Consider the following 129,096-nt stretch of genomic DNA (forward strand, 5'->3'; position numbering starts at 1 on the left):
AGCCATGTCCCCAACCCATTTTTTATGTTTTATTTAAAGACAGGGTCTTGCTGATTTGCTTAAGGCCTTGCTAAGTTGCTAAGGCTGGCTTAGAACTCTCCATCTTCCTGCCTCAACCTCCCAAGCCACTGGGATGACAGGCATACGCCACCACATCTGGCTGCAGTTGCTTTCTAAGCCTTAGTTTCTTCATCAATAATGAAACCATCTTGTAAGATGCTGTATTAAACAAGATTTTGTTTATAAGTTTTCTGGCACACTGTGGAAAGATTCAGGCTTTGAGGTTAGATAAAAATAGGTATGAATAACTCCTCTGCCACTCTGTAGCTGTAAGGTCTTGGGAAGTCACTTTATGTTTCTAAACATATGTGAAAGAAAGGTTTAAAAGCATCCCTAGAGACAAGCAACTTTTCAGAAAGACATGCACTACATGGTGAAAACTGTAACATAATCCAACATGGAATAAAACGAATTAAATTGATATAAAACAAAAAATAACAATACCGATTATTAGAAAAACTCAGAAATTATGTGGCAGAACTCAGGGAATAAATAAACATAAAAGAAAAAATCAACAGTAATGCCATAAGAAGGGAAAGACACTTTTTAATCAAAAATGAATAAAGAGGTGCTGAAGAAATAGCTCATTTTGTAGAGTGCTCAACCAGCATGTGCAAGGGCTGTGGTTCGAATCCCTGTACCTCAGGGGGAAAAAAAATGAATAAAGAAATACAACTGATTTTTTAAAGTGACAAATAGGGAAGGTAGGCAAAGAAGATCTAACCTATGGATAATGGGAGATCCTTGAAAAACCTGGACCCGCATCTTAAGCCACCCCTCTCTTCCCCAACAACTTACAGGGTTGCCCATGGAAATTACTTTTTGCTTTCAAATTGCCCTAATATTTTAAAGTAAACTATAATTTCCCTAAAGTGTTTATTTCAAATCCTTCACTTGTTATATAATCTTATATTTTATAGCCTTGAAAATATAAGGGGTGGGGGCGGCAAATAACCCTTTCTAAACCCCATGTGGTTAGTTTCAAATTCAATCCTTCCAAGAGAGAAGGCTGCAAACACTTGATTACAATGGGATTAGCTAAATAAAAGACATTTATTCTGAAAGACGGCTCCTTGGACATCCAATGTCTCTTATGCAACAGTATTTAGTGAGTCAAGGAATCTTAGTAAATTCAAGATATATGGATGATATTTCCCTGTGGGGCATGGAGAACACAAGAACACATGTCTCAGGATACATCTGGTACATTAGGAGTTAAAAACAAAAAACAGAAAACTCCACGCCTCAGGGAAGAATTTGAAAGTTTCGGCACATTGACCGGAAAGCTCAGGCCCCTCCTTTCTGCAGCCAGGTTGCACTTGTTGGCTGCCTGGTGTGCCTGTCCTCTGCGGTTTGCTTCTTGGGGGTCAGACCTCGGGAGAAAGACCAATGAAGAGAGGGAGATCCATAAGGGAAAACCCACGTCGTACAAGCAGAGTGGGTAAGCCAGGCTTCGATCATAGTTTTTCTCTCTTGAACACTACCTAGGTTGTTTACAAAGGAGGATTTAACCTCTGAACAGACGGAATGAAATCTATGGGTGCATAGAGGATGCTGTGTGTTGTCTCCCTCAAACTACGTGCAGAAGAGGCTGAAAGGAAAATAAATCAAAGGCTTTTCACGTGAATACTTAAGTGCCTGCGAGGCAGTCGGTAAAAGACTTAGAGTCGGACAAATGCAGATTAGGGTCCTGGCTCCCTGATGTTAGCAGGATAGCTTGAGGAAGTAACTCAACCTCTTAGTGTGTCATTCTGGTAAAAAGGGGGAATAATAGTGAACGCTGTTATTTCTGTCTAAACTGTGCCTCGTTACCTACCTTTCAAATAATGTGCTAGGCATCGACACTGTTCACCAAGTATTTCCAGCCTCTTTGTCCTCTAGGAATATAATAGGATGTACTTTTTGACCCCCCTCCCCATTGAAGTTAGGTATGGCATGTGACAGTTTGAGCCAAGGCAGAAGTGACATGTATCATTTACAGTTCAAAAGATTTAATAACCATTGCAAGACCCTCCAGAACTCTCTTTTTCCTCTGGTACAGTGACCAACAATACTTGAGATGGTTTTGCTCCTTCACCCCAAGGTGCCTGAGTGACTGTAATGAAGTCTTCCTGCCGACCTGTGATGAACTTGACACATGAGCAAGAAATAAAACTTTGGGGTTTTGTTTTGTTTTGTTTTGTTTTGGTTGGTTGGTTTTTGTACTGGGGTTGAACTCAGGGATGTTTTACCACTGAGCTATATCCCCAGCACTTATTCCCTAAACCATTGAGGGCCTTGCTAAATTGCTGAGGCTCTTCCTGCCTCAGCTTCACAAGTCACTGGGATTTCAGGTGTGCACCACTGTGCCTGGCAAAGTTGTTTGGTATTGTAAAATAACCTAACCTATCCCAAATGATACCAATAGTAGGTTAATGAATGCAGTGACCCGAGGACTTTAAAAGTCCTTGAAAACCTGGTTTTATACCCCACCCCATTCATTCACCCCACTAGCATTTACTAAGCAATGCGTATGTGCCAGACACTGTGCTCAGCCCTGTAGGCATTATACACTGGAGCAGTCCCGCTGTCCAGGCCTTCCTGTCTAGTACATAAGGCCCCATCCAGAGACCCACTCCTGAACCACACTCGCAGCCAATGTGTCTGGCAGAACTGGCTATCAGTTGTTAGTCTGCAAGTTATTCATGGAAGATGAATGAAAGCAGGAATTCTAGGGTTAAGAAACAATAACCGATCTGCTACAGACCACCCGTTCCCCACCCTCCATGTGGGTTTTCTTCCTTTGTTCCTCTGCTTAAGGTGAACTCTCTGCATTTTCAAATTCTGTCTTCCATGAGGCTTTTCTTGTTTAATCTCTCCTCTAAAAATCCTATACTTTTGCCATTCATTGGCTATATCCTACATTCTATAGCCCAGTAGAGAAAGAGAAAACTGATACTGAACAGTTCTGGATTCAAGTCCTAGCTCCATTTACTACATACTGGACCTTGTAAGTCATATAATTCAAATTGTCACACTTGCCTTCTAAGATTGATTAGTAAAAGAACAGTTTTACATATGTGTGTGTGTGTGTGTGTGTGTATGATGTATATGTATATATATATAAATCTTTCACAGAGGAAATCAAGTTGAGAAAATGAAGCAGGAATTCATAGCCATTATTTGTTCTTAGTTCTGTGAGTAAGTACAGATTTAGTGCTCACCACTGTTAGGTCTGGCTAGTCATTCTGAAGAATGTTCCTAGAAGATGCCTTAGAAAGTTCTCCTTGGGATATTCCCTGTGTTCTTCCCATATTGATAACATTTTGTCTGTGGCTTTTACACCTGAAAGTTAGTTTGGCTGGATGTAAAATCCTTAGCTCACATTTTTCTTTTCTTTTTTCCCTTGGTACTGGGGATTCAATCCAGGGGAGCATTGCCACAGAGTTACATCCCCAGTCCTTTATATTTTTTTTTTTTTATTTTGAGACACAGTCTAAGTTGCTGAGGCTGGTCTCAAACTTTCAATCCTCCTGCCTCAGCCTCCCAAGTTGCTGGGATCACAGGCATGCTCCACCACTCCTGGCTCACATTTTCTTTCTTTGGGTATCTTAAACATGTTACTATAGTCTTCTGACATAAAACACTGTTGTCAAAAAGCTGGGTGGTGAGGCTGGAGTTGTGGCTCAGTGGCAAAGCGCTTGCCTGGCATGTGTGAGGTCCTGCATTCAATCCTCAGCACCACATATAAACAAACAAACAAATAAAATAATAGATCCACTGACTACTAAAAAATATTTTTTAAAAAAGTCTGATGATAATCTGGTTTTCTTTACAAGTGGTTTTGTCTTTTAAAGTAGATGTTCCAAATATTTTTTCTCTAATTTTACTAGCATCTGTCTCTCAGCATTGATTTTCTGTGTTGTGTTCCCCAGGTATGAAGTGTGGCCTATCTACATGTAGTCTCAAGTTATTTAATTTTTTTTTTCAGGAAAAGATTTTTAAGTACAGGTTTTTGTATTTATTCTCCTCCATCACTTTGCTAATTTTTTCTTCTTCTTCAAGGACATCTGTAATATACCTTTGTGTCTTCTTTGCCTGTCTTTTACATTTGTCACTTTCTCTTGGGTGTTTTGATTTCTCTCTATTCATTCTATATGTTTTTTAACTCTTTCCACTTTTTATTCCCTTACAGCATTATCAGTTGTGCACATTCACTGTGGTGTCCCTTCTAGCTCCATCCAGTTCCATACGTGAAATGTTTCCCTTCGTTTTCCAATTCTTTCCTGAGATATGCTACCTAATCCCTACTTTACACTGTGTGTGTGTGTTATTTAAACCCAGGGATTCAACCAGAGTCTCAGCGCTCTACCACTGAGCTACATCCCCAGTCCCTGCTTTACAATTCTGATTTTCTTTCATGTCCTGTACTATCTTCTATTTTCTCTAGCTCATTTTGAAACACTGAGTTATAGCTGACCTGGTTTTGTGAGCATGCCGGTACGGAATGTGTCCATCCCCATCAGGGATGTTATTCCCCTCCTTGTCCTCATTTTTCTTGTAATAATTTCATTATGACATTGGACTGCAGTCCTCTCTGTAGCTCTTTTTTACATGAAATAAATTTTCCAGCACAATTAGGAGAGAGAGGTGAGTCAGCATAGCTTTTCTGAACTTCAGGCTGTACAGCCTCCTTTTCTGTTTTCACAACATGCTTCATGCTCTCGGGGATCCCTTGCCTCTTTCCCCTCCCCCACACTCATCTGAACTTCTCTGTCGTTTGCCCCAAATATCCTCCTACAGCCTGTTTGTGTTTTGTTTCCTGCAGTATCTTCTCTGGTGTTCTGAAAAGCATCTGTGGTCAGTTTGGAGAGTTCCCAGGACCTGGGCTGCCAACTGAGTTATACAAAACCCCAGTTTCTTCTCCTAGCCCTCCACTGTGCTTTCCAGGGAGCACCTCTTGACTATTTTGGGATTCCCTTATTCTCAAATTTCTCAGACACCTTGTTGTTTCTGTTTCTTTCCTCAGAAATGCTGACACCACACAAATCTTAGAGCTGCTAGTCATTCCATCCACTCGAATTCTGGGATTTGTGGGGATATCTTGTCACCAATATTTGTTGTCGATGTCCACAGTTATCCTGGTTGCTCTGTTTCCATGAGCAAATTCGGGGAGTTACAAAAACTACACTAGTGCCACTGCCATCTTCCACAAATTTTTTTCTCTCAATTCTCCCCCACCCGCTCCAGCGCTGGAGATCAAACCCAGAGCCTCATGCATGCTAGGCAAGCCCTTAACCACTGAGACACATCCCCAGCCCTTTAAAAAATTTTATTGTGAAACAGTCTCACCAAGTTGCCCAGGTTGGCCTTGAACTTGTGATCCTCCTGTTACAGCCTTCACAAGGGTGCTCTCAGTTCTTTATATAGTGCCAACCAATGATTTCAAACTGATAATAAACCACCATCCATTCGTTTTTCTAAAAGTAGGATATCCAAGCTGACATTGTTACCTATCTAAAATCCATTCTCCTTTCTTTCCCTACTAACAGTTCATGTAGGGTGGCAGTGTGCCCAGCTAAAAAGCATTTTGCCAGTCTCCCTCTCAGTTAGGGGAAACCATGTGACACACAGCTACCAATAAGATACAAGCAGAAGACACAGGGTGGGGTTTGGCAGAAGCTCTTTATAAGGCAGGCCAAGTCAACTAGCCTACTTTTGTCTTTTCCTTTCTTGCTGCCTGTCAAGAGCCGAGCTAAGCCAGAGAAAACTGCTAGGTGTTAGAGGAGAGTAGTTAAGAAAGATAAATGAAAATGAAAATAAGAGTGAAGACTTTAAACCCTTATTGCAATGGTACAAGCAAGAAACTCAAGTGGAGAAAGCACCAGCTTCTTGGATGGTCCATCCTTCCCCATGGAACAATGCCAGGCCAGGGTCAAGTGGATTCGTGCACACATGGGAATTGTCTCAGGGATCCCTAAACAAAAGGCCTCTGCCACTTTACAGACCCAGGAGCTAGGGAGAGGGAGAGAGGGAAAGGCTAGGGACAGAAAAGTACTGAAAGTGAAGAAAAGCATCTTCAGCAACCCCCCACACACCCTCAATAAGTTAGTCTCAGCAGTGGCACCTGAGAGGTCACAACTAGGGTTCTTCATTTTTGTTTTTTGGTACTGGGGATTGAACCCAGGGGTGCTTTACCACTGAACCACATCCCCAGCCCTTTTTTATATTTTATTTAGAGACGGGGTCTCACTGAGCTGCTTAGGGCATCACTAAATTGCTGAGGCTGGCTTTGAACTCTCCATCCTCCTGCCTCAGCCTCCCAAGCTGCTGAGTCTTCTCCTTCACTTTTATAAAGAGGCCTCCAAATGGAGGAGCCTGAGCTAGAAATGCAGATTCACACAAGAACATGAACTAAGGAAAGCATTGGCTTTGCACCTAATCTGATGTGGGAAGGCAGCCATCCCCGCAAGGCCTATCAGGTAAAGCCTTTGCTAAGCCTGAAAGATCACACACAGGATTTCTGCTGGAGCCAGCCTGTGCACTACCTACACTTTGCTGGAGCTGTTACAGGCATTTTGGGATCAGGTGATGACTGTCTAGTAAAGACTGCTGAGCAGAAGAAAAACAAAAAATTAGATGTCACTGGAAACACCTGATGGCATCATGGAACAGCTACAGTAACAAACTACCTCAAAATTTGTTTACATGAGGAAAATAAAACTACTAATTTGGTTAAGCCATGGCTTGTTCACTGGTTTCTCCCTTTAATTCATTCCAATCAGGAAGTCTTGCCACCTTGAAGCACTCAAAGTACTCTAAGATAATTTTCTAAAGCTCGTGTGTAAAAATGGGTTGCAAATAAACATATTCTTTAGATCCAATGTTACATACCTATGGGAGGAAAATTTCAGCCGTCCATTTTAACCACCATAACAACTAGTACATTAAATCAGATTCCCAGCAGCCTCAAAAATGCTGAAGATAAAACCTCAAAGAAAAAACTTGAGGTCAAAGTCATGACATGCAGACACAGACACTGTGTGAGGTATTTATTTTGCAACCATTAGGTTCAGTTGCCCAGTATCAAGTTACCAAGACAATTTTTCAAGTTCCTAATTAATTCCAACCCCAAATCATATTGTTTGGCTGCTTTAGCAGGGCAAGCATTTGGAGCAAGTAGAATCACCCAGGTAGTTGTACATAACTCAGAGAAAGGACTGCAGAGTTAGGAAAGATGTACCTCAGGTATTAGGGGTAGCCTCCAGTGAAGCGCGTCATGGGACTGTGGGAGGCGACTGGGAAGGCATCTGAGCGTGCCTAACCTATCCCCTCCCACTTCATTGCCAATCAGCACACAGTCACAGCAGGGATTGACAGGTGGAAAAGAAGGGCTTAAAGACAGGTGCTCAACAACACTTAATTTTTGTAAGATTTTTTTTTTTTTTTAATGGTGCTGGGGATCAAACCCAGAGCCCCACACATGCCAGGCAAGCCTTCTGCCTTGAAGCTACACCCCGAGAGCAACATTTTTTTTTTTTTTTTTTTATTAAACAGGTGATGAGGCTTCAGTGAGGCACCATCTATCGGTTTCCTGCTGGCTTTGGCCACTCTGCCTTCCTGCCACGGAGGCCATGTCCAGAAGAAGCAAGCTCCCAAGAACATAAAAGAACTGAAAAACAAAGAAGTAACTTTCAAAATAAAGCTTCTCTCTCACAGAAAGGCAAATGTAGAAAAGGGTATTTAGTGTTTAAAGATAAAACTTCAACACCAGAAACTATCTGCTGCCACCAGCTCCCAAAATCTTGAGCCACGAGCCCTGATGTCTGTGCTCAAAGTTGAGCTTACCACTGGAGGGGAGATCACATTTTTTAAAAAAAGTTTTTCTATATTTGAGAATCCAATGACCTTCTCCCACCCAGATCCTCAAACTACCTGCACCTGCCTTCTTTCTCGCTTCTCCAAGGCAGCACTGTGTTAGGAACTAGAGAAGGGGTGGTAAAATGGGTGTGGAAGGACTTGATAAGATTTGGGAACTGGAAAGCTGCTTGTGATCATTGAAACACAAGGTTAAACACAAGGATATGACACAGGACGTACCTTAGGGGCAGATCATGGCAATTCAAGGAGTTTGCATTTTCTTACTTAAAACAAAGCAAAAGAAAAAAAAAAAGATTTTAAGGAGGGAAGGCATGGTCAGGTTTATTAATTTTTTTGGAGCGGGATACTGAGGATGGAACTCAGAGGTGCTTAACCACTAAGCCACATTCCCAGTCCTTTTTATATTTTATTTTGAGACAGGGTCTTGCTGAGTTGCTTAGGGTCTTGCACTATGGCATGAGCATTCTTTGCTCCTTTCCTTGCCCCAGCCCTGTACCCAAACCTGACCAATGTCATCACTGCTTGATCTGGGGTATTCCAATGAGAAGTTTCCATATTCCTATCTCTTTAACTTAGAGCGGCCTTCTAGTCTGCAATGCATAAGATATACAATTGAGATGTAGAATCTAGGAGGGTGAAGATCCATCTTCATTGTTCATCCCAGTAGCCTTGGTACCTAGCATAGATCAGACCCAGTGAATGAACAAATAAAGACTTCCCTAGTGAAATAAAAGGATATCTTAGATTTGCTTCAAAACAACACAGAGGGGCTGGAGTTATGGCTCAGTGGTAGAGCACGTGCCTGTCATGTGTGATGCCCTGGGTTCAATACTCAGCACCACATGTAAAAAATAAATAAAACAAAAGATCCACTGACAACTAAAAATATATTTTAAAAATACAGAGAAAAGAGATGAGGAGTAGTGAGTGTAGGGATAAAGATTGGCTCTCAGTTGGCAATTGTTGAAACAATTAGTACAAAATGAATGGTAAATTTGTATTTACTATTCATTCTACGTTTGCCTATCTTCAAATATTCTACCAAGTTAAAAAAAAGTAAAAGGTTATTGTGCTGTATTTGCCATCCCAGGTTCCCCCAATCTACCTCAAAGGAAACTAAGAAGGAAATTAAGAAAGAAATATCCCAGGGACCAAAAACAGATTATTTGGACAGAAGCATTTTAGAACTGGTGATTTGGAAAGCATAGATAATAGTGTCAGCAATGGTGTGAAATCATGCAGTTTGGATACAGGGCTAAAGGGGATTACAACACTGAGTTAAAGCTGATTTTAGAATTTAAAAACTGATATGCATAAACCAATAAGATGGTTTATACCTTACAAAATTAACACTCTCAACATGAGTGAAAGGATAATTGCACACAAACCCTGTGTATCAAATCAGAAGGGTTTTAATTACAAAGAACTCTCCAGAAGTCCTTTGTTCATCTAATATTAAATCCCTTATCACTCCACAGTACTATTATCTGCTGGCCATTCCTCTGGACAGACACACTGGTCACCATGCATGGGAAGGTAGCCCTGCTTTGGATGACGTCCTTCATGAACACTATCCCTCAAGCCAAAGCAGAGCTTCCCAGGTAGTTTCTGGGTTTTTACCAGGATCTTGGCTTAGAGAAGAAATGGCACTGGCCCTCAGGTTTTAAGTTAATGAAAAAGAAAGGCCCGACACCAGACATTCTTTATACTATCTCAATGATTTATGTAGGGTAGCTTCCCTGCTTACAAGTAATTAGAGACTCCCCTAGAATCCTCAGGTTCCAAGGTAAGGAGGGGTTAATGCTCTCCCAGGAACACGTTCCAGGCTAAGCCTTCCAGTGCACAGATTTACGTGGGGAAGGTTATCATTGAGATTAGAAGCCATTCTTTTTCAGTGAAAGCTGGGAGTCCAGAGATTACCGTAGAAGGCACAGCCAGCTCATAAATCTGCGGTGCTCAGGGCTCTGGACAGTTGCTCTTATTGGCAAAGCGATTGATGCTTCTGCCAGGGAAGCTGCAAAGAAGCTGTTCATCACTATCTCATTTGGAGACTTGACACCCAAATAGAAGTGCCAACACCCAAGTTTACAGATCTGAGCAAAGCCCAGAGGTGTCAAATCGGTGTAAACCAGGGTGTGAAGTCTCCAAGGGTTCCCCCCCACCCCACCCCCGAAGGCCAGGCTCTTCTCAGACACTGCTCTCTCTAAAGGGTTACAGCATTGGGGGTCTTGGTCTAGAGCCTTTAAAACAAACTGCAAAGAAGGAACTGAAGCCCCAGCTCAGGAGCAGGTCAAGAAATCCATTAATAGGGCTGATGGTGGATATTCTGGGCCAAGGAAAGGGCCCAGGCAAGTGTTGTTACCATGTTCTCATCTCTGTCCCTGTCTAACTGGGTTCGAATTTTCTTATTCTTAGAGATGTGGGCCCATGTGCTGTCATCAGATCTCACTGATTAACCTATATCTTCATGTTCCCAGAAGCCATGGGATTACTATTTTTAGAACAACAGGAAACTAATTGCTTCTACCCAACCTTCAGGACGTAGTTCAAACAAGAGCCTCCTGGGAAGCCCTCTGAGTCACTGTGTCTCCCACAGTGCTCAGTGGACAACCTGCCTAAGGCACTTCCTGAACAACATAGCATTACCTGTTATTCTCTCTATCAGACTGAGGCTCCTTGAGGCAGAGACTATATCTGACTTTCAAGGTCCCCCAGGCATGGCTCACAGGGGCCACTGTGTGAGTGAGGGAGTAAATGGTGGCTCTCAACAAGCACAGCAAGCCAGGCACCTCAGGTAAAGGACTCAGCCTGACTTGTGCCTTCATCTTCCAAAGGCTCATCCACACTCCCCACAAGCGCCTGCACCATCTGTGCCAGCTGGGCATGAGTCCAGGCACCACAGAGACCAAGAGTCAAACATGTATGACTCCATTCTTTCTGCCATGGACTACAGTCTGAGGAAGGGACCCAGCCTGTCCTAGGCCTTCTATGCCAACAGTCAATGGAGGCCATCTGCAGGATGAGCTAAATTAGTGTACAGACAATAAACTCTAATGCAGATAAGTTGCCATCTGCTCATCCTAAGGTAGTAGGCTCCACAACAATCCACTGAGATAGTGAAAGGAAAATAGTAGAACTTCTACTTATAGTTCATTAAAAAAAAAAAAAAAGGAATTAAACTTTAATAGTTAGTATGCAGACAGATGACAGTATGTGCAAATAATTCAAATATACACATATCACTGGTTTGTGATTGTGGCAGACTCAAAAATGGCTTCAATGATCCCTGTCTCCAAATATTTGTGCCCTTGTGTCATCTCCTCCTCTTGAATGTAGGCAAGACCTGTGACTTGCTTCTAGTTAATAGAATACAGCAAAGTGACAACTGTTACTTCCACATTTACATTATGTAAGACTATTTCTGCCTTGTTAAGAGATTCTCTGTTGACCCTCCCTTTATGACTCTGATGAAGTAGTCATCAAATGAAGAGGCCCTCATGGAAAGGAACCAAGGATGGCTTCCAGCAGACTGTCAGGAAAATGGCTCTCATCCTAACTAGCTACGAGGAACTGAATCCTGACATCATGTGAGATGGGAAGATCTTTGTCCAGTCTAGCTTTCTGATGAGACCCTAATCCTGGACCACAGTTGATTGCAGCCTTGCAAGAGAACCTGAAGGAGAGGAGCAAGCTAAGCTATGCCCAGATTCTGTGAAAAGGTGAATTTGTGGTGAGACTGTAGGTCAGCAACAGATAAGTAGTATAAGACTCAAACTCAGGGAGGGGACATTCAGTCAAAGATGTGTGGGGAATTCTGAACTATAGCCATCTCTAGATCATCAAAGGAAAGCTCCAAAAAAAGCCAAATGCCAGCAGTGCAGTCTGTGAATTTGGGTGGTAAAAATAAGAGTAGAACTCAAAAACGGGCTCCCTGACACCTAGGTTCAAGTCCCAGCTCTGCCTCCAAGCAGCAGGTGATTTTAGTAATCAAATTCCAGTCCTACCTCTTCATCTATACATGCGGTGAACAGGATTGTTAAGAACAACCAATGAAAGAGTGATCTGGAAATCTTCTATGTCATGAAATATGATATATGCATGTTAGCTTGCCACCAAACTCAGTGGTTTTGGGCAAGGCACTGTGCTTTCTTGCTCAGGTTTCCTTACTGTAAAATGATTATGGAAGCCCATACTACTTCCCAGGGCTCTGACCTTTTTTGATTCTAACATCACATGCCCATGAGAAGACAGGAAGAAGGGAAGATGATGGCCTGTGACATTTTACAACAGTTCCCTTGTCATTCCATCAGCCAGGGAGACTGTCTTATCAATTAAGTCACTGGAGGCACCTTTGACCAGCCATATCTTGTCAATCTGCAGAGCCTGCAACCTGAAGTCTTCAACTAAGAGGGAAAATCTCTGTTTATTTTCCAAAAAGCAAATCAAGGGTCAAAACAAAGTCAGGGGGATCCATCAAATTTCAGTACAAATTACTGGCCCACTTTCAGCAGGGAGGTAGTTTTGATTTTATTACTGAGCACCTTAACTATGTGCCAGAAGTTTTTATAAATGCCACTTCTAGTTTCTAATCTTTACTACAACCTTACAACATAGGTTGTACCATCCTTGTTTTATAGATAAGTTAGCTGAGGCTCAAAAAGAGTAAACTCCTTTCCCAAGGCACACTGAAGTACATGGTAGCAACAGGATTTAATTCAATTCTATTTGATAATAAAGTCCCTGATCTCTGCACATACCCCATTGCTATAGTAGAGACAGCACCTTGGGCTGCAAGTGATTACAAAACAGTACAGGTTCTGGGTCCACAGTGAGATCATGTGCAGAGTGTGGCTCATTCATTCATGCCACAAATGCCACTGAGCATCCACTGTATACCAGAAAGAAACCTATCCTTTGTTCTCACAGAGCTGATCCTAACTGGGGAGACACTAATACACAAAGGACAAATGAAAGACTAAATCACCAAATTAATGGACAGGCAGATGGACACACACAGACAGACAATTAGCATGTCAAGCACTGTAAGAGAGTGATGTATGTATAGTACAAAGTGTAATGGTATCACAAGGTGAGTGACAGCTATTGGAAGGGAAGTAACATTTCAGACAACTGTACCTCCAAGCACAAAGACACGATATGTTCCAGCAATGGCAAAAAGTTGAAGCTGGGGACATGGCTCAGTGGTAGAGTGCTGGCCTAGTGTGCACAAAGCCTAGGCTTGGGCCCTAGCACCACACACACACAAATTCAGCATGGCCACGGACGAAGTCAAACAGGGAGGCAAGGAACAAGCCCTGAAGTCTCTTCCCTGCACTCTGACCCACTGAGACAGCCATCGACAGTGGAATCACCTCAAGAGGCCTTGGGAACAAAGGAGGCATGAAAATGTGGAAGTCCTTGGAGAACCCCAGGATTAATTCAGGAGGCATCAACTTAATTCCGGAGGGTCAAAGCCAGCCTGAGAAGTCACAGAAACACTAGAAAAACCAGTAGGACTGTTAGGAAATGGAACAAATCCATACTGCTCTGCTGGAAAGGGTATGGGGAATAGGAAAGGGGGAATGGGGGACAAAGGAGGGGCTTCTCTTACTGCAGAATCTAAGAGCTCATGTTCCCCAATTCTATGAGGACAAATTGATACAGACATCAGAACTGAAGCTTTCAACAAGAGGCACATACACAGACGTACCACATGAAATAGTGTGCAAAAACAAAAGGATCTGGCCCTCTCTCTTCTTGATGCCAACAGAAGCAGAACTGATGTTGCTACCCATTTTTTACCACACCACACACAAGATGAAAATATAATCTCTTACTTTCCTTGCTAGCTGGACTTGGCTGCTGCAACTGTTTGGTTTGGAGTAGCTGTAGCTGTTGGAAGATGATCCATCTCTGGTGCATCAAAAAAGTATGCCTGCAGGAAGAGAGGCATGAAGAGGGAGTCAAGACACCATGGTCCAGGTGGGTGTCCTTCTGGGTCCTTGGTCCCCACAATCCCCCTGCCATATTTGTGATCACACTGCAACTATCTATTAATGCCTGTCTCAATCACTCATCTGCAGGTGCCTTTTTAAACTTAGCTACCATTTATTGGGCACTATCTATGTTACATGACTTAATTCTCCTTACAACCCTATGAGGTCATTACAATTTCCTTTATCTGAAGTGTGAAGAAACTTAGGCTGAGACACTGTTGTTTGATCAAGTGCATACAGCACAGGGTTAGTGGAGCCAGGACTCAAAGGTAGGTCCCTCTGACTCCAAAGTGCACGTTCCTGATTCTAGTTTCTCCTTCAGTGCAAAGATGTTCTGTCTTTGCTTCTGTGTCACTAGCACCTTGCACAGAGCCTGGCATACTATGTAAACAATCAGTATCTAATGAACTGAACCATGACAGATTGCTGATAAACCATTAGTTGGCTTTCTGAGAGACCTCGGAAATTCTAGGCATGCTTCCCCTAATTCTTCAGCAAGGAAATGAAAGGTTTGATAAGTGCTTCCACTCACCACCTATAATTTAACTGTCAAAAATCAGAAGGAGGTGGTGGAGGGAGGACATCAAGGAGGATCCTCCCTGCTGTCTCCCGGTCTGAGAATCCTAACATTAGTCCAGGAAAATACCAGTCTTACTAGCCTTGAGCACTGGTTGTTCAAAGGAAAGGTGAACCAATGACTGTATCAAAGACCACTGAGGCAGGTGCAGTGGCACACACCTGTAATCTCAGCAACTCTGGAGGCTAAGACAGGATAATCTCAAGTTCAAGGCCAGCCTAGACAACTTAGTAAGACCCTGTCTCAAAATAAAAAAAAAATAAAAAGGGCCTGGAATATAGCTCAGGGGTAAAGCACCCCTGGGTTCAATCCCTATGTGCCCCGCCTCCCCTGGCAAAAAAAGGACCATGAATGCTCATGGCTCCCCCTTGGTTCCGAGCCTTAGGAAAGTGAAAAATTAAAAAGCTACCAACTCAAGAACTGTTTTCACCAGCTGTGCTCTCTATCAGCCAGGAGAGGGCACCAACACCACATGCTGGAGCTTCCCAACGCAATCCTCTTCCTCCCTTGACACTCTTTGACAGACCTTTCCAGTTTTCCACTGACGCCTTTTTCAGCAGACTTCATGTAGTTTGTCACATTCCCAGGGCAAGTCCACTACTTTTAAAAGTCTTCCTCCCCAGGGCCCCTACCTGCAGCTGTTTTCTGGGGCACAGAAACAACAGTCCCAAAATTAAGAGGAGGACAGATGCCACACTGCCCATACCATTCAAGGCTCCCCAAGTCCTCTCTCACAGGATCACAAAGGCCTTGGTGGAGGCTATGGGAGGAACCCCGCTTCAGATGGAAGAGCCAACAGGCCCTGGTTCTACAGCCTGCTCTGCTGCTAACTCGCACTGTACTCTGGACAAGTCCCTCCACTCTATGGGCCTGTTATTTTACATGTACAACTGAAGGATAAGAAAAAATGATCTCCAAACTCCCATTTCTTGAGCAAGCTTTCATTCCATATATTAATTCCACAAATGCTTAATAACAATCCAACTACCATTTTGGAAGCCCTATTGTGGACCAGGCACGTAACCATTAATCAGCTCAGAAACCTGTAGTAGAAAGATTTATCCCCATTTTAAAGGTGAGAACACTGACAATCAAGAGATTTTTCCCAGGGCTACACAACTGTGTGTCTGAGCTGGGATTCTGATCCAGTTCTGTTCCCCTCCACAGTCTAGGCTCTTCTGTTCTCCCACAAGGCTGCAATTTGGCCCCAGGTCTAGGCCCATTCCAGATCTATCAGAGATGGCGTGCAGACACTGCAGAAGTAGAGATAGGACACAGGTCCCTCTATGAACAGTAGCCACACAAACACAGGCTTAATACTTCTCTACACATCCCAGACAAGGATATACCCTCGGGGTGCTTTCTTAGCCATCCTGCCAGGTGTGTTCCAGTTAAAACTTAGAGATCATTTGCATGTGCAATCTCTGAGAGGCCCTCAGCAGGTGTGGGACTGTCACATGCTTCACTGCAATAAGGCAAAAACACCAGTCCGGGTTTCCCAGGGGAAAGTGAGGAAGCCAAGCTGTCTGGTTCAGCTGGTGCCGCTCAGCTTAAATGACTCCCCTGCCAATTCCTCTCTCTGCCCTTCTGATAATAATAATAATGTTTCCCATTGTACAACTTGTCATTTTTTTGTGGTACAAATATCACTTGATCCTTATAACAGTGAAGATGTAACTATGGTGTGCACGATCAGCTCCTTTTTCTAATTAAGGAGGCGGGAGTGCAGAGTGGGACATAACCAAAGCATGGGCTGGTGGAGCTGGGACTGGAACTGAGTCTCCTCAACCCTGAGCTAGTCCTCCTCCAAAAAAGAAAGTAGGAAGCCATCTCTAGTGCACAGAACAAAACCCAGGCCCTAGGGTGGGGTAAGAGTGGGGACAGCAAAACAACTGACCACAGGGTGGTCCCTTCTTCCACAAGGAGAAAACTGAACTTTGTCCTCCAAGAGAAGGCCCTGCTCCCAACAAGTGCCTTCCTGCCCCACAATCCATTCTGCCCTGCTCTGGAGACCCTCACGGAGCTAAACAGATGCCCTTTCTCCTGCCTCCTCCACACACCAACTTCACAACCAAGTATATAAAGGGTAAAAAGTTCAGGAGGGAGATGGGAATTTGGTGAGAGGCACCAATGAAAGGTCACTGTGAAGAGAATGAGAGACTTAAGCTTCAGTTCATGTCTGTGGCCTTGGACCACTTCTATTGGGACACCATGGAGCAATATGCAGCAGACTGGCCCTGCAGCTTCTGATGACACAGGGCTCTTTTCCTAACATCTTTTCTTCTTAAGAACCCTTCACAATAAATGAAGGGTTTCTACAGTCATCTCATTGAATCTCACAGAAACCCAGAAAGATATGAATCTCTTTGACAGAAGAGAAAAACCAAGGTTCTAAGAGTTAAGTTGCCTTGATTCACAATGCTATCTATGCACCTCCTAGTCCAGGGCTCTTTTTTTTTTTGGTACTGGGTATTGAACCCAGGGTTGCTTTCTCACTGAGCCACATCCCTAGCCCTTTTTTATATTTTATCTAGAGACAGCGTCTCACTAAGTTGCTCAGGGCCTTGAAATGTTGCCGAGGCTGGCTTTGAACTCCCAATCCTCCTGCCTCAGCCTCCCATGCTTCTGGGATTACAGGCATGCACCACTACACTTGGTCCTTTCTACTTCTTAGTGATACTCACTTCTAGAAAATTCTTGAGCAGCAAGATGGGCAGGAAAATCTTAGTTTCAACGCCACTTACCCCAGAAGGGAATTAGAGATGCAGGAGGCAAAAGATCTTGCCATGGGTACATGAAATGGGTTCTTAATAATAACAATAATGATAATACTTCCCTACTCTACTGTCTAATCCTCCCTGCTCCTCACTAGTTCTTACAAAGATTTAAAAAATGATGCTTTTTCTCCTGCCTCCTCTCCTTCACCAACTTCTCAGTGGTATACAATGGGGAAAAATTCAGGAGAGACATGGAAAGATGCCAGTGTAAGGTCTTCCAATGAGGAGTTACTTATGATGGAAAGGATGTTTTTCCTTAACAGACAGAAGGGTCCAGAAGAGTCACTGCAGCATTTTAAGGGATCAGTCATGTATCCTTAGGATCAAAGGAAAGGGACCTAATTTATAGGCATTTATAAGACAAGTTCTATGTTAAATGCTTTCTACATATTATTTTGTTTACACCTCAGACATATACTACAAGCAGGAAATATCCTCATGTAAGAGATGAAGAAATTGAGATTCAGAGAAATACAGAACTATGTATAAGCTTACACAGTCAATGAGTGACCGCTGGCCTTCTACTTGGACCTGCCTGACTCAGAAGCAAAGGCTCTTCCTAAAAAGACATCTAGACACAGGAACTCAAAACCTGCTTTAAATGTAGTCCACTTTAAAAACAGCTCCACTGTCCTATATTTGCTTAAGATTTCTACCCATGAAACTTCAAATTTCCTAAGTCTTCCTAGGTACATGCAAGAAACCATCAAGGCACCCAAAGGCAGAATCCCCCGACTCCTGCTCCCCAACCCGATCCAGGGGCACACATCCACCCATACTTCCTCTGGCAACGCACTAAATCTTAACCAGATTGCAGAAACTAGGTAAAGGCAGAGATTAGAATCAAATTCTCATAACTTAGACCATGTCCCTCTAAAAAAAGAGGAGAGTCTAAAACTGTTGATTTCATGGAGGTTATTTTAAAAGAACCGTTGCATCTAACAATTTGAGATCATTTAGCTTTTGCATATAATATACACCAAAAGAATACAGGAATGAGACCATACCAAACAGCCCACAGAAAGAAGCATATGAAGCAACACAATCGTCACGATTGTGGCCAATGCAATGCGCCGGTTATCCTCACGAACAGCTGGCCAAAATGTCATTGCCAAGACAGATCCTGAGATGCCCAGGGCAATCATGACTAGAATCCAACGAACAGCTTTCTGAGGGATAATCCACAGTATCTGAAAGAAAAGGAGGGTGGGGAGGGGTTTCTTGGAGGCATTTCAGAGCAGTTCATTCCAGGCACATTCGTTTATATCCCCCCAGCCAATCAGAAGCTGGGCCCCCACTGCCAGTTAGGTTTTCAGTACAGGCTAGAGAAACACCACCAGCATGCAGACTGAGCTGGACCCTTTCATAACCAAGGGCTCATGATCTGGCACTCACCCCCAGCCCTCATTCAGCTGAACTTTAAATTCAAAGAGGACTGTCAGGAGCACATGAGTATAGGGCTGAAAATAACAATGCCTGGTTGAATTCTCCGTCGAATTTTCAACCAAGAACAGAGCATCACCCAGAGTCTGTTCCACAGTGTGGTACTTACTGCTGTGGGAATATAAATGAAGAGCGAATAGCCATAGACACACACAATCTCCAGAAACGAATAGGAAACGATGTTCATAACTTTGCTGTTTCTCCACATGAGAAAACCCCAGAGGGCAAGAGGAACCAGCCAGGCATAGGCATAGATGATGGTGGCTGCTATGGACACTGCGGACGACAGGACACAGTTTTCATCCCCATCAGGGCTTTAACATACAATCAAAGTGCTTCCAATACCTAACTGCTCTTATTTCCGAACACGCCTCTTTACTTCAATGGACCAAGGGATCACATCTTGCCAGCCTGCATTTCCTGGGCTTGGGGATAGTACCTGACTCGTAACAGGCACTTGATAAATGTTTGCTGAACTACTGAATCTTCTGCATCCGTCTTTGTAGTGGTGACTAGTAGTCTCCTATATAGTTTTTACAGTTTATTTAATAACTAACAACCAATATTATTAAACAACTGAGATACTTCAGAGGGCCACACTGCGTGTGTTAAGTATACTGAGCATTTCAATCAAATAAAAGCCAAATATCCCCTTGGAAGAACACATCCTCCACCCTAGCAAAACAAGAGTTGACACGATTTCTTTAGGAAATTTATTAAAATGCCCTGGGTACAGATTAACTTGTTCTGCACGCTATTTAGAGATGTTTCTGTCCCTGATATACGGAGTTCCAACTCATTGATGAATTGTTGAACTATTCTCTAGTTTCACTTTCTTCCGTACATAAATAACTGTCTTGGTGGTGGAAGTGCTAGTTAGCAGCTTCTTGGAACAGTAGCACTCAGTATATCACTATACTACTCACCTCTTCTTCTCGAAGCAGCATGCCCTAGAGGACTCTCCTTCTCTCTTTCAGAATGGAGGGTCATAAAACATGGCTAAGCCATGGCATCAGCCCTTCCTAGATGAAATTCAGTAGGTAATTCATTTAACATCCTGGCGAGAACAAAGGCCCTCCTCGCAATTACAGCCAGACTGGTTAAGATGTAGCTCAGTGATAGGAATACTTGCTTAGCATATGTGAGGCCCTGGTTTCAATCCCCAACACCAGAAAAGAAAAAAGAAAAAGAAGAAGAGATATGTGATTGTTCAAAATGGTTTGAGCCCCTCAGAGCATCCCCCCGCCATTGGAACTCCCTGATTAAACCAGAGGTAAATTTCTTGACACAACACCTTTTCTTGGATAACCAAAGGAAGAGGAAGAAAATTCTACTCTGGCTATAGCTACCACTTACTGATTGCCTACTGAGCATCAGACATTACACTACTGCTTTACGGACAAGCAATGTACTGTAATAATCAAGGACACAGACTATACACAGATGCCATGAGTTCTAATCCAGCAAAATAACTCTGGGTGGTGAGTTATTTAACCTTCCTACCTCAGTTTCCCTATCTGCAAAATGGGAATAAAATTACCCTATAAAATTATTAGGGAATTTAAATAGTTTTAAAAACAGGTAAGAACTAATCTAAATGATTAATAAATAATAATTGGTCAGTCAAGAATTCACTTTTGCCAGGTCTGATGGTGCACACCTGTAATCCTAGTGACTTGGGAGTCTGAGGCAGGAGGATCCCAAATCACATGATTAACAAGATGGTGAAAGCAGGATTCATACTCTTTCTGAAGTAATTCATATTCTTTACATAAAAAGGAAAAATGTTTATTGATAGGGCCATGTTTATTGACAGTAAGATAACTAGTACAGACATCACATCATTCCCTGAAACTGGGATGCCCAGCCAAAGAGGCTAAGAAGAGATGAAGACCCTCCTGCCATGCTTCCAGATCCCCAGGCAGGGTGGGTTACTTTTATGTCAAAATGCCTCCAATAAAGAGGTTAACATGGACTACTTACATCAGTATTCATTCACCTATCATGCTTTACTTAATCATTGAGTTATGTGAAGACAGGATCTCTATCTCATAGATACCATTTATTGAGTTACATTCAAACCAAAGATATTTGATAAACAGCATGGGAACTGAACCCAGGTTTGACTCCATGATGTAAAAATAAGTTTACTTTCTTTTTGTGCACATGTATGCACAGATACACCCACACACATAAACACAGAATAAAGGGGAGGAAAAAAAGGCAGGCTATATGGATGCTCTCTCACACATGTCTCTATATACATACATATGGACATATATTTAGCAACAGTATTTATTGAATTTGTTTTGTATAAATCACTATTCTAACTTACTGACATGTATCAACTCTTTACTCTTGCAATAGCCCTGTAATGGGAGTATTATCATTTCCATTTTACCAGTGAATCTGGGGCCAAGAAAGATTAGCTTGTCCTAAGAGGCAGAAGCTAGCCAGTGGCAGAGCTGGAAGCTGCAGAGGTCTATTGGGAGTTCTTATCCAGTTACCTACAGCCTCTCAGCAGGAGAGCAGGCAGGAAGGCCAGAGCTTGAGAAGGAAGTACAGGTCAGTCTTCTCTAAAGCCAGCCTTCCTCATTTGGTTGTCATCTGCTAGTGCTTGAAAGCTGTTTTCTTTTCTCTTATCTGCCCAATACTGATTCAAGAAAGTAAGTTTTAAAACAAGAATGTCATTTTGAAGCCCATTACTAGGTCACATTCACTTCTGCATTTTCCCTTCCAGGCCTTGACCATTTGCAGCCTCCTCTACACAAATCTGCTAATAGAAGGGGCCCCAGCTTGGCATGAGAGATCAGCTTCCTGCGTTGCTATAGGAGCTTCATCATTTGTGGCCACAGCCAATCTCAGCCAGCTGAGCCATCACAACCTAAATAGCAATGCTCCAATTGCTCCCAGTCCTGGGATGATACAAATCGTGTGAGGATACAGACCTTCGGGCATACTGTCTTTCAGTTCTTTTGTACATTGCTTTTAGAATAAATTCCAATTGCAGTGTAGCTTTCCTAAAAATAATGTGAATTTATAATGCTGCAAATATTCTTATACACTGAATTATATATGCTTAAAATGTTAAATTTTATGTTATGTTAAATATATGCTTAAAATGGTAACTTTTATGTTATATGTAATATAACTTGCATAGATGCACACACATATACAGAATAAAGGGGAAGAAAAGGAAGGAAGGATATATGGATACTCTCTCACATGTCTCTATATACATATACTGGGACATCTATTTAGCAATAATATTTATTGAATTCATTTTGTACAAATCACTATTTTAACCTATTTACATGTATGAACTCTACTCTTACAATAGCCCTTCCATTTTACCAATGAGAAATGATTAACTTTCCCCAAGAGGCAGAAGCTAGTGATATATAATATAAAATTTACCATATTATGTGTTTTATATATGTATATCTAAAATGTGTATTTTACCATAGTAAAAAAAAGAGAGAGAGAGAGAGAAAATGCAGATTTATATCGATGGGTGGTGAACTCTGAGACAGGAGGTGTGTTTAACTTCTAAAACAGAGAATGCAGAGATGGGGTCCACACACTCAGGGGGTAAAAGGACTCTTGGTTAGAAACCCGTGGCATTCTAAATGAATTAAGCTATTCACCAACCTTTTCGGAATTCGGGCACATAATGGTATGTCTTCTCTCCCAGATGGATTAAGAAGTTTGAAAGATTCCCACTAATTGCTATGGCAAAGACCAATGTGGCACATATCCAAAAGGGGCCTGCAAAAGCAACCAGAAAATTCAGAAATGGGAAAATAAGCTCTAGCCTTTAGACTCTCACAGAATAATTTCTTATCTTCCGCTCTCTATTCACAAGCAAGGGAAAATGAATTTTAGATGTAATCAACACTTAATGTGGACTTTAAAAATAAAAAGGTCAAAACATTAACTCAGTAATTAGCTGTCTTAAAGACTAGGGGGATTAGATTTAAAGGTCAAAACACCTTCCACAATTAGGTAAATAAAGACATTGATTTGTGTATAGTTTCTTTTAATGGAGGATCATCAAAAAAAAATTCATAGACACTTTGTTAAGCCTTCCATCAGAATACAAGAAGCAATGATTACTTCCCTCATCTAAGTGTTAGATGTTAATGCTGGAGAAAAAGAAGCTGAATCAGACCGGTCCTTCCATAGCATAAATGAAGAGTCAGGCAAGCAGAACACTTTAGACAAAAGTTAATCAAATCTACCAGATAAGCCTGGTCATGTTGAAGAATACGTGTGCATGCACGTTTAAGCTATCTTTGTTTCTTCTTTTAATGAAAAAGTACTACAGTAACAGTTCCACGATGAAGAGATACAAAAGGGAATACAGAGAAAAGCACGTTGCCTCCCTCTCAGTGCCCTAGCTCTGCATTTTGAGAACTCATCACTGTAACTAGTTCTGGAGAATCTTGCCAGAAATATTCTACACATATATGCAAATGTGTATGTACATGTATGTGTGTGGTTTTATGTAGATGACATACATATGTATCCTGCTCTGCAATTTTCCATTTTTACCTTAATATAGCCTAGAAATTCTACCACAGCAAGTCATACAAATCAGTTTATCCTTTCTAATGGTGAGAAAACATTCTGCTGAGTGGAATGTGTTCTACACACCCCTTTCACCACTTGCTTGATTTCATGAACACCATCTTTGTCTCTCCCTACCTAGAAAACATACTATGTAGAACAAATATAACTTTTAAATTGAGAGATCTTAATACATTTTATGAATTTCATTTTTCAATTTCACTAATATTTTGTTACACCTTTTGGGATAATTTCAGGTACCTTGGCATATCACAAAATTAAGAAAATTACTGTAGTGGGGAGCAGTGGCACACGCCTATAATCCCAGAGGCTCAGGAGGCTTAGGTAGGAGGAACACAAGTTCAAGGGCAGCTTCAGCAACTTAGTGAGGCCCTAAATAAAAAGGGCTGGGGAGGTGACTCAGTGGTTAAGCGCCCCTGAGTTCACTTCCTGGTACCAAGAAAAGAAACATACTATATTGGGGGTGCTAACTGGTAGAAATGGATGAGTACTTTTCAGAGCCGAGCACTAGCACCCAGGAGTGGGAAAGGGAACATGAGCAGTGGGAGGCACCAAGAGTCACCAGCATCAGCTTTCCACAAACCTGCTCTAGTCAAAGACTGAATCTCTTATTCTGTCTGTCTCTCCCATAAGAGGCAAAAACCAAAATTGACCATGAGTGTACTGCAGGCAGGCTGAGACCATCCTAGCACATGAACTCAACTGGCCAAAATATTAAATCACAGCACCATATAACTAGAAAGCAAAGAACTTCAGATTGAAAGAGCCATTACTTACTAAGTAACCAGTATCCTCTAGGCCCTAGAGTAGGTGCTAGGGACACAGTGAAGCAACAGAGACAGGGTCACTGCCTCAAATACACTCAGGCACCTTGGGGAGACAGAAAATAAAATATCTAACCCAAGAATTTGGAGAAAGGGAAGTCCAGGCTGCCCTGAAAAAGCGTTGTCTAAGTAGGGATTAAAAAAAAAAAAAAAGTAGAAGTTTTCAAGTGAAGAAGGAAAAGAATAATCCTGGAAGAGGGAACAGTGTGAGCAGAGAAAAGTTCAAGGTGAAGGAAGTTTGAGGTCATGAGTAGCCAATGATTAGAGATAGGTGGGCCAGAAGGTTCTTAGAAGTCCTATTAGTGACTTCAGAATTTAGCTTGAGGAATGTTAAGATTTAGATATGAGGTGTACCACAAACCCTCATGTGTGAGACAATGCAAAAATGTTCAGAGGTGAAATGATTAGATTATGAGAATTGTAACCTAATCCTTCACTGATAAGAGTTAACTGGGTAGTAAATAGGCAGGCGTGACAAGGGGAAGCAGATCACTGCGGGTATATCTTTGGGATTCATATTTTGTCCCTGGTAAAGCAGAGCTTGCTCCCTCTGCTTCCTGGTTGCCAATCCTGAGCTGCTTTCATCTACCACACCCTTCTACCATGATCTTCTGCCTCACCTTGGGTCAGAGCTTTGAAGTTGACCAAAGTAGACTGAACCTCTGAAACCATGAGCCAAAATAACTTCTTTTCCTCAAACATGTGTGAGGTCCTGGGTTCAATCCTCAGCACCACATAAAAATAAAATAAAGGTATTGGGTCCACCTACAACTAAAATATATATAAATATTTTTAAAAACACAAGAACAATAGGAAGCCTGGTTTGGGGAAATATTTATAGAGCTGTCCTTCACTATCTGTGGTGGACTGCTTCTGGGACCCCTAAAGATATCAAAATCAAGGGTGCTCTTTATTTAAAATCACAAAGTGTTTACATATAACTTATGCACAACCTCCCATATACTTTAAATTATCTCTAAGTTATTTATAATACCGAATACAATGTAAATGCTATATAAATAGTTATCTGTACTATTATCTGCACATGAAAAAAGTCTATACATGTTCAATACAGATGCAAGATTACTTTTCCAATGTTTTTGATCCAAGGTTGATCGAATCTGTAGATGTGAGACTCATGGATATGGAGGGCCACCTGTCCTGATTTAAAGAATTGTCCACCGTTCTCTGGAATGCAGCCCTAAGCTGTCTAGCACAGCAGCAGCTGGAGGGAAAATGTTTTCAAGTGGTCTGAAAGGTAATCAACACCTGTTCACCCACTGTCTGGTTCAAGCTCAATAATTCACTCTTGGGCAGAAGCAAGAAAACAGCCTTAGACCTTAGTATTCTTGTTCCCTTAGCTATTAACATCTCTCTTGCCTGTTTGTAATCCTTCAGTGAACCCCTTCTGCTTGAGGATAAAACCCAAATTCCTCGGACTTGTATAATGGGCCTTGGTGACCTCTCCAGCGACTGCTATAAAGAGCTGGGATTCAAGCACCATACCCGGCCCCCCAGCCCTTCCCAGCCTGCCCGCTGCTTCACTGCCTTCTCCTTCCCCTTCCACACCTGATTCCTACTCTTCTTGTAGGGTAGGGGTGGTGGGGAGCCTTAAGCCAGATAACAATTATAACTAAATTTTCATACTACACATTTTTATGTAATGAAATATTTCTAACTTAGAAAAAAACATAAATAACAAGAAAGCAAATGCCAGAGAACCTATCACATCACTTTTAAAAACCTTTTAAACAGTGTCATACTGTTCATATTCTTCTACAACGTGCTTTTTCTTCATTTACCATCATTCTGAGATTTATCCATTCGATGCATATATGTCTCATTCTAAGACCCACAGAATTCCATCATGAATACACCACAACCATTTATCCATTCTCTTGCTGATAAACAGATTGTTTTAAAATATTTGCAACACTGTTGTAGTGAGTGATATTCTTCTATATGGTATCATTTATGTATGTGAGTTTCTCTAAAAATAAACATCTTTGAGAACTGCTGAGTTATAGGGTCTGAGCATCTTCAAATTGCTCCAATTTATGTGAGATATCCACCAGCATTAAATGAAAGTTCCCATGGCTCCACATGCTTGACAACACTTAGTGTCAATGTTTATGATAACTGACTTGGAGTATGTCACTGTTCTGCTCAAATCTTGCGTTGGCTTCTCGCTGAAGTAAAAGCTAAAGTTCTTACTGTGACTTATGAGACCCTTTATGTTCTTCTCCTCTGTGTTGCCTCTAACCTGATCTCTTACTAGGCCCTTGTCCACTCTGGTCCTATCGCACTAGTCTCTTCACAGTTCTTCAAACATATTAGGTACCTCATACCTCAGGGCCTTTGCACTGACTGATCCTATTGCTTCCAATTTTCTTCCCTTAGGTGTCTACATAAATCACTCCCAGTTCCTTTAGGTCTTTACTCAAAAGTCACCTTTAAAAAATTTCTAGCCCACCAACCTATAAAAACATTTCATGTCCTATCTCTCTGCTTTTAAATTTTCACCTTCTCATTTGTAACTAGTAATATATATATATATATATATATATATTATGTGTGTGTATATATGTGTATATATATACTGTTACATATATTATATATAACTTATTTTATTTATTGTTAAATTCATTAAATTATAAACCGCTTAAGGTAGGGATTTTTGTGTTTTATTCACTGCTGTATCTCTAGTACCTAAAATAGTAAGTACTCAATGTTTGCTGAATTAATTAAATGAATGACTGAAGCCACGATGTTTGCTAAAATGATGGGCATAATTTTTTTTTTATACTTTTCAATTGTAAGTGGACACAATACCTTTATTTTATTTTTATGTGGTACCAAGGATCAAACGCAGGGCCTCATGCATGCTAGGTGAGCATGCCACCACTGAGCCACAACCCCAACCCAATGTTTTGCTTTTATTTTGCTAATTACAAGTGAAGCTGTGTTGGCTTCTCATCACTGTGACAAATACCTGGGGAAAACAACTTACAGGAGGAAAAATGTATCTGTGCTCATGGTTTTAAAGGTTTCAGTCCACGGTCACTGGCTCCAGGGCAGAAACACCAGGGAGGAAGGGCATGGCCAAGGAAAGATGCTCAGTCATAGCAGCCAAGAAGGAGAGAGAAGAGGCCAGGGACAAAATATAGTCCCCAAGAGCATGCCCCCAGTGACCTACTTCCTCCAACCATGTTCCACCTGCCTGCTGTATTCACACCTCCCAGCAGCACATTCAGCTGTCAGTGGATTGGCCTACTGATGAGGTTGGCACCCTCGAGATCAATCACTTTCCAAGGCCCACCTGTGAACACTGCTGCACTAGGAACCCAGCCTTCAATGCATGAGCTTCTGGTGGACATTCCAGATCCAGACCACACCAGGAACTAGACATCTTTTTATGATTTTAGTGACCATTTGGGTTTCCTCTTCTGTGAATTGCCCATTTTTCCAGTGCTTATCTCCATGCCTGGCATTTGTAAGGTGTTCGATAGACATTTGCTTCTTCCTCCTTGGGGCCGCAGATTGTGGCTTTGCCTTTAAATTCGCAAACACTAGCACAGCACGTAGCACAAAATAAGGTGCTCAAAAATTGTTGAAGAGCTGCTGTGTGCCAAGTTGTCTGTCCAGCCCTAGACACATGGCTTCCTCAGGCACTGAGCCTGCTAAAGAAGCTCTCTACTTGAAAGTGAGAATGAGCAAGACAGTTAGAAAGAAGACCCTTGAATGAAAGATACAGACGGATGCAACAACGGTTTTCACACAGGGCTCCCTGGGGCTCTAGGAATTCCATGAAGGAACTTCTTGAAACTTCTGGAAATGTCACAGGGAGCACAGGCTGAGGGAAGAGAGCCTTAAAACCTCCACAAGAGCAGTTTTTGGTTTTAGATACTGGATAGTCCCATGACTTGATGAAAAGGGTCTAGAATGTAAGACTACCAGTTTACTACAATATGGGTTCTATGTAATTCTAAATTTGATTCCAGTGTTACTTTATTAGATCAACACTCTTAGCTACAGTTTCTTCACATGTTACATAGGGATAATAGCACTTAATGTACAATCTGATAAAAACTGGCACACTATAAATTCTCATGAATTCCTCTAACTATTATAATGGACATACATTACTGCTTTACTACTTCTTGTTTACTACTTGTTTGTTTATATTAATAAACCGCTGTAAGCATCAGCTTCGTCATTGAAAAAATAAGGATACTAAGCAAAGGATGGTTGCAAAATTGAAATACGACCAAGCACACAAGGTCCCTGGTCTAGCAACCGCCACACAAACAGATCAGAGCTGTTGGCTTCCTTCATCCCTCAACACAGAAGTCCACTTGCTTCAACCTTCTCCTCAGGCCGTGTGAACCTCAGAGTTTTTCTCAGACAGCAAGGGAGTCAAGGATGACATCTGCTCCCTGGCCCACTCCTGTTTCACACTTTCAGTGCTAGTGACCAAATTCCAAGAAGAGCCAGGACATCTGAAAGCAGAGCTGGAACTCAGCACGTTCATAAAAAGTATGAGAATACCTTCTCCACACTCTCCCCACTACCACCAGGTACATACAGTAAAACCAACAGCCTCCTCTTAGATAAAGCGGCTTCATTTGTCTCAAGACTATAATGTCATTTGAAGGGCATAGTTCTGAAAGGACATAATCTTGGCATTAATATGACACATAATTGCATTTATCCATAAATTCTTTGCTGGGGTTGCTACTGAATCTCAGAAGAGTCAAACAAAATGCTGCACACCCCAAAACAGTACAAGTCTCCAACTTCCTAGGTGACCCACACATTTGCCCAGTTTAACTGGAATGTGGTAAAGAATCAAAATGGTACTACACATACCATAGAGATCTGGATTGCTGCGGATATATAACCTCACAAAGTTTTTTCCGGGTATTGGCAAAAGAGACCCTTTTATTCTGTCAAAGACCTGGAAAACAACATAGCAGTAATTCTACTTAAGATTTTTTTTTCTTTTGGATTTTAATAAATTCAACAACGACAAAATCAAAACAGTTATTTAGACTTTTACAATAGTATTTTCACATGCTAGAAACCCTTATTTTTCTAAAACCACTTCAGTACAGAAAGTCCTTTGTCTGATTTGACTGTTTAAACACAAAAGAAACAAATCTCCATTACATAAAGGAAGGGTAAACTGTTTACAAACCTGGTAAGTGTCCACATCAAAGAATGTCTGATAGTATTCAAATGTCCAGAAGGGAGAGCTTTTCTTCTGTCCAGCAAGTAACTGTCAGAGGTAAAGTGAAATGCAATGAAGACAGAAGCAATTTCCTAGTTGCAGCTGTGCAGAGGGAGAGGGCCCTGCCCAATGAGAAACCAAAATACAGGAAAACACCAAGCTCTTCAGCACTCAGTGACCAATGCCCACGACAGCCAATGCCCCACTCCTGGCCCCTCAGAGAAACAAGCATCAATTTTGAAATCTCACCTAAAGGTTTAAAATCTGGCCCCTCCACTGGGTGAACTTTGATGAAGCACTAGAATCCTCTTCAGTTTTGTTCCCTTGTCTAAAAAGTACAGCTAATAAGACCTACCTCATAGATGTTTTATGTACAATAACACACACACACACACACACACACACACACACACCAGTCAGTGTAAATGTCTTCTCCCCCACCCATCACTCACGATCTTACTACTACCAGGTTGGCGCACATCTGTAATCTCAGAGACTCAGAAGGCTGAGGCAGAAGGATTGCAAGTTCGAGGCCAGCCTCAGCAAATCAGTAAGGCCCTAAATAACATAGTAAGACCCTCTCTTAAAATAAAAAATAATAGAGGCTGGGATGCAGCTCAATGGTAAAGCACCCCTGGTTTCAATCCCCAGGACTGAAAAAAAAAAAAAATCCTGACTACTATTACCACCTGAATTCTCAAAAATCTGACACTGATTCACTCTGAAGTATTAAAAATATTAGGGCTCTGACAAAAGAAGCAAAAACCAAAATTCCAGTTAAGAGGAGGCCCATAAGGAGGGCCACACCTGTCCCCACATGACAGCTCTTCAATGGCAGAGGAGTTGTGACACCAGGAACCACAACTGTTATCCTCTTGCTATCTACAGAAGATTCACACAACAGAGGTGTAGGTGGACCTGAGCAACTGTGAAGGACCAGGGAGAACCATTTTCCAAAAGTCACAAAATATTGTCATAAAAATATTGGCAACCTCCTCTCAATTCGCAGACAAAATTAAGATAATGGGTAAATGTTTTTTTTTTTTCCAATTTTAAGACTTTTCTTTTTTAACCCCATACACATTTCTTCCTCATCGGGATGTGCTGTTACTCAATGTGATGCTAATTTTATGCATCAATTTGTCTAGGCCTTGATGCCAGAATATTGGTTAAACATTCTTCTGGATGTTTCTGTGAGGATGTTTTAGAATGAGATTTACATTTCAATTGATGGACTTTAGAAAGACTGACTAGAACAAGAAGTCAACCAGCCCCACCACCCATCTCAGTTCCTGCCTCAGCACCGAGGGAATTCTGCAGGAGGCCTTTGACTGCAACTCCTTCCCACAACTCCAGCCTCATTAGATGTTGGACTCAACAGGCCTCCACAATCACATAAGCCAATTCCTTAAAATAATCTCTCTACATACAAATCCTACTGGTCTCTTTGTCTAGGGACTCCTAACACACGTGGCTGCACTAATAGCCCCTCCTGCGTATGCGGGAGCCAACTTACCTCTGGTACAGTCTAGCAACGAGAAACCATCCCTGGACTCAAACTGCCTTAGTTTAAAGATTCACATATTCCCTGCTAGTTGTGTGTCTAGACAAGTTACTTAAACTTTATGTTTCAAATTTCTCATTTGTAAAATGAGGATAAAAATAGCCCTTGGTTCACAGGGTCATTAGGAAGACTAAATGAGATGATGTAAACTTTAAATGGAGGCTGGCATTCATTAAACCCTAAATCAATATTAGGTATTGTGATGACATTGATGATAAGGCTCAACATTATTTTCTCATATTTCAGATGAGGAAACCCAGGCTTAAGGAAGTAAAAATACCCTTCCCAAGACCATATAACTATTGGTAGGACCTGAATTCAGGCTCTTAAGTTTTAATCACTATATTTGGTATAAAATGGCATTCAACTTAGCATAAAATTCAGTACTTATTTGGATACTTCACGGAGTTCCAGAAAGAGCATCTGGTGCCCAAGAGCCACACGATCTTAATAATAAGAACCCTATGAGCACACTGCTGTGAAGCAAGTACACCTCTAGCGCATTCCAGTCATGATTTGGTTTATAATATAGAATAAATATTATTTGCCTAAAACATGCCAACTACAAGCATGGAAAGATATCTCTGTGATTAAAAACAGCCACTTGATTGACTTACCTCCAACTAGATAGAGACCTAGAGATCTCCCTTCACCTGAACTCCCTCACCAAACCTTCCCAGCATATCCTGCTGAGCTCAACCCCTACGCAGCTGTGTCCAACTCTAGTTCAGCTTCACCCCTTCTAGTCTAGACCACTTTAATTGTCTAATACCAGTTCTTCTGGCTTCTAGTCCGACTTCCTCCAATTCATATACCACATGCCCACCATATTGTACATATCTTTAAACATAACTAAGCACATTGTTTAAAAATTTTCAGTAGCTCCCAGCTGTTTTCAGAATACACTTCATACTGGCTGTGTGGAGGCCTGGTCTATCTGTGTGGTGTCATCTCCTGCCCTCAGCTCTGTTTTGCTCCCATTTCAGTGAAAACAGGACACTCCCATCTGCACCAAGTTCACACTTCTGTGTCGTCATCTTGCCCACCTCCTTCCCATGGCCACCTCCTCCTCCTTCAGATGATGCAAGGGCATTGCCTCCAAGAATTCTTCCCTAATCCACTCTCTCTGCTCCCAGAGCCAAGGTTCCCTCTACCAGTGCTTCCCGTGTGTGGTAAAGGTCTGCTTACCCCACCAGGGCAGAGGCCGCATGTCATTTACCTTTGCATCACCACTACCTAGCATCGTCCCTGGCACACAGCAGATGAGAATAAGCAGAAGAACAAGCTTTAAAAACATTCAAGGAAAAAAATTCAAAGGTAAATTCAAACCTCAGTCTTGTCAGAGTCATCGTTTCCCAGTAACTCATCATCCTCTTCTCTCCCTGAGCCTCTTGGGGTTCCTGGTTGATGCTTGGGGGTTTCACCAGGATCCTCAATGCTTATTGTGGTGGCATCTGGGTTTGCTACTAGAGAAGTGGATGCATCACCAAATTCTGAAATCAAGCAGAACAGAAAGGCCTCTGAGACCTTACCCACACTAGAAACGCTACACTTTTCATTCAAAGACAAGCAGTTACAACTCAGCTTTGCTACAGATGCTGTCCGAGAAAGCAGTAACAGACTTTGAAGAAAATCTCATCCAGAAATCAATCTGACATGGAAAAATGATGATGATGACAAAAGGATTGAATCAGGCTTGGAGTTTAGTCCTGGCTCAGCTACTGACTAACTGTATGAGCCTGAGTAAAATAACCTGTAAAACCCTCAGTGTTCAATGAAGAGAATAACATTTATTCTAAATAACAATTATTCTAAAGAATTTGGGGAAGAGTTAGGAATATTACCCAAGCAAAGTCTAACCTTTCTTCTTTGGTTCAAGTTCAAAAAAATTTAATTGAAGTTATTTTCCCCAATAAGTCCTATGTAATCACTACAGAAAATACAAGAAAAAGAAAGTAGAAATAATAGAATAAAAGTCATTCAGACCCATCAACACATAAAGGCAAAAATTGTTAACATTTTGGTATATTTCCTTTTCTCTGCCTAGTGAGATTAATGCCAGTAATGATCATTCATTCCTTCATTCAACCAACATTCACCTCATGAATGCAGTACGTAGAGTCCTGATGGAGGATGGGCTCATGCCATAATAAACAACCGTGCATCCTGCTTTGTCTACTGATTATATATTTTTTTCACATAATAATAATCTTTGAAATACAGAAGGAATGTCTATGTAGAGAAAGCCTTTTGGGTAACAGCCTGAGGATGACTACCTATCAGTGCAATCACTAGGTTCCCATTTTTAAATCTCTTGAGCCATATTGCTAAACTGCTTTCCAAAAGAACCTCACCCATTTATGTCCATCAGTAGTGACTGAGCATCCGAACACACTTTGTGTGTGTGTGTGGTGCTGGGGATGGAACTCAGGGCCTTGCACATACTAGGCAAGTACTCTTCCGCTGAGCTGTATTACCAGCCCCTAACATACTTTATTTGGTTGTGCTTAAATAAAATTCAGAGCAGCTCTGAACTCTGAAGGCCTAAGGAAGGTACCAGGAAGGCACCATCATGACACCACGGGCGTGGCACAGTGCCCAGCATTAGGACAGGGCTCTTGAATAACTGAATTCTACTGCCCCTCAGCATATGAATAGCTGCATGCAGAAAACCAAAGTGAGCCAGTATGTAAAATTACTCCAGCCTCAGTTGCCAACATTCGGGTTATTAAAGTGCATGAGCTCTGGAATAAGATGGCCTTTTGTTCGAGTTAAGGCTCTAACACTCGGTGGACCCAATACCTCTGATCTGTTTCTTCACCTGTAAAATATAAACAATACCCACCTCATAGAGAGGTTATGAGAATGACATAAGGTTATAGCTACCAATCATTGCTGGACAGGGCACTGACATTTTAAAAAGATGGTCACAATTTTCCCAGAGAATCAGTCCAAGGAAAACAGGCTTAAGTCACATATTTTAAAAGCGGAAGGTTAGCAGAGGGAAGGGCATGCCAGACAGAATAGAGTGCTGCTATAGAGCACCAAGGTCAAAGGGGGTCCAGGGACGATGATAACTCATCTAGCTGATGGGATTCAGAAAGGCTTCCTGGAGAAGCAGCTGGAGGCAGCTCTCATGCAAAGAGAAGGGGATGATCGAGACCCAAGGAAAGACAGAAAGTGTGTCCCATGTTAGAGGGACAGGAGACGACACAGTTTGTTTATAGCATAGGGTGTGTGTACCTGTAATATGATGACTTTTCACACATTCTGCTCTGTGATACTCTTGTGCACCTCAACTCTTTGAGGGCAAGATGGGGGTATGTCTATCAGTGTTCTCTGCTTCTACATTCTGGCATATCCTAAGCCATATCTTGCCTCTGTTCCTTTCCTAACACAATGTCTTCTACCTGAGGACTCCTAAACTCCCCTTTTTTCTCTAACACTACCATTCATCTTCAGGGATGACTTCCTTCTATGACTCATGACACCCTATGTCCTTTTCTGAACACCGAAGTCCTTAATAGTAAAACTCAAGAGTTGTCTCCTGCTTCTTCTCAAGCTTCACTTTGTGCCAACATCTCCCCGGCACCCACCACCCCATCTGTGATCTGGAACGCAGGCCTTCTCTCAATCCTCTGGAAAAAAGTTAAACACACTTCCTCCCTCCTCAGGGACTTTGCACATACTGTTCCCCACCATGAACCTTCTTGCACTGTACTTCTTGATAGCATAGCTGAGGGAGGCCTCTCTGATGAAGCAAGATTCAAACAGAGTAAGGGAGCAAACCATGTAGCTATCTGAAGGAAGAATGTTTCAAACAGAAAGATGGCACAAAAGCCCTAAGTTGTGACTGTACGAAGAGTGTAAGAGGAACAGTGATAAGGTCTGTCTGGCTGAAGCAGAGAAAGGACAAGAGCAGCAGGAGACAAAATCAGAGGCAGTGAAAGGCTGGATCATGTGGGGTCTCCTAAGCCACAGAATGGGCTCTGGATTTCACTCCTAGTGAGATGGGAGTTACTGGAAGGTTCTGAAGGAATGACATGATTGGACTTAGTTTTGTTTTGTTTGTTAATATATTTTTAAATTGTGGGTCGACACAATATCTTTATTTTTATGTGGTGCTGAGGATTGAACCCAGTGCCTCACCCTGCTAGGTGACCTCTCTACCACTGAGCCACAACCCAGCCCCGACTTAGTTTTAAAAGGACTACTTGGTTATGGTTCAGTGGTAGAGTGCTCACCTAGCATGAGCAAGGCCCTGGGTTTGATCCCTAGTACTGCAGGGGGAGGAAAAAAAGGACTATTCTGGCTGCAAAGAATAGACTGTAGAGGGGAACTAGAGACAACAGGAAACCAAAAGGTAGGTAAGGGCTCTAATCAGACAAAAGGTGATGGTGACCGTGAACGTGGTGGGAGTAGTGGTCAGATGCTAGATGTATCATAGACATGATGGTATTTGCCAAAGAAGTGGATTTCTTTTTTTTCCATATTTTTATTGGTACATTTTAATAATACACAACGGTGAGATCTGTTGTTACATACCCATACATGTATACAATATAACAATATAATTTGGCCACTATCATTCCCTAATTTTTCTGCTTTCCCTTACCTTCTCCCAACCCCAGGTCCCTTTACTGATCTCCCTTCTATTTTCATGAGACTCCCCAAACCCTGCTTTCTTTTCCTTTTTCTTCTCTAGCTTCCTCATATGACAGAAAACATATAACCCTTGACTTTCTTATTCTGCTTACATAATATTCTCAAGTTCTACCTATTTTCCTGCAAATGATATAATTTTATTTTTCTTTATGGCTGAATAAAACTCCATTGTGCATATATACCATATTTCAAAGAAGTGGATTTCTCTTTTAAACACCCTATTTCTTCCTCAGATAGTAGAGTTTGTGATGCCAGACTGCCCGGGTTCAAATTCTGGCTTTCTGGTTTACTTTGTGACCTTCAGGCAAATTACTTGATTTTTCTATGCCTCGACTTCCTCAGTGGAAAAACAGGAAGAATAATATAACTATTTTATAGTTATAAAATTAAATTTAATAATAGGATTTTGCAAGTTATTTTAAGACACTTAGAAGAGTGTCTGACATATAGTGAGTGTTATAGAAGTGTTTATAAAACTCTAGGCAACCACTATACCTAATTTATGACACCTGTTGCCAATCCAAAGGGTCATTCAGCAAAAATGAACACCCAGTGTGGACAAACAGGAAAAACCTGGGTGTGGCCAAGTCTCTTACCAAGATGTTTGAAATAATACTTTTTAACGTACAACCCAGTATAGCAATGAAAATTCATTGCTGTGAGTACAGAAATAGTGATCATAAAGATAAAGGCAGGTCCCCAACAGCTGTACCTTCAAACTGCAAGTCATCCACAGCTGCCATTCAGTCAGTGGGTCTTCTCCCAACTATGTGGAAGAAAATTTACAGGGGTCTAAAAGGAAAAAAAGTAAGTACACTTAGTAGAATCACAAAATAAAACATCTACAAATAAAACATTTCAGCATTAGAAACAGTACTGCTTTTTCTTGCCTCCTTTTTCAGTGGGGTTTAATAGATTTATATAAAGATAATCACTATGCATAGGTATTATTAAAACTTATTGAAACTAACCCTGGGTGTTCAAAAGTTCCATCCAATCTCAATCACTGTGTGAATGTTTGAGGGACCAGATGCAGCCTGGAGATGGAGGGTGAGGAAGGGGAGGCAGAGATTTCAGAGGGGTGATGGGGAACAGGGGCAGCCTAGCCAATGTTTTAGGGCAGAGGCTCTGGGGTAGGACAGACCTGGGTTTGATTCCCGATTCTGTGGCTTCTCTGCTGTGTGTACGCTCTTCGGGGCCTCAGCTTCCTCATCTGTAAAATGGGTTCATAATGATGCCCACTCACACAGTGTGGGGGCCATTAGGTGAGACAGTGCGTCTAAGTCGCTTAGTGCAGAACCAGCAATTAGTAGGCGCTGGAGTGTTGGCGACCCTGCAGCCAGGGACACCGCGAAGCGGAGGCAGGTTTTAGGGAGAGCGGCCGCGCTGCATTGGCCCAGGCAGGCAGGAAGGAGATGCCGGGACCCCTCGGCCCCGAACTGGCCTCGCGGACAGAGCCTCCTCACCTCGCGGGGCTCGGAGCCCAGCCGATCCCGGGAAGGTCCGGGCCTGAGGTGCACCGCTCCTCGGGTTTGCGTCCAGCTGAGTTGCCGGAAGCCGGAGATCCGGAGGGAGGGACTTCTTCGCCTCCTCCGGGCAGAGCCCCGCCCTCTTAAAGAGGCAGCAGCACCCGGAAGCCACTCCCGAGAACCTCAGCAGGCAGATGGGTGGAGCCGGGTCTCTCCCGCGTCCCTCCCGAGGGTGCGCTTTAAAGAGACAGGTGCAGCCTGGGCGAAGCGGAGGGGTGGTTGAGCGAGCTGGCCACCCGCGCTCAGCTCGCTCCAGAGGGCGAGAGAATTCTCAGGAGTTCGCAGTTTTCCTGCTGTTCCTTTATACGTCTTTCCTTAAGTCAATACAAAATAGGGCAATAAAAGATGATTGCGAAAAGAAAATATAGGTCACCTGCGTCACCATCCCCTAGTTTCTTTGGCCATAAAAATTTAACCAGTGAGGGACTGATGAGTCAAGTACATTCTGAGTTCCTGAACGAGTGATCAAGGGCAAGATGGCCCTGTTCGTGTGAGCACCCCCAGAAAGTGGGAGTTTGTGCCTTCTCCCGCGCCTATGTCCCTTAGGGAACGGGACAAGTAGGGATGGGCCTCACTGACCTGTGTACCCCCAGACACATGACCCTCACCTTGAATAAGGCAGGGCTCAGCAGACGACGATGGGGTTGCACTGAATAGTCCTGAGGAGAAACGTTTTGCCCTGCCTTCTGCCTCTGTCTGGTTACTGCCTATACAGCCCTCAGACTTGGAGGACCATTTCTTTCTCCCAGGGAAGGCTGCCTTCGCCTCCCTGTACTTCCTTTGCTCTTCCTTTCCTCTACCACGGCAACGTTTACCCGGATCATTATTGTTTGCCAATCTTTGTAATCGTGCGAGCGCTTTGAGGACAAGGACCAGAGACCAGGGCCACAGGCACACAGTATTAGTCACTGAAGATTAATACAGGGTGAATAAGTTCTTGCTATCTGGAGTAGCATAAACAGCAGAAGCTCAATCCATAGCTCACACAAGGAGACCTTGCCACACTGGATCCTTTTGGAGAGTGGGAAATACTTTCATATGGCTTTCAAACCACCTTGCAGGATTAAGCAACCAAATGCCTTCAGTTGTAGCCAATTTGACAATGCATTCTTGGACTGAATCTCCTTCCTTCCCTGATTTACAATCCCTGTCCTTCACTCTTGGTCCTTGGACTCACACCAATAAACTAGTCATATGAGGAACCCACACTAAGGCATGTTGGTACTAGAGTGGCCCCAGAAAACAGAACCTCAGGTTGGCATTTTGGATCTGGACTGCTCACCAGTCAGATGACAATGGCGGCCCCATTACTTGTGATAAGGGGGTAGGGTGGAGCTGGTGCTGGCATCATGATTATCTATGGTTGATTGGGATGAGGTGCAGGCGTAGATAAGGTAAGGAGTAATCTAGTGGCTGTGGTACTGGAACAGTAAGAGGTCAGTGGTAATTATAAGGATTATGGAATGGACCACTTCTCTTAACTTCATTGGAAGCCTTGGGGAAAAGACAGAGAAAGAGAGAAGGTTAGACCAGCCACCTGTCAACTTAAGGTACTTTGTGGAAGCTAAAGACTCTTTATGGAAGCTTTGAAGGAGATTCTTATTCTGCTATACCTTTGAGAAAGACTGGCTGAACATCAGACCCAAGATCTAATTGTAAGGGTAGTTGAAGTTCCAAAGAAGACTGAAGGCACAGCCTTTATAGGTGTCCTTCATCAAAGTCCTAGTGTTGACAAAAAGTGAGTGGGAACCTGGAACTGGAATAGGTGTCATTAGGTAAGAAATTCTGAGACACTTGACCATACCCTGCTTCCAGATTCCCATGAAACTTCCTTAATGGCAGAAGTAGTCATTCCCTTCTCAAAGGAAAAAGCAAACTCCTCTTGCTTAACAACCCTGTAATGACTACATGCACAGTATTGCTTCAGACCAAGGGACCAATTTAATTGTAAAGAAAATGCAAAAAGGACACATGACCATGGAAGATACTGGAACCAGTCATCCAGGAGTAGCTGCCTAATAAAATGGTGGAATGGCTTGTTAAAGGCAGAACTAAGGCTCCTGCTTGGGGAAAACACCTGAAGGGATGGGGGCACTGTCCTTCAGCGTGAGATACATGCACTAAAGTAATGGATTATCAATGATTTATAACAGTGGTTTGTTCTAAATACCTAGCATACATGGATCTGCAAACCAAGGGGTCACACTTCTTACTATCACTTCCAGTGAAACCCATTCATAGAATATATACTTCCCACCCCCACTATCCTACCTCCCCACACAAGTTTAAGTTCTGCTTAAAACATCCACACCCACAGATAACGGTAAATGGGCAATTGCAACAACTATAGCTTGACAAGGGCTGCTAAGGGCTCATATCCCTGAGGGATAAAACTCTAGGTCAATCCAAAGGACCGCGGAGAGGTAGGGGAGGAAGGAAATGATGAACACTAATTTTAACCTTGGTACTCCTTGTGGCATCAGAGAAGACTGTTTTAGTAACCCTCTCTCACCAATTCTTTGCAAACTGAAGCTGGCCTCTGCCATGAAAGGGGTTCTGAGAGAAGAGACTTGTTCTTCCCCAATCTTAGAAAGCAATGAGAATACCCTGATATCACAAGTATGAAGGGCCCCTGTTGTAGAGTAGTAGCTGACATAATGGCATCAGACAACTCTCAAGCACCACTTAAGATCTTCTTGGCCTCACAGCTTATCTTCTAGTGACCTCTGTCATGACCAGTTCTGTGTGGGATCCAACTGGCTCCTTATGGGTATGGGTACTGTCTGAAAGCATCTCATCTCAGGGCTTCTCCACTGGAACCTCTGGATGCCCTCTCCTGTACCCTGGAAATGTGGGGAGTTAACATCCAATGGGGTGTACTTTTGTCTGATGGAGAGTGAAAGCCAATGGATAAATGGGTCCTGAGAGTCATTCGCCACAACTTCTCAGACGCCTGCAGAGGTAGCGTCCCTCCTGCCCTGCTCCATTCCGCTGCTCTTCACTCCTGCTCCATCTGAGGTCAATTTGTATGTCTAGCCCTTGTTATGTTTATTTGACAGAAAATCTCAGATAACTCCGGGTCCTCCCCTTTCCTTGGTTTATGTCTTAATTTCCTAGGAACCCGATGGCCAAAGCTTTAGGTGAGGCCCATTTTGTCCTTGGTGTCATCTCTCCCACAGACATCCCTAGGTCATCTGTGGTGCCCTCATCAGGAGGGCCATTGAGTACATCTCCTTGTTCCCAGAGCATAGTCTCTTCAGCCCCAGGAGTGCTCTATATGGCCCGGTCCCTCCTGGACTTGTAGGAGTCAGTCTCTGTTTTCGTCAGTCACACCAAACTGAAATCTCTGTCAAATCTCTGCTATGCTAAGACCCCATGTGCATAGACAAAACACATGTTCATTTTCTCTCTTCAGGGTCTTTCCACCTTGAGGTGAAATTCCTGAGGCTCTTGAGAGGTTTTGAGATACAGTTTTTCTATTACTGAAGCTTCCTCTTATTCCTAGTTTTCTTGAAGTTCTATTTTTAAAATAAAAGTAGATGTCAAACTCTAACAAATGCTTTTTCTAGATTTAATGGGAAATAATGTTCTCCTTCTGCTTTAGTCCATTAAAATGGTGTGCAATAAGACTGGACCAGCAGATTAGAGTTGTCCAAAGAAAGTTTTAAACCTTTCCTGGCTCCTGGGAGATAACCTCTGAGCCCCAAATATCCTACCTAGTAAAAGCATCCTCATTGCAGGGTATGGTGGCACACCTGTAAACCCAGTAGCTTGGGAGGCCAAGACAGGAGGATTTCAAGTTCAAAGTCAGCCTCGGCAATTTAATGAGACCCTGTCTTAAATTTTTAAAAATAAATAAAAAGGCTGGGTATGTTGCTCAGTGGTAAATTACCCCCTACCCCAAAAAAAGGAGAGAGAGAAAAAAAAAAGGGATTGTCCTTGATAACCTAAGGCTTTTCAGATAGTTTATGCTAACAGTGTGATTTAGGATAGGGATCTTGGGCCAAGTGGTGTCACTTTGATGTCCAGAGGGGTTGGAGACCAAAAGACAGTCATATTAGACTGTCAGCCATGACTACGTGATCAACCACCAATAAAAACCATGGATATGAGCCAGGGGTGATGGCATACACCTGTAAAAGAAGCTTCAAAACTGAAAATCAAACAGGAAAAAAAAAAAAAAAAAAAAAAAGAATGAAAAAAACAGAACAAAATATCCAAACACTGGGAAACTATAGAAGGTGCAATTCTGTATAAAGGGAATATCAGAAGCAGAACAAACAATTAAAGGAACAAAAATGTATGAAACAACAGTGTCTAAGAGTTTCCCCCAAATTGATGTCATATGCCAAACCACAAATCCAGGAGACTTTCACACATACACACGCGTGCATGCACATGCACATACACAAATTCAAAAAATCCCACAACATCTATATATATTATATTTAAACTCCAGAAAATCTAAGATAAAAGAAAATCTTGAAAGAAACCAGAGGGGGGAAAAATCTTATCTATAGCAGTAATAAATTTACATGTTGAGAGAAAAACCACCACTACCACCACCACCTAGAATTCTGTATCCTGAAGAAATTATCCTTCAAATGTGTAACTGAAATAAAGATTTTACCAAACAAATAGAAATTGAGGGGTTTTATTGTTAATAGACTTACCTTGCAAGAAATGTTAAAAGAAGTTCTTTACAGAGAAGGAAAATTATATAGGTCATATACTCAGAAAGGAAGAGCCTTAGAGAAAGATAAGTGGAGATAAAATAAAAACTCTAATTTTTTGTTCAAAACAATAATGACAATGATGATTTGATTATGCATACATATATAATTTATAGTGAAATGAGTGAGAGCGATTGTAAGGAAAAGAGGGGAAGAATTAGGAATACTTTGTTATTTTTATTATTGCACTACTTGAGTATTGTGTTATTTAAAAGTAGCCTTGGACTTGAAAACTCTGGGGCAACCACTTAGCATAACTGATGTGCTAAAAAAAAAAGAGAGAGAGAGAAAATTGATTTATATGGAATGCTCAATTGAAACCACAAAGGTAGAAAAAGAATAGAAGATAAAAATAAAAATACAGAACAAGGGCGGGCTGGGGTTGTGACTCAGTGGTTGAGTACTCGCCTAGCATGCATGGAGGCCCTGGGTTCAATCCTCAGCACCACACTAAAAAATAAAATAAAATAAAGGCATCGTGTCCACCTCCAACTAAAACAAAATATTTTCTTTAAAAGAAGAACAGGGAAATGAATAGAAAACAATAACAAATATGGCAAATATTAATCCAACAGTATCAATAATCACTTTGAACCTCGATGATCTAACTACACCAATTAAAAGACAGAGACTGTCAGCAAATCAAAAAAAAATCTGTTCCCAAAAGAAAGTCACTTGAAATATAAAAATACACATACATGGGTTAAAACTAAAGGGATAGAGAAAAATTTACCATGCTAACATCTCCATCATTTTTTTTCTTTTTTTTTTTTTTTTTTTGGTGCTGAAGATCGAACCCAGGCCCTTGTGCTTACAAGGCAAGTACTCTACCGACTGAGCTATCTCCCCAGCCCCACCATGTTAACATCTGTCAAAAGAAAGCTGGAGTAGTTATCTTTATTTTAAATAGAGCAAACTTCAAAGCAAAAATAATTTTTTTAGGGATAAAAAGAGACATTATATAATGATAAAGAGATCATCTTTTCAAGAAGACAGAACAATCCTTAATGTGTATATGCCTAATAGGGCATCAAAATATAAGGGATAAAATTGCAAGGAGAAACCCATGAATCCACTATTATAGTTCGACACTTTAACATCATTCTGTCAGAAATAGACATATCCAGCAGGCAGAAAAATAAGTAAGGACATAGTAGAACTTGAAAACTCATCAACCAAGTGGATACAACATGTATCTGTAGAGTTCTTTTCCCAATAAGAGCAGAATACACATTCGTCTCAAGATCACATGGAACATTCATCAAGTAATCCTGGTGACAGCTTCTGGGTCAAAACTCCCTTTTATATCTTATAGCCACATTCTGGGCCATAAAAATGAATGTTAACAAATTAAAAAGAATAGTTGTGCTCTTTGATCACAGTGGAAACAAGTTAAAAACCAGTAATAGAAAGATAGCTGGAAAATCCCCAGATAATGGCAGATTAAACAAAACATTCCTAAATAATAACTCATGAGTCAAAGAGGAAATCTCAAGAGAAATTTAAAAGTATTTTGAACTAATGAAAATGAAAACAATTTATCAAGATTTGTGGGATACAGTGAAAGCAGTACTTACAGGGAAAATTGTATCATTGAATTAGAAAATCAGTATTCTAAGCTTCCACTTTAGGAAACTAAAAGAAGAAAAGTAAACTAAATCCAACATAAGCAGAAAGAAAAAATTATTACAAATTGGGGCTGAGAATATGACTCATGCATGAGGTACTGGGTTGGGTTATTAGCACCACAAAAATTTTTAAACTAAACAACAACAACAACAACAATAAAATTAGAAATGAAATTGAAAACAAAAAATCAATATAGAGAATCAGCTAACCCAAAAGCTAGTACTCTGAAAAGATAAATAAAATTGATAAACTTCTAGTCAGCCTAAGGAAAAAAAGGGATAGAACACAAATTAGTAGTATAACAAAATTTTATTTTATTTTAGAAATTTTATGCTAAAATTAAATGTTTAAATTTTATTTTAAAAATAAAGAAGAGAATGTCACTACAGATACTATGAACATTAAAATTATAATCAATAATTACTATGAACAACTACATGCTCAGACATATGAAATGGACTAATTCCTTAAAATATACAATCTATTAAAATTTACACAAAAAGAAATAGACAATCTGAATAGGTCTATATCTTTTAAAGAAATTGAATCAATAATTAACAGCCTTCTAAAACAGAAAGTACCAGGTCCAAATGGGTATGCTGGCAACTTCTACAAAGCATTTAAGGAAAAAAATATATCAATTCTCTATAGGCTCTCAAAATAGAGGCAAGGGAATACTTCTAACTCATTCTATGAAGGCAGCATGACCCTAATACTAAAAACCAAACAAAAACATCACAAGAAAAGAAAACTAAAGACTAACATCTTTCATGAATATAGATGCAAGAATCCTCAAAGAAATAGTAGCAAATTCAACAATGTATAAAAAGAATTATGCACCATGACCAAGTAGGACTTACTCCAGGTATATGAAACAAGATCTTCATTCAAAAATCAATGAATGCAACACACCAAATCAATGGGATAAAGGAGAAATATCGCATGATCATATCAATAGATGCAGGAAAAGCATCTGACAAATGCAACATCCATTAATGATAAACAGTTTCAGCAAAGTAGGAATAGAGGGGAATTTCTTCAACTTGATAAAGCACAGCTATAAAAATCCTCTGACTGACATTATACTTAGTAGTGAAAAACTATAAGCTTTTCTGCTAAGATCAGGAATAAGGAGATCTATTCCTTTTCAACACTGTACTGAAGTCCAAGCTAGTGAAATAAGACAAGAAATGGAAATAAAAAGTCACCCTTTTTGCTAATGACTCAATAATCTATGAAGAAAATCTAAGTGAATTGGAAAAAAAAAACTCTCGAAACTAAAGCAATGATAGCAGCATTGCAGGATACAAGGTCAACCCAAAAAAATGAATGTCGAGGACTGAGGTTGTGGTTCAGTGGCAGAGAGCTTGCCTAGCACGCACGAAGCACTGTGTTTGATCCTTAGTACCACATAAAAATAAATAAATAAAAAACAAAGGTATTGCGTCCATCTGCAACCAAAAACTTTTTTTAAAAAAGTCAATGGCTTTCCAATATACAATCAACGAACAAGTGGATTCTGAATTTAAAAGCACAATACCATTGAATTAGCATCTTTAGTGTGAATCTCACAAAATATGAGCAAGATCTATGTAAGGAAACTAGAAACTCTGAGGCAAGAAATCAAATAACTAAATAAATGAAGATATGTTCCGTGTTCATGGATAAAGGGACACAGTATTTTCATAATGTCAGTGCTTCCCAACTTGATCCTTAGTCAACACAATTCCCAGTCAAATCCCAGCAAGATACTTTGTTGATATAACACCCACAACTGATTCTGAAGTTTATAAGGAAGCTGGGCCCAGTGGTGCATGCCTATAATTCCAGCGACTCAGGAGGCTAAGGTCAGCCTCAGCAACTTTGTGAGACCCTATCTCAAAATACAAAATAAAAAGGATTGGGGCCAGGCGTGCTGGCACACTTCTGTAATTCCAGTGGCTGAGGAGGCTGAGTCAGGAAGATCCTGAGTTCAAAGCCAGCCTCAACAACAGCGAGGTGCTAAGCAGCTCAGTGAGACCCTGTCTCTAAATAAAATACAAAATAGGGCTGGGGATGTGGCTCAGTGGTTGAGTGCCTCTGAGCTCAACGCCCAGTACCCAAAAAAAGGAAAAAAAAAAAAAAGGAAGGGTTCAGAATGTGACTCAGTGGTTAAGTGCCACTATTATGTGCCCCTGGGCTCAATCTCTGATACCAAAAAAATAAAAAGAAAGAAAAAATTTATAGGGAGAGGCAAAAAAATATCAGAATTGCCAACATAATAATTAAGATGAACAAAATCAGGGGACTAACGACTAACATTACTCAACTCTAAAACTTATTATAAAGCAACAATAATCAAGAGAGTGTGGTATTGGTGAAAAAATGGACAAATATATCAATGAGACAGAATAGAGTACCCAGAAGTAGATCCACTTAAAAATAGTCAACAAATATTTGACAAAGGGCATAAGTGGTACAATGGAGAAAAAGTAGTCCCTTCAACAAATTGTGCTGGAACAGTTGGACATTCATATACCCCAAAAAAAAAAAAAAAAATCTATACACAAAGTTCACACTCTTCACAAAAATTAACTCAAAATTAGGCATAGACCTAAATGTAGAACATAAAACTCCAAGAGAATAACCTAGGAGAAAATCTAGGTTACCTTGGGTTTTTTTGTGATGGCTTTTTATATGCAACACCAGAGGCACGATTCATGAAAAAATGTTTCATAAACTGAACTGAACTACATTAAGATAAAAAAAAAATCTATGAAAGAAACTGAAAAAAGTGAGAAGACAAAGCACAGACTGGGAGAAAATATTCACAAAAGATACATCTGAATAGGACTGTTATCCAAAATATATAAAAACTTCTTAAAACTCAACAGAAGAAAACAGTTCGATTTTAAAATGGGCAAAAGAGACTGGGCATGGTGGTGCATGCCTATAATCCCAGCAACCGGAGAGACTGAGGCAGGAGGATCACAAGTTTGAGGCCAGTCTCAGCAACTAAGCAGGCCCTGCAATTTTTCAAGACCTGGTCTCTAGATAAATATATTTTAAAAAGGGGTTGGCGATGTGACTCAGTCTCCAGTACAGAGAGAGAGAGAGCCAGAGAGAGAGAGAGAAAGAGAGGGAGAGAGAGAGAGAGAGAGAGAGAGAAACAGGCTGGAATTGTGGTTCAGTAGTAAAGAATCCCTAAGTGGTTCAATCCCAGCACCAAAAAAAGGGCAAAAGAGGGCAAAAGATGCCTCATTAAAGACATGGAGATGGCAAATAAGAGCAAATATTCCTGGACTTAAAATTGTTCTACTTGTGGCTTTCCCTTTTTTTTTTTTTGCTTTTTTAATTTTCTTTTTTCTTTCTAGTACTGAAGACTGAACCCAGGGGCACTCTACCACTCAGCAATACCCCCAGCCCTTTTAACTTTTATTTTGTGACAGGATCTCACTAAATTGCTGAGACTGGCCTTGGACTCTGATGCTCCTGCCTCAGTGGAATTACAGGCATATATCACTATGCCTGATGTGATTATTCATTCAAGTAGAAAACCATACTATGAGGTAGGCTAGATGTATTAAATGCATTTTTTACTTATGATATCTTCAGCTTACAATGGGTTTATCTGGAGGATATAACCCCACCATAAGTCAAGAAGCATCTATATATAAAAGATGCTTGCCCTGTCATCTAGGCAAGTACACTCCTGTAATCCCAGCTACTTGAGAGGCTGAGGCAGGAGGATTGCTTGTTTGAGACCATCCTGGTCAACCTAATGAGACCATGTCTCAAAATAAAAATTGAAAAAGGACTGGGGATGTAGCTCAGTGATAGAGAAGTTGCATAGCATGCATAAGACCCTAGATTTGATCCCCAGCACCACACACACACACACACACACACACACACACACACACACACAATGCTCAATGTAAGCAGTGAATTACAAGTTAAAATGAGATACCATTATACATATATTACAGTGACAAAAATTCAAGTAAATATTGGCAAGGATGTGGAGCAATAGAAACTCTAATTCACTGTTGGGGGAAATGCAAACTCTAAGTTAATGTTTCAGGGAGTGCAAAAGAATCCAGCCACTCTTGCTGGGCATGGTGGTGCATGTCTGTAATCCCAGAGCTCAGGAGGCTGAGACAGGAGGATCGTTCAAAAGCTAGCCTCAACAATTTAGCAAGGCCCTAAACAACTCAGTGAGACCCTGTCTTTAAATAAAATACAAAAACGTGGCTCAGTGATAAAGCACCCCTGGGTTCAATGCCTGGTATCAAAAAAAGAAAAAAAGAATCCAGCCAGTCTAGGAGATAGTTGAGGCACTTACTTACAACACTAAACACACTTTTACCATGCAATTCAGCAATTGTGCTCATGGATGTATTCAAATGAGTTGAAAACAGATATCTACCCAAAAATCTGCAGGGATGTTTATAGCAGCTTTGTTCATAACTGTTAACTATTGGGAGCAACCAACATGCCCTTCAGTAGATGAACAGATAAATGGTGGCACATACAGACAATGGAATAATGGAATATTACTCAGCACTAAAAAGAAATGAGTGGTCAAACCATAAAAGGACAGGGAGAAAACTTAAAAGAAAATTACTAAGTAAAAGAAGCCAATGTGAAAAGGTGTCATACTGTATGATTCCAACTACATAACACCCTAGAAAGGTAAGAACTAGGGAAACAGAAAAAGATCAGTGATTGCCAGGGCATGGGGGTTTCTAGAAGAATGAATAGATGGAGCACAGGTGAATTTTTGGACCGTGAAACTATTCTGTGTAATAGTATACTTATGGGTACATGTTATTATACATTTGTCCAAATGTATAGACTATACAACACCAAGAGTGAACTCTGATGTTAGCTGTGGACCTCAGATGGTTATGGTGTGTCATGGAGGCTCACTGATTGAGACAAAAGCACCCTTCTGGTATGGGATACTGCTAAGGAGTAGGGTTGGTTGTGCGTATGGTATTTTCTATTCAATTTTGCTGTGGATCTAAAAATGCAATACAAAACTGTAGCCCATTATAAAACCACAAGTTTAGTCATCTCAGGATGCAGGAGCTCTTTGTACCTGGCAAATGCTCTGCACATGGGAGGGACTGTCATGGCTTGAAGAGACAGGAGATATACTCTTCCATATTAGGCACAAATGTGGTATTTGCTGTGAAAAGCTCCAAAATGAAGCATATTTTAAAGGGTCTTTTTTTCTCACTTCTTTTAGGTATATTTATTTATAAAGTTTATAAATAAACATTTATAAAGCTAATGTGATGGAGGTTCCTGGACCCAGAACCACGGCTGACACTTTTAGGGAGCGGCATCCAGCTCCCCTGTCATCCCTTCCTCTGCTCTTACTAAATGCCAGAGACGATAAACCAAAGCTTTGCGAACCAATACTTTAGAGATGGCTTCATATCAGAACAGGCTTTAGTCAGGCCACGTCCCCTTCCCAGATGTGTTTTTAAACACTCTCCAACTCTGAGCCTCTATGAGCCACGCTTGCTCTGGCTGTGAGGCCTTTGACCTTGCAGTTCCCTCCACTGAGATCACTGTCCCCACATGGCCTGGCTGACAGCTCGCTATCTTTCTGGTTGTAGCATAGACATCAGTTCCTCAGGGAAGACTTGTGGCCTCGCTAAACAGAAAAAACTGCCACTTCTCCATACCCCTGTGTCCCTATTTAATAAAGTAAATGACAATTTTCTGTTTACTTGTCTTTCCTGCGCTAGACTACAGCCTCTCTGAGAGGAGAGAGTTTTACCTGACTCTCTACTCCCAGTGCTAAAGGGGAGTTGCAAGCCCAAAGCTGAAGATGGCCCCAGAGACGTCACTGCCCTGGGAGGTCCAGATCCAAAACCTCCAGGCAGGACTCTGCCTCCACCAAGAGTGGGAAAATCACCTTTCACTCCTAAAAGAACCATTTGTATTATTAAAAGAATAATTAACATTAGAGGCTATTCATTTCAATAGATCTTTTAATAGGGACTGTTTAAGAGTGGATTTTTTTAAATATTGGTTTTAAAAAATTAATCAAAGGGAGAATTTAAAATCCAAAAATCTCTCAAAAGCTAGAGCAAAGAATCTGCAATGATAACAATGAGAACAGACCTTTGTGTACCTGGTTAGGAATTTTCCATTTTATTGACAGAAAGGCAAATACCTTCTGCCCTGGCACCTTCCTCTTGCCTGGAGTTGGCTGCTTTGACCCTGCACCTTTGTTCAGCCCCGCCCAGTGTCATCTGGCTGCAGCCTCCGGTCCATCAGCCTCAGAGCCAACTGACTGTGCTGAGATGGGGCCGCTCCGGGCAGGCCTATGGCTGAAGAAGTTATGGATACTCTTGCAGGTGGCTGTGGAGGTGGCCATGGGCAAAGTGCTAATGACACTATTTCCAGAAAGAGCCAAGCAGAATATCCTGGCCATGGGCCAGAAGACTGGTATGACCAGAAACCCTCAATTCTCCCCCGACAACTGGGTCCCGACCTTCTTCAGCACCCAGTATTTCTGGTTCGTCTTGAAGGTCCGTTGGCAGCGACTGGAGGACAAGGCTGAGCTGGGGGGTCTGGCCCCAAACTGCCCTGTGATCCGACTCTCAGGACAGAAGTGCAACATTTGGGACTTCATGCAAGGTCAGGAGGCTGCGGTGTGCTAGGGCGCTTGAGATGGTGGCGGGAGGGGACAGACAAGGGTTGAAAGGTACTGAACTCTACCACTCCAGCTGCTCCTTCTGGGGCTTCTTGTCATCGTCCCCCTCAGGAAGTGGGGAATTTTCCCAGGTTCTGTATGGCATCAACGCCTTCCCAGGCACTGCAGTCACAAGTCATGCACTCTGGCCCCCTCCGGCCTCTCGGCCCTTGAATGCTCTTCTTACTGTGTAATCGGTTCTACCTGGGTTGCCCTCTGTCCACCTCTGCCTGGTGAAATCCTTCAGCTTCCATTCAATGGCACTTCCCTCAAGCAGCCAAGCCCCACTTCTCCTATACAGATTATTCCTTCCATGAGGCTATGAAGGTATGATCTTGGCCTGCAGGACTGAGGTGGCTTCCTAGAGGAGGTGACTTTGGAAATGGGTCTTGAAGAATGGGGAAGACTGTTTTAAGCAGAGGGAAGGGCAATAGTGTCTTTCTTTCATTTGTTTGGTCATGATTTTAAACCAGAGTGCACAAATGATCTCAATTTACTCAACAGTTAGCAAGTTACCATTGATTTCAAGACCAATGTAAGTGACAACTAACTTTTATTGTGCGTTGACTATGTGCCAGACACAGTGAGAGAACAGGCCAATCTGCTGAATGTCAGTTATCCAAAGATCAGTTTCCTGAAAGCCAGCTTGCCTCAGGGCCTATTCATAGAATTGACGTCCATGATTTAACTGTAAACTTTCAGTTAGAAAGTGTTTAAACTTATCACTGGTCCCTGCTGCTGCTGCTTAGACTGAAGATGAGGAGACAAAAACAAAAACAAAAATAAAAAAACTTTATTTGTAAAATGGAGTTGACTTTAAGCCTATTGACCCAAAGTCCCCTGAAATAATAGGTACTAGCCTTATAGAAATAAACCCCGCTGGCATTCATCCCAGAAAAGCTCATAATCCAGACTGAGAGATGGAAGAGTGAGAGAGGAAAGCAGAGGGTTCTGGGGAAGAGGCCCTCTTATGGATGGGGTAAGGAGATGGTCAAAGGAAGGCTGTTTGCAGAAAAAAATGGTGAGCCTGATCATCTAGGGACGCAAAGTCTTGGTGCAGTTGAGGAAGAGGGTCTTGAGGAGCAGGCAGGACAGGTGGGAGATGCAGCAGAGGTCTGAGATGTAGAAATGGGGTTCAGGAAACAGGAAGTGGCTGGGTGTGGTGGTGCACCCCTGTAATCCCAGTTACTCAGGAGGCTGAGGTAGGAGAATTATAAATTTGAGGCCAGACTGGGCAAATAAGTGAGACCCTGTCATAAGATAAAATAAAAAACTAAAAGGGGCTGGGGATAAAGCTCAGTGGTAGAGTAGCTCTGGGTTCAATCCCTGGTACTACAAAAAAGAAAAAAGAAAAGGAGGAAAAAAAAAAAAGCAGGAAGAGGTGAAAGATTAAGCTGAAGCCATCATTAGGGGCCAGAGCTTAGAGGGCCTTATGTGTCTTCTCTGCAGGTAGGTGTTATCCTGAGGGTGTTGGTGGGTTTTGAGAGTAAACATGATCAGTTCTGCTTATTACAAAGACATCCTGTGACTGTTTTGGAATACTATCAGACCATTAAAATGCTCTGTTGTATGCTTTGGGTATAAACTCTGAACTCATTTTAGAGGCACAGATTGGGAGAACTGGAAGATTCTTTATAGTTCGTCTAAAGCAACTCCTTCATTTTTTCAGATACAAAGGGCCAGAGAGGTAAATGACTTATTTAGAGTCACAGAGCAAGTTCTTAGCAGAGCCAGAACTAACTGGTGTATTTTCTGTTAATGAATAAAACAGAGAAATCCTCAGCCATTGTCCAACCTCTGCATGTCCATGCACAAGCCACACACACACAATTGACACACACATACACACACAGAGCAAAACATCAATTAACTGACATGCTGTAGCAGAAGGCAAGTTATGGATGGTTTGTTTTCTAGGCATCTTAGAGTTCAAATGAAACTGACTTTATTTCATCTCCTGTTTAAAATTTTCTAAAATATTTCCAAGGGTACTGGTGAAGTATTTTCTAGTAATTACAAATGGAATTTCTCTGCTGAGAGAGCCTGCTGTGGGGGCTTATTTACTGGTCCAGCCGTCATGAGGGTGGGCTTGAGTCCAGCTCCGCTACGGAGCTGTTTTCCCAGTTGAACTTGACTATCCTTGTCTGATATTTTAAAAAAGGCGTGCTCTGAGCTGGGGCCTGTGGCCATAGGCAGAGGCCCAGCCCTCAACCCTGACACCCTCTGATACTCATCCTTCCTTTTTCTACTATCAGGAAAGCAGGGAACTAAGTTTAAACTTTGCCCTCAATACTGGTCACTGTACCCAATCACTATAAATAATTAAACAAATGGTTCTGTCCCTTCCAGAGTCCTGATGAGCAGGTGTTGAATATTTTGCCAATTAAAAAAAAAAAAAAAAAAATTCCAGACAGCTAAAATTTAGAACCAGACCTGACCCTAAATCACTTTTCTTATCTGAAGAGTGACTCCCTGGGGTCACTGGAGTCTGACAACCAGCCACTTGGCCGTGACTGGCCTGAGAGCCTCCCTGCTAACAACGGGGCCTCCCTGTCATGTGAGTGAGGAGTCATCATGCAATCGACCAGCAGGCCCGAGGCCCACTGCATGTCTCCTGGGGCCTCCTGTGAAGAAATCCTGCAAGTCAAACACAAGGAAAACTTTGTAACTTCAGAGAAACCTGCCTACCTTCTCCTCATACTGTAGTCTGAAAAATTAGGAATTAAATATTAATTGGGTTTCTCCTTTTACTTGGCCACCAAAAAAATCTCAGAGTCAATTATATAGCTCAGTCACAATAAATGCACAGGACCTTTGAGCCTGCTTGTTTATCCATTTTTCCCTCCTGTTTGATGCCTTCCAGAATGGCATTTTTTCCCCTTAGTTTCTACTTAATATTTTATTATGTATGTAAGCTGCTTCAAATCCTTTGCAGAACAAGGAGGATGTATAACTGACCAAATAAACCCAAGCAGGTTAAGATGCCCTCCCTCCCACTCCATCAGCAAGCCCTGTCGATCTCTTTTCTCCCTTTGCCTCTGCCTACACACCAGCCCTGGTTCCCATCGTCTCTCATGTGGACTTCCACAAGGTCCCCTAACTGCTTCTTCCCCACTTCCATTGTCTTTCTCAGTCCTTCCTCCACAGAGCAGCTACTGATCTTCAAGTGTGAATCTGCTCACTACACAGCTCTACTGAAGAGGTCAGGATTCTGGCTTGCAAGCAACAGAAACTCACTCTGGTTTTACTGGCCACATACACACCCATCCATCAAGAGGCATATTGGAAAGATGTTGGGGTCCCCTGGGAATCAATAACAGCTGGAACCCTGAGTATAGATTGTCTTTTGGCATCAATGGTCACATTTGGATCCTGCTGTCACTATGGTTGCTAGGCAAGCCCATCACCATCCCTGATTGGGGCACCACCATTGGGCTAGGAATGAATTCTACCATCTCAAGACTCCAAAATCAATGATTTATGTGGGAGCATCTAATCAACTCACTGGAGGTGGGGAAGGTCACTGCCTGTACTCTGGCTGCTGGGGGCAGAGTGGACCTGTCCCCTCTGTCTTCCATAAAGCAAGGCTGGGCACAGTGTCTATTAACAGTACACAAAATAGGGAATTGCAAGTAGAAAGGAGGTGTGGGGCTGGACAGCCAAAACTGCAATAAATATACACCACCCTTGCAAAATATCTCCCTGTCTTCCCATTGTACCTTGAATAAAATCTGGATTTTGCATCAAGGTCCACAAGAACCTCCTGCTCTGTCCCACACCAAACTCCCCAACCACCTCCTCTTGTTGCTCTCCCTGCCTGGTTCCAGCCAACGATCTTGTGGATCCTTGAACAAACTAAGCTCTCTCCCTCCACGGGAGCTTTGCACATTGAGTAGCTAAGCCTGGAATGTTCTTCTCTTTTACCCACAGCTGGATTTTTCTTGTTCTTTACTTCTCAGGTTCAATGGCAGCTTCTCAGAGGGCTTTCCTTACCCATCTGATCCCGTTAAGTCCCATTCATAACACTGATTACAATTTGAAGTGACTCATTTCTGTATTTACTTGTTTTTTTTTTTTTTTGGCCTTTCTTCCCATTAAACAAAAATCAAACTGCAGAGAGCAGAGACCTGCTAATCTCACTCTCCACTGAACCAACAGTTGGCAGGGAGGCTTAAATATTATAAAATCTGAATAAATGTTTGTACATAGAATGTGAGTGTGCTGGAGATTGGGGATATGAGTTTGAATGAGGCCCAGCTCTAAGGGGTAACAAGTACCTGGGGGACAGGAACACTTAAATAGACAATGTCACAGTGCAGGAACAGCACTTACTCCAATAAATGTAGGGCAAGGGCTTAACAATGTTTTAGCTCTGACTATAAGAATCCACAGGGTTCTCCCCAAAGCTGGCATAGGACCAGTGACTCACACATGGTCCCACATTCAGAAGGGTCTCATGCTTGAGGACTAATACTCTGTATAGCTGTTTTGAAATTCTTAACAAGTTTATCTTGGAACCTGCATTTTGTAAGTGAAGCCCAATGGGGCAAGGGAGGCTACCCTGAGGACACACAGCCTTGCTTTTCAGACCTTACAGCTTGGGATGTGCTCCCGGGGCCCACTCTTCCATCCCCAGATGCCTTTTCTTCCTGTTCCCAGTCAGTGACTGTTCCCACCTTCTAGCCCCATAAAGAGCCCGGACACAGCATGAGGAAGGTCAGGGTTGGGTGTCGGTATCCCCTAGTGTCTTTGGGCAGGGCATGTGAATGACTGTCCCCAGCCTGGTTAGCAGCACCACAGTGCAATTTGGCAAGTGATTGGGGGTGACTTAAAGGAAGAAACCTCTTATCCCCTCTTCTCTCCCATTAAACCTGCCAGCATTCCCCTGACAGGTTGAAATGTGTCCCTGGTTGGGGTGGTAGGCAGGTCTGACTCGCCTTGCCTTCCATGCTCCTGGCCAGGTCATGGTGCCTTGTTCTGGTGGCTAAAGGGAGGGGGAAGCCAGGAGCCTGTGGCCACAAGCACACATGCAGCCTGCACTCACCCTTTGAACATCCCTGTTTCTGGGGGAGTGTCACATAAATAGCAACTAGAAAGCCGCATGCCAGGTCAAGCTAGAGATCACAGAAGAATTTTTTTTATTTTAATAAATGCTACAGTACCTCCCCCTCCTTTTTGAGCAAGGGACCTTGCGTTTTCATTTTGTAGCAGGCTCCACTCCCCCTCTTCATGGCCTCCTCATTTTAGAACTCAGAGAAGAGATACGAGCAGAGTAACCACTTACATTTATCGAGCACCTACTATGAGCCAGTCACCATTTTAAGCCCTTGTCAGTATTTATTTATTCCTCATAACAGTCTTATAAAATATGTACTATTATGTTATTTATGGATGTGGACACTGATGCACTTTGATTGGCAAGTCCAGAAGCCAAGCTGTTCATTCTGACTTCACCACTGACCTGATGTGTGTTGGTCCTAGAGGTCTGTAAACCTCAGATTCTTTGTAAGGTGGGGAAATTTTACCTACTTTGCCGTATTATTAATCTCATCACCTGAGAGAATGGAGGCCTACTTGCCTCATAAACTGCATAACAGGGACTCCCCTGTAACTATTTTAACTGCCACCATCTGCAGGTGGTCCAGGGCAATCGCCTAATACAAACCTCTCTTTTTGGAAAGGTGGAAACCAGCTCCAGCGCCTGCTAAGTCATGCTGTCTAGGAGTAGGCCCCTGACTGCCCAGGACACATCCTGGAGAGACAGCAAAGGTGACAGGAGTGAAGATGATGCCTGCAAAAATAAGTCAATAAATTGTGCATGTTCTTGGCTTATAATGGTTGTTTTTCCATTTCAGGCAACAGGCCACTGGTGCTGAATTTTGGAAGTTGCACCTGACCTTCATTTCTTTTCAAATTTGACCAATTCAAGAGACTCATTGAAGACTTCAGTCCCATTGCAGATTTTCTTGTCATTTACATTGAAGAAGCACATGCATCAGGTACTGAAAGGTTCTTTTTGCTTCTCCTTATTCCCACCCTCTCTTTTCCCTCTCCCCATACAAGATTGATAGTGGGCTGGAGGAAAAGGAGGAAGGAGGAAAAGAACTGCTGTTCATGGAGCACCCACCACCTCCGGGTCCCTGCACTGTGTTTACCCCACCTCACTCCACAGTTTGCTTTTAACCAGGACACAAAGAGCAGAAAACCTGGAGAGATGGGGTCCAGCAAAAGAGCGTTCTAACATTTTAAACAGATAAATTGGGAAACCAAGGGAGAGCAATTGACTTGAGCACATCTACAAGGAATTTGGACCTGAAATAAGTGAAATGACTGCTATACAGTTATTTGTAGGATACATGTAAGACAGTTGGGCATAGTGGCACATGTCCGTAATCCCAGTGACCTGGGAGGCTGAGGTAGGAGGATCACAAGTTTGAGGCCAGCCTCAGCAGTTTAACAAGACCATAGGCAATTTGGCAAGACCCCCCGCCATCTAAAAAATAAATAAAAAATAAAAAAGTGCTGGGGATGTAGCTCGGTGGCAAAGTGCCCCTGGATTCAATCCCCAGTACCCAAAAGAAAAAGATATATCCTTAGACTCAAAGAGATATGGTTCCCGTGAGCCAGTAATTCTCAGGCTATCATAAGTATCAGAAGAACCTGGAGGGCTAGTTAAAGCAGACAGCCTTAGTAAATCTGGGACAGGCCTGAGAATGTATATTTCTTTAAGTTCCAAGTGATGCTGGTCTAGGGACCACAACTGAGAGAACCACTGATCTAGGCCAACTCTTTCCTGCATGGGAATCTTTTCTCTAGCCCCTATCTGCTGGTCACCCATCATGGTCATTTCATGGGAAATCTTCTTTGCTAGGAAAGTTGAAAAAGTGAGATAGTCCTTCCTTACAAGAGGCAGACATGTTCCTCCAGGAAACATGCATATCTTGGTCTAAACCCCTTAAACTTTATAAAATGGTCAGACACATCTCTGATCTTCCTGGGGACTGAACTCATGAATTTGGCCCAAGTCTCAAATTCAGAGATTGTGGAAGGCAGGAAGGCTTGTGTGGCTAAATGGAACAGGTGTCATTTATTCATCCATCTCCCCACAAAAGGGAGAGATGCTGTTCGATTCATTGTTGTCACCCAGCACTTAGTACAGTCCATGTCACAGTCAAGTTCTGTAAAAACGGGAAGAATAATTGTTTAGGCTCATGTTAGCCTTGCTGGCTTGTCCATGTCTCATAAGCATAGAGGTGATTCTGATTAATCTTTAGCCAAGTTGACAGTAGTACTTTGCCTAGTGTGGTCCCCAGATCTCCAGTGACAGAACCACCTAGGTTGCTTATTGGAAATGCATATTCCAGGGCCCTACCTGAAACCCACTACATCTTGACATAAATGCACACAAAAGCTTAAAAATTGTTTTTCAACTTACACTGTGTTCTTTTAACTGGCAGCATCTGTCCCTATGACAATTTTGGAGCGATTTAAAATATTATAATAGGATAGTGTTATGAGAGGTTCATTATACTGTTCTCTCTTTTTTATGTGTATTTGAAATTTTCCATAATAAAATTTGTTTTAAAACAGCTTAGGGGACAGGATAGCAAACATAAGCACAATGTAGCTCTTTGTGAAACATCCCTTTGTGAGAGCAGCAGTCATCAATTAAAGAAAGAGATCTATGGCAGTGACACTGGCATCTGTGGTCTCCAAGGCTGAGAAGAGACAGTGCCTCCATGTCACACAGCTGGAGTTCAGCCAAGCCCAATTTGATTTAGCTTTCCTGGTGGGGGGGGGGCACTTTTCAAACTTTAATGTGTGATCAGATCACTTAGGCATCTTATTGAAATGCAGATTCTAGCTCCAGAGTGTTGGCATGGGGCCAGGTAAGGACAAGGCTGCTGGTCCAGGGACCATACTTTGAGTAACAAAGTCCCAGAAGATACAGTTTTAATCTCCAAAAGAGTAAACTGCAAACTGTGACAAGAGAGTTTGAAACATCACCAACATTATTTCCTGGTCCAGATACCTGTCCCTGACTCACTTTTTCCCAGAATCAGACCAGGTAGGTTTAAACCTTTCTGGAACCTAGGGCTATCTACTACCTCAGTCACCAAGGAAAGGCTTCCTGTCCCTGTCCTGACACACTTTACCACGCCTACTGTTGACAGTTTTTCCTCCTCCCCATCTCCTTCCTCAGGGTCCTTGTTTCTATCAACCAGACAGAACTGGGCATAACCTGCACTTCAGAAATAAAATGTACAGAGTTAGTGTTTAGCAGTCCTAGGAGGTGGTCTGGGTCAGTCTCTAGGGCCCAAATCAGTTGACTTGACGTCCTCCACACACCACATTTGTCTAAGTAAAATACAGGGAGGCACAAGGCATGGTGGGAAGATCAGACATTGGTTTTTCAGACCTGGGTGTGAGTCCAGCTCCATCACATGCTGGTCATGTGATCTTGGTTAAACTCCCCTTCACTCCTGCTTCTCTACCATAAAAATGACATCACCTGCCTCACAAAATTATTCATTCAACATTATTTAATGAGCATCTACAATATTGTCCAGGCCTGTGCTGGGGCTAGGGAGATAGAGAGAAAAGATATACACAGTTCCTTCCAGTAAGGAAGTTACATTTAAAGTTAGGGAGGAAAGTCTCTGTGCCGCTCTGGGCTCTCCATGTTCTCAGTTATATACTATGGGGCTGAGAATCCCTGCTTGGCCTGACATGGGAGGCACTGGGAAACTCCAATGAGCCCATGGTGGACACAGCTGCCTAAACATGGTATAAATAGAAGTTGGTGTTATCATCATCAAGAAATTTGATGATGAGTAATAATATCTTTGACCAGATATTTGTATCTTGAAAGGAATCTGAAAAGTTGGTTTAACTTGGGAGAAGGGTACTGAGCAAGAAGACTTGGAAGCACCAAGGAGGTGAAGCTGACTCTACTGATACACTTAAGCAACTTATCTCAACTACAGGGCAGCTATTACAGTAAACATAGGCCTTGTGGCTTCTGAAGGAACCTACGACTACATTACCTGGATTCCAGTTTCCCCAGAAATGGGGCAAGTGGAGGGTCAAGGCCATGGGCAGTTTTTTCAATGTGTGGGCCCATTGTAGTGAGTCTCTAGAGGACAGGTAGAAGGATGGGTTGGATGGCAGTATGAGTAGGAGATAGGAAAGCTGCACAGAAGGGGATGAGAACAAGGGTCACTGCCAGACTAGCCACCATACCTGGCTGTGAGCTCACCCTGAGCAGCTTAACCAGGGCTGTCAGTAGAGCTAAAGCAACATCAGCTCCAGTAGCAGAAGTCACAGTGCCTAATCCAAGAAAGAGAAGGCTCCGCTCTGCTCACACTGCAGTGGAGATAGTCACTGTAACAAAAAGAGCAAAGGTGAGAGACAGCCTATGAGCAGGGATCAAGGAATCCAAGTATTTCACCCAGTTACTGGAGCAAAGAGCTGGAGGAAGACTAGAGGGATGGGCAGGGGCTAGATCAACGAAGGCTTCATGGATCACACTGAGGAGCTTGGGATTTATCTGGATGGTGATAGGAAGCCACTGAAAGATCTAGGAAGGAGAGTGACATGGACAGATTTGCATTTTGGAAAGAACATTGTGGTTATGAATAATTAGGAGAGGAAAGTTGTCTAGACTCTAGAGCAGTAGTTCCTTTTGTTTTGTTTTTTTTATTTTTTATTTGTTCTTTTTAGTTATACATGAGAGTAGAGTGTATTTTGACATATGATTCATACATGGAGTATAACTTCCCGTTCTTATAATTGTACATGATGTGGAGTTACATGGTTGTATATTCATATATGAACATAGGAAAGTTATGTCTGATTCATTCAACTCTTTCCTATTCCCATCCCCCTCTCCTTTCCCTTCATTTCCCTTTGTCTAATCCAGTGAATTTCTATTCTTCCCTCCCTCTACCCTTATTGTGTGTCAACCTCTGCATATCAGGAAGAACATTTGGCCTTTGTTTATTAGGGATTGTCTTATTTCACGTGGTACAATATTCTCCAGTTCCATCCAATTACCTTCAAATGCCATAACTTCATTCTTCTTTAAGACTAGTAATATTCCATTGTGTATAAGCACCACATTTTCTTTATTCATCTGTTGAAAGGCATCTAGGTTGGTTTCATAGTTTAGCTACTGTGAATTGAGCTGCTATCAACATTGATGTGACTGTGTCACTGTAGTATGATGACTTTAAGTCCTTTGGGTATAAACCAAGGAATGGGATAACTGGGTCAAATGGTGTTTCCATTCCAAGTTTTCTGAGGAATCTCCATACTGCTTTCCAGAGTGGTTGCACCATTTTGCAGTCCCACCTGCAATGTATGAGTGTACCTTTTTCCCCACATCCTCACCAACATTTACGTAAATTGTGTTCTTGATAATTGCCATTCTTACTGCAGTGAGATGAAATATCAGTTTAGTTTTAATTTAGAGCAGCAATTCTTAAACTAGTTCCTAAACCAGTTTTAATGCTCTAGTGCATTTCATCTGACCCAGATTGCTGGGTCCCAACCCTGGTTGGTCGAGGGCGAGTCCTGAGAATCTGCATTACTTAAAAGCTCCCAGGTGCTGCTGCTGTAACTGCTCTGGGGCCCACACACTTAGATAACCACTGCTCTAGACCACTGCCTCTCAAAGTATAGCCTAGGCACCAGGAGCCTTACATTCTGGGAGCAGATTAGATGCTCAGTCACACCCTAGACTGAATCTGAATTTACCTTTAACAAAGTCTTTGAGTGACATATATGCTTACTAAAGATCAAGAACCTTTTCTCTACTGGACTACCTCACGTTGAAGAGCTGAAGCCTGGAAGTTGGGAGTCCAGGGCTTCAGTGTTCCATCAATCCGTAACTATGAAACCTGGAAGATGTTCCTACAATAGGAAATGGGGCAAAACCATGGCCAAGGGCTCCTCTACCTGGGGACCTTCTGTTAAAAGTGGGTGGTATTGGGCTGGGGAGATAGCTCAGTTGGTAGAGTGCTCGCCTTGCAAGCCCTGGCTGGGTTCAATCCCTAGCACTGCAAAAAAAAAAAAAAAAAAAAAAAAAGTGGGTGGTATTTAGCCTGCAGGAATTGGGTGCCATGCCTGTAGAGCTTGAGTGCCTAATCTTTTTCTTCCAGATGGCTGGGCTTTTAAAAATAACGTGGACATCAAGAGTCACCGGAACCTCCAGGACCGCTTGCAGGCAGCCCACATGCTGCTGGCCAGGAGTCCTCAGTGCCCTGTGGTGGTGGACACCATGCAAAACCAGAGCAGCCAGCTCTACGCAGCCCTGCCCGAGAGCCTCTACGTACTCCAGAAGGGCAGGATCCTCTACAAGGTGATGACCCAGGGGTAGGAGGCCCAGGGAGGGTCAAAGGGGTCAAGGAAGACAAGGACAAAAAGAAGGTTTGGTATCAGAGAGACCCAGGATTCAAGTCACTGCTAGTCACGTGACCATGGGCAAATCCTTTTACTTCTTGGAGCTTCAGTTTCCTCTTCTGCAAAATGAGAAGATTGGTCCTCACCTCACCAGAGATGAACTGAGCCCATGAAAGCCCTGGCCTTTTTTTTTTTTTTTTTGGTACCAGGCATTGAACCCAGGGGTGCTTTACCACTGAGTCACATCCCCAACCCTTTTTTGTATTTTATTTATAGACAGGGTCTCACTGAGTTGCTTAGGGTCTCACTAAATTGCTGAGGCTGGCTTTGAACTTGTGATCCTCCTGCCTCAGACTCCTGAGCTGCTGCTGTTGCAGGTGTGTGACGCCACACTCTAAAAGCCCTGGCATTTGGACAATAACTGCATCCTACTGGCTGCCTTTGGAACTCAGATGACTGGCCCAACCCTGATTTTAAACTGGGAGATAGAAGATGTTTCCATTTTATAAACGATGCTCAGAGAGGGGAACTGACTTGCTCAAGGTTACTAAGCAAGGATTTGATTTCAATTGTAAATGTTCCAGATGAGAAGCAGCAGGATAGGGAGGGGCTGAAGTTGCTCATCACTGAGGAAGGCCTGACTCTGGAGTTGGTGTTGGAACCCAAAGTGAGTGGACTCTATGGGTAGGAGCTGGAAATGTTGAAGCAGAGATGCAGCCAGAGAACTGAGTCTGGGCTTCCTGGTGATTATTTCCCCCTCACAGTCCCCAGCCTTGTTAGGGAATAGGAGCTAAACATAAGCATGGCCTATGGTGCCTTGGACAGTGTTGGACTCTGAGAGTAGGAAATAAGTTTAGAGCTGCTGAAGGGATTTGCAGCCTTGGACTACTGATGATACCCAACCATGTGGATGCTATTCCGCCCATGGATCAAACTGGCCCTACTTATATAGGTGAAACAAGCAATACCTTGTAGATGGAACCCCAGTGGGTTGAGGGTCACAGTACAAGGATGCAGGTCCCTCTTCCTTGCCCCTCCCCTGAGACAAGGTTCTAAGATGCTGGGCACAGAGTCTCTGTGCTGGGTTAGGCCCTGTGCAAATACTGGAAACAAAAATGATTTTAAAATGATCCTGCCTTACTTCCAGGTGCTCACTATCTGGGGACAAGGAAGATTCAAATAAAGAGTAGTAATACAATGTCCTGAGTGCTGAGATTCCACAGCAGGGCTCAGCAAACCTTTTCTGTAAAGGGCTAGATAGTCAATATTTTTACTTTGTGGACCAGATAACCCTGAATCCCCAGGGATTCAGTTTTGCTGTTATAGCACAGAAGCAGCCACAGATCAACTGTAAATGAAGAATGTACACATCAATCTGACTGGGGTCTCAGGCTGCAGATTTTCCAACCTTTGGGGAAGGGTATCAGAGGATGTGGCAAGCTTGGGCCTTAAAGCATAAGCAGTCAGCTGGATGTGGTGACACACACCTATAATCCCAGTGACTAGGGGGGCTGAAGCAGGAGGATCATGAGTTCAAAGCCAGTCTTAGTAACTTAGGAAGACTGTATCTCAAAATAAAAAATAAGTAAAATAAATAAAAGGGCTGAGAATGTGGCTCAGTGGTTAAGCACTATAGGTTTAATCCCCAGTAGCAAAAAAAAAAAAAAAAAAAAAAGCAGTCAGTCAAGTAAGAACAAGGAAAAGATTGCCAAAAATATAGGAACAGGTGGCAAAGACCCTGAGGCACATAGCATAGAGTGTAAATAGGGAATTGGAAGCAATTGGGTTACAAGGTCTGATCCTGGACCAAGGAGTCTGGCCTTCATCTTAGGGCAAAGAAGAGCCATACGAAGATTCTGGGTAGGAAACAGGCATAATGAGATCTGTTCTTTATGAGGATCATTGGCTGCTGAACTGAGTGGCATATGTCTATAACTCCAGTGACTCGGGAGGATGATACAGGAGGTCACAAGTTCAAGGCCAGCCTCAGCAACTTAGTGAGGCCCTAAGCAACTTAGTAAGACCCTGTCTCAAAATAAAAAATAAAAAGGACTGCAGATTCGGCTCAGTGGCAAAGATCCCTGGGAAGGAAGGAAGGAAGGAAGGAAGGAAGGAAGGAAGGAAGGAAGGAAGGAAGGAAGGAAGGGAGGGAGGGAGGGAGGGAGGGAGGGAGGAAGGAAGGAAGGAAGGAAGGAAGGAAGGAAGGAAGGAAGGAAGGACGGAAGGAAGGAAGGACCATTGGCTACTGGGTGAAGAATGGACTGGAGGGAGCAAGATAGTTGGGAGGTGTGGCCGCTGCCGGGAGTAGGGAGTGCAGAGGGCTTCCCCAGGACAGAGGGGCTGGAGGGGCAGTGGTGGTCCTGGTGCAGAGTGAGCTGCGCTCCCGTGGGGACTGGGAGGAAAGGCAGGTCTGAAGGTCTAATGAGGGAAGAGAAACTTATTTGTATAGATCCCTTTCTTCTTCTAAAACTCTGTCACTTTGCCTCATGTTTCCTTCTACTTCTCTGTCCAGTTCTCTGATTAAAAGTTGATGCCACCCCACCCACTTTCCTTGGGTGATCTGATCCACTGGCCAACTGTACTGATAACACCAGTATAGATAATTAGCCCAGATCTCACAACCAACCTCCAGACCTACATATTCCTTGCAGGTTGGAAATTTGGGAATGTCTGATTCATTTCTCTTGCAGGGTAAACCTGGCCCTTGGAACTACCATCCAGAGGAAGTTCGTGCTGTTCTGGAAAAGCTCCGCAGCTAACCTGGACAGAATCCCCCAGTTCTAGGTGACCCACAGAAGGACTCCTTCAGGCTTGGCTCTCCCCTCAGCCCAGGTGACTTTCACCTTTGATCTGTGTTACCAGCTGAACTACTAGCTCAAATTTTTTTGGATCTAAGCAAACAAATGCTGGTAGCACAGGTCACAACACCCAATCAGGACACATTGTTTCCTTTTTTTTTTTTCTGTACTGGGAATTGAACCCAGGGTTGCTCTACCACTGAGTCATATCCTAAGCCCTTTTGGATTTTATTTTGTGACAGGGTCTCACTGATTGCTCAGGCTGGCTTTTAGCTTGTGAGCCTCCTGCCTCAGCCTCCTGAGTCTCTGGGATTACAGGCACATTACAGGCACTTCACCCAGCACCAATTTTTATAGAGAAAATGAAACAATATTTGAGCTGTTCATGCAAGTGAATTGTTAAAGAACGTGCAACTCTGCACAGCTCCCTCGGTGGAGACCACGTTCATTGCACAGTGTCTTCTAGTGAAAGGGCAGTTACACTCCACTGGCATACTTCTGAAGTGTGGTGTCTCCTTTGCCGCTCGAAAACCAAGTGGTTCAATATGGTACCCCTTCTGTGAGGCAAGTTCATTTGGCCAAACCTGTTGTTCACAGAATTGATCATTTAAAATACTAAACTGGCTTTTAGAACCAAGCATAGGAAGAATTCCACTTGTTAAGAAGAGATGAGGAATGTAAGGGGAGAGGTGGGAACAGAAGAAATGATAACCCTTTCCTTGCCGAAAGATTTAAATCAGTCAGTGGTGGTGATGTGCGAGTTTCCATGGTAACCATCCAATTCTACCAGGAAAAGGAGAGTACTCATTTTACCACCTTTGAATATATTTCACAGAAATCTGGCTCTCTGTTACTCTGGAATCTTTCACTGTTTTCACTTATCAAGAGACATTTTGACAGGAGGATTTTTGGCTTCTCCAAAGCATGATAACCTTAACCAAACCAAACAATAAGCACCGGCAAAAACTATCGTTCAGCTATGCAGAAGCTCATAATTGAAATTGTTTCTCCGAGTTCTTCACTAGTCTCTAAATGGTCATTTGTGTTAGATCACATCAGATTAATGGATAACCTTTACAATTCATCTGTTTTAACTCTGCTTCTTTTCATATTTGTTTATGATGGCCACAGCCTAAAGTACCCACAGCTGTGACTTGATTTTTAAAATGTTCTAAGATGCAGCAAGCTAATGCAGAACAATTAAAACATATTGAGTTATTTTGGATGGCTTCAGTGTGATCTTTACATTTTCTTTTCCAATTTTTGTCAGTCCAACCTATCTTCTATTATAGCACAATGTAATCTGATCAGCAAAAATATCACTTGCTGGAGGGGTCCCATTTGGTGGGAAGAATACTCAGTCTTTATGTGTTATGTGTCAAATGCATTATTGTCTATGAAATCCTGCTGGAGGGAAATAATTTTTCACATTGGAATCAAATCACCATCACAACATGACAAAAAGGTGGACTGGGGGCGGCATTTTGCCAGCATGAGAACACATTCTCCTTGGCTCTGCCTTAGTTGCTACCATGTTAATATTTTAAATTTAGCTATTTCACTTTTTTTCCCCATAGATAGGGTCTGGCTACTATGCCCAGGTTGGTTTCTTACTGGGCTCATATCTCAGCCTCCTGAGTAGCTGGGACTAAAGGTGTGCATCACTGCTCACCCATTTTACTCCACTAAGAGTCGTCATTAATCCTCTACCAAGCACAGACACTTTCAGGTGTGTTCTCATTTAATTTCTCCTTATCCTAAAGAGATTATTGTCCCTGTTTTATAGATGAGGACTTAGAGAGTTGAGTAACTTGTGAGTTCTCAGAAGTAGTACATAACAAAGTGAGATCCAACTCCACTTCTGATGTCAAGGCCAGAGTCTTAGCTGTTTCTGTTTCTGCTGGTTTTGTGACTTTGGTTAGGCTGCCTTGGTATCCTGAAGCATAAAATGGGACATGAATAGTGCCTATCAGAGAGGACTCATGAGTAAAGCAGTGTGCCTGGCTTGGAGCAAATGCCATGGAAGTGTTGGCTATTACCAAGAGAATCATTGTTGCCATCCCGCAACTGCCTACGTGGGCTGCCTTTTTGGGGGTTGTGGATTAGAAGGACAGAAGAGACACTGAGTAAAATTCTCCCTTCTGTGAAGATAACCAGCCAACACAGGCGTGAGGTGGTGAAGTTATACTGAGAACAAGTAGCTGTGACAACAGTGGGACTGAAGCAGAGCTGAGCATTGTTCCTCCTAAGCACTAAGTTCCACAGAAGAACCTGGCATATGAGGCAACAATTTTCAGAACCACTTCTCAGACAGTCCTCCAATGCATGTCCATAAATGCACTGAAACCTCTTGTTTCAACAAATGATAGTAGCTGGAACTGAAGTGTTTTTAGAATGACAAAATCCAGGCTTTCTAGTTCAAATATCTTCAATTTAATGCATCAGATATGACTTGAGCACTAATTCTGTGTGCTGGGTGATGCAGAGATGGACAAGGCACAGCTGTCGTCCTCTAGCAGCTTAAAACAGATATGACAATAACCATTCAAGATGGAATATGATATGTTAGCCTGAGGTGAGGTAAATGCTCACAGGGCAGAGAGGAGAGCACAATCCCTCTGAGCTGGGTGAATCCAAGCAAGGCTTTACAGAGCTAGTGGCACTGGTACTTGGTTTTCAAGGATGACTAGTGCTACCATATTTGGAAAGAGCCTGGAGAACATGGGAAGGGAGAAGCATTTCAAGTGGAGACAATGACATGAACAAAGGTTGAAAAAAGAATATGTGAAAAGACCTGTGTGAGGTTTGGGTTCAATTCTAACTGATGACAGAAGAGGGGACTTTTCTGTAGAGGGGACCTCTTTGAGTCTGGATAATAAAAATAAACCCATTCGGCTTGATTAATATTGTAAGACACTGGTAAGCAAAAAAGCTTGTTAATATGTCCTGTCCAGACCGGAGTGTAGTTTGCATTCAGAACAACTGATTTGAATGAAGTATTTCACCATGACATGTCTGTTTTTTTTTTGTTTGTTTGTTTGTTTTTTTTGCTTTTTTTTGTAGTACCAGGGATGGAACCCAGGGCCTTGAGCATGCTAGACAAATACTCTACCACTGAGCTATACCCCCAACCCCAGTCTGACTGCTTTAGAAGGGAAGATTTCCCTCTAATTTGCTTGTTCTCTGAGGGTGATGTTCTGTGTCGTACTTGCCTTAATGGGGGGACTCAGAGGCCATGCTCTATTCTGACACTATGACATTGCCTCCTGCACCAGACAGGAGGCCTAGGAAACAAAAGCTCTGACTACCAGGAATTGGTAGCCATACCCAGAGTGGCTGATGACTTTTGTGCTTGTCTACCTCTCTGGAGTTGAGCTCTCAATTCATTCCTGGCCACAGAACTTTTTTTTTTTTTTTTTTTTTTTTTAATTTCTGTAAGCTCAGCTACCAAGTCTAAAAGATTGATTATGATATTTTCTCCAGCATTTTTAGATTTGGATTGAGGAATCCAGGATACCTAATCTGCCCAACACCTTAGCTCAGTGGGGTCACCAGCAGTTTCGCTGAGAAGCACATGTGGGTCCCCTATTCCCTGAAGTCTTACATGCTCATGAACACCAGTCTGTCATCTTGAAGCCAAAAGGATATGTGGCTGGGTTTCAGATTCCTGTGTTTGAGTTCTCTGCCTCAGATTTATGAACACTGCTAGACTATTTTCTGGCAGGAGATGCCTGAGGTCAGCCTAATTTACTTCTCCTGGCACTTGTATCGCTTTTATTCTGCCAGAAAACCTGACAGATTCTTTCTTTTTACTTGATATTCAGTAACTCCACCAAGACAGATTCCAGTGTTGACTTTCCTGGAACACAATATCCTCTTTTAAGCTGGGGGTGGTGTTGTGCATCTAGTCCCAGCTACTCAGGAGGCAGAAGATCCCTTGAGCCCAGAAATTTGAGGCCTGCCTGGAAAACAGTGAGACCCTGTTTCAAAACCAAAACAAAACAGCAAAATCCTCTTTGTAGGGTAAGACTGATGGTTATACATATTTTTAATTTCAGGGATGTTTTCTTCTGTTGCCTTGAATCTTTCCTGCTGCATTTGTTCTATTTTCTTACTCAGCACCTATAGATATGTTTTATCTCCCTTTCTTTCATAACTATCATCTCTCTATAGCCATTTATCCATCTTTGTTCTTTTCTATTTCATGTCAAGATTTTTTTCCCAGCCATTCCCTCTAATCCTGATTCTTCTTAAATTGGATTTATGATTGGCCAGGTGGTGTTGGTTCTCATTCATTCCTCCTCTTCTATTCTCTTTTCTGTATTCCAGGAAGCAGGAAGTCTGAAAACTGCATTTCCCAGGCTCCCCTGGTGGCTACTTTCTGGTTAAATTATGCCAGTGGGATTAGGAGGTGGCTGGATGGTCAAAGTCATCTTCCCACTTCTGGCTGTGAGGACAGGTGACTGTGCACTGTAGGTAGTAGCTTTGGTATCACCAGCATGGTGGCAGGTGACTTCTATACAGAAGCAGCAAGGTGCCTCCATGGGCCCATAGTGCATGTGGCTCCTGGGCTTCCGCTCTGGGTTATGCCCAGTCTGGTTTTCCAGCCTCTTCAATACTTGGTAACCAAATCCCTTTATGTATTCCTCTCTGCTTGAAATATCTGAACCAAGTTCGGTCTTCCTAATGGAACTCAGAGGATCACAACTGCAATCATCATCATGGCTTCATTTCTTCTATGGCTTTCACCTCTGTAAAAGTGTTTTCTCTTTCACTTCCTTTCTTAACTCTGCCAGCTCACGTTTCATCTTCTGAGTCACAATTTCTCCTTTAAATCCTTGTATCTCTTCTTTGAGCTCTTTTTGTCTTTTTTAAGTAATTATTTCAATTAATTTTTTTATTTGTTCTAATTCGTTGTACATAACAGTAGAATACATTTATATATTTTGATAGATCATACATAAATGAAGTATAATCTCTCATTTTTCTGACTGTACATATTGTAAGATCACATCGGTCATGCAGTCATATATATATATATATACACACATATATATATATATATACACACACACACACACACATGAGGTAATAATGTCTGTTTCACTCACTCTACTATCATTCCTACCCCCATACCCCTTTCCCTCCCTTCACTCCCCTCTACCTAATATAAAGTAACTCTATTCTTCCCTAGCAACTCCCCCAACTTATTGTGAATTAGCATCTGCACATCAGAGAAGACATTTGACCTTTGGTTTTTTGGGTTTGGCTTATTTCGCTTAGCATATATTCTCCAACTCCATCCATTATCGGTAAATGCCATAATTTCATTCTTCTTTAAATTCCATTGGATAATATTCCATTGTGTGTGTGTGTGTGTGTGTGTATATATATATATATATATATATATATATATATATATATATATATATACCACATTTTCTTTATCCATTCATCTGTTGAAGGGCACCTAGGTTGGTTCCATAGTTTAGCTATTGTGAGTTGCTATAAACATTGATGTGGCTGTGTCACTGTAGTATGCTGATTTTAAGTCCTTTTTGTCTTTTTGAGAGATAACCATGTGTAATTTCTTAGGACACATTCTGTATCTTCCTTATTTTCCTGGGGCGTTTTCCCCCTTCATCCTTTGTTTTATAGTTTTTAATCATAGGCTTCTACAGTATAATGGTTTTCACTTCAGCTTACATCACAATCACCTGGAGGGCTGTTAAAACAGTCTTGGGTCACACCCCCAGAGTTTCTGATTCAACAGATTTGGGGGTGGGCTGGGGAATCTGCATTTCTAACAAGTTCTCAGAAAGGTGGCTGCTGCTGTTCCAGGAACCACCCTTTGAGAAGCACGGCTGTAGTGGACGTTGCTGGTGCTCTGCCCAGATGCCCTTTACCAAGCTGGTGTACTCATCTGCCAGTTGCTGTGAGCACTGGCTGCTAATGGCTCACAGATGTCCCTGCTCCTGAGAAGTGCCCTCCAATGGCAGGAACTAGCTTACCAAAAATGCCTGAGAGATTACATTCTCCACCTGAGCATGACTCATAGCCAATTACTGATGGACAGGGTATACAAATGCCTGGTCCCTTGCTTCAAGGTGCAGGAGTATGTAGCTCTGTGCCATTCCTGCTTCAGAGCACCCTGTGTGATCAGGCTGAGAACAGACTTTGGCTGAAGCCATATCTTGGGTCTCCTTCACTCTCCTGCTTGCCACACTTCCCTAGAGGTTTCTCCTGAGAGTGCCCCTAATAAATCTAGCTCAAACTCTGTTTTTAGAGCACCTGACCTAAAGCAGTTCACTTCTGAGGCTTTTCTGATTATTAGTTTTCTTTAATGGGGTTTGTTATTTGCTAAAACATAGTGTAGGTAGGATAAGGAGTCAGCAGGGTAATCTGCAACTTTCATTTAGTTATCTTGAATATCCTCTTATGAGTTCCTTTGCAATGGGGGTCACAGAAATCCCTTTCAGTGACATCCTCTCTGCTTTGGCTGCCATCTCACCTTCTGAAATGAGCTGAATTGTGCCCCACATTTGTCAAATTCATATGTTGAAGCCCTAGCTTACCCCGATATGGCTGTATTTGGAGATAGTGCCTATAGAGAGAAAATTAAAATGAAATAGGTCATAGTGGTTGGCCCTTACATGGTAAAATAGTATCCTTATAAAAACTTATAGCTCTTGTCTAGGTATGGTGGCACACACCTGTAATCCCAGCAATTTGGGAGCCTGAGGCAGAAGGATTGTGAGTTCAAAGTCAGCCTCTGCAACTTATCAGACCCTGTCTTAAAATAAAATGTAAAAAGCCTCAGTGGTTAAGTGCTCCTGGGTCCAATCCTTGGTACAAAAAAAAAAAAAAAAAAAAAAAAAAAAAAAAGAAGAGACAATGAAGAGCTCACTGTTTTTGCACACACTTAAGGACGAGGTCATGTGAACATATAGTGAGATGGTAGCCACCTACAAGGCAGGAAGGGAGATCAGAAAGTCAACATCCCAGAACCCTGACCTCAGACTTTCAGACTCCAGAACTGTTCAAATTGGCATTTGTTGTTTAAGCCATCCAGTGTATGGTACTTGGTAATGGCAGCCCAAACTGTGCTCTACTTCAGCAGTCCCTTCACTGGGTCTTGCCTGGATTTTCCTTTGGCTCCATCTCCTCTCCCAGTCTGTGTTATTAATGTGGGCCTCCATGGGGACATTCTCCATCCTCCTGAAGCCACCTGCAGCCCTCTTCAATCTAATTAAGGGATTTCTGGATAAGACGTTAATATCTGTGACATGTTCAGTTAAGTCTCCAGCTCTGGAAGAGCACATGTCAGTTCTTAGCTTCCTCCACCAAAATCTTAATTTCATAGTACTTAGCAAATAGAGGTATGTGTCCTGGTTGAAAGGGGTTCCCTTTATTCCACCATTTTAAACCAGAAATATACACTCTATATTTATATATGATTGATTAGTATCTCATAAAGTATGAGATACTTTTTAATATACAGGTGCACAGTAGTTTCTAGTTTTCTTATTTGATAAACAGGACTGCTATGAATTTTTGTCTGTTCAGTCCTATCTGATTATCTCATTAGAACATATTTTTAGAAGCAGAATTTCTTTCAAAGGCTATATATATATAAAATACATACATGTTTATAACTTTGATGCATACTGCCACACACTGTTTTGGAAGGCTTTTCTATCAGAGTCAAGTTACAAAGGGCTGTTGGAACATCACCTGGAAGGATAAGCCCACAAAGGATGTCTCCCAGAGAGAGGAACTCATGAAATAGGACTTGTGTTTCAGTCAGCTTTTGTATTACTATAACCAAAATACCTGACAAGAACAACTTAGAGAAGGGAAAATTCACTTGGGGCTCACCTTAAGTTTCAGAGGTCTCAGTCCATAGATAGCTGACCCCATTGCGCTGGGCCTGAGGTGAGGCAGCACACTGTGGTGGAAAGGCCTAGTGGTGAAAAGTTGCTCAGCTCAAGGTGGAGTCAGGAAGCAGAAAGATGGAGGAAGGGGTCACAGAAAAGATGCTCCTTTCCAGGGCACACTCCCAATTACCCACCTCCCCTAGTCATACCCCACCTGCCTACAGTTACCACCAAGTCAGTCCATGCAAATTAGAACACACTGATTAGATTACAGCTCTCAAAACCAAATCATTTTACCTCTGAATATTCCTGAGTTAACAGGAGCTTTGTGGGGAGACCTCATATCCAAACTATAACATTCTACCTCTAGCCCTCAAAAGCTCATAAAACTTAACTGTTTCAGCATAGTCTGTAAGTCCAAATCTAAAGTCTCCTCTAAGACTCAAGACAAACTTTGAGTCCCTGTAAAGATGAAAAGCAGGTTACATATATCCAATATAAAATGGCACAGGGCAAACACTCCCATTCCAAAAGGGAGGAATGGACATAGAAAGAAGGAATGGGCCAAATCAAGACCTAAACCCAGCCAGGCAAACAGGTTTAGTAACTCTGTGTAGAGCCTCTAGGACACTTGGCTGCAAGATGTTATTTCCAAAGGACTTGAGCAGCTCTGCCTCTTTGTCCTTGCTGGTTTCAATGCACATGGCCCCTCTTTTAGCCTGGCTCTCTCTGCAGTCAGCAGTTCTTCTCAGCAGACAGTCCATGTTACTGGCATGTTCATTTTAGCTTCAGCTTCACCTTCACAGCTTCATACGTCACCCTCTCAGGGATAGGTCACAGGGATATTGACCCTGCTATACTTTGCCTGGCTTCCTAGGCCATCCTTTGAAATCTTGGTGGAAGCCTCCATGACCCCTTAACCCAAATATCCTGTATTCCCCTAGAACCAGCACCACATGGATGACACCAAGGTCTGCTGCCAGCTGGTGCAATACCTGGGCCCTGGGAAATCAGGGCAGCAGTGACCTCTGAATGCCTGCAGGGCTTAGCATGGTGAAACAACATCCTAGAGCCCCACTGTGTGAGCAGAGCATCCCATAATCTCTTCTAAAAGGAATTTTCTCTTTTATATCCTGGAGCTTGCAGTGGGTGCAGTCTTGCAAGTTTCTGAGATACCCTCAAGGCATCTTTCCTATTGTCTCTGTGCAAAGTACTGCCTCTTTGGGGATTGTAAACTCTTCAACAAGCACAGCTTCCTTGACCCCAGTTTTACATGCCCTTTTTTGGCCAAATTGCAAGTTTTTAAAACTCTTTAGCTCTCTTTTCTGCTACCAATTTTCATTGTCAACCTGGCTAAAACTGCCAGCAATATCTATGTCACTGAATGAATGCTGTACTGCCTTGAAATTTCCTCTGCCAGATTAATTAGTCCATCATTTTAAAATTCAGCCTCACACAAAGTCTCAGGACATGGGCAAAATGCAGAAAAATAATTTTTTTTGCCGGAATATAACACAAGAGGCCTGCAGTCCAATTTGCAATAGTCCTCAACTCCCTCTGAAACATCATGAGCACAATCCACATTCCCATTGGCCTTCTGGTCTTCTGAGCTCCCACCAGAATTGCCCATTAAGCTCTGCTTACATTTTAAAGCTTTTCTGGGTTTCATTTCCCAACTTTTCCAAATTTCTTCTGCAGATAATTTCTAAAGATTAATCACATGGCCACGTTAGTCATAGGAATAACCCTACTCCTGGTACCAATTTCTGTTTTAGTCATCTTTTGCATCACTGTGATCAAAATACCTGACAGGAACAACGTAGAGGAGGGAAAATTCACTTGGGGCTCACCTTAAAAGTTTCAGAGGTGTCAGTTCATAGACAGCTGACTCCATTGCTCTGGGTTTGAGGTGAGGCAGCACACTGTGGTAAAAGGGCCCAGTGGAGGAAATCTGCTTAGCTTGTGGTAAAGTCAGGAAGCAAAAAGAGAGAAGGAAGGAGGGAGGAAGGGACTTCACAGAAAATGCATCCTTTCAGGGCACAACCCCAGTGATCTACTTCCTCCAGCCACACTTCACATGCCAACAGTAATCGCCACGTCAGTCCATGTAAACTAGGATGGACTGATTACGTTACAGCTCTCAAAATCAAATCATTTTATCTCTGAGTATTCCGGCATTAACAGAGTTTCTGGGGAGATGCTTCATATCCAAGCCAGAACAACTCACAACTGCATTGCTTGTGTGTGTGTGGTATTATGGATTGAACTGAGGGCCTTGCATATGTTGTGTTGCTTTTTTAAAAGTCTGTATAAATAGATGATAGACAGTGATTTTCATTCATTAATATTTCTTTGCCTTGATTGGACTCATGACTAAAAGGTGATTAGAATTTTACTTTTCTAACCATATCTTTAAATAAAGATTGATTAGTTATTTAACTTTATGAAAGGCACTGTGGCAGGCACTAGCCCAAAGTAATGATCTAAAAATGTAAATATTGTTAGGTTACTACATTAAAAACTCAGGTTTTCACAGAATAAAGAAATACAGACATGCAAATTAATGAACAGAGTTCAGTCAACAAATTTTTACTAAAAATTTGTGTGCCAGACACTATTTTAAGTCCTGAGGATAGAGTCATGAGCAAAAGCAACAAAACTCCTTGCCCTATGGTGCTTACACAAGGGAGACAACAAGATAACTGTGAGTGATAAGACAGTGATAAGCAAGGCTGTCCCTCTCAGGGCATGGGAGCCTAAGGCAGTTCAACCAGTTGAATCCTCTATTCACAATGCTCACACTGGAAAGGAGGCTGCACTGCCTTGGTCTTTCTTTCTCTTTCGTAGAATGTGTGGGATATCATTAAGGAGTGAAATTTTAGTTGAATTGTAATAATGCTCAGAAGAGATGAGTAAAGTACAGAACACAGGTTAGCTATCTAGATCCCTAATCCAAGAAAAGGAGACAAATAAAACAAAGAAGATTGAATGTGTTTCTGTTGCAGGGGTGTGGTGTGGTGTGGTGTGGTGAGGGGACCAAGGTAGGGAGACATAATTTTAGGTGGGGAGGTCGGGGAAGAACTTACAAGAGATTTTGGGTAACAATCTGAAGTAAATGAATGAGGAAGCTCACTGTGCAGACACCTGAGGAAAGAACACTCCAGGCAGCAGGAACGGCTAGCACAAAGGTCTAAACTACATAGCACCCCCAGCACAATGGCAGGCAGGAGTCCACACACAGGTGAAGAAGAGGTGAGATGGGGAAAGAGGATGCTGGAGGACAAATGAAACTGTAAAGAGACACTGAGTTCCGGCAGCGAAAAACAAATCAAAGCAAAAAGTTAAAGTCATTTGTCCTTATACCTATTGCCTGAAACTTGGAATGGTTTTATAAGGAGAATGTGAGGGTTTTTGGTAGGAATGTGAATGGTATAACTGTTATGGAAATAAGGATGGAGAGTCATCAGAAAATTAAATTATGATCTAATAGTCTCACTTCTGCTATATATCCAAAAAATGTGAAGCCAGGAATTAGAGATATCTCTCATGTATGTTGTAGCATTATTTACAATTGCAAGATATGGAACAACTTAAATGTCCAGATGGATGAATGAGTTTTAAAAACATGGTATATACACATACATTGGAATCTTATTCAACTTCAGAAAGAAGGAAGTTCTTCACATACAACATCATAAGTGGACATTATGCTAAGTGGAATCAGTCTCTCAGATAAGATTAAAGATTGAAGGAAGGATATCACATATATTGAGGATATGAAACAGTCAATTCAGAGAAATAAAGTAAGAATATTTCCTAGAGATTGGGAAAAGGCAGAAATGAAGAGTTCTTGTTCAATGGGTATAATGTTTCAATTATGCTAGATGAATAAATTCTGGAGATCTGTTGTATAACATTGTGCCTGTAGGTAACAATAAAGTATTATGTATGTTAAAAAACACTTTTATTTACTTGTTTTTTTGATAATGGGGTTTGATTGAATCTAGGGATGCTTTGCCACTGAGCTACAACCCCAGTTCTTTTTAGTTTTCATTTTGAGACAGGATCTCCCTAAGTTGCTTAGGGCCTGGTTAAGTTGCTGAGGCTGGTTTCAAACTTTTGATCCTCTTGCTTTAGCCTCCTGAGTCACTGGCTTACAGGTGTACACCACCACACCCCATGAGAAAAATGAGTTTTTTAAGGTGCAGGAAAATGAAGATTAAAGCAAGCAGTTTTCCTACCATATATAAAGTGGAATTACAAGTGCTGTACAACATGGATCACCTGTTCTCTGAATCCATAGAAGACAGAGAAAAAAGCTTTAAAGAGAATATATAAGGCCTGGGCCAAAGAGATCTATCAGATAACCCCTAGAGATCCCTTCCAGCAATCTGTAGGCCTCAACACAGTGCTTCTCACACCAAGAATTATTGACATTTCAGTTTAGGAAGTTGGCAAAAAGAAAATTCTCAGCATTTCATGTTATTGAACATGAACACAATTGTTCTGAGTTACATTCTCAAAAATCTTAATGGCTCCAGTGTTACAAGAAAAACACCAAAAAGCATTAAAGTTTCTGTGATCTAGCTGCAATGTTCAGATTTTAGTCATATTCTTTGTTCTAGTCAGACTTTTCCATTCATCGATCTCCAAATGTGACTTATGAATTAGTACTCATCTTCACATCTTTGATTACACTAAGGTCACTCCTGAGATGCCTTTCCTACTCTCCTCCACTTATCTAAAACCTTCTTTTCTAAGAGTAAATCCATATAAAAACTTTTGGCAAGCAATTTATCAGAGAGTCCCAAGAGTTTTAAAACTGTTCCTGGATCGGGGATGTAGTTCAATGGTAGAGCACTTTCCTAGCATGCAAGACTGTGGGTTTGATTCCCCGGCAGCTCAAAAACAAAAACAAAACCCGGTTCCTAACTTTGATGAACTTCTGAGAATCTCATCCAGGAAAGTCAGCACAGGGGCTGTGGTTATCTCTGTGATAGAGTGCTTGCCTGGCACATGTGAGGCATTGCGTTCTTTATTTATTTATGTGGTGCTGAGGACTGAACTCAGTGCTCACACATGCAAGGCAAGTGCTCTACCACTGAGCTACAACCCCAGACCTCTGCTTAAGTATGTTAAAGCAAAATGCCAGATATGCCATTTCACCTCTGTATAGTTCCATATGCATGTCTGAAAAACGTGGGCATTGTCTTATATAAGTTTATGGCCAGTGTCACATCTAGTATAATGAAAATATACCCAGTCAACAAGCAAATTTCCCTAACTGCTTTTCAGTACTGGAGATAAAAATCCAGGGCTATACGAGCATTCTATCACTGAGCTCAATTATCCTTAAAATATCAGTTTCTCAGTTGGCTTATTCAAATCATCATTCAAAAGATCCATATGTGGCATGTGGTTAGGAGTTCTATGTCTCTTTGAAGACAGAGTGGAGCCCCTTCCTCAATGAACATTTTTCATGCCAGTAATTTGTTGAGGAAACCAGATCACTTGTCCTGTAGGATAAGCCACAGTCTAGATTAGCCTGTGTATCATTTAGAATAGGCTAGGTTACACTGTGGGACCCAGAAACTCCAGCATCTCATTAGCTTAAAACAATGAAACTATGTCTCACTCCTTCTATATACCCATTTTAGATTGAGTGGGAGTTCTGCTACCATTTAATCACCAGTCTCATACCCAGACCCACACTAATGAAGTAGTTACAGTGCAAACATTGCTAGTCATCTTAGTAGCAGAAGAAAAGAGCTCTAAAGAGTCTCATTTAGGCAATTAAATGCTCAGACTGAAAGTCAATTATTCTTCATCTCATTGGCCAGAACTGATCACAAAAAGAAATCCCAGGAAGTATATCCTACCAAGTGCATGGAAATTACAGATGTCAACATTTCAGTGAGCTGCATTAATGTCTACTGGTCTATTTGTGGTGTCATTTTCCTTGTTTCTTTAAGTCTAAATTTCCTGAAAATGGAAATTAACTCTAGAGTTTGATTAGATTCTGTGTGCTACAACACAACCTCATAGGAAAAGACATGTAGTGCTCAAATAGTGTAATAGTAACAGGCACTCTCTCTGCTACACCTACTTGAATCCATGCCTTTGGGTAGACCTCTCACTCTGATACTGGGCTTGATTGTGTGACATGATTTGGAAATCAGAACAAGAGCAAATCTAATGTAATTAGAGATTCAAAGAGTAGGTGTACTTCGGGACCTTCCCCTCTTGCTAATTCTTAGAATGCTAAGATATCATCTGAAGACACCTGGGTTAGTCTACTGGAGGGTGAGAAACTACCTGAAGCAGAGATAAACAGTCACAGACGAGGCCACCTAGACCTGCATTGTCTTAACTACCTGAGTTGCCAGCTGACCACACAGGTAAGTTAAGCAAGCACAAACAAGAAAATCTGCCAGCAGATCCACAGAACTGTGAGCAAATTAAATTGTTCAATAAATTTTGGGGTGGTTTGTAACAGAACACAAGTTAACTAATATATTTGTTAATCCATTTTTAGCGGATCAGTAGAGCTAACCTGATCCCTGCACTGCGAAGTTCTCCATAAACTTTTTAAATAAGGTTTCATCTACTGTTTATTGTTGCCCATATCAATGATTAATTTCACCCGTTAAAAATGATTTTCTATTATACCATCCACACTAATTAGCAGGATTTCTTCTGCAAATAACTGTCTCTTATCTATTAGTGATACTTAATAACCCTCAAACATAGTTGGTACATGATGAATTCCCAATCATTTCTTTTAAATTTAAAATTTCAAAGGGAAAATTTGTGCCCTAGTTACTTATGGAGTCCAATGAGGATTTTGTTCTCTTTTTTCTTATTCTCACATGAATTGATTTTTTTAAAAAGATTTTTTAGTTGTCAATGGACCTTTATTTTACTTATTTATATGTGGTACTGAGAATCAAACCTACTACCTCACACATGCTAGACAAGTGCTCTACCACTGAGCTACATCCCAGCCCTGAATTGATTTTTTAAAATATTAAATAGGTTTTCAATTGGCTGTCCGTGTTTTTGTTTTTGTTTTTTTCCTATTCAAATTACTCTAGTTTGGGCTCACATGTTGGCTTCTTTATCTTTTTTTCTTTATTTCTTTTTGGGCAGTACTGGGGATAGAACTCAGGGACATTCTACCAATAAACTACATAACAATCCTTTTTTAGTTTTTAATTTTGAGACAGGGTCTCACCAAGTTGCAAAAGCTGGCCTTGAACTTGCCAATCCTCCTGCCTTGGGCTTCTATGTAACTGAGATTACAGGCATGTACCACTATGTCCACTTGGTTTCTGTAGCCTTTTGACATGATCCATTAGGAGTTACTTTAAGGCACAATGAAATATCCCAAGCTCATTTCGTGTATTTCTCCACAAGTTAGCCATTGCTCCAAAGAGTCTTGGATCTAATTAATGGGAAAGGTATTTAAAGACCACAATCTTGGTTGTTGGTGTACTCAATGCTATTTTGAATATCATTTTAGACTTTAGTAGACCGACTTAAGAAATATACATTCCTAGCTGGGCACAGGGTGCACCCCTGTAATCCCAACTATTTCAGAGGCTGAGACAGGAAGATTGCAAGTGCAAGGCCAGCCTGGGTAACTTAGTGAGATCCTGTCTCAAAATCAAATCTTTAAAAAGGGCTGGGGATGTATCTTAGTGCTAGAGTGCTTGAGAAGAAGAAGAAAGAAGAAAGGAAGAAGAGGAAGAAGAAGAAAGGGGGAGGGGGAGAAGGAAGAGGAGGAGGAGGAGGAGGAGGAAAGAAAAGAAGAAAGAAGAAGAAAGGAGAAAGAAGAAGACAGAAGGAAAAGAAGAAGAAAAGCAGCATGTATTCTTAAAAAAAAAAAAAGTGGGGGAAGTTTATGCTGTTATTTCAATTAACATTAAACCACAGAGGAATTTACTCAATTTATTTGATTTTCTACTTGTAGTTCTTTACTTGAAAACTATAATCTTGATTCTTAACCACATTAACATAATTCATTTGCAGTATCCTATAACTTACAGGATATTAAAATAGTTTCAAATAAAGTATAATATTACTACCAATAACTAAGTGAAATGTAAGATCTTCTTGTAGTTCTATTTGTTTTTATCAAAAATGCCTATAGTCGGGCTAGGGAGATAGCTCATTTGGTAGAGTGCCTGCCTCGCAAGCACAAGGCCCTGGGTTCAATCCCCAGCACCGCAAAAAAAAAAAAAAAAAAAAAAAAGCCTGTAGTCCCAGCTATTTAACAAAGGGGATTTTTAAGGCTTTGGCTCATGGAAGCCAGCAAATCCAATATCTGCAGGGGAGACTGACCAATTGAAGACCCAGGGAAGAACCAATGTTGCAGTTCAACTCTGAAGGTCATACCTGGAAGAATTCCTTCTTGCCCAGGGGAAGTCAGTCTTTGTTCTGTTAAGGCTTTTGAATGATTTGAGGAGGCTGCCACATTATGGAGCGCAATCTTCTTTATTCAAAGTCCATCAATTTAAATTTTTATCTTATTCAAAAAAACACCTTCACAGAAACATCTAGAAAAATATTGGACAAATATCTGTCAACATAGCCCAACCAAGTTGATCAGTAAAATTAACCATTATAAATGCACTCTTTCGTGAGTTGAACTGTGTCCCCCAAAAAGATATTTTAAGTTTTAACACCTGGAACCTGTGAACGTGATCTTACTTGGAAATAAGGTCACTAGAGATGTAAACAATAAAGATGAGGTCAACTGGAATAGGGTAGGCGCTTAATTCAATGTGTTGGTGTTGTGATAAGAAAAGAAAACACATGGAGACAGAGTCACCCAGAGGGAAAAACATGTGAAGATACACAGAAGAATACTACGTGACACTGGAGGTAAAGATGGCACTATGTTGCCATTTGCCAAGGGTTGCCTGCAACACCAGAAACTAAGGAAAATCATGGAACAGATCCTCCCTTAGAACCCCCCTAGTAGCAACTAACACCTTGCCAACACCTTGATTTTGGACTTCTAGCCTCCAAAATTGTGAGAAAATAAATTTCTTTGGTTTAAATCACCAAGTTTGTAGTACTTTGTTACAGAAACACCAAGAAACTAATGCAGATCACACAGATAAAATACTGTCACTTAAAACAATCATCTTTTTCAGTATGTTCATTTTACCAACTTGTAATAAAGTTAGGCTCATGTATTCCTATTTGTTTTTATTTTGGAAGTACTTTTTAATTTAATTTTTGGCTATACAAGTTATTTATGTTTCAAGTCAAAACTGTATGATATATTCATGGGGTGTCGATCAGTGGTAGAGCTTTTGCCTGACATGCATGAGGCCCTGGGTTTGATCCCCAGTAACACACACACACAAAAGATATATTCAGAAAAGTGTTACTTTAACCACTGTCCTTTCTTCCTTGTTTCCTCAAAATATCAAAAAATATAAAATAATGTGAATAATGGTTGTCTTTCGGAAATATGATTATGTTTCCTAACTCTTCTATAAGGTTTTCAAATCAGAACAAAATTTTAAAAACCAAAAACCAAATATACAACTTATTTTAGAAGGCCTAGTTCAGGTCCCATGATCTCAAGCAAACTTTCCCATAAGTACTTTCTTTTCTCTAAACTCTTACATTGTTTACTATCTATATTGCTCAGCTGTTTGCATCAATCAATAAATTTTAAAAAATTAATGCACTGAGATCTGACAGGTATTATATTAGATACTGTGGAGGCACAATATATTATCAGTTAAATTTCCATGTATAGTCATTTCCTTGATTAAGTTATGTGTTGAAAACAAGACTTCCTCATGTCTTCCATGGTGGCCAGCACTGCTGACTAATGAAACCAGAATGTCTTTGCCCAAAATATTGAAAAAAATATAAATAAAAACTGAAACAGATTGATACAAATCCTTTTAATAAAGCATATCAATGACAACTTCATGTTTAAATAAATATATTGTTAAAAATTATGCAAGAGCGTTTTGTTATAATTACTAAGAATGATTTGAGACTACTATTCCCTCTGCAGAAACACTATGCACAGATGTAAAATGATCGAAGGCTGATGTGATTATGAATCTCAAGTAAGTACAGTAGCCATCATGAGCCTGTAGGGGAAAAATCAATATGGATACTTTTAGTAATCCTATTTATCTGTTAACAAACAGCAGAAGAAAGGTGATACAAGACTGATATTCTAAATACATAACAATATACAAGATATAATATTCAGAAGACAACTCAGCCACAAATAACAATTGTTCTGGGGTACAGCAGTTTTGAATGTAGTTGTCATGAAAAGAGATTTCCCTTGGTTAATGATGGCTCAGCATATACTACCCTGAAGCATGACTATACTTTTACATTTGTATAATTTTTCTGAAAAACAATCTGGCAAATATGTAAAAATCAATAAAAATGTTTAAATTCTTATGCTTAGTATTTCCATTCCATGAAATTTAATCCTAGAAAACAATCAAAAAGGTGAAGGTCATGGAGCAAGAACTTGCATAAAATGTCCCCTGTGTATTACTTGCAATGAAAGCAAGGGAGGAAAGAGAAAATTAGCGTAAATGTATGCAAACAGGCAAATGTTATCTTAAAATTGAAATTATGAAGTTTGTGGAAGAATGTTAAGTTAAAAAGATAATACAAAATTGTACTTTATTATAATTATGTCATGCATATGGTCAACAATTAGAAGAAAATAAGTGTAGTAAATCCCAGAGTAATAAAATTATGGGTGATTTCCAGTTTCTCATTCCCTCTTACTACTTTCTGAATTTTCTATCATCCTATCCTAATCTACAATGAATCCAGAAACAAACTACTAAAGACAGCAGGGGCTCACTAATCATAACCCACTAGATAAAGAGGGAGAATAAGAAGATAAAGTTCAGCAAAAAAAATCATTTTTGTCTGCCCTCTCCTGGACATTCCCAATTATCAGGCAAATTTTGGTGGGAGAAAGAGACTAATAGTATTCAAAAACTTCTCACAGAATCTCAATTTCATAGCAGCTACCAGCAAGATATGAGACATAAACTTAATGGACAAGATATCTTAAGAGAAACCTTACTTAAACACTACTGACTAAAAAAAAATATACATTTGGTTGTTTTACTTTTTTGTGTTTGTCTAAAACCAAGGTCTGAAAAACTAGCAGGAACATAGGAACTCCTGACGAAGCAGCAGTTTCCTCATCAAAGGGCATTCATTCCACTTGACAAGCAAAGCCCAGTGGAATGTTATTGAAAAATACTGGTTCTCTTTCCACTTCATCTCTCTTTGGCTTATTTGTTGCTGATCCTATGCTCCAGTTCCCTTTATCTGAATCTCCCTTGTCCTTTCATGCTTAAATTAACATCCAATTTTGACATCTCAACCTTTTTCAATTCTTGTTCTAAATGGCTTACAGAATCAAATGAAAGAAAGTCAAGTAGAACTATTGAATACTTCCAAAAAAATAAATGAGCAGAAAAAAAGCAAAAAAATAAATTGTTTATCCTTGTTGTCATCCTCCCTTATATTTATCTTATAGTACTGTTAAGAATAATCTATTGGTTGATCAGGTATAGAACTTATAATACCATAAGTATATTTATTAACTCTAGGACTAGGGAGATATATTTAAAAATTTAAAATATTGTGATTACCAAAGATGTTGTTTATCTCAACAAAGTATATTTACTTACCACAATTTCTTCATTTTGAAGCTGCCCCTCTGTATGTGTAAAATCTAAAAAACAAATTTAACAGAAATGAGTTAAGACTTAAAATATACAATGATAACTACTAAAACTTATGTTCAGCAAAATGTGATTATCTTGTAAACCATAAGTTAAAATTGGATTTAAAGGAATTATCTGTGCTTAGAGGTTGAAATTTGATATAAAAAGAGACATTTGATATAAAAGGTTAAAAAAACTATGAGTTATAAAATATCTCTAGGGAGTATAAGCAAAAGATAACATGAATATAAATTTATGATAAAGGAGTAGATAAAATGTGAAAATGGGGAGCTGGGGTTGTCACTCAGTGGTAGAGGGCTCGCCTAGCATGCGTGAGGTCCTGGGTTCAATCCTCAGCACCACATAAAAATAAAATAAAGGTATTGCATCCGCCTACAACTAAAACAAAATATTAAAAAAAAAACAAAAAAAACCAAAAACTAAAAGTGCCTCCTGACAAGAATCATTTCACCACAGGCAGGGTTGACACCTAGAGCCAGTTGCTCACAGTAAATTTTCACTATGATGTAGAATTATGAAGCTGGTGAAGTGATCTTTTCTGGTGTTCAAGTTTAAAAAAAACTACTTGTTTAATAGGATAGATTATTTATTTGGTCATGAGTTAATCACATCAAACATTCTTTTGGAAACATGAACTATTTAACTGATATAATAATAGCTACTGATAATATTTGACATTGATTTTATTTCTATCAAAATAATTAAGGTACATAATTTTAAAAGCCACACAGTCCAAGGGTAGTCTCTGGGAAGTTAAGATTATGTGCAACTTTCTTTCTGTTTCTTAACCTTTCTCTGAGATGATAAAAATTGTAACCCCCACGTCAGCCCTCATTCTCTTCCAAACTCTCTAGCAGTATGTGTTTTTAATTCCCTTTCTATTCCCGTTCTTACTTATCAACATTTTATTGACTTTATATTATAGTCAGTGAAAATTTAGGTTTCCTAACCCAATATGCCCTTCCTCCTCCTGCCACAACTTCTTCCTCCTCCCATTCCCTCTAATTTGAAATCAGTATTTCATAGTTATAGTATTATGCCTATATAAGTTACTTAGTGCTGAAATAAGTAACAATCACATTTTCTTTCTTATACAACATCTCCATTAGAAGTTAATAATAACCCCTTCATTATTTGCTTAGTTTCTTTTTTTCAGTTACGGAAAACTGGAAAATCTCAAATATACATGAGAGAGAAAATAATACTTCCCGTATAAACCCAATATTTAGATTTTATAATTACCAACATTTTAGCATCATTGACTTACAACTTTTTTGCTAAAATATTTTAAATTTAGCCTAAGTCATCATGACATTCCACCTCTAAATACTTGGTCATCCATCTCTATTTTCTCTTTTTTTTTTTTTGGGGGGGGGGGGTACTAGGGATTGAACCCAGGGGCACTTTACTACTGAATCACATCCCCAGCCCTTCTTGTTATTTACTTTGAGATAAAACTGGCTAGTGTCTTTTGTTACATCTGAATAATAAATCATTTGAAAACTGCATGAGTTCTGTTTGCTGACTGGTACACTTCAAAAGAGCAACTGAGGGGTAAGCTAACCTTTGTCAGGGTCCACAGATCTTTTTTCTGGGGCCCCTCAGTTTCTCCAAAGACAAATCCTTCAGACTCCTAGTTGGGGGCACACTCTTGGTTGCTGTTATTAATAGCAAAGCACAGGAAGAAGGCTGGAGTCCCACACTGTCCAATGTGTAGGCTTCCATTTAATGCTGCATCCAACCCCGTGTCACACTCTATTACACCTGCTCACCTGGGACCTGAACCTCAACATTCAACGCTCCTAGTCATCTCGAGGGTGGCAGTTGAGGTCTGTGCGAAAACGTTCCCTCTGCCTGACACTGCCATGCATTGGTCACCAAGCTCTGTGGAATTCAGAATTTGACCACTCTAGATATAGATATTCAACCAATCACTTTTGTTTTCTGGTCCATGTCTTGCTCATATTATTGCCTTCACATTCTAGACCTTCTAGGGATCTATGTTGCTTCTTATTGTTATTTTCCTTGGCAAGCACTTAGGCTACTACTTGATTGGTTTGGCTACGGAAGTTACTTGCTTTCTCCTCTATCAAAATATACATCTTACATTTGCTTTAGTTTCCTGGGTTTTGTTTCATTTTTTTGTCCTTGTAGGTTTATGCTTCATTTTATTCCTTTATCACTATTTTTATTTGGAAGTGGGGATGGGGTAGGTACTGGGATTGAACTCAGGGGCACTCAACCACTGAGCCACATCCCCAGTCCTATTTTGTATTTTGTTTAGAGACGGGGGTCTCACTGAGTTGCTTAGTGCCTCATGGTTGCTGAGGCTGCCTTTGAACTCTTTCCTCAGCCTCCCAAGCCGCTGGGATTACAGGCATGCACCACCACACCTGGCCATTTGCTACTTTTCTCATGGTATTTTGGAAAGGAAAGGAGATGATACATGAAGCTAATATGTTTGTGTTTAACTGGAGGCTACCAATTCTGTTGATGATATTTATTGTTCAACTATACTATGCCAACTACTAGGTCACAAAAGCCTTTAAATGATTGGTATCATCTCTCTTTCTCTGATAAAGATTATAAAATTCAGAAAAATTAGTTGTTTTATAACAAGCCAGATTTTTATTCACCTGGTTTTTTTTTTTAGGTCCTAATTGTGTACAAGAACCATCAGTCATGTGGAAAAAAAAAAAAAAAAAACCATAATCCCATCAAAAATAAATAAAAGAATCATTAAGGTCACCTTTTATTCACCAAAATGATGCAATTGGAGTGGAAAAATAGAGGACAATTATCTACTCTCTCATGCTCAGAACAATGCTGGTAAAACAAGCATACCTTTTTCAATCCACTGCTCAAAACTGACAGGCTCTTTAGATGTGGTTTTTTCGATCTTCAAGGTCCGCACTGACATTGTAAATAAATACAATATTAATTACCTTCCTGACTCTATGCTGTTGTCTCTGTATTTCTTTTTCCCTCTGCCAGAGACTGTCATGCATTAGTAGAACCACAGAGTTCTGGGATCAGGAATACCATGTTCTGGAAGTTATCCATTGTTTTTCCATAAATCTCTATGGTAAAATGTGGTCTTTTCTTTTTCTTTTTTCTAATAGTCCTGGGGATTGAACCCAGGGGCATCCTATCACTGAGCCACACCTCCAACCCTTTTTTATTTTTATTTTGAAATGGTTTCACTAAGTTGCTGAGGCTGTCCTCAAACTTGTAATGCTTCTGCCTCAGTCTCCCCGCCCTCCCTGAGTTCCTGTGATACAGGTGTGCACCACAGTGTCACACAACTATGCTGTGTAATGGTAATCTTACTGATGTTTATTTGGTCATCATTCAGAATTTTTTATATACTGATGATAACACTTGTGGTCTCAGTCTCAAACATTTATGAAGAACCTACTATGAGTTCAGGCACATTTTTTCATTCTCTCCTGACTACAGTCTTAAGAAAAAGGTATTATTAATCTACTCTATTGATGAGTACATATGCTTAGAGAAGCCAAGTAATGTGTTTAATGAGAAGGAACTAGTAAGGAGCAGAAATTCAACCCTGAGGAAATGTCTGACTCCAGAGCCTATGCAATTAGTGGCAGAGGAGAGACTGAGGCTTGCATCTTCTGCAACGTGCATCTTCTTGCATAGTTCTGCACTACGTTTTCTCCACTGTCCTCACCCAGTTACTGCCACTCTACATCCATTCCTCCTCTTCTCTGTCCTGTCCTGTGCCCTGAATGGGTGACCCTTGTGGACCAGTCTCCTGGACTTACCCGCTGGCTTCTGATTGGAGTTGGTCAGTGGGAGCTACCAGGAGGAGACAGAGGGCTGTGAGGGAGTGAGATCAGGCTATTTTATCTCCACTCCTGCTCTGCTTTCGTGTCAAGTTTTGGACAAGGGTCAAATCCCTTTATGAGCACAGCTCCTGCTGGGCATGATCCAGCAGGAGTGGGATAACATTATCTCCTTGCCTTGTCCCAGGGCAGTAATGACCTCCTGCTGTAAATAGTTTCTGAGGACCTCATCATCCCTTGTTGATTCCCTTAGCCTAGGACATAATTTCATAAATGGATCCAACAATAAAGCCTCTCATTTGAAATATCTGGGATGTATTGTTTCCTGCCATGATTTTGTCTGATATACTTTATCCTTAAATAAACAGACAGGATTAGAATAATGTTCCAATGGGAGATTCCTCTCCTAAATTCCCAGAAAATGTCATTATTAATAGAAGAATCAATACCATTCAATGTGAAAAATCAGGGTTATCAGATTTTCAGCAAAAAATTGACAGAGAACTCCAGGACGAATGAATTCAGAAAAAAAGATGTTGTGGAAACAGTGTTTTGGCAAGTCAGTTTCTTATGTTCATAATAAGGTCTTTTGCCAAAGACTTTCATGTTGTAAATTGCATGGAAATTATTATGTGCTTTGGAAGGGTTTCAAATTCGAAGTTGAGAGAGGTTAGTTCTGCTGAAGGCAGTTAACCCATAATCCTTACCCTCCCATTCCAGCAATAAAACTGAATTCCATGCTGTGAAGGAAAACCAGTGTTTTGCCAAAAGTTTACATATAAGCCCTGTGCCTATGGAAAAATTAAAGGATGATGAAAATTAATGTATGATTTGCTTACCTAAGTAACTCTGGATTATAAGCTTTTCAACTTTTACATGTTTGTGAAAACAAATAATGAACTCCTGGGGAAACATTCCTGTGGTGGTCCAAAATGTTTCTGGATTCCTGTTGTTAATTTGAAAGAAAAAGAATGGCCAAATATAAAAATTTAATCATAAAATTCTCATGAATAAATACTTAAAAAATGACTATTGGATTCTGGCAATTCATTTCTATTAATTCTGCCTCTAATCTCTCCCCAAATTTATAATTCTTTACTACTACCAGATATTCTCTTATAAAACACAGGAATAGAACTGATGTCACTCCTGTATAAAAGCCTTCAGTGGTCCCTCACTGCTTATAAATTTAAACTCCTTAGCATGATATTTAAGACTGTACAGTCTGGTTTCATAATTAAAGGACGTTCCCTCCCATCACTACATCACCGTCTACCACTGTAGTCACACTGGGCCACTTAAAATTCTGGAAACAAGTCGTGCAGGCTCATGTTTCTATATAGTAGTTCCTGAGGTTCTCTTGACCCAAAAAATTCTTCTTCCTTTGCAAAAGTTTATCCATTTTTGGGTTCAATCTCTCCAACCCCAACAAATCAAAACCACTTCCTCCCTCCTTTGCACTTGCCTCACACTGAGCATCCATTTCTACTTTGACAATTATCTCTTGTGTTATTATGGTTCCTGCAAGATGGTGAGCTCTCTAAACCCAAAAACTTTCCATTACTCATCTTTGTATCCCTAGCAACTGTTAAATAGTTGAACTACAGTATATAATTGCTTGAAAAAAAATTAAATATGCAGTTTTAAGTTGTATAGATGTGTGTTTGAAATAGTACACAGTATATGTGGTACTGACTACAGAAATAATCATTTCAATGATATACACCTTTTTCTTTTATGGAGATAAAATTTATATACAGTGAAATCTACCCTATAACTTCATGAATTTTGTTGCTTTTTATGATGCTGGAGATCAAACCCAAGACCTTGCACACTCTAGGAAAGTACTCCACATGAATTACATCCCCCAGGTCATTTAAGAGTTTTGATAAATGTATATGCTTATGTAACTGCCCCAGAATAACCAATAGCTCCATCAAGATATAGAACATTTCGATAACTTCAGAAACTTTCCCTATCTTTCCTTCCAGACAATCCCTACTTCCCTTAGACAACTTTTACTTTGATGTCTATCACCATGAACTGTGCCAGTTTCATTACTGACAAAATCCAGTTTTGTTACTTTTTTTCTTTCTTTCCTTCTTCATCTTTCAGAATTTTTTTTTTTTTTTTCTTTTGTGTTCATGTGTGGTGCTGGGGATTGAAACCAGGGTCTCGTGTATGCTGGGCAAGCTGTCTATTCCTAGCCCTATTTTCAATTTTATGCTTAGTAATTTTTATGTCGTTCCCTCTACCTCCAAGAATCCTTGCCTACTGCAATGTTGCACAGTACTTTCTGATGAGGTCCATGATCCATTCTGAATTAATTTTTGTGCATAGTATAAGGGTCAGAGTTCATTTTTATCTATATGTTTATTCTGTTGTTCTAGCACAATTTGTTAAAAAGGCTTTCTTTTTCCTATTGGAACTGCCACAGTGTCTTTGTCCAAAATAAAATATATTTTGTCAAAAATATAACCTAATATAGCCTGATGTGTGTGGGTCTATTTGGGGGCTTTTTATTGTGTTCCACTGGTCTGACGTTACAAATACACCACACTGTTTTGATTATTGTGTTTTTGGTTATTATATGTCCTGAAATCAGACAATGTAAGTAAGTTCAACTTTCCTCTTTTTCAAGATGATTTTGACTAGTCCAGGTCTTTGTTTTTCCAGATGTTTCAGAAGAAAATTGTTAGTGTCTATGTAAAAGTTTAGTGAGAGTTTAATTTGGATTGTACAGAATCTACAAGTTGCATTTAACAATATTGTTTTCCAATTATGAACATAGTACATATTTTCATTTATTGAGCTCTTTATTATATTAAAAAAGTATTGTAAACAAATTTTGTAATTTTCATTGTGAAGGTCTTATGTGTCTTGTTAAATTTATTCTAAACTATTTTGTTTTGAATGCTATTTTAAGTGGAATTTTAAAAAATTTCATTTTCTACCTGTTTTTCTACTAATGTAAAATAAAACAGTTGATTTTCTGATGACTTTTTGTTATATATTTGTAATTTAATTACATAGTGCTTAGAGAATATACTCCTTATGATTTCAATCTTTTGAGATTTATTGACAATTTATGTTTCGGTACATTTCAGTGAATGTTCAAATGCGCACTTGGTCCAAGTGCCATTGTTGATTATAACATTTTATAAATGTCAGTTAAGACAAAGTGAGTGATAGTATTAAGATGATCAATATCTTCACTGATCTCTTGGTCTATTTACTCTATTTTTACCGAGACAAGGGTACTAAAATCCTGGATTTGTCTGTTTCTCTCTTTCATCTGTCAGTTCTTCCTTTATGTGTTTTGAAGATCTATAATTACACCTGCATATATTTGGAAGTATTATACATTACTGATGAATTGACCCTTTAATATTATGTCATTTTTATCTCTGTTAATACTCTTTTATATTCTACTTTGTCTGAAATGAATATAGCTATAGCTAATGTGTTCTGTTTGCAGGGCACATCTTTTCTTAACTTTTTATTTTCAATATATTAATACCTTTTTAAAATTAATTAGTTCATTAATTTTATGGTGCTGGGGATTGAACCAGGGCCTCACACATGCCAGGCAAATGTTCTACCACTGAACTACATCCCTCAGCCCCATGTCTTTATATTCAAGTGAATATATATATATATTTTTCTGACAGTACTGGGGATTGAACCCAGGGGTGCTCTACCACCAAACCACATTCCCAGGTCTTTTTAAGACAGATCTTGCTAAGTTGCTGACACTCTGACACTTGCCTCCCAGGTTACTGGGATTCCAAGTGTGTGCCACTATGCCTGGTTACAGTGAATAACTTATAGACATTATATATTTCAGTCTTGGTTATTTATCTACTCTGACAATCTCTGCCATTTAACTGAAGTGTTTAGCCATTGACATTTAATATAATTATCAATATGGTGGGGTTTAAGTCTACCACTTGCTATTCATTTTCTATTTGTCTCCATCTATCTTTTTTTTCTTTTTCTGGTTAATGTTTCTCCTTTCCTATTTGCTTCTGAGTGAGAACATTTTAAAAATTCATTTAATTCCCCTATTGGTTTTTAAACTCTACCTCTTTATTTTAAAATTTGTTTTAGTGGTCACTTTTTTAGGTTACTATATGAGAATGGGGTAGTCAATTTTCTCGGAATTTCACCTTTGTATCACTGTTATCATGCTTTAAATCTGTAATAAAGTCACAGTATATTAAGTGGTCATTTTGTCTTTAAAAAAATTAAAAGAGGGGGAAAAAAAGGCAGGCTTTATAGTTAAAATTTCTTGTTCAACCTGCAGGACGTCCTTTAACATTTTCTGTGATGCAGGTCCACTTGTGATAAATAAAATGTCTTTTTTCTATCTTTATTTTTGAAGGCTATTTTATTTTAGTTCAATACAGAATTCGAGGTTGACATTTTTTATAAAATTTGTTTTCTGTTGCTCTTTTTTGTTTTTTGTTTTTTCCAGTTTTTAAAAGATATTGTACCTTGTTACCTGGTTGCCCCTCTTTATGATGCAAAGTCAGCTGTCATTAGTACTACTGTTCTCTATATTATTTGACAATAAAAATATTCTGAGATTTGCTACAACATGGATGAACCTTGAAAACATGAAAAGAACCTTGAAAACATCAAAAGGCCGTATGTGTATGATTCCATTTGCATGAGAAGTCTGAATCAGTAACATCTACAGAAATAAAGTAGATTAATGGTTACCTAGGGCTGGTGGGGATGGATAAATACAGGGTGCTAATGAATGCAGGGCTTCTTTTGCAGGTGATGAAAATGTTTTAACATTGTGGAGATGGTTGCATAACTGGATATGTGGGAAACACTAAATTGTACACTCTAAATGGATGAATTATTCAGTATGTGAATTATATATCAATAAAGTTATTTTGAGGGGGACTACTGGGGATTGAACCCAGGTGCGCTTAACCACTGACCCACACATCCCCAGACCTTTTTTATATTTTATTTAGAGGCAAGGTCTCATTAAGATGCTTAGGGTCTTGCTAAGTTGCTAAGGTTGGCTTTGATCCTAATTATGATCCTACTGCCTCAGCCTCCCAAGCCTCTGGGATTATAGGCATGCACCACTATGCCTGGCATTTGTCAATAAAGTTACAAAAACAGGACCAGGTCTCCTATCTAACAATTCCTCTTTTTTAATACTATATTTAATATTTTATAATTTCCTTTTACTTATAACTATATGGTTTCCAATTTTATCTATTTAAATAGTGAATTTAATTGCCCTATGCTTCTCCTTGAGTACTTTCAATTAACATGACCAATATAATAATCCCAAATATTATGTAGAGCTGCACTTGGATTTTAAAATGACATAACTGTATCCTCATAGTTAGGTATAAGGGAATTGTCAAAGTACTAGTTTTCTTTTAAATAAGGATTTATAGCTAACAACTGTTACACATCTGTTATCTCATGTGATTTTTTTTTTTTAATATAACTCTGAGGAAGGCAGAAAAAGGTGGTATTAGCTCTATTTTTTAGAGTGGAAATTGAGGACCATTGGCTGAGATTTATAATATGTCATCCTTAAAGAAAAGGGGGAGAGTAAAACACCATGTTTCTGAATGCCCCTTTCAGTTCTCAAGAACCTAGCCAAATTAAGGGAACAATGACAGCAATCTGGGCTGGAATGTCCAGATACATATTATCATGAAGAACAATGGCTTTCTCTCTTGTATGCTTGGAATTAGGGCAAGTTAGCATTACATATGGAAAGCTGCTTTCTCATACACAAGTCAGGTTAGCTGCTCCTTGGGATGATGATCAAACAAGGAACAAACTAAGCCTTTTAATTACTGTCATTGCTTCTGTAGCCTAACTTATAAAATTCTTCTCCCTACATTACCTGGTATGGATCTACAGTAACTGGTATGGTACAGTAACTGTGGAGAGGGAAGTGCTCATCTGACACCCCTGGATAACATGTCATGATGGATAGGAGGCACTGTTCTCTGGCAAGGCACCAGAGGTACTGTGTGAAGCAGAGTGTACCTGTCATCTCTGGATTTTCAGGCAAAGCATCTGTCAGTCATTGCCACTGGACCTTCCTTGTTAAGCATTTTTCAGTAAACTTTATACCATATCCCATCTCCAGGTATATTCCTTGGTCTCGCCAATCCTATCTCACTGCTCTAGGGCTATAAATACTACACATAACCAATGTCTAAGGTAAAACATACAGTTGACTTCCATACGAATTTTAACTCTAAATCTAGTAATTTTCAACACTATGTAAAATGGACCACATTTCCTACTTTTTTCTTTTTTCTAGTGTAGACCATTTTCTACTTTTTCACTGACATTTTGAATATAAAGGGCAAAGGAAGGGTCAAGAAACATAATCATAAGGGTCATAGAAACATAATCATTTTCTTTAACTCTTATTTTTGAAGAAACTGAAAATTTGGAAGAGGGCCATAAAACAATCTTCACTGCTGAGTCAGGGTGAATTTATAGCACTGTTTTCTCCAAATACTTCTATGATTACTTGCATTTAGGTATACCAATTTCTGAACAGAAATTATTTTTTTAACAGCTAATATACAAAATCTAATTGTATATGCTAGAATTAAATATGGATTAAAAGTCTTGATGTACTCTGTTTAGTTATCAGGACAGCAACTACCTATATTCCATATGTTTTTCTGTACTAATAGTTTTGTCTAATCTAAAAAATATTAGGTCCTTAGTCATTAATATAAACTAACATCCTAAAATGTTATCTGCTACATAATATAGCTAACACTAGTAATCTATAAACATATTCCCTTGAGAGAAAAGTCACCAAAAGCGTACAAGTAAATTGATCTTGCCTTAGAAAAATGATCTCTCTCTAATCAGAAACATGGAATGTTTCTGGAAAGATCTCTCTTCCTATCAAACAACGTTTAAGGCAAATCTCTACAGTTCTATGTATTCTTATAGAAGTTCCCAAGCTAATTTTTCTACTCCAAGTTAAGAATGGGATAAGTAACCATTACTTGACTTTCAGAAAGTAAAAAAAACTGACATGAACTAAGAGACACAGGCAAAGACAGATAATAATTTAAAAAAAAATTTTTTTTTTAGTTGTCCATGGACTTTATTTATTTGTATGCGGTGCTGAGGATCGAACCCAGGGTGTCACATGTGAGGCAAGTACTCTACCACTGAGCCACAACCCCAGCTCCTATATTAATTTTTTGATTCAAATATTGATTCGATTTATCACAGTATAGGACAAAAAACTCATAACTAAGGTTTTTTTTTTTGTTTAATATATGGTAACATATGCATATACATGTATATATGTTTATGTATGTGTACATAAATATACTCCCTAATACTTTTCAATATCAGCCAAGCTGGGAGTGGTGGTGTATGCCTCTAACTTTAGCCACTAGGGGGTAAATTGAAAATTGGATGAAGTAGGATGATTGAAAGTTCAAGGCCAACCTCAGCAACTTAGTGAGGCCCTGTTAAAAATAAAAAGGATTGAGGATGTAGCACAGTTATAAAGCAACCTTGGGTTCAATCTCTAGTGCAAAAAAAAAAAAAAAGATTATACAAGTTTAACTAATATTTGATATTCTAACTCTATTAAACAAACTTTTAAGGCTCTGTGGAATAAAACATGAACAAGCTATAGACTTTGATTCCTAGAAATTCACAGTTGAGAGAGGAGAAAAACGTTAAAAACAAACAAATACACAAAAAGGAATAAATAAGATGATAGAGGTATATACCAAATGCTATTAGAGCCCAACAAAGAGAGAAACTTATCCTGCCTGAGGGGAAAGGAGTAGATGTTGTAAGAAGATGGCAACCAGCCTTGAAAGAAAAGGTCAATTTGCTAGAATTTTGTCCAGGCATGTGGTCTTCACAGAACACAAAGACTCATAACACCTCTATCATATGACTGGCTCTGCCTTCAATAATTAAAGCTGGTATTTAACATATTTACACCTCTCTTACCACAAGTTTAAATGAAGGGCTTAGATGAGATGAACTTGTAAGCTCTTCCTGCTCTAAATTTATATGATTTTATGAGTTAAACTCCAGTGATTATACACGAACCAAGAAAGAAAACTCCAGACAGTAAGAAAGTAAGCCAGAATTATAAAAAAAGGAGTTCTCCCATTTTAGTTCTTGGAATTAAGGCTCCGAGAATAGTATTTATCTCTACCTAGAATAAGTTCTAGTCCTGTTAAGAGTGCAAAACTGGAACGATATCAAGAAATAGAGAAACAAACAATGTAGGAGCATAGCAGGAAGTGAAGCACTCAGTTCAGCAAAGATGTCCTTGGACCAGTAAGGAAATAGACAGTAGATAAGAAACTATGTTTATATTCCTATTTTCAAGAAAAATCTGGAATGAAACCAAAATTAGATGTTAAAATTTACACATTCATAAAATGACGTTGTTGTTGTTTGGGCTTTTGCCTTGGTAAACAAACTTATAAAAAATCGTATTGGTGGATGTGTAGCTCAGTGGTAGAGCACTCTCCTAGCTCATTCGATGCCCTGGGTTCCATCTCTGGTACTGGAAAAATAATGATAAATAATAATAATAAATTTAAACACCTCTTTATATAAAGAAATAAGTTTAAGAATTATAGAGAAAAGGATCAAAAATTTCAATGGATACTACAAGGTAATCAATCTAGTTCACCCAACATTTATTAAACTATATTTAACAGCATTAGTTGTAACATACATTAGTTTCAATACTGAAGGGGTTCACTGGCCTAATATTAAGACTTCAAGTGAGACAGTGGAGTAACTCTTACCCATCAATGATATTTTCAGGTGGGTGTTTTTCATCGCTTGATGTAGCTAAAACGACTTCAGCCCCTTCAGAGCTCAAACAGAGATCAAATTTTCTCATCTTCAAGTGTTAAACCTGCAAATAAAAAGAATTAAAGAAGGAACTCCTTGATTCTCTTCGCTTTATCTAAAAAAGGAAAGAGAGGAAAGCCTGTTGCCTAGCATACTGTTTAACCACCAAGCAATTCAACTAGTGGGAGGGACTCCACTGTTTGCTTATAAGTAAACTTCTGACCTCTACTCTGCTCCACAAAACGTCCTCTGACTACCTAAACCGACATCATCTTTCTGCTTCAATAATTATATGGAAACTGTTAACAAGCCAGGGAGATAAAAATTAGTGGAGGTAGTTGATAGTTATAGTTCTGAAATTAAAAAAGTGGATGATAAAAACATATTTTGTAAATGTCTGTTCATATACTTTTCTTTCTTTCTTTTTTTTTTTTTTTTTTTTTTTTTGTGGTGCTGGGGATTGAACCCAGGGTCTGTGCTCTACCAACTGAGCAAGCACTCTACCAACTGAGCTATATCCCAGCCCTGTTCATACACATTTCAATAAAAGGGTCAAATATTATTTACATCTTAAAAGGAGTATCATCAATACTTTTGTTTTTTCAGACAGGGTCTCACTAACTTACCCCAGCTGGTCTTGAACTCCTAGAGCAAGTGATCCTTGGTCTTGCCTCAGCCTCTTAAGAAGCTGGGACTATAGGTGTGTGTCACCACACCTGGCTATTACCATTATTTTTTTGAGTAGGAATATGGAATAAGAGAAGATACCATTTACTTATTTTAAAATTCTAACTTAGTCAGTCATGCTATGGAATTCAATACATTTCTATTGTAGGGTTAGATTTTAATATAGGACCCTGAAAAAATATTACTGAGTTCTGCTACAGAGCCAGAGGGTAAGAAAGATTCTATATCTTATCTTCCTCTTCCTACCTGATCTGATGCTGATACAGATACAAAGTGACTGGGAAAGCTTTATCTGCAAAGAATAAAAGGAGAAAAAGTGAAAAAGGGAGGAAGAGTTCCAATAATAATAGTAATAGTATAGTTTCCAATTTTTTACTCTCATAAATTTGCAAAGTAATCTTTGTGCACTTGTGGGAGAAGAGGTTCTCTGTATAGAGAATCTCTAGAGAGAAGTAAATCTACATACCTTCAAATCACTAACTGGTCAATTTGCCCTCCAAATTCTAACAAATTATATTACCATCCACAGTGTAAGAGAGTTCCTGCTTCCTCACAGTCCCACAGACCTGGAATTGTTAGACATTTGGTTTTAGTCAATTTCATTGGTTTTTTATGATCTTCAGTGAAGCTGAATACCATTTCATGTTATGGGCCATTCAAGGCCTCCTTTGCTAGTTGCTTTTTCTTATCCTTTGCCCATTCTTCTATTGGGTTATCTATTTTTTTATCTTTTTTTTTTTAATTGTTGATGAACCTTTATTTTATTTATTTATATGAGTTTCAAATCCCGTGCCTCACACATGCTAGGCAAGCACTCTTCCACTGAACCACAACTTCAACCCAGGTTATCTTTTTATTATTATTTTTTATCCTTTTTGTTTTTGTTGGTAGAAATCTAAACAATAAGATATTCTAGATATAAATCCTTTGTTATACGTGATACAAATATCTTCTCCCAGTATGTGGCTTGAATTTTTTTAAAGTTTGTTCATGTATTGATTTTTGTTTGTTAGTTGATTGGCTTGTTTTGGTACAAGTTAACTACCCTGCTTAATTTTTTGCCATTGAACTATAGCGTACATACAGAAAAGGGCATACATCATAAACTCAATAGCTCAATAAAATTTCACAAAGTAAACACAACCAGGTCAAGAACACTTGAAAAGCCTTTCTCATCTCCCTTAATAATTACCATCCCTCCTGCCTTCCCATAAGTAACAATGGTTCTTGTTTCTAACACTAAAGATGAATTATGCCCAAAATTTTTATACACGAAATCAGTTTATACTATTTTATCTGGCTTTTCCTGCTCCCCTCATCATTGTTTGTGAGATGTATCAATGTCATATATAAGAACCGAAGTGTGGACTAGCTACAGAGGCAACCCAGCCCCGACTCAGTACAACTCTGGATGAGATCAAAGAAACTAGCCCCTGTGGAGCTTCACAAAAAACCGGGTATGAACTTAAAACACAAAGAAAGGTTTCTTTGGTCTCAGGTACGCAGATATCAAAGCCCTTTTGAAGGATGGAATTGATATCATTCTCAGTTATATGAAATCAGAGTAAACTAAAAACTATTTAAAACTGCAACTTGGTCTACACCCAAAATAATTTCTAGCTAGACCGAACTGATTTGCCCTCATCCTCACTACTCAATTAAAGAAAGGTTGTGTTCTACCTCTGGGGAAGTAAAAGGGTGGGGAAAAACAATCCCCAAACATTATCTATTTCAGTCTCTATTATTCTTTTAAATGCAATATTAAACAAAGTCATTAGAAGCAAATCTATAGGTAAAATGAGTCCTGGAATGACCCAGGGGCTAATCTGCATTAGCAAATATAAAAAAAATTAGAAATCTGTTAGAGAATTTAGAGAGAAGATAGACAAATGAGTGAAAGGAAGCGGCACCTTAGCAGGAAAATGGAGACTCAAAAAAACCCCAAATGGAAATGTTAGAGCTTAAAATACAGCATCTAAAATAAAAAATTCATTAGTTGGGCACAACAGCAGATAGGATCTAGCATAAGAGAGGATTAGTGAACCTAAAGATGGATCAAGGGCTGTAGGCGTTGCTAACTGGTAGAGCACTTGCCTAGCATCCTGTTGAGGCCCTAGGTTCACTCCTCAGCACCACCACCAAAAAAAAAAAAAAAGTTAATAGAAATGATCCAAAATGAAACAGAAAACAATTAAAATAACAGAACAGAGCATTAAATATCCTTTAAACAGTATTAAACTAGTCTGAGATACATGTAATTGAAGTCCCACGAGAAGAGAAAGTGAATGGTATGGAAGAAAATTATGAAGAGACTCCCCAAATCTATGAAAGATATAAATCCACAGATCTAAGGCTCAGGAACCCTAAGTTGAATAAACAGAAAGAAGATTCCACCTAGGCAAAACATAGTCAATTGCTGAAAGTTAAAAGTACTCAGAGCAAAGAAAACATTATGTAGAACAACAGTTAAGAATTAAAATTAAAGGACTGGGGTTGGAGTTCAGTGGCAGAGGAGCACTTGCCTAGCATGTGTGAAGCAAAAAAAAAATTTTTTTTTAAATTTTCATCAGAAATAACACAAGCCAAAAGAAAATGGAATGGAATTTTGAAGTGTTAGAAAAAAACCTATAATTTCATATCTAGCAAAAAAAGGTTCTGAAGGCAAATAAAAGATATTTTCAGATAAAAGCTGAGTATTTGCTATTAGTAGACCAATGCTATAGGAAAAATTAAAGGAAGTTCATTAGGCTAAAGGTAAATGATTCCACATTAAATCCTGAGTCCATGGGAAGAAATGAAGAGCACTGTAAATGGAAAAAATATTATTAATATAATCTATATTCTTAAAATTTATTTACCAGATTACTAACTGGGGCTGGGAGTGCAGCTCAGTGGTAGGGTGTTTGCCTAGCATGTACAAAGCCCTGGGTTTAATAATTCCTAGCATCAGAAAAAAAGGACTGGACTGCTGCTGGGGTCTAAAGAAAAAAAATTAAAAATATTATCATAGAATAGTGGGGATTTAACACATGCAGAATAAATAGAATAATAATATAAAAGGCAAGGGGAAAGGTAAGTGAAATTACTTATAGAGTATTTTAGTAAAGTTCTTACACTGAACATAAAGTCACAGAATAATAACTCAAGGTAGACTAGGAAGTTAAAGATGCATGTTATAATCCTAAAACTAGGATAAAAAAAAAACTGTTAAAAAATGGTAGAAGAGAACTATTATGGTTTGGATATGGTTTGTCCCCCAAAGAGTCATGTGCTGGAAGCTTGGTCCTTAATGTAATAATTTATAACAACACTGAAAGATGGGGAGCTACATGCTATGGCATCTGCCTGTAACTTTACCCAGCAACTCAGAAGGTTAAGACAGGAAGATTGCAAATTCAAGGCCAGACTGAGAAACTTAGTGAAATCCTGTTTCAGATTTTTAAGAAGGACTAGAGATGTAACTTAGCAATACAGCATCCCTGGGTTCAATGCCAGTGCTAAAAAATAAAAATAAAAAAAACGGGACCTTTAAGAGGTGGAGCCTACTGGGAGGTTTTTGGGTCATAGCTGCCCTTGTAAAGGAATTAATGCTGGTCTTGGAGTAGAGTGGGTTAGGACTCACAGGAGTGGATTAGTGTTTTGGGTACTCAAGTTATTATAAAAGAGTAGTCCTGCCCCCAACCCTTGCTTCCTTTTTTGCCATGTTCTCTTTCTCCCATATGCTATCCTCAAGAAGACTCTCACCAGAGCCAGGCAGATGCCAGTGCCTGCTCTTGGTCCTCCAGAACTGTGAACTAAATAAAGTTTTCTCTTTACAAATTTTCCAGCTTCATGTATTTTGTTACAGAAACATAAAATGCACTAAGATAAATGTCAACAGAAGAGAAAATCTGGAATACCATAAAAATAATCAATCTGAAAGGTAGAAAAGGAAAAAAATAATAAGAATAGGACAAACTTAAAACAAGTATCAAGAACAGACAATTAAATACAAATGTTAACAAACTAAGCACTAGATTTCACTGAATTTATTAAAAAAAAAAAAAAACAAAAAACAACTAAGCACTATTTTTGAACCCAGGAGCACCCTACTACTAATGTAAGTCCCCAGTTCTTTTACTCTTTTATTGTGAGTCAGGGTCTCATTAAGTTGCCCAGGCTGGCTTCAAACTTGTGATACTCTGCCTCAGCCTTCTGAGTCAGTGGGATTATAGGCATGTACCACCATGCCCAGCTCAAGAGACACATTCTGAAAGCAAAATTGATCAAATCAAGTATAAGTTTAATATCTGACAAGGTAAATTACCTAATTTTCAAAACTGGTTTGGTCCTATACTTTATATTTAGATTATTAGAAACAATTTTGTTAAAGTTACATTAAATTTTTGATATTGGATAGCAATTCAATTAAATTATAATTTGGGGGAGAAGAGACATGTTTATGATAATTAGTGCCATGATCTAGCATATTTCTTCATTTATTAAAAAATTCTTTTAAATCCTTTCCCAAATGTCTCTTTTGTTAAATTTACTCTTAGACACCTAATAGTTTCTCCTTCTACCATAAGTGGGATTTTTTTTTTTTTTTTTTTTTTTGGTACCAGAGATTGAATTTAGGGGCATTTAACTACTGAGTCACACACCCAGCTCTTTTTTGTATTTTTATTTTAAGACAGGGTCTCAAGTTGCTTAGTGTCTCACTAAATTGCTGAGACTGGCTTTGAACTCTGGCTTAGGAGCCGCTGGGATTAGTCACATGCACCACCGCACCCGGCTATGTAAGTGGGATCTTCTTAAAAACATTTAAAACACTTATTCTTGACCATATAATGGGATATTTCTTTTCCTTTTTTTTTTTTCCCCAGTGCTATGGATGGAACCCAGGGCCTTACACATGGGAGGTAAGCCCTCTCCCACTGAGCTATGTCAGCTCTACAAGGAATATTTCTTAACATTTCAGCATGAAATGTCATGTGTCATGTACACTGTTGTTTTTGTTAAATATTATTCATTGAGTAATCAGAAGTTTCCTTCTCCTAGTTTGTTGGATTTTTTTCCTTTTAAACACGAATGAGCATTGAGCTTTACCAAATAGTCTTCTACACCTATGAAAATAATCATAATGGGTTTTTCTACAGATTGCTAATGTGATCAATTAAATAAAAATTTTCTAATGTTATAGCACCCCCAGTTCCTGACACAAATTCTAACTACATGTCTATGGTTATTATTATTTTTACACAGTTAAATTCAGTATCCTAATATTATATTTAAAATTTTGCAAATATATTGCTAAGAAAATTGGCCTATAATTTTCCTTTAGGTCATATCTGGCTTTAGAATAAAGACTGTATTCCAAAGAAATTGGAGAGCTTTGCCCTCTTTTTCTAGCTGTCAGAACAATTTATATAAGGTAGGTGTTATGTGACCTTGTACACCTGGTGAAGTAAGGGTTCACAGGGTAATTTTTGACAATTTCAAATTCGAAAGCTCTATTCAGGTTTTCTGTACCTTGAATCAATTTTGGTCAGCTGTATTAATTAGTGATAATTTATATTTCATAAGAGTTCTATTTCTTCTTAGTTTTTATTTTAATAGAAAGAAAGCCTACTTCCTATTATAATTTAAAGTCTAGTATTAATAGTAATAAAAGCTGGGTCCCACTGGTTAAGAAAAAGATATTCTAAGCCAGGTACTGTGGTGCATGCTTGTAATCCCAGTGACTCAGGAGGGTGAGACGGGAGGATCACAAGACCCTAAGCAACTTAGCAAGACCCTATATCTATAAAAGGACTGGGGATGTGGCTCATTGGTTGAGTGCCCCTGGGTTCAATCTCTTGTAGGAAATAATAACAATAATATAAACACACACACACACACATTATGGACCAGACTCAGAAAGTGAGGGTTATATGACAGGTTATACTTTAGGTAGTTACTTAAAATGTTTTGAATGGCTATACTCAAAAGAACAATTAATTAATGGAACAAAATGAACTTGTAGAAGACTTAATTCTTACCCTATTTAGAATTTTCACTAATTAAGGGTACAAAAATATGTTTATCAATTTTGTAGACAGTAACAAAACTGGTGTGTCAACTAATATAGCAGATGACAGAATTGGCTCTCAAAGAGAAGTAATCAGAGTTTGGGAGGTATAGCTTAGTAGTACAGCATGTGTAGGTAATGTGTGAGGCCCTAGGTTAAATCCACAAAGCGCATGTGTGCACACATACCACACACACACGAAAAAGAAAAAAGTAAGAAAAGAGACAAGAGTAAGCAGAAAGATGGGTGGCAATGAATAAAAAGTTCAAGATAATCATAAAGGCTTATGATCAGACTTCAAAAATTAGTCATACAAGGATTGCTGTAGATCAGGAGTTAACAAACTACTGCTTTCAAGTCAAATCTAGCTTGCCACCTGTTTTTGTATAATCATGAATAGTTTTGTTAGAATGCAGCAATGCTCATTCTTTTACATATTGTCTATGATTACTTTTGTGCTATAGTAACAGCTGAGTACCTGTGACAGACTGTAAGACCAATAAAGAATAAAATACTGTTTGGCCCTTTACAAAAAGTTTGCTGATCCTTGATCAAGATGTAAAAAATTTATTGCTTTCATTGATTATAAAGCCAATGAAGAGAACAGTGTACTATATCTGTCTCCAAAGGTAAAGGAAGGCTATCTCCAATTATTGAATAGGGTTTGGGGGGTGCAGCTCAGTGGCAGAGCGTTTGCCTAGCATATGGGGCCCTGGGTTTGATCCTCAGCAATTAAAAAAAAAAAAAGTACACAAATACTATATTCTGTCAAAATATCTGAACACATAAGTTAAGGCCCTTAACTAAGGGCCAGGCACTATGCTAGTAAATGCAAAGATGAATACAACGGAAGTGACTGAGACTTGCTTGTCTTCAAGTCAAGTCGAGGAAGATGGATGGACAAAAATGCAATTAATAATACAACATGCCATGTTCTAACACAGCATGACCCACACAGAATATGTATTCTGTATGTGGATAGAGTCTATGTTTTTGGTACTGGAGATTGAACACATGGCATTTTACCACTGAGAGCCTCAGTCATTTCTTAAAATTTTGAGATAGTCAAGCTAAATTGCTGAGGCTGGACTTGATCCTGATCCTCTTGCCTCAGTCTCCTGACTCTCTGGGCTTGTTACCTTTTTAAAAAACTGAGAATTCTACTTTTACAATCTGATTGACTTGAATGCGTTTGAACAGGTAACCAGAGTAAAGCGTGCATTCTTCATTTCTTGTGTGGGCAGAAATATACAAGGAAAATTATACTGATGAATTAGAAGGGTTACATTTTAGGGAAATGCATCGGGTTCTGACGCATAACTAGATGAATGGGATAGGGTGTACTCTTCAAATGTTCAGTTCTTTGCTTCCCGCACATTCTTAATTATCTTAAGTTGTCTGAAGGAAGCAAACAATATCCTTTGACTCCCTGTTTTGGAAGAATTGCTTAAGTAACAAGAAAAGGCTGGGTTCCCTTTAAGGTTCTTTGTTACAATTAATGAGAAGGGCAAACCAACTCCAAAAAACCCCAAGGAACAACTCAGCAGGTATGTTGTTTTCCCAACTCCAAAATGCAGGTTTAGGATGTAGTCTAATCCCCCCGAGATGCTTGCTCTAAATAAACACATATTTCTTCAGGGCCTCAGTTCACAGAATGTGGGTGGTGCACTCTAGGCCATCCTTTCCATTTTTACAATCGCTAACCGACTTCCCCGCCTTACCCTAAACCAGGGCCACTGGTTTCACCTGCAGTTCACACACCCTTTCTGTGCATCCTGTCTCCCCGGGGCCAGGACCTGTAGCCACAAGGTCAGGTATCAGCCCCTGACACCACCGCTCACCTCCAACCCAAGCCTTCTCCTCAGTCCCGTCCCAAGTGACGTAAAATACTTTAGATGCGCCCGCTCCACAGTAAATACAATTTACAACCACAAGAGTTACGCTGCAGCTACATCTTACATTTCGGCAGATTCATTAACTTCGGCTGTAGTCGTTTTTCCCTTTGGGGGCTAAAGCACTATTTCAGGCCTCGGAAAGGTCCGCTGGGGCAGTAGGGCCCTGGCCCACGCGGAGAGCACAGGCAGGCGTCAGACCCTTCAAAGGGCGGCCCCTCGGCGCCGCCCGCCCCACCCCCGCACCTTCCGCGCCCAGTCGCCTCACCAGCCCCCCGCGCTTGCTCCCTTCCCGCCAGCATCCCCTCCGTCGGCCTCGCGGGCTACACTCCCACCTCCCCGGGCGCAGGCCTACTCCACCCCGCCGACTCGCTCGCCTGGACCTCAGGGTAGCTCCGGGCGCACGGACGGCCCCGCGCAGGATTTCCCCGCGCCCCGCCCAGCGCGCCCCGGCGACCGGCCCCGCCCCTCGCCCCTCGCCCCGGCGGAGTCCCGGACGCGCCCACAACTCTACTCAGGGCATCCCCGCCCCGCCTGCTTCCCTGCAAACTCGCTGGCCCAGCTGTGCAACCCCGCCCTTGCGCCTTTCCCCAGGCCTACCCTCCCCCAGCTCCGCTCTGCCCAGCGGGCCCACAGGACCCAGGAGATCCGCCCTCGCGCGGGCACGCACGCGCACTGCCCCGCCCTGCCTGCTCCCAACCCGGCGCCTTCCTCTTGCCAGCCAGGCCTCCAGGCCCCGCCCGCCTCCAGGCCGGCCCCGCCCCGGGTCCGGCCCCGCCCCTTATGCCGGCCCCGCGCACGCGCGCCTCCTCAACCCAGCCCTCCCCCCGCCCCGCCGGTCCCGCGGTCCCACGGCGCCAGGTCGCCCCCAGCCCCCTCCCTCCTGCCACCCTCTCTGTTTCCCACCCTCGTCAGCGTTGTGCCCAGTGTGCCGATCCGCCTTCTTCGTCAGCCGTGCCACGAAAGGAAGGAGCCGCCACCGAGGTGCTGCCGCTCGCTGCCCCGGGCAGGGGCACAGGTAGGTGGCGGCCGCGGGCTCGGCCGCTTGCCGAACCCCGGGCTGCGTGTGGGGGCGGGGGCAGGGTGTGAGGGAGGGGCGGGTGGGGGAGGGGAGGGCGAGGGAGGGTGGGAGGATGAGGATGTAGGGGTGTGGGAGGTGGGTTTGAGGGTGGGGGCGGGGAGCCGGGGGAAGCTATGGGGGCGTGTGAGAATCAGGGTTCGGGGCCGGGGCGCGAGAAGGAGCAGCATTAGCTTGGGAGGCGTAGGAGAGGGGCATGCGTGGGAATTGAGAGGGGGACGAAGGATTGATTGCTGTACCCGAGGAGGCGAAGGGGAAGGTGGTTTGGGGTGCACGGAGGAAGGGAGCCAGGAGTGGAATGGGGGAAGGGGTGGCGTCTTGGAAGCAGGGAAGAAAGAAGTTGGGGCTGTGGATTGTGAAGTTGGGGATGGTGAGGCGTGAAGGAATGGGATTTTGAGGGTTGAGGACCCAAGACAGGAGAGGGGTGGAGAGGTTGGGATCCGAGGAGAGGGAAGCCGGAGGGTGAGAGGAAGGGAAGGATGGATGGTGAAGGACAGAAGGGGTGTCGGTGAAATAGCCTGGAGACGGGAAGGGAAGCAGGTGGAGGTGGGATTGGGTTTTGGGACAAGAAGCCACGTTTTGGAAGGATTGAAAGGGAGGGTATGAGCTCTGAGGAGGGGGCAGATGAGCAGAGTGTGTGAACGGAAAGATTTAGGATTTGGGGTGTGAGTATTTGATTTGGGGTGAGCAGCTGTAGAGTTGGTAAGAGAATCAAGATGTGGGAGAGATTAGTTTGCTCTTGAGGGAAAGTAGGGAGCTGGGTGTGATGTGATCCTCCAGGGCTTGTGGGAGGAAAGGGTAGGGGTGAGAAGGCAGGTAGGGAAGTGCAAGCTACAGGAAAAAAGAAGTAGTGGGGAGAACTGAAGATTGAATAATGGCGGTGACACAGAACAATGAAAGGGGGTTGTTTGTTGGTTATAGGTAGTTTAAAACTGGTTTCTTTTCAGTTTTTATGTTAGAAACTTTCTCAAAATTCGAATAAGCCAAAAGTGCCTACAGACTTGAAATGAAGGTCATGGGTTGACAGATGTTTTCCTGGTGTGGGATGTGGCTAATTTCTACCCTGGCAGAAAGAAGGGAGGCCTCATTGTAACTCTATCCTGGCTCTGTTCCCACCAATTCTTTCCTCAGAAGTCCCTTTTTTTTTTTTTTTTTTTTAAATCTCTTCTCTTGTCCGTACCTCCCAGCTTGAGCCTGTGAGTACCAGAGGGATCAAACAGGTGGGTGAGATGATTTTTAACATTTTTTTAATTCTTAAGGCTGATGTCATGTTTTTATTCTTGAGAGAGAGCATCATGCAATGGAAAGAGCTTGAACTTTGGAGTAATACAGCCCTGAGATTGAATTTTGGCTCTGCCAGTTACTAGCTCTCTGTTCCTTGAGTAAGTTACCACCTGGTAGAATAGTTGATTACATGAGATCGTTTTATTTAGTACCTATCATAGTGCTTGGCAACTAGTAAGCACTAAATGAATGATAGCCATTACATCCAGTATTGACTCATATCAGTCATTACTATAACCAGTTTTTTTGTTGTTTTGTTTTGTACCTGGGATTGAACTGAGGGGCACTTACCCACTGAGTCACATCCCCACCCTTTGTTTTTATTTTTTGAAACAGGGTCTCACTAAGTTGCTTAGAGCCTTGCTAAGTTGCTGAGGCTGGCCTTGAACTTGCGATCCTCATACCTCAACCTCCTGAGCTGGTGGGATTACAGGTGTGTGCCAGCGCACCCAGTTTAACATGTTATTCTTAAGGGGTTATTAACTTATTTTACCTGGTAAAGTTAAGTGCTTTCTTACTTTTCTTCTTCAAATTAGGTAGCCATAGGCTCTTCTCACAGTCTTAACACTATTATCCTGTCACCTCTTCCTTTTCCTCCCCCAGTTCACCTGACTGGGATAATTATGCTTTTTGTTTGATAAACTGGTTTCAAAGTCTGAAAAATAGTCATGTTTAGTTACCATTTAGTTTGTGTCCTATTCGAAGAAGCTATAGAGAGCTGAATTTTGATGTACTAAAGTTATATTTCATTTATGAAGAAATGATGTGGCAACTTTGGTTCACTTGTGTTGACCAGACCCTACAATATACACTATTGTATTGATTTTGTAAGATGTTGTGTGTGACAAAGCTGCCTTTCTGGAGTGAACTGGGAAACCCATTAAAAAGCCTGTCACTCCAGCCAGGCATGGTTGTACACATAATCCCAGCGACTCAGTAGGCTAAGGCAGGAGGATCACAAGTTCAGGGCCAGCCTCAGCAACTTAGGGAGACCTTGTCTCAAAATAAAAAATAAAAAGGCTGGAGATATGTTTCATTGATAAAGCACTCCTGGGTTCAATCCCCAGTACCCTGCCACCCCAAACAAAAGTACACCTTGTCACTCTGTTTATCTAATATAGCTACTACCAGTGTACATTGGATGTTGTTATCCTTGCAGATAACAACTATTTTAATATTCCATTTTGAGATTTTTGCCATCAGATAGAATAGGTCCTGTCTCCTGAGAGGTCAGTGTGTCATAGATCATCATACACAATAGCCAGGGGCAAGCAAAGCCAAATACATAAGCTTTGTGTAGAAACACCTTGCCTTTATGGTTCTTAACCTCAAGAGGTTCAAATATTAATTTAATTCTTAGATCGTTTTATAGTACATTACAAACTCCCAGCAAGCACCTTATTGGGAGAATACAGGATGTACAAATTTTAGTAATAGGAATCAAAGGTCACTAGAATTCCCTGAACCAAGTTCAGTTCCTTACATGTCAGTTGAAGAAAGAAAGGCTTTGGGTGACCAGACAAATGATGTGGTTCTACTCTCAAGAAATACTGAATTTTTTCATTATTTAGAAAGAGAAATAGCATTTGAAGAGTAATTTAAAGATAAACTATAGTCATAACTGTGCCTTTATGCAAAATGATCCCTGGAAGCTGAAGCTGCCAGGATTTGGGGCAGGGGTTAGCAGCATCCTTACTGTGGTCCCAAGCTGTTTGTGCCCTCTGCTGGATGGAATCACACTTTTCTAATTTTCATCAGAAATGGTCATCCATACAATTATTCTTGAATTTGTCCTTTTTACTCCAAAGTTTGTGGAAGGTTACTATTGGGGATGAGAATTATGAGCAATGCAGATCGACAGACCCTATTTCATTGCTCAGAGAGCTCATAGTGTGCTAATTCATTATAATGTTATCTTCCATAGAATTTGCCTTTCTACCATTAAAATCAAGTAATTTCTTTTTAGGGCCATACCTGGTATCTTCTTCCTGATTAACAGGTAGAGTAGGACTTAAATATTCAATGATACAGATAAAGACTGAAGGAGATCTGCCTTTTCTCCTCATTAGGATTAATGTCTGTGAGGTTGAAGGGGCCAGATACTAACCTCTGCTGGATGGAGAGTAGATTAAGTGAGGCGTCTCCTTAGCAGCAGACATTGAATGCTGGCAAAAGTAGAGTGTGTTATGAGAGCTGGCACTGTGACAGGATTTTTTCCCCTGGTTTTTAGTTCAGTTTTTTCTTTCTTTCTTTTGGGTTTGCCCCCCCCCCCCAACCAGTAGCAATATAGCAATATACTCCCTTCATCTGCTGTGCTTCAGCCACCTGCAGAAGGGTCTGGCAAGTGGGGGAGGAGCGTGCAGCTGTTTCTTGGAAGAGGAGCTGGCTCCTAGCAACAGTATCAGCAGGCCCTGTAACTCAGAGCACTAAATCTGTCCCTTTGAGGTCTCACTCGTCCTCTTGTTTAGTTCGGCAAATATCTTTTGAGGGCGTGCTCAGTACTAGGCACTCTGTTGGTCTTGGGAAAGATGAATCAAATAAGTGCCTTGCCCTCAAATTGCTCTCAGCTCTTGGTACAGTAACAAGTGAACAGACATAGTACATGGTGAGTGCTATGTAGAAGGAGACACTGAGTGCTCAGGGAAAACCAGACAGATGTGTTCTGGTTCAGGGGTTGAGAAAGGATTCCCAGGAAAGGGATGATGGTGGAGCTGAGGGTTAATGATAAGTAGGAATTAGCTAGGTCAGGGAGGCAGAGAAGGATGTTCCTGCTGAAGTAGATTAGTCCAAGTTCAGTGGGACAAAAGAGCATGACCAATTTACCAAATAGTATGACATGGCCATGGAGTGTAGGGCATAAGGAGATGTGCAGGAGAGGGTAAGACTCTAGGGCTAGACCAGGCCCTCTTTTCTGATGTGCTTTATACACATAATTATCCTTGGGAGAAACATGTATAGTACTGATTTTCACAAACAGGATCATTGTTTGATCTCTAGAGACTCAGCATTTTTGATCACTAACTTAATTGTTTGCTGACACTTGTAAGTGGCTTCAGGGCTGCTTGTGGCCCTGCGTTGATGCAGAAGCTGAATTGTTTAACTTAAAGGTCAGTAAGTCTTTTAGGGGTATTATGAGGCCTATAGTATTAAATTTTACCTCTCTTTTTCCTTTGAATTGTAGAAATGATTATCAAACACTTTTATCTCATGTAAGGATTTCTCACGTGTTTAGAGATCTCAGTTACTTGGGAAAACAAGTATTTATTCCAATTAGTTCTTGGGCATGTAATGTCACCCACATGATTGTAGAAATTCCCAAATGTGTTTTTATTTTTTTGACTTTGAAAGTGCCCTAACAAAACCTTAATAGACATAATGCTTTCAAGAGCTTTTATTTAGATATGGGGATGAAGGCCTTTATCTGTACATCCAAAAAATGTTTTTGCTTGTGGTTTATGTAAGGTTTATTAAGTAAGTATGCTTTAGTTCCACAACTATCTGCCTATTGACTCTAACGTGCCAAAGTGCTGGGGAGGGAGCTTGGATGAATTAAACATGGTTCCTCCTCTTAAGGGGTCCAAAGCAGCAGGGGGCAGGCCCAGAAGCAAATCAGTAGGAGACAAGTAAGCCAAGTGCAAGTGTGTGGAAGGTGCCATGCTAACAAGGAAGTTTTTTATTTTTAGTCTTTTTTTGTGAATAAATATGTTTTTTAAAACAGTATAATTTAATGACTTCATAACATGCCATGGTGTGTAGTAGATAATTTACTTAATAATACTCTGCTTTTTAGACGTTTACATTGTTTCCAATTGTTTTTATAATACAAACTGCAATCACGAATTTACTTGTAAAAGAGTTGTTGCTGACAACTGGGGTAACTCTTTCAGAGTAAATTTTAGAAATGAGATATAAACTGGTCTCTGAAAGGTGAGTGTGTTACCACAGGCAAAGGGTAGAAAAGGGTCTTTCAGGGAGAGGCAGTAGATGCACCTCAGGTGCCAGAGTTCCCAAGCAGCTGGTGAGCTTTGCTTTCCTCACACCAGCCACAGGGCCTGCCGGGTAGGCTCATAAAGCTCCGGGCACAGCTAGATGAAGTTACATGTTACAGATGGCATTTTAATTGGATTTGCTTCCTTGTGCCTCACTTTTACAGTTGTAACCAAGGCAATGTCTTACTACCTCAACTCAGAAAATCACCTGGACCCAGGACCCATCTATGTGCGAGAAAATGGGCAACTGCACATGGTGAATCTGGCTCTGGATGGTGTCAGGAGTGGTTTGCAGAAGCCAAGGCCTTTCAGACTGTTTCCCAAAGGCTTTTCTGTGGAGCTTTGCATGAACAGGGAAGATGATACTGCACAGAAAGAGAAGACTGATCATTTCATCTTCACATATACCCGGGAGGGGAATCTTCGGTATTCTGCCAAATCCCTCTTCAGCCTCGTTCTGGGCTTCATCTCCGACAATGTTGATCACATTGATTCCCTTATTGGCTTTCCTGAGCAGATTGCTGAAAAGCTGTTCTCTGCTGCTGAAGCCAGGCAGAAATTCACCGAGCCAGGTGCAGGGCTGAGGGCTTTACAGAAATTCACTGAGGCCTATGGAAGTCTGGTGCTTTGCTCCCTGTGCTTGCGAAACAGGTGGGTGTTCTCATTAGGATATTGAGTATTTTGTTGGATGTGTTTATTCTGTCAAGTCCAGAGGCTTAGTGGAGTGGGCTCGGCAGCTTCCAACATCTATAGTTCTTCAGTTTAGAACTTCCATATATAAACTGGCAGGACATTTTGAATAAAAAGAATACTCTTTCCCTCCTCATCTCCCAGATGACACATAGCTTCATTTTGAAAATATTTTACAAGGATTACTCAGCTCCTCTATTAGGTAAAAATACTTTGCAGCCAACTTTTCTAATAAAATAAATTAGAAAAGATAAGGTGTGATTGGCCAGATACCTCTTGGTATGTTCTCGGAGATGTGAAGATTACTACCGAGAATTCTTGGCCCTTTTTCGGTTTGAAGACCACTAAATATTGATTGTTAGATGAAAAAATAACCTTAAAAGAGTGAGTAATGGGTCTGGGGTTGTAGCTCAGTGCTAGAGCACTTGCCTAGCATATGTGAGGCAGTGGGTTCATTCTTTAGCACCTCATATAAATAAAAAAAATAAGGGTTCATCAATAACTAAAAAAAGGTATTTAAAAAGAAATTGAGTGATTTAAATTCTAAATATTCTGTAATTGGGAAATTGTCAAATAAGGTCCCAGTGCCAATACCTGCCTTCTGACAAAGCAGATATTTCCTCTTGTGACTTCCTCTTCTGCTCATACTTTTATGTATTTACTTAAAAATATTATTCTACCATCATATAAAAACTTTCAGAAAATCTACTAATTTAAAAATCTTACCAAAGATAATAAAAATGACCATGGCAAACAATTCCAGCAGGAACACAGAAGTGTGTGAAATGAAAACATAAGTCTTCCCTTCTGTCTTATCTGTTTCCTCTTGCCAGAGGCCATCTAATATTATCCATGTCTTTTATGTCATTCTAGAGAGATTCTGTACATTCAAATGCTTATATAGCTCTCCCTGTTCTAACACAAATAATCACATACTGCACACAGTTGTGTGTGTACCTTGCTGTTCTTGAAAATCATTATCAACACTTGTAGATTTTTAAAATAGCTTTTTTTAAAAAAAATTTTTATTATTTGTTGATGAACTTTTATTTATTTGTTAGTATGTGGTGCTGAGAATCGAACTCAGTGCCTCACACGTTTTAGGCAAGTGCTCTACCACTAAGCCACAACCACAGCCCCTTAAAATAGCTTTATAATTTACCACCATCTGAACTTTTTTTGTGTATGTGATACTGAGGGTTGTGTACCCAGGACCTTGCACATGCTAGGCAAGCATTCTACCACTTAGCTACACCCCCAGCTCATGATTAGAAACCCTAAGGGGCAGCATACCATTAAGATTGCACAGTCACCGAATGGTAAAATGAGGCTAAACAAAAAGTGTGCAGTTAAGAGAAAACCATACCAGAAAATAAAGATAAACTCATATACCTTAAAAATAAAGAAGAAATATTTAGGGCTGGGGTTGTAGCTCAGTGGTAGAGCACTTGCCTAGCATGTGCGAGGCACTGGGTTCGATTTCTGGCACCGCATACAAATAAATGAATAAAATAAAGGTCCATTACCAATTTTTAAAAAAAGAAGAAATATTTATTCAACTGGCTCAGAATTACTAGTTTTACCTCAGACTGAATATTGTACTTGAAAAGGCATAAATAACATGCAGAAAAGAATAGAACCTTGGACTCACAAAGTGAGCAGGTGCCTTTTAAAATTGCTACCTGTGTGCTGTCTCAGTCATGGCAGGGCTTGGGGCTCCTGCCAGTGAGAAGGAGAAAAATTGCCTTGCCTCACTTAAATGAAAAAGGTAAGCCATATTTTGTAGTGCATACATTTAATATTCATTTTACTTCTGCATTTTTTTGGTATGTTCTTGGAGATATGAAGAATATACAAGTTATTTGTATTCATTGTAGGAAAATCAGATAAGTGAAAAATAGAATTATGATGTATCCCTTGTTTTACATTATTTTATAAAAACTATATACTATTTGGGAATTATTACATACTATAAAACTGTAATATTAAGAAAATTTATAATCCCACCACAGTAATCATTTTTAGATATATATTTTAGATATATACTTTCATACACTTGGGATTGTATTCTCTAACTGGTGTGGTTTTTCCCCCTCCTATCCTTACAGCTGAAATGTTTTCCATGCTTTGGAAAATGTTGCTTATCCATTTGTTCCTATGGTCAGATTGGTCAGTTTGTGATGAGAAAAGCACTTTCATTCACATTTGTTGAGCATATAAATTAGTGTACCTTTTCTGGAAAGCAGTTTGGCAATGTGTGTCAAGAGACTAAAAAGCATTCATACCTTTTGTTAACCCATAATTCCACTTACCAAGAATTTTCTTCTAGTTTATAATGTAATATCAGAGATGTAAACAAATATTTTGCATAATGGTGTTCCTTTTAGTATTATTTGTACTAGTGAGACTCTGAAAACTAAATGTTCAAGAATAGGGAATTTGTTAAGCAAAAGTAAGTCATGTGGTGAAGTATTATTTAACTACTCAAGAGAATAATCTAGGAACATTTTTTAATGATACAAAATGTTCATAATATAACATGATAAAAAGAAGAGCACATAGTGTAGAATCCTTTTTTTCCCCTTTTTTGTGGTGTTGGGGTGATTTAATGGTTTTTTACCCCCCAATTTTGTATGTATAAGTGTGTGTGTGTGTATTGCACATATAGAAAGACGAGAAAAAACCACCAAAATATAGTCTAGATGGTGGGATTGTAGTTTGTTTTATTTTCTTTATACTTTTCCATATTTTCTTAATTTTTTTCTCTCATGAGCATGTATTACATTGATATTAGGAAAATATCGGAAACATTTTTAAAGTAATCTTTGGGATCTTATTTTGATGTAATAATTTTAAACTTTACTGTTTCATTCAGATCCTGAGGTAAGACTTTCCAGATATGATTTAAAAAAAAAAAAAAAAAAAAGAACTCCTTTTGATTCTTCAAAGGAAAATAGAGGGAGAAAGTTTGGGGTTGTGTTTGCAATCCAGGACTGAAGTTACTGCTGCAGAGGTTTAACCGGAACAAAAGGGGACAGGTCAAAGGGAATGAGATTGAGAAAATAAGGTAAAAGAATAGGTGCAGGCAGTTGCTGTCTTGGGTGAGATCACAAAAACTGCCTGTCAGAGAGAGAAGCCAGTGTCTTTGCAACTGGGTTCCAACTCTACAAAAATTATCTTGTTCCCCTTGTGTTGAAACTTCAGTGATTTTAATTCCTCTGGTGGTCACAGAGAGACAAGTATGCTTTCCTTAAAATAGCTTCCTCTGTCACGGAAGTAATATTAATACCTACCATTTAATGGGGGGGAGGGGGGGGGTCCTGTAAGATGTCATATACTTTTAAAATACTGTTTCTGTTTTTCTTAATTCTGAAAAAAAAAAATTAAAAGCACCATTTTGTAGCTGGAGAAAGTGAAGCTCAGAAAACTTAAGTTACTTTCTCAAAATTATAGAAGTAATTAAGGCTCTAGAATCCATAGTCCGGTCTTTCTGGCACTAAAATGTGTTTTTTTTGTTGTTGTTGTTGCTTCTCCACTACACTATTCTGACCCTTTAAAGGTCAAATTGGAAGACTAGTTGCAAACAAGAACCTGGAGCTTTGAGTATGTACATAAGCATCTGCTATTTTCTGTGGTCTAGTGTGTAGATTCCTCAGCCTTGATTTTGTAATGTTTTTTAATCACATTGTACAGTGTTATATCCTTCACAAATAACCCTTGTTTTAGAATTACTGAAAATCTTTTGGTTAATTGATCAAAGGATGTGTGTTTTCCTCTCTCTGATTGCCAGTAATCCCCTAAATCCGCATTAATATACTTCAACTCTGTGATTGGAAGGTGGAAAACAGCAGCTTTATTTACAGTGCAATTAAAATACATCTAAGTAAATAAGGCTCATTTGTGTACCCAGTTGAACTCGGTCTTCATGCAGCTTAGGTTCCACAGTTTAAAGGAGGTACCAGTGCCTCAAGCCATCTGTACCTAGCAGTCAGACCAGTGATTGGTTCCAGTAAATCTGATTTTGGATGATGTAGGAAGAAAAGTGATCCAACTAGCCTCTTGCCCTCTGATTATTCCATTCTGGTTTTGGCAGTTATGATACTGCCAATGGAAGAAAGATGTGAACTCTTAGGCATAATCCTAGCACACCATCCTGCTGTGGAAACTTAGAGATCTCCAGGAAGAAAGTAGATGAGAAAGGCATGCTCTTGCCAGAAGTCAGTTTCCCTGGTCCCTTAGGATCCTCTCCTCTCTGGTTGTTGTCACACCTAATCCCTTTCATTTTTTCTCACTGACCTCATCTGAAATACATGAACAACTGGAAGATGTGGTGAGGCCCAGCCTGGGCTGTGGAATGCATTTTGATCTCCTTTTCCCTTCCAGAGGCCTCCCTGATGCTTCCTGATAACTTTGGCAAGGTGCTCCAAATTATAATTAAGTTGCTTGTGCTTATGGTTTGTCTTAATAATAACGACTAGATGAGATAGTTATAGTGCACATACTTTTGGAATAGTTAGTAGGGTAGCAGAAGTCCAGTGGAATGGATAGGTGCTCAGGCCTAGGTTTGTAGGAAAGGTAAAATGAATGTAATCTGCCAGATATTTCTTGGGATATTAGGGATGTGCAGATTACAACTCAAGAGTTCCTGATTTTTTTTTTTTTTTTTTTTTTTTTTTTTTTTGGTGTGGGGAGTATCTTGTATTGAACCCAGGGGCACTCAAACATGGAGTCCTGTCCCCGGCCCTATTTTGTAGGGTCTCTCTGAGTTACTTAGTACCTCACTGTTGTTGAGGCTGGCTTTGAACTCACAATCCTCCTGAGCCTCTGGGGTTACAGGTGTGTGCCACCATGCCTAGCAGTTCCTGACTTTTAAAATCACTGGATATTGAGAATTAGATTTAAAAAACAACTTAGAAAGAGTGAATAATTAAAAATCTGAATATCCTAAAGTTTGTAAACTTTTAGATAAGGTCCCAACACTAATGCCAAGATCTATCTTGTCTAATAAAACAGATGTTTCTTCTTGTGACTGGCCTTTAATCATATACTCTTACTTATTTGAAATGTTTATTCCAGTATTCTGGGCAAAAACTTTTGAGGCATTTACTAATTAAAAAATTCAAACTGTGCCCAAATAGTCATCAGTGAAGTCTGTTTATTACATGGTATGATGGGATATTGACTTTCACAAAGCCACAAATTGAAATATTCTAAAGGAAAGAAAAGAAAAAAGCTGTTGACCGCTCTCCACACTCCACAGGTATCTGGTGATTTCAGAAAAACTTGAGGAAATTAAGTCTTTCCGAGAGCTGACCCGTCTGGATCTTTCCTGTTGCAAGCTTGGAGATGAGCATGAACTTCTAGAACATCTCACCAATGAGGCCCTGTCCAGGTACTGACCTGCCACCACTTGTAGATAAGTATTTTATATTTTTAAAGATATCCCCATTCCTGTAGTTATTGCAAGTTGTTGATTAGGTTTTGTTTTAGTTTTTTCCTAAAACATTTCTAATCTCCATTTACTTGGTACAAGCAATGTCATTTGGAAAACCCTTAGGAAAGTCAATCAGTTGGTTCTTTTTTCTAAATAACCTTTATTTCAACATATACTTGAAGCTACCTGGGTTACAAAATTTTGTCCCTTATTTATTAGCTTATTCTAACAAGATGAGAAGTTACAGCCTCTCTCCTAAACACTGTTATCTGCTGTTTTAATTGTCACTGAGCTGTAAACTATAAAGAAAATCAACTTTTAAAGACAGCCTTTTCAAGAACTATGATTTTAAAAAATAGCTCAGTTCATACCATTCACAGATAGTCTAGCTGATCTCAGAATACTCAGTTTGGCCAGAGAGGAGGCCAGATGGGTTCCTATATGATTTCTTCAACACCATGGAATGGTAACAGCTTTACACATCTGCTACATGGGGCCGCCTTCTGACAGTGACAGCTACATAACTTCCCTGTACAGAGGTAATTTTGTGTGAGGCAATTAGCATCACAGCTCAGATTTCTTGAGTGAAGGACAGTGTAGCATATTAATACAATTTCATATTAACTAGTTGGATTAGATTATGGGTATAGCCTTATAAACCCAGTCTGAAAATCTGGATGCATAAAGCAAAGAATTCTTAGCAGGCTTTCCTGACCTATTGAGAATGTTTTTGATTTTTCAGACAGTTGGTCCAAAGTGCAGCTATTGTGTTAAAGGTATATTTATCCCCTTAATGGAAGTCCCTGTTTACCTCATTCCCATATTCCTTTGGTGCCCTCTGCCATCTAAGAGTAGTACTACATGACACTTTAACCCCTGAGTTCATTCTCACTTGTTAACTGCAGTAGCACCAAAAGAGCCTTAACTCTGTTCAGTGCATTGGGTGTGACACAGCAGAGGATAAGGAGTGTTTTATATTTTTAAATGAAATGTTTGAAAGCATGTTCTCAAACTCTTTAAGTAATTTATTTATGGGCTTTGTTTCCCTAGTGTAACTCAGCTCCACCTGAAGGATAATTGCTTATCTGATGCCGGGGTGCGGAAAATGACAGCACCAGTTCGAGTGATGAAAAGAGGTCTTGAGAACCTAACACTGTTAGACTTATCTTGTAAGTTTTATTGGCAATTGCAGGTTATTAATGTTGGAAGAATGGCTTTAGACATCTTCTAGTTCTCCCCTTTGTTTTAGAAGTGGCCTTCCTAGGTGCCATAACAAGTTAGTGGCAGAATAGGACTAAAGCCAGAGGCTCCTGACTCTGGGCTCAGTGTCTTTACCAGCATAGTGCCAATTCTCAGAGGGCAGGAAAGGCCCTTTTGGATTATCTGTGCCACTATGTGCAGACCGGGCAGCCTTACATCACATTCATAGCATGCGTAAAGGACGTTTGGCTGTACTCTCTTTGAGTCTCTTTATGTTGATAAAAAGCTAGGTCCTTTTTATCAGTATTTACCCTGTGAAAAGCTGGAAGACTCCACACTTACAGTAGTGTACTCAGGATTAGCCAGATATTGACTCCAATGATAGGAAATCAATAGATCATTTACAATTTGACTGAGCATCCACTAAGTCTGTAACAGGCTGGTGTGGTGCCAAGAGTAGGAGCCTGGGGTGTAAGATCAGAGGACTGTTTTTGCTCTGCTACTTTTACTAGCAGCTTATGTACCCTTGGGTAAATTACCTTAGCATTGGTTTTAACTTCTGTAAAATGAGAATAATGAGTACTCTACCCTACCTCCCAGAGAAGTGAATTATAATCATTCAGCAGATGTTTATCTTTTCTTTTTTTTTCTTCTTTCTTCTTCTTCTTTTTTTTTTTTTCCTTTGTGTGTGGTGCTGGTGATCGAGTATGCTAGGCAAATGCTCTACCTCTGAGCTACTCCCCCAACAAGTATTTTTTGAGCATCTATGATGTGCCAGACAGGCACTGTGCTTGTGTCTGAGAGGACAATACTAAATGCAGTACTCTCTGATGTGATAAGGTAATAAGAAAAGTTTGTGGGAAAAAAATACAATTTAGTAAGAGTAGTGATAGTCTCTGTGTCTAAATACCTTTGAGAATCTTTAGATTAAAAAAATGCTTTATCTTTTGAGGTGAAATGGCCATGAATGATGAACCATTTTAATATATTTATTTGCACTGTTTCCATGTGGTTCCTGATTAAACCCTTTGGGGTAACTACCTGGTTCATTTATTTTTCTGTTCCTCCCCAACTCCTAGGATCTTAAGGACCACCTAGTGTGACTATTTCATGTTACAAATAGGGAAGATAAGACCACTGTATTTAACTTACTCTGAATAAGTTTGCCCACTCAATATTTTATAGCTTATTATTGCCTGAACATTTTTTCTGAGGTTATAGTTGGCATTTCAGCCGCAGTTATATTGTAACTGATGGCCACCTTGTTTTTGACATTTAGGTAACCCTGACATCACAGATGCAGGAATTGGATACCTCCTTTCTTTTAGAAAATTAAACTGCTTAGATATTTCTGGGACAGGGCTCAAGGTAAGACTTTTGATTGTGTCTCTCATTTTTCCAGACTCTTGATAAATATTTTGTTCCTGCTATTTGGTGTTTAGAAAATGCTGGTATTTATGATGGTCTTCATTTGCCACTGGAAACAAGAATTGACCAAATGTATATATACATTTGGGATGGTCTACGTAATTAATTTGCTCCTGGTTACAAATAGTAGCATGCATATTAGCAAGATTCAGCACTTTGCTCTTGTCACTTAGCAGCTCTCTTGGAGGTGTATTAACATAACTTGTGTAAAGCTATCTAGTAATGGCTTACATTTCTGGTCCATCTCTCCTTCACCAGGACATCAATGCTGTCAAACAGAAGCTCCAGACCCACATAGGCCTTGTTCACTCCAAAGTGCCTTTGAAGGAATTTGATCATAGTAACTGCAAGACAGAGGGCTGGGCCGACCAGGTACTCCAGATTTTTCTCCCCTACAGTTAATACAGCTTTTCATTTTAATTCCATGTGTCTTACACAACACGTTGAGCAAACATGAATCCTCTTGGTATTTTTCGGCTGAATTGTCAGCTTGTCAAATTGGAAGCACTAATGGTGTAGCTGACCCATCTACTTGAGGAGTTACTGTTGGATGCCAGACCTTCTATCTCATTCTCTGGTCTTTAGATTGTGCCAAATCCTTATGAATGTAGGAGAAAATGCCACCTTACAAATGACTCAAAACAAGTGAATTCTGGTTTGCTATGCAAAAAAGTAGTCTGACATAACTTTAGGACAGATTTACCTAGCAGTATATTTATGTTGGAAGAGAATAAACTCTGGTGTCACCTGATAAGGATTTAATTCTGATTCTTCCTTTTCCTTTGGGCACATTTCTTATCCCAGAGCCTTAGTAAGGAAATATCTTTTTGGACTTTGTCTCACTGAGTCTTGCCAGTGAGAGAACTCGACTTTGACTCTTGTTTTCTTAATGGGTTCTCAACTTGGCAAAGTATACACTTAAGTAGGAAGTCGTCAAATAATGAAGTAGGGCAGCATGAGCAGATGCCAGCTTGCCTGTAGCTGGTGCCTTTTGCCTTCAGACGTTTTTGACAAATGTTTCCTGCTGGAGGCTTAGAGGACCTACCAAAGTATTTTGTCCTGAGTCTCCCCTTAGCTCCAAAACCTAATGCATGATGTTGAGTCTATCCAGCTCTCTGATGGTAGGTAGCATCACCTCCCTATAGGTAGGTAAGAAAGGAGACCAGTGAGTCAGCATTTCAGAAACAAATTGCGTTTGATCCAAACATTAATAATAAAATAATTGCCAGTTTGTAGCACTGTTTGAGTCCTGGATGCATCCAGTGAATTTGTGGGTGTGGGATGGTCACAAAAGCTTGATAAAGTTTGGTTAGCAAGTGACATGGTGGAGTAAGCATAGGTTGTGGAGTCAAAGAGCCCTGAGCTTGGGATCCTGGCTCAGCAATCCCAAAGCTGTATGACCTAGGACAACTTTGAGTCTTTGTTTCTTCATCCGTAAAATGTAGAAACCAGACTTCTCTTACAAAGAAGTCTTGATAAGGATCAAGTGAAATACTTATCAGTCTGGCTGAAAGTAAGTTGGGGCAATCGCGGCTTCCTGCCGTCCAGCCTCAACTGGGCCCTTGGGCTTTGTAGCATTGCTTTTACCTTCTGTCTCTGTTCCCTTACTGAAAGTACGTGAGCTTGACCCCATTCTCCTCCTGCTGTCATTCTCAGTAGGTGCAGAAGAATGAGGCCATCTAACATCATCTACTTCTGTCTCAAAATTTCTCCATTTCTTCAATCATATTCTACTTCCCTCCTGTCTGAGGGGATCAGGCACACTATTTCATTTCAGCGACAAGCCCTTTCTTTCTTTCTTCATTTTTTTTAGTCCTATTCCTGAAGGTCTCCAGTTTCCTCTGTGATATTTACTAATTATTAACCCCTACTTTTCTGCCTCCACATATTCAATGTCACTCTGGTGCTTTGTTCCTTTTTTTGACATGGTTTTCATCTCCTTCTTGCCCCACACCTCAATTCAACTTTTAATTCTGTCCAGTATTAGGGATTGAACCCAAGGGTGTTCTACAGCTAAGCTGCATCCCCAGACCTTTCTATTTTTAAATAGGCAGCTAAATTGCCTTCGCTGGCTTTGAACTTGCAATCCCCCTGCCACAGCCTCTTGAGTTTCTGGGATTACAGGTGTGTGCTACTGTGCCTGGCTTCCCAGCTTTCATTGTTTCCTGTTCTTCTCTCACGATCACTGCCCACTCAGTTCTAACACTTAGTTCTGACTTTCACTGAATGTGTGGCAGGTGGCCTCATTCTTCACTTTCCTTGCCTTTTCTGCAGATGCAGCATTTGATGTAAACATGCATGCCTTAGGATTTTCCTCTCTTGGCTAATTCATTATTCTCTCTTACATCTTCACTTATTCCCCCAGTGATCTTATCTTTACTCAGGGCCATAACTATCCCTATGAGGGTGACTTCCATCTCAGACACTAGGCCCATTCCCAAATACTGTCCATAAATCTCTGGCACTCAAATTAGTATTATCTAGAACAAAATCATTTTCTTCTTCTCTGTCCCCAATTAGCTCTTCATATTGACATTTTTATTTATTGGTGAAAGGAAAATTTTCCTATTTCCCACTAAATCAGCAGGTTCAGTTAGTCCATCCTGGCCTTTAATCTGATCCCATTTTCTGTAACCAGAAAAATATCACAGAAGAGTCCACAGCTAATATTTATGAAATGCTTTCTCTTAGAAGACACTCTGCTGAACTCTTCCTGTATGTTATTAATCCTTGTAACAGCTCTATGGAGTATATACTATTATTAATACTTATTTCACAGGTGAAGAAATTGATAATCAGAATTTAAATCCCTTATAATTCTAGCATCTCAGGAGCCTGAGGAAGGATGATCATAAGTTCAAAGCCAGCCTCAACGACTTAGCAAGGCCCTAAGCAATTCAGCAAGACCTTATCTTTAAATAAAATATAAAAAGGACTAAAGAGGTTTCTCAGTGGTTAAGCATCCCTGGGTTTAATCCTGGGTTTAAACCCCTGGGTACCAAAAAAAAAAAGATATTAAATTCCTTGCGGAGGCACCTCTGGCTAGAATGTGGTGTGGCTAACTCTAGAACTATGCTTTTTTTTTTTTTTTTTTTTTTTTTTTTTTTTTAGTAGTAGATGGACATAATACCTTTATTTTATTTATTTATTTGTTTATTTATTTATTTATTTTTATGTGTTGCTTGAGGATCAAACCCAATGCCTCACACTTGCCAGGAAAGCACTCTACCACAGAGCCCCAGCTCCAGCCCCTAGAACTGTGTTCTGAAACTCTGTTGTACTGCCTTGTGTTCTGAAAATGTCTTTCTTTATGATCATTTGATTGCATGAGAACTATTAAATGCAAAGTTTTTGTTACTTATGATATATTGAAATTATTTACTGTTTTTCTTTTATTTATATATAGTTTATACTCAGTCAAATTGCTTTAAGAATTTATAGTAGCTTATAGTAAAAAAGAAATTGTTACAGCTAAAAAAAGGAAATTGTGGGAATATGGAAATGTGGGCATTTTATATACATACAAGACTTGGAGTTATAGTTGGTATATTTTAAGGCATGGGGGGATCTATAAACAAAAAGTATTATGACTGTGATTGTAAATTTTAGTATTTAGTTTAAGGACGTGCAGTTTATTTCTAGCTTGAAATAAGGATGGAAATAGGGAGCCAGATTTATAGACTTGCCTGAATCCTACAAATATATTTATCCAACATGTATTCTTTTTTTTTTTTTTTTTGTGGTGCTGGGGATTGAACCCAGGGCCTTGTGCATGTGAGGCAAACACTCTACCAACTGAGCTATATCCCCAGCCCCCAACATGTATTATGCTTATTATGAGGACAGAATATCCAGATTTGATCTGGTTCTTATTCTTATCATGAATCATATGAAGTAAAATTTTCTACACGGGGTTGGTGTTGATGGAAAAGAAGCAAAAGGGAAGCATTTGAGATTGAAAACTTGAGATTTTGTTTGGATTTAAATCTTTCCAAATATCTTTTAGATCGTTCTACAATGGGAGCGTGTGACTGTGGAGGCCAAGAAGTCCAGAAAAGTCTCTGAACCTCGAGAGGCAACTCAGTACTTCTGTGAGACATTCCCTTTTTTTTTTTTTTTTTTTTTTTTTTTGGGGGGGGGGGAGTTTTTGCCCTTTGGTTTTTTACCTTTAAACCCCATCAGCCTGTCCTCACAGTGGGAAAACCAATTACAATAGTATTGGCATATTTACATTCACCAATACTACCTGTATTCCCTCAGCATAACTTGCAGTATAAATTCACATTTAGTTTTGAACACCAGCACTCACCAGCAAGATAGCTTTTTATAATTATTTATTTATATCCTATCTTGTTTCAAAAATTTGTGATGACACAAATGGAGGCAGAAGATTAAAAAGGAGTTTAGCGTAGCCAAAAGGTGAAAGTGGGGCTGGGCATGTAGCTCAGTAGCAGAGCACTTGTCTAGCATGTGTGAGGAGTCCCCTGGATTTGATCTCAGTTTCACACAAAAAAAAAAGGTCTTGGGTGAGGGAAGAGTAGGGAGTGACTATTTAGTAGTTACAAAGTAAGTTTCAGTTTTTTAAATAGAGTTCTGGAAATAGCAGTGATTACACACTGTGAATGTGCTTAATATTGTGGAACTGTGTACTTCAAAAATGATTAAAATGGTACATTTTATGTATACTTTACCATAATTTTAAAGGAGGAATTAGGTGATGAAATCGAAGTGAAGAAAACATAGGTATCAAACTAAGAATCCAGGCATATTAAGAAAATATGGAGTAAGATTTATTTACTGAAGTTTGCTGGAGTTGTGCCACATATTTGGCTCTTAGATGCAAAGTCCAGATTTTGAATAAAGTTGTTAATTTTTGACCTTTTAGTGTGTGCCAGGCATTGTGCTAAGCACTTTATCTACATTATTTCATTTACCTTTGTTTTACCCTTATGAAATAGGTTTTACAGTCCTAGAAAGGAGAGAAAACTGAATCTTAGCCAAGTTACTTGCCCAAACTCATTTGTCAGAATCCAGCCTGAGTCCATGCCTTCAACCTGTGCTGGTGCAAATGGCACTGTTACTTCACAGGCACTTGGCAAGGTGCATGCAGTTAATCAAACTTCTCCCTGTTTGGGCCTTTGTCATTCCCCTGAGGTCATCTCTAGATTCAAGCAGGCATTAGCGTTCCAGCTTAGTAAATTCATTACTCTGTCCTCTGTCACTCTTATAGATCGAAAGCGGGCTCTGGTGGAAGCCTCAAGGAAGTGTCCCCTGGCAGACTCCCACATGAACTCTTCTGGAAAACTCCAGTTCTATAAAGAGAAAACCCCAGACTGCCATGGCCCATTGTTAAAACGTGAAGTCACATCAAGCCAAGAGTCAAAGAAGAGCAAGAAGAGAGCTTTTGAGGAGTCAGAGAAGGAACAGAATAATTCTTCACAGTCTTCAAAGCAAAAATATGTATGTCTTGCTGTGGAAGACTGGGACTTGTTAAATTCCTACTGACTGGCAAATACAAGTTTTCCCCTCAGCTCTAATGTATGAGGAGAGGAGACTGATGATGACTTACTTTTTGTTTGAATTTACCTATGGCATTAGCATAGCAAGCAGATATTTCTACTTTTGTGGTGGGGGAGGGGAATGCTATGGAAGTATGTAATAATTTCTAATGTATATTTTCAATACATAGTAATTTTTTCAAATAAACCGTTTTGCTGTCCTTAAGTTCTGCTTGTGGATTATAGATTGGAGCCACAGAAAATAATACTTTGGGGATGGAAGTCCGCATGAGCTAACAAGGCAGCTTTAGCCTGGTTTGTTACTACTGCAATTGTTCCATCTAATAGGCTGTGTATGTGAATGTAGATATCAATTATTGAATGTCTCCTCTGTGCCATGCCCTGTCCTTAATGCCAACTGTGAACGATAGGTACTAGCCCCAATTTAGAGTTAGGGAAACTCAGCCTCAAGTTAAATGACTTGTTTAAAGTCACTGAGCTTTTAAGTGGCAGAGTTAGAATTTATACTCCTTTCTAGCCAACTCCAAAGCCCATTCTGTTACACTGCCTTAAATGTTACTGTTTATTAAAATTCCATCCATTAAGTATATTAAATAAACCACCAGGAATTCTTACCCTTGATCTCATGCAAACAACTGAGACCATTGTCTTGCCTAAGAGGCAGAGGCTTCTTTTTTCCTTGAGACAAACGTTTGGAGAGGGATGGATAATAAATATTTTAGTCTTTGCAAGCCATAAGATTCTGTTGCAACTACTTAGCTCTGCACAAAAGCAGCCATTTACAATAAATAAATGAACATAGGTATATGCCAATAAAATTTTATTTACAAAAACAGGTGGCTAACTGGAGTTGACTTATGGGCCATAGTTTGGCTCTACGTTAGACCCATGTTTCTCAAGCTTTTATGCATGCAATTCCCTGGGGCTTTTGTTCAAATGCAGGTCAGATTCAGTTTCTAACCAGAGTCCGGGTAGTACCAATTATGCTTGTGGACCAAACCGAGTAGCAAGGCTCTAGACCACACTGTAATCCCTAGCTGCATTGAGTACTGGATGTCAGATGTCAGAGACTTAATAATACCTAAAAGTATGAATAATGTCTTTACTGATTACATGTTAAAATGGCAATTATAAAATACTTGCACCAGTTTTTACTTTTCTAATGTACTATACAGGGCTTGCATTTGTGGTTTGCATTTCTGTTGGTCATTGCTGCTCTAAACCACCTTTAAAAGTGAGCTAACAGCAAGACATACAGACAATTAAGAGGAAGGGAGAAAATGCTTCAACTTGAGAATATTAGTTTGATATTTGGAAATGCTCTGGAGGTCAATCTAGGATCAGATATGTGTTTTATTCCAAGCTATTCAAGGTTCTACCTTTGTAAAGGTAGCCTATTGTCCAGGATCATATCAGAAGCTCCTGTTTTTTAAATTTATGAAAAAAAAGCAAATGTAGTGCAGGTTTTTCATTTATTTGAAAACTAGCCAGGCTGGGGATTTAGCTTAGTGATAAGAGTTCTTGCCTAGCAAGCATGTACAAGACCAAGGCCCTGGATTCAATCTCAGCACCACACAAAAAAAGTATCTATTGAATGTATAATTCCAGGTGTTAAGGATTCAACCCATAACAAGTGTTTGCCTTTGAGGAGCTTACATTAGTGATAAATCCTTTAAAGGAAATGGAAGAGGAAGAAGGTATATTGGGGATAGGAATGAGAAGAGTTCATTTAAATTTTTAATTTAGGAGGTTGCAGAACTCCTGAGGAAGTAACATTTGGGCTGAGAAGTATAACAAGGAACAAATCAAACATCTAGGAGAAGAAAACCTCAGGGAAGGAAAGATATAGAAGCAAGATGGGAAATGCTTAGCACATTCAAGGGACAAAAAGAAAGAAAAGAAGGTCAAGGACCTTCCCACACTTAAGATCAGGCAAAAGAAGAGTGGGTGTTGAGGCTGGAGATAAAACCAGAACAGGGCTTAATATAAGATTAGAAATGAAAATATTTCAACAAGAAAGAATGTGTTGATTATAAATCAAGTCAGATGAAGATAGATTATGAGATTTGACAATGTGGAGTTGGTGGTCTTGACTGGGTTCAGGGTAGAGGAGAATATTAAAGGTATGATTGGAATATGTTAGATGCAAGATGAGGAATTGAAAATACAGGAAATTTTCAAGAAATTGTATTATATAAAGGAATATAAATTTCAAATTCAATGGTTACTGGGGTCTTGGAGTCAAAAGAGAGTTTTCCTTCATAACTTTTATTCAAACATTCAAAAGAATAGGACAAACCTCCATGACGTAGTACCCAATGTGGTAAACTGAATAATGGCTCCCACAAATGTCCATGTCATAATTCCCAGAACCTGTGATTATGTTACATGGGAACAGAATTTTATAATTAAGAAATTTACAAATGAGATTTGGGGGGGGGGGGGGCGGTTGTGGGTTGAATTCAGGGCCAGGCAAGTGCTCTGCCACTGAACTATACCTGGAGCCCTGAAAGGGATGATCCTGGATTGTCCAGATGGGCCCAATGTAATTACAAGGATCCTTTACAAAAGAGAAGTAACACAGGGTGTGGGTGGACACACCTGTAATCCCAGTGGCTCAGGAGGCTAAGGCAGGAGGATCACAAGTTCAAAGCCAGCTTCAGCAATTTAGTGAGGCCCTGTCTCAAAATCAAAAATAAAAAGGGCTAGGGATGTGGCTCAGTGGTTAAGTGCCACTGGGTTCCATCCCCAGTACCAAAAAAAGAAAACAAACAGGAGTCAGCAGGAGATGTGATGGTGGAAGTGACAGGTTGGAGCAAGACAATGAAGGGGCCAAGAACCAGATCACATAGTGGCCTCGAGGTCCTAAAAAAGGCAGGGAGTGACTGCTATCCCGACACCTCTGGACACAGGAAAATGCAGGGGAGTAGGAAAGCCCCAAGACTGGAAGGAGCGAGTGCTCAGCTTCCCCAATCACTGAAGGTTTGGAGAATTCGTCTTCTTCACAAGTCTTGTGAAGGTGCTTTGCAGACTTTATCTTAAAATTCTCCCCACTGTCCTTTCACTGTTACATTAGCATACTCTTCCAGAGGGTTGTAAGTAAATAAAGGTGACACCAAGTCAAAATAAATAGGACACCTCACCAGGAGGCCTTGCACTGT

The 129,096-nt window shown here is 40.4% G+C and overlaps 4 protein-coding genes across 17 annotated transcripts; 2 read left to right on the forward strand and 2 right to left on the reverse strand.

Moving 5' to 3' along the window:
* Positions 1–7,536: 7,536 nt before the first annotated feature.
* Positions 7,537–37,898, reverse strand: YIPF1 (Yip1 domain family member 1). 6 transcript variants are annotated; one of them, XR_013764139.1, is made up of 13 exons: positions 37,724–37,898; positions 37,053–37,313; positions 36,731–36,799; positions 36,299–36,378; positions 32,251–32,414; positions 29,325–29,405; positions 28,997–29,084; positions 22,365–22,481; positions 18,823–18,989; positions 18,278–18,460; positions 13,758–13,855; positions 8,140–8,183; positions 7,537–7,711 (listed from the first exon to the last, which is right to left on the reverse strand). XR_013764139.1 is itself a non-coding variant. In XM_079142301.1 (13 exons), exons 4-11 carry the CDS (start codon positions 36,327–36,329, stop codon positions 13,766–13,768), a joined length of 921 nt encoding a protein of 306 aa, XP_078998427.1. In that variant the 5' UTR covers positions 36,330–36,378; positions 36,731–36,799; positions 37,053–37,313; positions 37,724–37,898; the 3' UTR covers positions 7,537–7,711; positions 8,140–8,179; positions 13,758–13,765. The 6 variants fall into 6 exon arrangements, 5 of the variants coding, with proteins under 5 accessions (XP_078998427.1, XP_078998424.1, XP_078998428.1 ...); XM_079142301.1 differs by having other exon boundaries at positions 8,140–8,179; XM_079142298.1 differs by lacking the exon at positions 8,140–8,183 and having other exon boundaries at positions 37,724–37,897.
* An 11,833-nt stretch (positions 37,899–49,731) lies between these two features.
* On the forward strand, positions 49,732–64,719 carry DIO1 (iodothyronine deiodinase 1). The gene is made up of 4 exons (XM_079142412.1): positions 49,732–50,116; positions 56,027–56,170; positions 61,334–61,533; positions 64,265–64,719. Exons 1-4 carry the CDS (start codon positions 49,780–49,782, stop codon positions 64,331–64,333), a joined length of 750 nt encoding a protein of 249 aa, XP_078998538.1. The 5' UTR covers positions 49,732–49,779; the 3' UTR covers positions 64,334–64,719.
* A 17,440-nt stretch (positions 64,720–82,159) lies between these two features.
* On the reverse strand, positions 82,160–106,050 carry IFT25 (intraflagellar transport 25). Of its 9 annotated transcripts, none has more exons than XM_079153037.1 (8): positions 105,649–105,802; positions 105,381–105,479; positions 105,143–105,217; positions 96,637–96,749; positions 88,663–88,769; positions 86,862–86,930; positions 83,961–84,004; positions 82,160–82,373 (listed from the first exon to the last, which is right to left on the reverse strand). In XM_079153037.1, the coding sequence occupies exons 4-8, from the start codon at positions 96,732–96,734 to the stop codon at positions 82,260–82,262; spliced, it is 432 nt and encodes a 143-aa protein (XP_079009163.1). In that variant the 5' UTR covers positions 96,735–96,749; positions 105,143–105,217; positions 105,381–105,479; positions 105,649–105,802; the 3' UTR covers positions 82,160–82,259. The 9 variants fall into 9 exon arrangements, with proteins under 9 accessions (XP_079009163.1, XP_079009161.1, XP_079009160.1 ...); XM_079153041.1 differs by lacking the exon at positions 105,143–105,217 and adding an exon at positions 85,582–85,675 and having other exon boundaries at positions 82,282–82,373; positions 105,649–105,803; XM_079153035.1 differs by lacking the exons at positions 105,143–105,217; positions 105,649–105,802 and adding an exon at positions 105,914–106,050.
* Positions 106,051–106,138: 88 nt separating this feature from the next.
* On the forward strand, positions 106,139–126,135 carry LRRC42 (leucine rich repeat containing 42). Its single transcript, XM_079152992.1, has 8 exons — positions 106,139–106,331; positions 111,829–112,315; positions 117,615–117,746; positions 118,839–118,957; positions 120,268–120,356; positions 120,675–120,788; positions 124,423–124,507; positions 125,647–126,135. Exons 2-8 carry the CDS (start codon positions 111,843–111,845, stop codon positions 125,919–125,921), a joined length of 1,287 nt encoding a protein of 428 aa, XP_079009118.1. The 5' UTR covers positions 106,139–106,331; positions 111,829–111,842; the 3' UTR covers positions 125,922–126,135.
* Positions 126,136–129,096: the final 2,961 nt, after the last annotated feature.

This window comes from Sciurus vulgaris, assembly GCF_902686455.1.
Source record: "Sciurus vulgaris genome assembly, chromosome: 1".
NCBI lineage: Eukaryota > Metazoa > Chordata > Mammalia > Rodentia > Sciuridae > Sciurus > Sciurus vulgaris.

Coding starts and splice junctions, on each gene's coding strand:
- YIPF1 (XM_079142302.1), bottom strand. CDS start 36,329: ATGGCAGCTGTGGATGACTTGCAGTTTGAAG. Junction 18,990..22,364: donor TGTGCCCGAATTCCGAAAAG/GTTGGTGAATAG, acceptor TGTCGTCCGCAG/TGTCCATAGCAGCCACCATC. Junction 18,461..18,822: donor TCATTTATATTCCCACAGCA/GTAAGTACCACA, acceptor CTTTTCTTTCAG/ATACTGTGGATTATCCCTCA.
- IFT25 (XM_079153035.1), bottom strand. CDS start 96,734: ATGAGAAAATTTGATCTCTGTTTGAGCTCTGAAGGGGCTGAAGTCGTT. Junction 88,770..96,636: donor CCTGAAAATATCATTGATGG/GTAAGAGTTACT, acceptor AATTAACAACAG/GAATCCAGAAACATTTTGGA. Junction 86,931..88,662: donor TATAATCCAGAGTTACTTAG/GTAAGCAAATCA, acceptor TTACAATGTCAG/TGCGGACCTTGAAGATCGAA.
- LRRC42 (XM_079152992.1), top strand. CDS start 111,843: ATGTCTTACTACCTCAACTCAGAAAATCACCTGGACCCAGGACCCATC. Junction 117,747..118,838: donor ACCAATGAGGCCCTGTCCAG/GTACTGACCTGC, acceptor TTGTTTCCCTAG/TGTAACTCAGCTCCACCTGA. Junction 120,789..124,422: donor CAGAGGGCTGGGCCGACCAG/GTACTCCAGATT, acceptor AATATCTTTTAG/ATCGTTCTACAATGGGAGCG.